Consider the following 144,179-nt stretch of genomic DNA (forward strand, 5'->3'; position numbering starts at 1 on the left):
GGTAGTAGGTAGTAGTAGGTATAGATTTATATATATATAAATTATTCATATCTCAACTTACGAATTAATCTAATCTACATGAATGTAGGGTAGGGGTTCGTCAATGTGATTCAAATATAATGCATTTGGTATTATTATATTTTTCTTTTGTTTTATATGTATTTTCTTGAACTCTGTATTCTTCTATGTAGAAATTAATAAAAATATTGAAAAAGAAAATAAAGAACTCTGGGGTGTACACCATCTGTTTCAGATGCCTGATCTACCTTCAGACCTTTCAGTTTCCCAAGAATCTTCTCCCTAGTATTTCTGCCTGCCCCCAACACTCTTGGATTTTCAGCATACTGCTAGTGTCTTCCATTTCCTTGTACTCCATTACTACCTCCCCAGCATCATTTTCCAGCAGTCCGATGTCTCTCACCTCTCTTATACACTTTATGATTCTGAAGAAACTGGTATGCTTTTTAATATTATTGGCTAGCTTACCTTTGAATTCCATCTTTTCCTTTTCTGTGGCATTTTTAGTTGCCTTATGCTGGCTTTTAAAAGCTTCCCAATCCTCTAACTTACCACTAATTTTTGTTGTTATATATCCTCTTTGGCTTTAATGTTGGCTTTGACTTCTCTTATTAACCACAATTATGTCATCTTGATTCTTCCTTGGGATGTATCTATCCTTGCCAAATTGCTCCCAGAAACTCCAACTCCAATTCCAACTACTGCTGCTCTGCCGTTATTCCTGCTAGTGTTTCTTTCCAATCAATTTTGGCCTGCTCCTCTCGTGTCTCTATAATTCATTTTACTCCACTACAATACTGATACAACTGACTTTAATGTTTCCTTTTGAAACTGCAGGGTGAATTCTATATTATGGTCACTAAGGTTTCTTTTACCTTAAGCTTGCAAATCAATTCCTGTCCATTACACAACACCTAATCAGGAGTAGCTGATCCCCTGGTTGGCTCTACCATGAGCTGCTCTAAAAAGCTACCTCATAGGCATTTGACAAATTCCTCCCTTGGAATGCAGCACCAACCTGATTTTCCCAATCAGTTTGCATATTGAATTCCCCTATGACTATTGTAATGTTGCTCTTTTGACATTAATTTTCTGAAAATATAGAAAGAGTACTAATCTTTAAAGTCATTGATATTTCATCAGAACCTCAAATAAAATTTGGGTTCTAATTCTGATGCTAGGTCAGCAATATGGAGCATTGGGCTTTTTGTGTCTTCAGTAGTAGCCCCACACTTGTATTTACTTTTCATGGCCATCAGGTTTTAGCATACTCCACATGTCCTTGCTGTGGCCTTTCTGTGAAGCAAGGCAATCCTTGTGCAAATAAGACAAAGTCAGCATGGTTTCCTTAAGGGAAAATCTTGCCTGACAAATCTAATGGAATTCTTTGAGGAGATTACAAGTAGGTTAGATAAAGGGGGCACAGTGGATGTTGTATATTTGGACTTTCAAAAGGACTGTGACAAGGTGCTGCACATGAAGCTGCTTACCAAGTTAAGAGCCGATGGTATTACAGCAAAGTTACTGGCAATGTTAGAGCATTGACTGATTGGTAAGAGGAGTGAGTGGGAATAAAAGGATCCTTGTCTGGCTTGCAGCCAGTGACTAGTGTTGTTCCACAGGGGTTGGTGTTGGGACCACTTCTTTTTATGCTCTTTTTTTTAAACATGTCACACCAGCCAGCCATTCTTGTCTAGTGCATGGTGTCAGGATTGGGTCTCCTTTCGGATTAACCGGGTCACGATACGAACGTTCCTGACTTGACCCTTGTATTTTTTAATGAGGCCAAGGAATGGGGTTGAGGAGGGGAAAAATGATAGATAGATAGATAGATACTTTATTCATCCCCATGGGGAAATTCAACTTTTTTCCAATGTCCCATACACTTGTTGTAGCAAAACTAATTACATACAATACTTAACTCAGTAAAAAATATGATATGCATCTAAATCACTATCTCAAAAAGCATTAATAATAGCTTTTAAAAAAGTTCTTAAGTCCTGGCGGTAGAATTGTAAAGCCTAATGGCATTGGGGAGTATTGACCTCTTCATCCTGTCTGAGGAGCATTGCATCGATAGTAACCTGTCGCTGAAACTGCTTCTCTGTCTCTGGATGGTGCTATGTAGAGGATGTTCAGAGTTATCCATAATTGACCGTAGCCTACTCAGCGCCCTTCGCTCAGCTACCGATGTTAAACTCTCCAGTACTTTGCCCACGACAGAGCCCGCCTTCCTTACCAGCTTATTAAGACGTGAGGCATCCCTCTTCTTAATGCTTCCTCCCCAACACGCCACCACAAAGAAGAGGGCGCTCTCCACAACTGACCTATAATGGATCACCCATGAATCAATGGTGGAGCAGACTCAATGGGCCAAATGTCCTAATTCTGCTTGTATGTATTATTGTCTTATGGATTACTCAGTTACAGGCAAAAGAAACCACTATCTGGACGATCTTGATAATATTTGATTGTCATTCTTTCAAAGACCTTTGCAGTTTCAAATGACTCTGGTGATCAGAGATATACAGAAACAGCTGAAAGCAAAAACTAAAAAAAAAGCAGACTATTGATAACAATTAAAAATAAGTATAAAAGTGCACTAAATTGAAAAGATTAATTGAAATTAAAAATAACCCTTAGCAATTGAAGTGGCAGCACTAAATTCTGCTAGCATATCTCGTGTAATGCTGAGAGGCCAGATATACTTAGTGTTTGTAAACGCACACACAAGGATTGCTATACAGTAATTAATTTTTCTCTGCACTTCATCTAAACCTTTACTTGCACAAAAGCATTTCAAATATACTTTTCTGCATGTCTGACCTTGCAGAAATGTATTTCATTCATGAATCAATAAATCAGCATTCTGTAACATAAATTGAATGTAGATGGAAATAAAAGCATCAGAGCGATTTTTATATTCTCTTCTTCAGTTTAATTATTTGGAGAGTAGCAAAAAATCACAGCCAAGACTGGAGTTGTAATAAATATTAAATCTAAACTATCAGTATGTGAACAAAATAATAATTTTGACAATGTATTTACAATTACATTGATTATTGTATATTCTTCAAAAAAACACAGAAAATTACTTTCATCATTAACTGCCCCAATGCGCAAGGAGGGCATTATATTCTCCTAGTTATTCAAACTGATACAGCTCTGAACAGAAACAATAGTTAACAACTTAACTTCTATTGTTATTTGACTTGTGCAGCAGCAAAACACTGAATCTTAGCCCTTAGCATCTGAAGAGAGTTTGGATTTTATACTGTGGCATTTAATGTTTCATATAATATCAAACTGACTTATGAAATACAAACTGTATTGCAAATTTTTAATATAAATCACTTATTCTCAATTTAGTAGCTTTTGAATGTAACAGACTTCTCAGGAACCAAGTTTGAAGGTTGTGTGAAAGTATGTATATATACTTCTCATATATATTCCCATATATCCCTATGAGAAATTTATTAAACAGTATTTGTCCTCTTACTTATAAAAGCAGACTTATAAAGAAATTCGTTGTACCATTTCACTTTTTCCAAGGGTGATCTTATGTATGTCATATTTGGAAACAAATTTGATAAACAATGTAACATTGAGATCTATAACTGATACTCCAGAAATATATACTGTATCTCCAAATTAAAGTATGTACACAGAAAAATTGATATAATACTGAAATGAGAGCGGAAATACATCTGGCAACAGTGCAGAATTATTTTTCATTGAAACTGCTAGTATTCTTCTAAAATACAGCATTAGAACAATATAGTTTATTCTATTCCTGCAACCAAGCAATGCTAAACTATCAAAGATGCATTAACACTGCTGTGTAAGGACACGCTTATTAACACCAATAATTTTATATAGCTTGTATTTTCAACTGTGCTGCATTAATAATCATCCATCAACAGTGAAAAAATCTCTTTTTTTGTTTCCAACAACTGCTGACTTTTTAATCAAAGTGATATATTCTTTAATAAGCACATTTTAAGTGCAGTTCAAAATAATTCTGCACAGTATATTCACATCACAGAATTGATGACAAAAACTACCTCTATAAATTCAATGTACCTTTAATTATATACATACTTGACATACTTATATACATACTTGACATTAATTTCTAATCCTAATTATGGCAGTGTTGAAAGTTTGTCTATGAGATCATCAATTGTGTAAACTATTAATTTTAAATCATCCTTCTCCGCCATCTTATGCTGACCCTGTTTGCGAAGGATAAGGTCAACATCAGAACCAACAACACTTTCAGCTACTTTCAGTGAAATCTGCCAGGGAATATACCCATCCTCCATCCCATGAATAAGCCTCACAGGACAAGTGATTGGAATGGTGCTGTGCAACACACAGTGATTTTCAGCATCTTTAATAAATGAATAGGGAATCTTGTAAAATCCTGCTTCCTTTTGCTTGCTTGGCAAATACCATTCCCCTTGTTCTTCTATTTCTTTCTTTGTCTATGGAAACATAAGCAATTTAGAGAGTGTTGTAAATATATTATCACAATAGATGTTAAAGATCATGATAATCTTATCAGATAAAAGCTTATCACTTATCTAGCATGTGTACCATAACAATCTTCAGGAAAGGAAATTTTTAGTTTCTAATCCGAGCTGGAAACATTAAGCATCAATATGAAACATTGTCATATTCATAAAAATTTTGCCATGTCTATACATTTTGGAGCTACAACACTGTTACACCTGAACAGGGGCATATAACAGATTTCCAAGTCATGCTGTCCTGATGAAATTCAAACTGAGCATCTGATTTAAGATGGTCCTGGTGATGCTCTGCGACTACTTGCTGGTGGCAAATAAAATAAAAAAAAACTCAATACTTTATTATTCACACTTTTCTGGTAAACAATCACTGCAAACAGACTGTAACTGCACTGTTGGAGCTGAGCTTTTGAACCAAATGTATGACCTAGCATTTTTGCAGAGTGAACTGAAGTCTCGAAGGTGCAGCATGGCTTTTACAGTCTGAATCGAGGCGGTGCGGTCCGGGCCAGAGAGAGAGGGGAATAAGCCAATGTATGGCCATCGCTTGAGTGGGCTTGGGACACAGAGGTTTGACTGATTTAAATGCTGAGGTACGGGCCAAATGGAGGCGATGGGGCCGAGAGTGTATTGAAGTGGTAGGGTCCAGGTCCAAGAGCAAGGCATGACCCTAGGTTTGGATGATTTACGCGCCAAGCCAGATTGAAAAGGTCAGGGTGTTGGGATCGGAAGCAAGTTGAACTTGCTGCTCCACAAGGTTTATTCATCTCTGCGCTGAACTGAGACTGTGGCCTGCAACTAATGAGCATCTGAATCAGCTGCAGTGATGCCTGACTGTGGACTCAATTTTGTGAACTTCAGTAATGAATGATATTTGCTAATTTTTATTATTTGCATGATCTGTTTATTTTCTCCACACATTGGGTGTTCGATGGTGTTTTTGTTTTAATGACTTCTTGAATTTCTTTGTTTTGTGGCTATCTATAAGGAGATGAATCTCAAGAGTGTATAAAGTATTCACACCTTGATATTCACAAGCTCACAAGACAAAGGAGCAGAAGTAGGCCATTCAGCCCATCGAGTCCGCTCCTCCACTCCACCATGAGCTAAACTATTCTCCTGTCTAGTTCCAATTTCCGGCTTTTTTCCCCATATCCCTTGATACCATATAACATATAACAATCACAGCACGGAAACAGGCCATTCCGGCCCTCCTAGTCCGTGCCGAACTCTTAATCTCACCTAGTCCCACCTACCCGCACTCAGCCCATAACCCTCCACTCCTTTCCTGTCCATATACCTATCCAATTTTACCTTAAATGACACAACTGAACTGGCCTCTACTACTTCTACAGGAAGCTCATTCCACACAGCTATCACTCTCTGAGTAAAGAAATACCCCCTCGTGTTTCCCTTAAACTTTTGCCCCCTAACACTCAAATCATGTCCTCTCGTTTGAATCTCCCCTACTCTCAATGGAAACAGCCTATTCACGTCAACTCTATCTATCCCTCTCAAAATTTTAAATACCTCGATCAAATCCCCCCTCAACCTTCTACGGTCCAATGAATAGAGACTTAACTTGTTCAACCTTTCTCTGTAACTTAAATGCTGAAACCCAGGTAACATCCTAGTAAATCGTCTCTGCACTCTCTCTAATTTATTGATATCTTTCCTATAATTTGGTGACCAGAACAGTACACAATATTCCAAATTTGGCCTTACCAATGCCTTGTACAATTTTAACATTACATCCCAACTTCTGTACTCAATGCTCTGATTTATAAAGGCCAACGTTCCAAAAGCCTTCTTCACCACCCTATCTACATGAGACTCCACCTTCAGGGAACTATGCACTGTTATTCCTAGATCTCTCTGTTCCACTGCATTCCTCAATGCCCTACCATTTACCCTGTATGTTCTATTTGGATTATTCCTGCCAAAATGTAGAACCTCACACTTCTCAGCATTAAACTCCATCTGCCAACGTTCAGCCCATCCTTCTAACCGGCATAAATCTCCCTGCAAGCTTTGAAAACCCACCTCATTATCCACAACACCTCCTACCTTAGTATCATCAGCATACTTACTAATCCAATTTACCACCCCATCATCCAGATCATTTATGTATATTACAAACAACAATGGGCCCAAAACAGATCCCTGAGGCACACCACTAGTCACCGGCCTCCAACCTGACAAACAGTTATCCACCACTACCCTTTGGCATCTCCCATCCAGCCACTGTTGAATCCATTTTATTACTCCAGCATTAATACCTAACGACTGAACCTTCTTAACTAACCTTCCATGTGGAACTTCATCAAAGGCCTTGCTGAAGTCCATATAGACCACATCCACTGCCTTACCCTCGTCAACATTCCTCGTAACTACTTCAAAAAATTCAATAAGGTTTGTCAAACATGACCTTCCACGCACAAATCCATGCTGGCTACTCCTAATCAGATCCTGTCTATCCAGATAATTATAAATACTATCTCTAAGAATACTTTCCATTAATTTACCCACCACTGATGTCAAACTGACAGGTCTATAATTGCCAGGCTTACTTCTAGAACCCTTTTTAAACAATGGAACCACATGAGCAATACACCAATCCTCTGGCACAATCCCCGTTTCTAATGACATCTGAAAGATCTCCGTCAGAACTCCTGCTATCTCTACACAAACTTCCCTCAAGGTCCTGGGGAATATCCTGTCAGGACCTGGAGATTTATCCACTTTTAAATTTCTTAAAAGCGCCAGTACTTCCACCTCTTTAATTGTCATAGGTTCCATAACTTCCTTACTTGTTTCCCACACATTACACCATTCAATAGTCTTCTCCTTAGTGAATACCGAAGAGAAGAAATCGTTCAAAATCTCTCCCATCTCCCTCGGCTCCACACATAGCTGACCACCCTGATTCTCTAAGGGACCAATTTTATCCCTCACTATCCTCTTGCTTTTAATATAACTGCAGAAGCCTTTCGGATTTACTTCCACCTTATTTGCCAAACCAAACTCGTAACTTCTTTTAGCTTTTCTAATCTCTTTCTTAAGTTTTCTTTTACATTCTTTATATTCCTCGAGCAATTCCTTTACTCCATGCTGCCTATATCTATTGTAGACATCCCTCTTTTTTCAAACCAAGTTTCTAATATCCCTTGAAAACCATGGCACTTTCAAACCTTTAACCTTTCCTTTCAACCGAACAGGAACATAAAGATTCTGTACCCTCATAATTTCACCCTTAAATGACCTCCATTTCTCTATTACATCCTTCCCATAAAACAACTTGACCCAATCCACTCTCTCTAAATCCCTGCGCATCTCCTTAAAGTTAGCCTTTCTCCAATCAAAAATCTCAACTCTAGGTCCACTCCTGACTAATTAGATACCTGTCAATCTCCTCCTTAAAAACCCTCAATGATTGGGCCTCCACAGCTGTATGTGGCAATGAATTCCATAAATCCACGACCCTCTGGCTAAAAAAATTTCTCCTCATCTCTGTTTTAATAGTCTAATTCTAAGACTGTGACCTCTTGTCCTGGACACATCCACCAAGGAAATCAGCCTTTCCACATCTACTCTGTCCAACCCTTTCAACATTCGAAATGTTTCTATGAGACCCCTCTCAATCTCCTATACTCTAATGAATATAATCCAAGAGCCGACAAACGCTCCTCATATGTTAGTCCCTGCATTCCAGGAATCATCCTCGTGAATCTTCTCTGAACTCTCTCCAACATCAGCACATCCTTTCTAAGATAGGGGGCCTAAAACTGCACACAGTATTCCAAATGGGGTCTCACCAGTGCCCCATAGAACCTCATCAACACCTCCTTACTCTTATACACTATTCTTCTTGAAATGAATGCCAACATAGCATTCGCTTTCCTTACTGCCGATCCAACCTGGTGGTTAACCTTTAGGGTATCCTGCACTAGGACCCCAAGTCCCTTTGCACTTCCGATTTTTGAATTTTCTCCCCATCTAAAGAGTAACCTGCCTGATTGTTTCTTCTTCCAAAATGTACAACCGTACATTTCTCAACATTGTATCTCATCTGCCATTTCTTTGCCCACTCTCCTAAACTGATCAAATTTCTCTGCAACCTTTCCATTTCTTCAACACTTCCTGCTCCTCCACCTATCTTGGTGTCATCTGCAAACTTATATCAAATGAACTTTGAACCTTTGATATATTCTCAATGCTTCTGTGGTCCATTGAAAGTGCGGTTCTGTTTTGGACATGGCAAACAGGTCAGAGATAATAAACTTGATTTTGATCCTGATCCAGTTCAGTGAAATATTTTGTTTAAACATGTACAATGGATCATATTGACAACAAACTAAATTCTGTGGAGGTCTGTCCTTCTTTCCAAACATGATTTGATGGAATTATATGACAATTAAGAACAGAGGCTACTTACCTCCAAAGGAAGCTGTCTGAAAGCAGTCACTAAATAGTCCGCCCCTGTAGCTATGCCAACAAGTGCAACTACTCTCTCTGGCCGTGCTATTGCAGCAAGGAGCATGAGCCATCCTCCCATACTCGAACCTACCAGAATCTAAGAAAATGCGAAATATTCAAAGTTAATTGGTTTACCACTTGAAAGGAACAAAAAATTGGTTTGCAGAAAGGAAAATACTGCACATACTAGAAAATTGGAAAACAAAGAGAAAAGACCATAAGACCATGAGACATAGGAGCAGAATTAGGCCATTCAGCCTATCAAGTCTTCTCTGCCATTCCATCATGGCTGATCCCGGATCCCACTCAACCCCATACAGCTTCCTTCTTTCCATATCCTTTGATTCCCTGGCTGATCAGGAAACGATCAACCTCCGCCTTAAATATATCCACGGATTAAATATACTCCATCACTGTCCGTGGCAGAGCATTCCACTACTACTTACTGGTAAAAAAAATTCCTCCTTACTTTCATTCTAAAGGGTTGCCCATCAATTCTGAAGCTGTGCCCTCCAGTTTTGGATACCAACAGCAGAGGAAACATCCTCTTTAGATCTACTCTATCTAGTCATTTCAACGTTTGAATGAGATCCCCACGCATTATTCTAAATTCCAGTGAGTACATAAGAACATGAGAAACAGGAGCAGGAATAGGCCATCCGGCCTGTCGAGACTGCTCTGCCATTTAATAAGATCATGGCTGATCTGGCCACGGACTCATCTCCACCAACCTGCTCTTTCCCCATAACCCTTAATTTATTTACTATGCAAAAATCTATCCAACCTTATCTTAAAAATATTTACCAAGGTAACCTTCTCTGTTTCATTGGGGAGAAAATTCCACAGATTCCCCTCTCTCTAGGAAAAGCAGTTCCTCCTCATCTCTGTCCTAAACCTACTCCCCCGAGTCTTGAGACTAAGTCCCTTACTTCTAGCAACACACACAGGCAGCATCTATAGGGAGAAGCGCTTTCGATGTTTCGGGCCAATACCCTTCGTCAGGACTAACTGAAAGTAAAGATAGTAAGAGATTTGAAAGTAGGAGGGGGAGGGAAAAATGCGAAATGATAGGAGAAGACCGGAGGGGGTGGGGTGAAGCTGAGAGCCAGAAAGGTGATTGGCAAAAGGGATACAGAAGCTAGAGAAGGGAAGGATCATGGGACAGGAGGCCTAGGGAGAAAGAAAGGGGGAGGGGAGCACCAGAGGGAGATGGAGAACTGGCAGAGTGATGGGCAGAGAGAAAAAAAAGGGAGGGGGAAAAAAAACTAAATATATCAGGGATGGGGTAAGAAGGGGAGGAGGGGCATTAATGGAAGTTAGAGAAGTCAATGTTCATGCCATCAGGTTGGAGGCTACCCAGCCGGTATATAAGGTGTTGTTCCTCCAACCTGAGTGTGGCTTCATCTTGACAGTAGAGGAGGCCATGGATAGACATATCAGAGTGGGAATGCGACGTGGAATTAAAATGTGTGGCCACTGGGAGATCCTGCTTTCTTTGGCGGACAGAGCATAGGTGTTCAGCGAAATGGTCTTCCAGTCTGCGTCTGGTCTCACCAATATATAAAAGGCCACACTGGGAGCACCGGACGCAGTATACCACACCAGCCGAATCACAGGTGAAGTGTCACCTCACCTGGAAGGACTGTCTGGGGCCCTGAATGGTGGTGAGAGAGGAAGTGTAAGGGCAGGTGTAGCACTTGTTCCGTTTGCAAGGATAAGTGCCAGGAGGGAGATTGGTGGGAAGGGATGGGGGACGACGACGAGTGGACAAGGGAGTTGCGTAGGGAGCGATCCCTGTGGAATACAGAAGGGAGGGGAGGGAAAGATGTGCTTGGTAGTGGGTTCCCATTGGAGGTGGTGGAAGATACGGAGAATTATACATTGGACCTGGAGGCTGGTGGGGTGGTAGGTGAGGACAAGAGGAACCCTATCCCGAGTGGGGTGGCGGGCAGGTGGGGTGAGGGCAGATGTGCGGGAAATGGGAGAGATGCACTTGAGAGCAGAGTTGATGGTGGTAGAAGGGAAGCCCCTTTGTTTAAAAAAGGAAGACATCTCCTTCGTCCTGGAATGAAAAGCCTCATCCTGAGAGCAGATGCAGTGGAGACAGAGGAATTGTGAGAAGGAGATAGCATTTTTGCAAGAGACAGGGTGGGAAAAGGAATAGTCCAGGTAGCTGTGAAAATCTGTAGGCTTACAGTAGATAGGCCGTCTCCAGAGATGGAGACAGAAAGATCGAGAAAGGGGAGGGAGGTGTCAGAAATAGACCAGGTAAATTTGAGGGCAGGCTGAAAGTTGGAGGCAAAGTTAACGAAGTCAACGAGCTCAGCATGCGTGCAGGAGGCAGTGCCAATGCAGTCGTTGATGTAGCGAAGGAAAAGAGGGGGACGGATACTTGTATAGGCTTGGAACATGGACTGTTCCACAAAGCCAGCAAAAAGACAGGCATAACTGGGACCCATGCTGGTGCCAATGGCTACACCTTTGGTTTGAAGGAAGTGGGAGGAGCCAAAGGAGAAATTATTGACAGTAATAACTAATTCTGCTAGACGGAAGAGAGTGGTGGTAGAGGGGATTTGGTTAGGTCTGGAATCCAAATTCAAATCGAATTTCCAGCATCTGCAGATTTCCTCGTGTTCCCCTACTTCTAGTCTCATGTACCAGTGGAAACAACTTTCCTGTCTCTATCTTATCTATCCCTTTCATGATTTTATCTCCTCTCATTCTTCTGAATTCCAGTGAGTACAGTCCCAGGGGAATCACTCTCTCCTCACAGTCTAACCCTCTCATCTCTAGAGTGCAGGCCCAAATCTGCCAAACGCTCCTCATGTTAACCACTTCATTCATAAATCATCCTCCTGAACCTCCTCTGGACTCTTTCCCAATGACCATTCTTTCTGAGATATGGGGCCTAAAACTGTCGACAATACTCTAAGTGTGGCCTAACTAGCGTCTTATGAAAACTCAGCCTTTGCCTTCCTCACCACAGACTCAACTTGTAAAATAACCTTCTGGGAGTCTTGCACGAGAACTCCTAAGTCCCTCTGATGTTTGAACTTTCTTCACATTTAGATAACAGTCCGCACTATTGTTCATTTTACCAAAATGCATTATCATACATTCCCCAAAACTGTAGTCCATCTGCCATCTTTTTGCCCATTCTTCCAAATTGTCTGTCCTGCTGCAGTCGCATCGCTACCTCAGCACTACCTACCTCTCCAGCTGTCTTCATATAATCTGCAAACTTTGCCGCAAAGCCATCAATTCCACTATCTAAATCATTGACAAACAATGTGAAAAGCAGGTGTCCCTGAGGAACACTACTAGTCACTGGCAGCCAACCAGAAAAGGCTCCCCTTTATTCCCACTCACTGCCTCCTGCCTGTCAGCCATTCTGCTATCCATGCCCGTATCTTTCCTGCAATGTGTTACCTGTCCCGTGAGTTTCTTGTGACCATGATGTAATTGTCTCGTGATGAGGTGATCTGATGTCATGTGATAGCATGTTCCAGCTGGTATAAAAGGGGAGACTGCAGCTTGTTGAGTAGTTGTTTTGTTGGGAGTCAGAGTTGGTGGTTACACAATCACAGAAGGAGAGAAAGAGTGAAGAACTACCAGCTTCGTACAAACCCAAAGAACTGGGTAGAAATCAATGGCGTTCTATGTCTCGAAGTGATTGATGTGAATTGTGGCACACACTTTTGGTTAACTTCTGCATGGACTTGAGTGTTGTGTGGTGACCACCTCTGGCGAAAAGTCAGTTACTTTGAGAAAAGTAAAAGTAAAGATTCTTCGGGATCTCTTCGGAAAAGGCATTTCTCGGCTGGGATCTGAGTCAACAGTTCCGTCTTTCCTTCAAGAATTATCATCGTTGGTTCGGGAAGTCTCCCCTGTCACTTACTTTATGAATCATATGGACTTATTAAACTACCACTTTAAGACTGTGCTTGAGTAAGATCAGTTAAGAATTGTCTCTAAGTTCAACTGTTTGATAAATATAGACGCATAACACTATGAACTTCTGTTTAAGTTAGTCATTCTCTTTAATGTCAAACTCTTCAATGTTTTTGAGTAGAGGTTAATAAATTTCGTTGTTTATTTATAAAAACTCGACTCAAATTCATATCTATTGCTGCTAGTGCTTAACAAATGCCGTAAGATTTTATCTTAAGCAGCCTCATGTGTAGCACCTTATCAAACGCCTTCTAAAAATCCAAGTAAATGACATCCACTGCCTCTCCTTTGTCCACCCTGCTTCCTTGAAGAACTTTTAACAGATATAACCATGTAACAATTACAGCACGGAAACAGGCCGTCTCGGCATTTCTAGTCCGTGCCGAACGCTTACTCTCACCTAGTCCCACTGACCCGCACACAACCCATAACCCTCCATTCCTTTCCTGTCTATATACCTATCCAATTTTACTTTAAATGAAAATAACGAACCTGCCTCTACCACTTCTACTGGAAGCTCATACCACACAGCTACCACTGAGTAAAGAAATTCCCCCTCGTGTTACCCTTAAACTTTTGCCCCCTAACTCTCAACTCATTTCAATAAGTTAATATTTTGAACCATTTTAAATACAAATCATTTAATTAAAAGATCTGGCCATAAGTTATTAAAACTAGAAAGCAAATTATAAGGTAAGGTAGTCAAACAGGCAATCATATAGTCAACCCAACACAGCTCCCAGAAAGAAACAGGCCCTAGTCCCTTCCCCACCCAAAGCCAGAAGGCTGACCAATAGATAATCAGTGAGCTAACAACTAAGTTCCCTCCCCAAAAAATCCTGTTGACAGAAACTCCGGTCCTTCAAGGTCAATTATGTCCCTACCAAGACACAACATAAAAAGAGAAATAATTCAGTATTGAAAAATATAAAAGGGTCAATTTAAACAAATTCAAAGAAAACTATATTAAAATAAAGCCTCAAAAAGGGATATAATAAAGTATCAAAAAATATAACAATAGACAGTATATGAACAGCCAAAACATAAGCTTATTGAAACCTTACTTCAAATTCATATTAACAGAAGAAAAAATTGATCAAATATAAAATATAAGTTTTAGACTTCAGCTTTCAGAAACTCTTTTGTGTCTTCAACCGACTTTATTCTTCTTTGCAATCCATTCTTCAATACTCAGATGGGCAGGAAACAGAAGGGATGCTTTAAATCCTTTATTGTAAAGTTCTGACATAACTTCTTTATATTTCATACATTCGGTCATAACTTCAGGCGAATAGTCTTCCACAAATCTGACCTTGTAACCATGGAAATCGATCATTCCTAGTCGACAGGTATGGCAAATTAAAAGGTCCTTAATACGAAATTCATGAAAACTTAGAATGACCGACCTGGGTCTCGCTACCGACGACAATGGCTTCGAAGTCAGCAAGCGATATCCTCGATTGAGCTTCGGCTCAGAAGTGAATAAAACAGAGAATAACTTTCAGTAAGTTTTCAAAGAACTTTGTAGGGTCAGCGCTTTCAATTGATTCTTCAAGACCCAAAATTTGCAAGTTATTTCTCCTGTTTCTATTTTCTAGACTGATAATCCTTTTCATCATTTTTTCATTGGAGAAGGATAACTCTTTGTAGATTTTAATTGCATCTTCAACATCCTCTTCAAGTGTCACCAACTTTGCAGTATTTTCCTGAATTCAGTTCTCATACTCAGTTAAAGTTTGTTGGATTGTATCCAATTTGCCATTAAGTCATTGAAACTCCTCAGAAAATTCCTATTTTTGCCGTTTAAGGAAGTCACTGATAAAATCCAAAGTGACTGGGGATTCATCTTCTGTTTTTCTTTCTTTTGCAAAAGCTTTTGTTCTTTTCCCAGCCATAGTAGAACAGTAGTATAGTATTATAATAAGGTTTCAAAAAAAAAACTGGTAGGAGACAATAAAGTAAGTAGTTTAGGAGCAATCTAAAACGATGTTACTCCATCGGCTGCCAACAGGGCTCTGACCTTTGAGTTTGCCTAGCACTTTTCCCTCTGTAATAGCAATGGCACTCACTCCTGCTCCCTGACACTCATGGACCTCTGGCACACTGCTAGTGTCTTCCACAGTGAAGACTGATATAAAGGACTCATTAAGTTCATCTGCCATTTCTTTGTCCCCCATTACTACCTCACCAGCATCATTTTCCAGTGGTCCAATATCAACTCTTACCTCCCTTTTACTCTTTATATAACTGAAAAATCTTTTAGCATCCTGCTTTATATTATTGGCTTGTCTGCCCTCATATTTCATCTTGTCCCTTCCTATAGCTTTTTAAATTGCCTTTTGTTGGATTTTAAAAGCTTCCCAATCATTCAACTTCCCACTCATTTTTGCTACTTTATACGCCCTTTCTTTGGCTTTTATGTGGTCCTTAACTTCCTCTGTTAGATACAGTTGCCTACCTCTGCCATTTGAGAACTTCTTCCTCTGGGAATATATCTTATCCTGTGCTTTAAGAACTCTTCCCAGAAACTTCAAGCTTCTCTGCTCTGCCATCATCCCTGCCAGAATCCTCCTCCAATCCATCTGGGAAATCTCCTCTCTCAAGCCTTTGTAATTCCTTTTATTCCATTGTGATACTGATACACGTGACTAATGGTTCTCCCTCTCAAATTGCAGTATGAATTCAATTATATTATGATCACTACCTCCTAAGGACTCCTTTACATTAAGCTCCCTAATAAGATCTGAGTTAGTATTGTTATGCCTGCAGCCCCCTCCTTTGTGAGAATCGCAAGATCACTATTGGGTTGGGTCCGGGAACCCAGGAAATGAGAGAGAGACGTGCAGAATGCCTCGTTCGCCGGCGATGTAAAACTACGGGACATGGCCATTGTCTCTTGGAGACACCTTTGTGGATTGGAATACTATGCTACGTGGACGCCCTCAGGCAAAGTGGGCTGGGTGAGAAAGAGATTGCATCACCCCAACCTAATTGACATCTTCGACCCGGCGAGTCAGGATAAAAGAGGGTCTGTAGGAACAGCCCCTCAGACGCACCAGAAGGAACGCTAGCGATCCCGTAATAGCGGGAAGCCATTTGAAGGAGGTCACGTGCGTTCAGTTCCGTTGCTTGGGACTGGTGGCTGGAACCACGGAAAACGACTTTTAGCTAGCAACGGGGAAATCAACTCCCCCGACTCAAAGGACTGGCATCATAAAAGACCTGGGCAAGTTTAAAACTGTCTCTCTTAAACCCAAAGAGCTGCAGCTTGAATGACAGTGACTTTTATATTTCCATCGGACAATACATTATCCCCTAGACAACGATAGAGCTATTTCTTATTGATTATTATTATACCCGCGCTTTTAGAGTTAGTATTGACGAAGTATATCTGTATGTTTGCATTAATATTATTTTGTGTCTTTTTATCAATGTAATTTTAAAAAAAATAGTACCATCAGACTTCAACGGACCTCTCTATCTTTGCTGGTAAGTAACCCAGTTACGGGGTACGTAACAGTATACAACACACAATCTAAGATAGCCTCTCCCCCAATAGGCTTAAGCACAAGATGCTCTATAAAGCCATCTCATAGGTATTCAACTAATTCCTCCTCTTGCAATCCAACACCAACCTGATTTTCCCAATCCCCTTGCATATTGCAGTCCCCTATTACAATTGTGTCATTACCCTTATTACATGCCTTTTATAGCTTCCTTTGCAATCTCAACCCCACATCTTGTCTACTATTTGGAGGCCTATATATGATATCCATAATGGGTTTTTTTTACCCTGGAGTTTCTTAACTCCACTCACAAAGATTCAACATTCTCTGACCCCATGTCACCTCTTTCTAAAGATGTAATTCTGTCTCTTACCAACAAAACCACACCACCGCTTAGCCTTCCTGCTTGTCCTTTCAATACAAAGTATATCCTTTGCTGTTAAGCTCCCACCTAAGGCCTTCTTTCAGTCATGACTCAGTGGTGCCCATAGCGTCATACCAACCAATCTCTAATTGCGAATGAGTTCGTCCATCTTATTCCGAATGCTACACGCATTTAAATAAAGCACCTTTAATCCTGCATTCTTCGCCCTTTTGAATTTTGCCTCTGGTACAACTTAACTCTTTGTTCTGTCTGCATTTATACCCAATCATTGGCTTGTCCTTCTTTACATTCATGTTACACCTATCATCTACTTGTAAACCGAGTGACTTGTCATCTGTCTATCATACTGGTTCCCATCCACCTGCCATGTTAGTTTAAACCATATTAGTTACAGGCAAAATTCAAAAGGGCAAAGGGGATTGGTAAGGATTGCAAGGGGATTGGAACATCACTGGAACATTGGACTTTACCCTTGGTGTACTAGGCCAAATCCACTATCTTTTGTAGGATTTTCTGCTCAAAGGCATTGGTGTTTCCGTACCAGGCCATAATGCAGCCAGTCAGTACAGTTTCCACCACACATCTGTAGAAGTTTGTCAAGATTTTTGATTACATGCCAAATATCTGCAGACTCCTGAGGAAGTAGAAGCGCTGTTGTGCTTTCTTTGCAATGACATTTATATGATGGGCCCAGAACAGATCTTCTGAGATACTGACACTCAGGAATTTAAAGTTTCTAACCCTCTCCGCCTTTGATTCTCCAATGAGTACTGGGTGATAGACCTCTGGTTTCCCTCTCCTGAAGTCCACAATTAGGTCCTTGGTCTTGCTGACATTGAGTGAGAGTTTGTTGTTATGGCACCACTCAGCCAAATTTTCAGTCTCCCTCCCATATGCTGATTTGTCACCACCTTTGATTTGGTGCACAACAGTGGTGTCATCAGCAAACTTGAATATGGTGTTGGAGCTGTACTTAGCCACACAGTTGTAGGTGTAAAGCAAGTAGAACTGGGGATACAGCCCTGTGGAGCACCTGTGCTGATGGAGATTACGGAGGTTTAAAGGGTGACAGGTGGCATTACTAGTCAGGGAAAATGTCATGACAGAATTCAGTCAGGGCAGACTGGCGAACTCTACTACTGAGGCTTTATGGGGCACACTGAGGAATAAGAAAGATATGACCACATTAATAGGGCTATATTATAGACCACACAACAGTCTGCAAGATTTAGAGAAACAAATCTGTGGAGTTAGAGTAGCCTCTAACCTGATGGCATGAATATCAATTTCTCAAACTTTCAGGAATACCCCCTTCACCATTTCCCATCCCTTTTTCCCTCTCTTACCGTATCTTCTTGCCCGCTATAGAGATTATAGAGGAGAGGTGTTTGCTGTCTTCAGCAAAATCAGGGTGGTATTCCCTCAGACCCTGTAGAAGTCAAGAGCAGAAATTGCAAGGGCCCAAGCAGAGACATTTAAATCATCCTAAGTAACAGGCGAGCTACTGGAAGATTGGAAGATATCAAATGTTGTTCCACCCTTTAAGAAAGGCTCTAAAAAAACCAGGAAATTATAGGCTGATAATCCTGACATCAATCTTGGCTAAGGTTTTGGAAGGTATTCTAAGGGATGAGATATATGAGTATTTGGATGGACAGGGATTGATTAGGGGTAGTCAACATAGCTTTTAGTGGATGTAGTAGACATTGAGAAAGACAATCAAAGCTGCAATGGGATCTGGACCAGCTGGGAAAATGGGCTGAAATATAGAAGATGGAATTTAATGTAGATAAGTGTGAAGTATTGCACTTTGTGAGGACCAACCAGGGTAGGTCATGCCGAGTGAGCGGTATGGTACCGAGGAGTGTGGTACAACAAAGGAATCTGGGAATACAAGTCAAGTCTATAATATAATATAATTAATTATAATTAAGAAATAATATTAAATCATTAGAAAGAGATGACATAGGATCGGAAGGTGTAGAGTTTCTATGGGTTAAGTTAAGAAATGGCATGGGTAAAAGGACCCTAATGGCAGTTGTATACAGGCCTCCAAACAGCAGCCAGGATGTGGATTACAAATTACAGCAGGAAATAGAAAAGGCGTGTCAGAAAGGCAATGTCATGATAATCATTGAGGATTTTAACATGAAGGTGGACTTGGAAAACCAGGTCAGTAATGGACCTCGAGAGAGAATTTGTAGAATGTCTAAGGGATGGCTTTTTAGAACAGTTTGTTGAGCCCACGAGGGGATCGGCTGGATTGGGTGTTGTGCAATGATCTGGTGATAAGAGAGCTTAAGGTTAAGGAACCCTTAGGGAACAGTGATCACAATATGATCGAGTTCATACTGAAATTTGAGAGGGAAAAAATAAAATCCAATGTGTCAGTATTTCAGTGGAATAAAGGAAATTACAATAGTATGAGAGGGGAACTGGCTGAAGTTGACTGGAAAGAGACATTTACAAGAAGAACAGCAGAGCAGCAATGGCTGGAGTTTCTGCAAAAAATGAAGGAAGTGCAAGACAGATATATTCCAAATAAGAAAAAAAATTTCAAAGGGAAGAGAAACAATACTGTGGCTGACAAGTGAAATTAGAGCCAAAGTAAAAGCAAAAGAGAGGGCATACAAGGAAGCCAGAGCTAGTGGGAAGACAGAGGATTGGGAAGCTTTTAAAAACTTGCAGAAGGAAACTAAGAAGGTCATTAGGAAGGAAAAGATAAATTATGAGAGGAAGCTGGCGACTAAAATCAAAGAAGATACTAAAAGCTTTTTTAATTATATGAAGGGTAAAAGAGAGTCAAGGGTAGATATAAGACCAATACAAAATGATGCTGGAGATATTGTAATGAGAAATGCAGGGATGGCAGAGGAACTGAACGTGTATTTTGCATCAGTCTTCACAGTGGAAGACATCTGCAGTATATTGGACTTTCAAGAGTGTCAGTGAAGTTTGCGCAGTGAAAATTATGACTGAGAAGGTGTTCAGGAAGCTTAATGGTCCGAGGATTTTTTAAATCTCCTGGACCTGATGGAATGCACCCTCGGGTTCTGAAGGAAGTAGCTGGAGAGGTTGCGGAGGCATTAATGATGATCTTTCAAGAATCGATAGATTCTGGTATTGTACCAGATGACTGGAAAATTGCAAATGTTACTCCGCTATTTAAGAAGGGTGGGAGGCAGCAGAAAGGAAACTACAGACCTGTTAGCCTGACATCAGTTGTTGGAATCAGTTGTTAGGGATGAGATTACAGAGTACCTGGAGCCACAAGACAAGAGGAGGCCAAAGCCAGCATGGTTTCCTGGAAGGAAAATCCTGTTTGACAAACCTATTGCAATTCTTTGAGGAAATTACAAGCAGGGTAAACAAAGAAAATGCAGTAGATGTGGTGTACTTGGATTTTCAGAAGGCTTTTGACAAGGTGCTGCACATGAGGCTGCTTAGCAAGATAAGAGCCCATGGAATTACAAGCAAGTGTTACAAGCTTGTAGTTACAAGCATAGGTAGACCATTGACTGGTCAGTAGAAAACAGAGTGGGAATAAAGGGATCCTATTCTGGCTGGCTACCAGTTACCAGTGGAGTTCCACAGGGGTTGGTGTTGGAACCGTTGCTTTTTATGCTGTATGTCGATGATTTGGAATATGGTATTAATGGATTTGTGGCTAAATTCGCCGATGATACAAAGATAGGTGGAGGAGCGGGTAGTGTTGAGGAAACAGAGAGCTTGCAGAGAGACTTAGATAGTTTAGGGGAATGGGCAAAGAAGTGGCAAATGAAATACAATGTTGGAAAGTGTACGGTCATGTATTTTGGTGGAAGAAATAAATGGGCAAACTATTATTTAGATGGGGAGAGAAATCAAAATGCAGAAATGCAAAGGGACTTGGGAGTCCTTGTACAAGATACCCTAAAGGTTAACCTCCAAGTTGAGTAGGTGGAGAAGGCGGCAAATGCAATGTTGGCATTCATTTCCAGAGGTATAGAATATAAGAGCAGGGATGTGATGTTGAGGCTCCATAAGGCACTAGTGAGACCACACTTGGGAGTACTGTGTGCAGTTTTGGGCTCCTTATTTATTTTATAGAAACATAGACTTTTATAAAGTATATACTGACATTGGAGAGGGTTCAGAGAAGATACACAAGAATGATTCCAGGGATGAAAGGGATACTGCATGATGAACATCTGGCAGCTCTTGGGCTGTATTCCCTGGAGTACAGGAGAATGAGGGGGGATCTCAGAGAAACACTCCGAATGTTAAAAGGCCCGAACAGATTAGATATGGCAAAGTTATTTCTCATGGTAGGGGATTCTAGGACAAGAGGGCTAAACTTCAGGATTAAAGGACGTCCATTTAGAAGAGAGATGTGGAGAAATTAGAGATCTAGATAGATAGATAGATAGATAGATAGATACTTTATTCATCCCCATGGGGAAATTCAACTTTTTTTCCAATGTCCCATACACTTGTTGTAGCAGAACTAATTACATACAATACTTAACTCAGTAAAAAAAAATATGATATGCATCTAAATCACCATCTCAAAAAGCATTAATAATAGCTTTTAAAAAGTTCTTAAGTCCTGGCGGTAGAATTGTAAAGCCTAATGGCATTGGGGAGTATTGACCTCTTCATCCTGTCTGAGGAGCATTGCATCGATAGTAACCTGTCGCTGAAACTGCTTCTCTGTCTCTGGATGGTGCTATGTAGAGGATGTTCAGTTATCCATAATTGACCGTAGCCTACTCAGCGCCCTTCGCTCAGCTACCGATGTTAAACTCTCCAGTACTTTGCCCACGACAGAGCCTGCCTTCCTTACCAGCTTATTAAGACGTGAGGCGTCCCTCTTCTTAATGCTTCCTCCCCAACACGCCACCACAAAGAAGAGGGCGCTCTCCACAACTGACCTATAGAACATCTTCAGCATCTCACTACAGACATTGAATGACGCCAACCTTCTTAGGAAGTACAGTCGACTCTGTGCCTTCCTGCACAAGGCATCTGTGTTGGCAGTCCAGTCTAGCTTCTCGTCTAACTGTACTCCCAGATACTTGTAGGTCTTAACCTGCTCCACACATTCTCCATTAATGATCACTGGCTCCATATGAGGCCTAGATCTCCTAAAGTCCACCACCAACTCCTTGGTCTTGGTGATATTGAGACGCAGGTAGTTTGAGTTGCACCATATCACAAAGTCCTGTATCAGTTTCCTATACTCCTCCTCCTGTCCATTCCTGACACACCCCACTATGGCCGTGTCATCAGCGAACTTCTGCACATGGCAGGACTCCGAGTTATATTGGAAGTCTGATGTGTACAGGGTGAACAGGACCGGAGAGAGTACGGTTCCCTGCGGCGCCCCTGTGCTGCTGACCACCGTGTCAGACCTACAGTCTCCCAACCGCACATACTGAGGTCTATCTGTATATGATCATAAGGCTAACAGGAAGGAGCTTAAGAAGTAAATTAGGAGAGCCAGAAGGGGCCAAGAGAAGGCTTTGGCGGGCAGGATTAAGGAAAACCCCAAGGCATTCTATAAGTATGTGAAGAGCAGGAGAATAAGACGTGAAAGAATAGATCCTATTAAATGTGACAGTGGGAAAGTGTGTATGGAACAAGAGGAAATAGCAGAGGTACTTAATGAATACTTTACTTCCGTATTCACTATGGAAAAGGCTCTTGGTGATAATAGTGATGACTTGCAGCAGATTGAAAAGCTTCAGCATGTAGATATTAAGAAAAAGGATGTGCTGGAGCTTTTGGAAAGTATCAAGTTGAATAAATCACCAGGCCTGGATGAGATGTACCCCAGGCTACTGTGGGAGGTGAGGGAGGAGATTGCTGAGCCTCTGGCGATGATCTTTGCATCATCAACAGGGACAGGAGAGGTCCCAGGGGATTGGAGGGTTGCGAATTTTGTTCCTTTATTCAAGAAAGGGAGTAGAGATAGACCAGGAAATTATAGACCCGAGAGTCTTACCTCAGTGGTTGGTAAGATGATGGAGAAGATCCTGAGAGGCAGGATTTATGAACATTTGGAGAGGTATAATATGATTAGGAATAGTCAGCACAGCTTTGTCAAGGGCAGGTCATGCCTTACGAGCCTGATCGAATTTTTTGAGGATGTGACTAAATATGTTGATGAAGGAAGAGCAGTAGATGTAGTGTATATGGATTTCAACAAGACATTTGATAAGGTATCCCATGCAAGGCTTATTGAGAAATTAAGGAGGCATGGGATCCAAGGAGATATTGCTTTGTGGATCGAGAACTGGCTTGCCCACAGAAGGCAAAGAGTGATTGTAGTCAGGTCATATTCTGCATGGAGGTCAGTCACCAGTGAAGTGCCTCAAGGATCTGTTCCAGGACCCTTACTCTTAGTGATTTTCATAAATGACCTGGATGTGGAAATGGAGGGATGGGTTAGTAAGTTTGCTGATGACACTAAGGTTGGAGGTGTTGTGGATAGTGTGGAGGGCTGTCAGAGGTTACAGTGGGACATTGACAGAATGCAAAACTGGGCTAAGAAGCGGCAGATGGAGTTCAACCCAGCTAAGTGTGAAGTGGTTCATTTTGGTAGGTCAAATATGATGGCAGAATATAGTATTAATGGGATGCTCAAAGCAGCTGCGTAGGTTGACTCAGTGGTTATGAAGGCGTACGTTGGTTAAGAAGGCCTTCATCAATCATGGAATTGAATTTAGGAGCCGAGGGGTAATGTTGCAGCTACATAGGACCCTAGTCAGACCCCACTTGGAGTACTGTGCTCTGTTTTGGTCGCTTCACTACAGGAAGGATGTGGAAGCCATAGAAAGGATGCACAGGAGATTTACAAGGATGTTCCCTGGATTGGCTTATGAGGATAGGTTGAGTGAACTCGGCCTTTTCTCCTTGGACCGACAGAGGATGAGAGGTGACCTGATAGAGGTGTATAAGATATTGAGAGGCGTTGATCATGTGGATAGTCAGAGGCTTTTTCCCAGGACTGAAATGGTTGCCACAAGAGGACACAGGTTTAAGGTGCTGGGGAGTAGGTACAGAGGAGATGTCAGGGGTAAGTATTTTACTCGGTGGTGAGTGCATGGAATGAGCTGCCAGCAAAGGTGGTGGAGGCAGATACGATAGGATCTTTTAAGAGATGTTTGGATAGGTACATAGAGCTTAGAAAAATAGAGGGCTATAGGTAAGCCTAGTAATTTCTAGGGTAGGGGCTTGTTCAGCACAACCTTGTGGGTCAAAGGGCCTGGATTGTGCTGTAGGTTTTCTATGCTCTACATTCTAAATTCAGTCAGAGGGTGGTAAATCTGTGGAATTTGTTGCCACGAGTGGCTGTGGAGGCCAAGTCATTGGGTATATTTAAGGCAGAGATTGATAGGTTCTTGATTAGCCAGGGCATCAAAGGGTATGGGGAGAAGGCAGAGAAGTGGGGATGACTGGAAGAATTGGATCAGCCCATGACTAAACGGCAGAGCAGACCCAATGCACCAAATGGTCTACTTCTGCTCCTATACCTAATGGTCTTATGGTCTAATATAGAAGATTGAGGGGAGACTTGATCAAGGTATACAAAATTGCGAGGGGTATAGATAGGGTAAATGCAAGCAGGTTTGTTCCACTGAGGTTGGGTGAGACTACAACAAGAGGTCAGGGGTTAAGGGTGAGACGTGGAATGTTTAAGGGGAACATGTCTGAGGGTGTGTTAGGACATATAGAGAGGTAGTTACACCAAGGTGCAGGACACAGGAAACTAGGTAACGGTCAGGAAGATGTTGGTCAGATCGCAGACAAAATCAGGAATCAAAAGGTTGAGCATGGTGATACTGGGGTCTTGAGCTGCGCATATGTTAATACAAGAAGTATCTTAGAAAAGGCAGATGAGCTCAGGGTATTGATCAACAGCTGGAATTATGATTTTGTAGCCATTAGTGAGATTTGTTGCAGCAGGGGCAGGAGTGGCAGCTCAATATTCCAGGGTTCTATTGTTTTAGACATGCCAGAGTGGAAAAAGAGGAGGGGTGATGTTACTAGTCCTAGAAAATGTCACAGCAGTACTCCGTCAGGACAGCCTGGACAACTCGTCGAGTGAGGCATTATAGGTGGAACTGTTGTAAGAAGAATAAGGTTGTCATAATAGGTGATTTTAACTTTCCACAAATTGACTGGGTCTCCCTTACTTTCAAACGACTAGATGTAATAGAGTATGTCATACATGTTCAGGAAAGTTTCCTTCATCAGTACGTAGAAATCCCAATGAGAGAGCGTGTGATAATGGGTCTACGATTAGGGAATAAGATAGGGCAGGTGACAGAAGTTTGTGGTCTGCGGGTTGATATAATGAATTGGAGAAAGGCCGATTTTGATGGCATCAGAAATGACCTGGTAAGTGTGATTCAGAGAGATTGTTTTCTGGTAAAGGTGTACTTGGTAAGTACCGTAGATGTCGGATTATAAGCCGCTACTTTTTTCCCACATTTTGAACAGCTTTGAACACTGCGGCCTTTATTACGGTGCGGCTAATGCATGATTTTTTTTCATGCCGCCAAAAACATTTTGCCTCGTAACAGTAGACCAATAAAATTGATGAGTAGTTCACAGAGGTCCAATGAAATTGTACGATAAATCAAGTGCACTTTCACAATTAAATTATTGTAAATCAGTCATTTGTACTCACCTTCATCAACATGGAAAACACTCGAAGAAAAGCATTGTGCTGCCTTTATGGCAGTTATTTAGTTTATAATATTTTCGCTTAGTAATTCATTTTCTAGTTAAAGTTAGAAGTGTTTTAACTATATTTGTTTTCTGTACTACATCGCGGGATGCTATGACGTCACACCCGGTTTCGCCGCGTCTTGTGGGATACCGGTTTGCGATAAACGGGAAGGCGGGGGCGAGCGCATTATGCGAGCGGCATTAGATCTGAGCGAACGCTGCTTTTAAGTTAAAGGCGATCAATAACTTTTCCTGGTAGGCTGCAGTATATATATTTTTTACCAGTCGTTAGGAGATATTGGAATGTTGTTCAGTAAAAAAGTATACGCAACGTATATTTAAAAGTAGCCGCGTTACAGGCACGGTTCGAAAAAAAGCATTTGCAATATGTATTTGTTTATGTTACCATATGGATTTAATTAAAAGTTAAAAAATCCTCACGTGTAATATCTTTCTGTGTAAATATCTCATATTACAACGTGGGACACCTGCGGCCGAAAATCCGGTGCGGCCTAAAATCCGGTGCGGCCTGTACAAGTACAAAATTGATTTTCTTTCTAAAATTAGAGCCAGCGGCTTTTAATCAGGTGCGCTCTGTAGTGCAAAATCTACGGTAGGAGACCTTCAAAAGCAAAATTTTGAGAGTACAAAGCTTGTATGTGCCTGTCAGAATAAAAGGTAAAGTTCAAAAGTGTAGGGAACCTTGGTTTTCAAGAGAAATTGAGGCAGAGGTTAAGTGAATAAAGGTGTATAGCAAGTATTGGCAGGTAAGCACCAATGAGGTGCTTATGGAGTATAAGAAATGCAAGAGAATACTTAAGAAATAAATCAGGAGGGCTAAAAGAAGGCATGAAGTTGCTCTAGCAGACAAGGTGAAGGAGAATCAAGTGCAAAGGATTGAGCAAAAGGATTGCAAGGGACAAAATTGGTCAGAATTGTAATCTATGTATGGAGCCAAAACAGATGGGGTAGATATTAAGTATTTTTTTCACATCTGTATTTACTCAGAAGATGGGCACAGAGTCTATAGAAGTGAGGCAAAGCGGCATTAACTTCATAGGTGCTATACAGATGTACTGCGTATGTTAATCAAAATGGCTTCTTTGTTAAAAGTAAAACTGCTTCTTTGTTATGCTAACTGGAGAGAGAGTGTTGTCTGGCAGAGCATTCACGAAGCTTCTCGCACTCTGTTTAGGTTTAGGATTGCTGATAATGGGGATTGTATTCACTTGTTAACCATTGGGATTGGATGTCATTTTTTTCTTGTGGGTCTGGGAGCTGGGATTTCGTGGTCTTTTCGGGAGTGGGGAAGAAGACGCCGAAGAAGGTGGACGTGTGCTACACTGCTCGGTCGACCACTTCGGGTGGTCCCAGGTGCAGGGTCGTGGAGGACGGCTGAAGCGAGGGGTGGTCGAACTCCAACGATGTGCACTAGATTGACTGAACTCTGCTAAGTTTTGGCGCCTTTTACCTTATTTCCTTTTCCTGAAGTGTAAATGAGGGACATTGTGGTGTACGCAGGCGAGGCCAAAGGTGATCCGACCAGGGGAGGTAGCACTCATGATGGGGACCCCCAGATTCCCTGGAGTGCTGGCGGGCGAAGCCCTGTTAGTAGATGCCCCGGACGATCTTGAGGGGGAAAAACGATTTCTGGCGGGGGCACTGGTGAGGCCTGAAGTGCAGAGGCCAGCAGTGGTACATGCAAGGCGGATAGCTGTGAGTGTCAGGAACACTACGGCAAGAGACATCACCTTTAAGAAAGGGATGCCGCTGACACATTTGTTCCCGGTGACAGTAATGTCTAGCGCACCAGTGAGGGCCACTAAAGGGGAAGGATTGGAACACCAAGGGGAGCTGACCGCTGAGGCTTTTAATTTCGAGGATTCTCCTGTGTCACCGGAGTGGAAACGCAAGCTAGTGGAGAAGATGTTGAAGTTGGAAGCTGTCTTTTCTCGGGGCGAGTTTGATGTGGGCTGCTCCAAAAGCACACACCACAGCATCCAGGTGACAGAGGGCAGGTTCATAGAGAGGTCACGGCGACTGGCCCCGGCAGATGTTGAAGATGTGCAGCAGCACTTGTGCATGTTGAAGGAAGCTGGAATCATAGCTGAGTCCCGAAGTCCCTATGCGTCCCCAATAGTGGTGGTACGGAAGAAGAATGGGAGGAGGCACATGTACGTTGACTATTGGACTTTGAATCAACGAACTGTCCCTGACCAGTATACCGTCCCAAGGGTCGAAGACACGCTGGCCTGTCTGAGTGGAGTGAAGTGGTTTAGTGTGCTGGACTTAAGAAGTGGATATTACCAGATCCCGATGAGTGAGGGCGATAAAAAGAAGACAGCCTTTATCTGCCCGCTGGGGTTCTTTCAGTTCAAACAAATACCCCAAGGCATATTGGGGGTCCCAGCCACCTTCCAGAGGCTCATGGAGAGGACTGTGGGCGATATGAATCTGATGGAGGTGCTGGTGTACCTGGACAATTTGATGGTGTTTGGATCTACGTTGGAGGAACATGAGGAGAGGCTGTTAAAGGTGTCAAGCCGGCTTAAGGAGGAAGGGCTGAAACTTTCCCTGGACAAATGCCAGTTCTGCAAGTCGTCGGTCAGCTATGTTGGCCACATCATTTCGCGAAACTTTGGGAGTGTGGAATGAGCTGCCAGATGAAGTGGTGAATGCCGGCTCACTTTTGACGTTTAAGAAAAACTTGGACAGGTATATGGATGAGAGGGATTTGGAGGGATATGGCCCAGGTGCAGGTCAGTGGGACTAGGCAGAAAAATGGTTCGGCACAGCCAAGAAGGGCTAAAAGGCCTGTTTCTGTGCTGTAATGTTCTGTGGTTCTATGGAGAGGGAGTGGCTACTGATCCGACTAAGATAGAGGCAGTGACCACCTGGCCGAGACCCCAGAAAGTGAGCTTGTTTTTGGGATTCTGTGGGTATTACTGCCGATTCGTGAAAGGATACGCTAAAATGTGTCACCCGTTGACTCAGCTGTTGTGTGGCTATCCCCCGGTGGGAAAGAAGAGGAAAGGGGACCGGGGACAAGACGCTAGAGGATACTGGAACCCGGCGGAGCCCTTTGACTCGAGATGGGAGATGTGAAGAGTTGTTCCAATCTCTGAAGAGGGCGCTGACCCAGGCCCCGGTGTTGGCTTTTGCCGATCCCCAGAAGCCATATGTGCTGCACACTGATGCCAGCCGAGAGGGTCTAGGGGCTGTCCTGTACCAGGAACACGGCAACGCATTGAGACCGGTAGCCTTTGTCAGCCGAAGCTTGTCGCCATCTGAGAGAAACTATCCCACTCACCAGTTGGAGTTCGTGGCCCTGAAGTGGGTGGTAGTGGACAAGTAGAGCGACTATCTATACGGGGCCAAGTTTGAGGTGAGAACGGATAACAATCCTCTCACTTATATCCTAACTTCGGCGAAACTGGATGCTACAGGACATCGGTGGTTGGCGGCTTTGTCGGTATATGATTTCAGCCTGAAGAACCGGCCAGGAAGCAAGAATATCGATGCGGATGCTTTGTCACGTCGGGAACCTGGGGAACAGGAGAGGACGAGAAGTGGGAGAGCATCCCTGCCCCTGGAGTGAAAGCCATGTGTCAGTTTGCTATCACCATGAAGGCCGAGGGAAGGGGAAGGCTGGAGCGAGCCGTGGACCATTTGAGGGCCTTTGATGACGCCCTGCCCCAAGCTTACTGTGACCTGACCGCACTGTGGACTAAACAGTTACTGGAACTAAGTCCGGGGGAAGTGGCAGATATGCAGCAGAATGACCCGGGTCTTGGCACTGTGTGGAGGGCAGTAGAGAACGGGGATGTGGCATTGGCAGAGAAGGCGAAATACACGTCCGTGCCTCTGTTATTGAAGGAATGGCCTCAGTTAAAGTTGAAGAACCAAGTCTTGTACCGGGTCACGGTGCTTCTGGACCAACCCCGGCGCTGGCAACTGGTCGTGCCAGGGAAGTATTCGCAGACTGTACTCCAGGCCTTGCATGATAATTCCGGACACTTGGGGGTGGAAAAGACCTATGGATTACTCAAGGACTGGTTCTACTGGCCCCGGATGAGGGGGGAGGTTGAAGAATACTGTAGAAAATGCAGTCATTGCATCAGGAGGAAGACCCTGCCAGCGTCGGCGGCTCCTCTGTCGCACTTGCAGAGTGCGGGACCCCTGGACCTGGTGTGTATGGATATCCTGTTGATTGAGCCAGATACCAGCAACACCACGAATGTCTTAGTCATCACGGATCACTACACTTGCTATGCTCAGGTGTTTCCCACTAAGGATCAGAAAGCGACGACACTGGCGAAGGTACTGTAACGATTTTGTTCATTATGGCCTCCCCAGGCGGATCCATAGTGATCAGGGGCAGGACTTTGAGAGCCAGCTATCCATGAATTACTGACTATGCTTGGTGTTGAGAAATCCAGGACTACCCCTTATCACCCGCAGGGTGATCCTCAGCCCGAGAGGTTTAACCGGACACTGTTGGATATGCTCGGGACGCTGGAGGTTGGCCAGAAAAGTAAGTGGAGTCGATATATTGGACAACTGGTTCACTGTTACAATTGCACTCGCAATGATGCTACAGGATATTCGCCCTATTATCTGATGTTTGGGCAGGAAGCGAGGTTGTCCATTGACTTGTGTTTTGGGGCTGAAGCGGGTGAATTACCCAGGAAGCCCTATCTAAAGTATGTGTCCGATATGAGGAGAGAGTTGAAAAGGGCGTACGAGTTGGCTGAGGCAGCGGCTACCAAACAGAATCAGAGGAATAAGAGGAGAAATGATCAGAAAGTGAAGTTTGCTCAATTATTGCTGGGTGACCGGGTCCTTTTATGGAATTTGGGACTCCCCGGTAAGCACAAGTTGGCAGATCGATGGGCGGCCACCCCCTATGTGATAGAGAGCCAGATGCCGAATCTACTGGTTTACCGGGTGAAACCCGAGGATGGGAAGGGGCCTGTCAAAGTACTCCATCGGAATCACCTGCTGCCCCTGGGTCAAGCGGTGCAGGTGGATAAAAGCCAGAATGGGAGGTTATGCCTAGTACAAGGACTCTGTCCTAGCGGGGCAAGGTTAGAGCCCGCTGCGGAAGAGACGGGACCGGTCCTTACCCCGGGATGGTATATCGATTCGGAAGACGACGATTCAGATGTGTGGCCCCTATTTCCATTTGCGAGTGCTCCAGTACCAGAAGAGGAGGCTCCTGGCTCTTCCCCTATTGAGTTAGGTGAGAGGAGGGAGGGTGTTGATGGGCAGACTGAGAGGCAGCCAGCATTGGGGGGAGAGAGGGTGGAACCCAAACCCGAGCCAGAGGGTTCTCAGGTGAGGGGGGAGCCCAGTGAGGGAGAGGGTGAGGGTCCGACAGGAGTGTCCCCCATGGTGTCTGAGGCGGAAGAGTCGGCAGAAGGGGTATGGAGATCTCAGAGAATTAGGCACCCCCTGGAGCGGTTGACATATGCAGTGCCAGGAGAACCGAGTGTGATCTCTACTGCCCTGGGCAGTTAGGCCACTGCTTTCTGCACCTGGGTTGGGTTTTGTGTTTTGCAAGAAGCATTGGGAAATTCTGGTAATGTCATGAGGGCATGACTTTTTGTTGGTGGGGAAGATGTACTGCGTATGTTAATCAAAATGGCTTCTTTATTTGTTAAAAGTAAAACTGCTTCTTTGTTATGCTAACTGGAGAGAGAGTGTTGTCTGGCAGAGCATTCACGAAGCTTCTCACACTCTGTTTAGGTTTAGGATTGCTGATAATGGGGATTGTATTCATTTGTTAACCATTGGGGTTGGATGTCATTTTTTTCTTGTGGGTCTGGGAGCTGAGGTTTCGCGGTCTTTTCGGGAATGGGGAAGAAGACGCCGAAGAAGGTGGACGTGTGCCACACTGCTCGGTCGACCACTTTGGGTGGTCCCAGGGGCGGGGTCGTGGAGGACAGCTGAAGTGAGGGGTGGTCGAACGGTTCAATGGTTGAGCTCCAACAATGTGCACTAGATTGACTGAACTCTGCTAAGTTTTGGCGCCTTTTACCTTATTTTCTTTTCCTTCATATACACTGTATTGTTACTAATCATTTAGTTCTGGTAAAATCTTTAAAGTATATTCTATAACTGTATCTGGTGTGAACTTGTTATGGAGTGTGCGACACTGCATTAACTTGTTTTCCATAGCACCTGCATATACGGGAGGCGGGGTTGGAGAGTGGCTGGAATTTTTCCCCTAGACATATACCAGCCTGTTGCGTAAGTGTTACAGAGATCACAGAGGAGGTGTTTGCTATCCTGTGGCAAATCAGGGTGAATAAATCTTCAAGACTTGACAAGGTGTTCCCTCGGACCCTATGGGAGACAAGTGCAGAAAGTGCCGGGTCCTAGTAGAAATATTTAAATCACTTAGCGACAGGAGAGGTACCAGAGGATCAGAGGATAGCCAATGTTGTTCCGCTGTTTAAGAAAGGCTATGAACACAAACCAGGAAATTATAGGCCAGTGTGTGTGACATCAGTAGTGAGAAAGTTATTGGAAGGTAATCTAAGGGACCAAATTATAGAAGTATTTGGATAGTCATGGACTGATTCAGGATTCAGGATAGTTAGCATAGCTTTTTAGGTCATGTCTAATCAATCTTACCGAGTTTTTTGAGGAAGGTACCAGGAAAGTGGATGAAAGCAATGCAGTAGATGGTGTCAATATGGACTTTAACAAGACATTTGACAACATCCCGCATGGGAGGTTGGTCAAAAATGTACAGTCACTTGGCATATAAGATGAGGTAGTAAATTAGATTAGACATTGGCTTTGTGGGAGAAGCCAGAGTGTAGTAGTAGATGGTTGCCTATCTGACTGGAGGCCCGTGACTAGAGGTGTGCTGCAAGGATTAGTGCTGGGTCCTTCATTGTTTGTCTTCTGCATCAGCGATCTGGATGATAATGTGGTTAACTGGATCAGCAAATTTATGCATAACATCAAGATTGGGGGTGCAGTGGAAGATTTCAGAGAGATCTACATCAGCTGAAAAAATGGGTTGAAAAATGGCAGATGGAAGTTAATGCAGGCAAGAGCAAGGTGTTGCACTTCCACAGGACCAACCAGGGTAGGTCTTACAGAGTGAGCGGTAGGCTCTGAGGAGTGTACTAGAACAAAGGGATCTGGGAATACAGGTCTGTAATTCATTGGAAGTGGCATCACTGGTAGATAGGGTTGTAAAGAAAGCTTTTGGCACATTGGCTTTCATAAATCAATGTACTGAGTAAAGATGGAATGTTATGTTGAAGACTTTGATGAGCCTTAATTTGGAGTATTGTGTGTAGCTTTGGTAACCTACCTACAGGAAATTTGTAAATAAGATTGAAATTGTGCAGGGAAAATATACAAGGATGTTGCCAGGTCTGAGTTATAAGGAAAGATTGGAAAGATTAGGACTGTAGAAGATGTAGAAGACTGAGAGAGGATTTGATACAGTTATAGAAAATTATAAGAGGTGTAGATAGGGTAAGTGCAAGCAGGCTTTTTCCACTAAGGTTGGGTGGGACTCAACCAGAGGCCATATATTGAGGATGAAAGTGAAAAGTTTAAGGGGGAGATGTGGGAAAACCTCTATCACTCAGAGGGTTGTGAGAGTGTGGAATGAGCTGCCAGCACCTTTTCAATTGAAGCAAGAGGCTGAGAGTGGAAAACTGAAGCATTGCGGAGGGAAGGTTGTTTTTCTTTTCTTTAACTGATCGGGGAAAAGAGGCTCTACTGTGCAGGCGCGTGATGTAGCGCGCCAAGGTTTAAAAGGGAGACCGCCATATACAGCGGCCATCGTTGGAGTGGACTGAGTCGGAGTGGGACGGCTTTGGCTCAATCAGGCTTTGGCGAGAAACAGGCAAAGGCGAGGGTAGGTTATTTCCAGTAAGTTTCTGTTTTTCTTCTTTTCTTTTTGTTCAGACTAGAGAATATGCCAGGCAGGACGTTGGAATGCTCCTCTTGCAGAATATGGGAAGTCAGGGAGACCTCTGGTGTCCCTGACAAAAATACCTGCAAGAAGTGCATCTAGCTGCAGCTCCTAATAAACCGCGTTAGGGAACTAGAGCAGGAGCTGGAGCTGGATGACCTCCGGAACATTCGGGAGACTGAGCAGTTTATAGATAGTAGCTTCCAGGAGGTAGTTACACCTAAGGTACAGGGCACAGGTAATTGGGTTACCGTCAGGCGAGGGAAGGGGAAAGGGCAGGTAGTGCAGGGTTCCCCTGTGGCCATTCCCCTCCAGAACATGTATACCGATTTGGATACTGTTGGGGGGGATGTCTTACCTGGGACAAGCTGCAGCAGCTGGATCTCTGGCACTGAGTCTGGTTCTGCAGTGCAGAAGTGAGGGAGGAAGAAGAGGAGAGCGGTAGTGATAGGGGACTCCATAGTCAGGGGTACAGACAGGAGATTCTGTGGTCGTGACAGAGACTCCCAGATGGTTTGTTGCCTCCCGGGTGCCAGGGTCAAGGATGTCTCTGATCGCGTGCACAGCATTCTGAAGTGGGAGGGTGATCAGCCAGATGTCGTGGTACACATCAGTACCAATGACATAGGTAGAAAGAGTCAGGAGGTCTTGAAGAGTGAGTACAGAGAGCTTGATAGGAAGTTGAAAAACAGGACCTCGAGGGTAGGAATCTCTGGATTGCTGCCTGTGCCACGTGCCAGTGAGGGTAAGAGTAGGATGCTCTGGCAGATGAACACATGGCTAAGAAACTGGTGTAGGAGGCAGGGTTTCAGATTTCTAGATCATTGAGACCTCTTCTGGGGCAGGTGGGACCTGTACAAGAGAGACGGGTTACACCTGAACTACAAGGGGACCGATATACCTGCAGGGACGTTTGCTAGTGCTATTGGGGAGGGTTTAAACTAGATTTGCAGGGGGATGGGAACCAGAGTGCCAGAGTAGATAATGGAATTGGGATAAAAATAAATTATGTTAGTAGTTCATGCAAAGTCATAAATAGTAAGATTGTGTGTGGTGGTAACAATCTTCCGAGGTGTGTATCTTTCAATGCAAGGAGTATTGTGGGAAAGGCAAATGAGCTGAGGGCCTGGATTGACACGTGGAATTATGACATCATAGCCATTACTGAAATTTGGCTACAGGAGGGGCAGGACTGGCAGCTCAATGTTCCAGGGTTCCGATGTTTCAGACGTGATAGAAGCAGAGGGATGAAGGGTGGGGGGGTAGCTTTGCTAGTCAGGGAAAATATTACAGCAGTGCTTCGGCAGGAAAGATTAGAGAGCTTGTCTACGGAGGCCATATGGGTGGAGCTGAGAAACAGGAAAGGTATGACCACATTAATAGGGTTGTATTATAGACCACCCAATAATCAGCGAGAATTGGAGGAGCAAATCTGCAGAGAGATAACAGACAACTGCAGGAGACAGAAAGTTGTGATTGTAGGGGATATTAATTTTCCACACATTGACTGGGACTCCCATACTGTTAAAGGTCTAGATGGGTTAGAGTTTGTGAAATGTGTTCAGGAAAGTTTTCTAAATCAATATATAGATGTACCAACTAGGGAGGATGCAATATTAGATCTCTTATTAGGAAATGAGTTAGGGCAGGTGACGGAAGTGTGTGTAGGGGAACACTTTGATTCCAGTGATCATAACACCATTAGTTTCAACTTGATTATGGATAAAGATAGATCTGGTACTCGGGTTGAGGTTCTAAACTGGAAAAAAGCCACATTTGAAGAAATGAGAAAGAATCTAAAAAGTGTAGATTGGGACAGGTTGTTCTCTGGCAAGGATGTGATTAGTAAGTGGGAGGCCTTCAAAGGAGAAACTTTGAGAGTGCAGAGTTTGTATGCTCCTGTCAGGGTTAAAGGCAAAACGAATAAGAATAAGGAACCTTGATTCTCGAGGGATATTGGAACTCTGATAAAGGAGAGAGATGTATAACATGTATAGGCAACAGGGAGGAAATAAGATGCTTGAGGAGCATAAAAAGTGTAAGAAAATACTAAAGAAATCAGGAGGGCTAAAAGAAGACATGAGGTCGCTTTGGCAGTCAGGGTGAAGGATAATCCTAAGAGCTTCTACACGTATGTTAAGAGAAAAAGAATAGTAAGGGATAAAATTGGTCCTCTTGAAGATCAGAGAGGTCGGCTATGTATGGAACCAAAAGAAATGGGAGAGATATTAAATGGGTTTTTTGCATTTGTATTTACTAAGGAAACTGGAATGGAGTCTATGGAAACAAGGCAAACAAGTAGAGAGGTCATGGAACTTATACAGATTAAAGAGGAGGAGGTGCTTGCTGTCTTGAGGTAAATCAGAGTAGATAAATCCCCAGGACCTGACAGGGTATTCTCTCGGACCATGAGGGAGACTAGTGTTGAAATTGCAGGGGCCCTGGCAGAAATATTTAAAATGTTGATATCCACGGGTCAGGTGCCAGAGGATTGGAGGATAGCTCATGTAGTTCTGTTGTTTAAAAAAGGCTCAAAAAGTAAGCCGGGAAATTATAGGCCAGTAAGTTTGACATCGGTAGTAGGTAAATTATTGGAAGGAATACCAAGAGATAGGATCAACAAGTATTTGGGTAGACAGGGACTTATTAGAAACAGTCAGCATGGCTTTGTGCGTGGTAGGTCATGTTTAATCAATCTATTAAGAGTTTTTCAAGGAAGTTACCAGGAAAGTGGATGAAGGGGAGGCAGTGGATGTTGTATACATGGACTTCAGTAAGGCCTTTGACAAGGTCCCGGATGGGAGGTTAGTTAGGAAGATTCAGTCGCTAGGTATACATGGAGAGGTAGTAAATTGGATTAGACATTGGCTCAATGGAAGAAGCTAGAGTGGTGGTGGAGGATTGCTACTCTGAGTGGAGGCCTGTGACTAGTAGTGTGCCACAGGGATCAGTGCAGGGTCCACTGTTATTTGTCATCTATATCAATGATCTGGATGATAATGTGGCAAATTGGATCAGCAAATTTGCTGATGATACAAAGATTGCAGGTGTACTGGACAGTGAGGGAAGGTTTTCAAAGCTTGCAGACGGATATGGACCAGTTGGAGGAATGGGCAGAAAAATGGCAGATGGAGTTTAATGAGGACAAGTGTGAGGTATTGCACTTCGGAAGGTCAAACCAAGGTAGAACATACAAGGTAAATGGTAGGACACTGAGGAGTGCAGTAGAACAGAAGGATCTGGGAGTACAGATACATAATTCCCTAAAAGTGGTGTCACAGGTGGATAGGATCATAAAGAGAGCTCTTGGTACATTGGTCTTTATAAATCAAAGAATTGAGTATAAAAGTTGGAATGTTATGGTGAGGTTGTATAAGACATTGGTGAGACCGAATTTGGAGTGCTGTGTGCAGTTTTGGTCACCTAATTACAGGAAGGATATTAATAAGGTTGAAAGAGTGCAGAGAAGGTTTACAAGGATGTTGCTGGGACTTGAGAAACTGAGTTACAGAGAAAGGTTGAATAGGTTAGGACTTTATTCCCTGGAGCGTAGGAGAACGAGGGGTGATTTGATAGAGGTGTATAAAATTATGATGGGTATAGATAGAGTGAATGCAAGCAGGCTTTTTCCACTGAGGCCAGGGGAGATAAAAAAACCAGAGGTCATGGGTTAAGGGTGAAGGGGGAAAAGTTTAAAGGGAACATTGGGGGGGCTTCTTCATGCAGAGAGCGGTGGGAGTGTGGAATGAGCTGCCAGATGAACTGGCGAATGTGGGCTCACTTTTGACATTTAAGAAAATCTTAGACAGGTATATGGATGAGAGGGGTTTGGAGGGACATGGCCCAGGTGCAGGTCAGTGGAACTAGGCAGAAAAATGGTTTGGCACAGCCAAGAAGGGTCAAAAGGCCTGTTTCTGTGCTGTAATGTTCTATGGTTCTATGGTGATTGCGAGCTCGATTTCAAAATTTAAGTGAAGTTTGGATAGGTACGTGGATAGTAGGGATATAGTGAGCTATTTTCCCATTGCAGGTTGATGAGAGTAGTTAGTTTAAATGCTTTCAGCATGGACTAGAGGGGCTGAAGGGACTGTTTCTGTGCTGAACTTCTCTATGGCTCTAACTCTATGAGGGGACATTTCATCACTCTGTGGGTAGTGAGATTGTGGAAAGAGCTGCCAACAGAAATGGCAGATATGATTTTGTTTTAAACATTTAAGAGAAGTCTAGATAGCTAAACGGATGGGGGGGGGATGGAAGATAACAATTGTACTAGGCTGTTTAAATGGCTTGGCATGGACTAGATGGGCAGAAGGGCCTGTTTCCGTGCTGTAGTTTTCTGTCACTCTGTTGCTGGGATGTGGCATGCAAATGGTGGAAGGATCTCCAATCAAGTTGGAGCCACTCACACCCCACAATGCTGACCCACCTGTTATTAAGAATATCATTCCTATAGGATATTGGATATATGGACAGGAAAAGAATGGAGAGTTATGGGCTGAGTGCGGGTCAGTGGGATTAGGTGAGAGTAAGCGTTCGGCATGGACTAGAAGGGCCTAGATGGCCTGTTTCCGTGCTGTAATTGTTATATGGTTATATAATATCCACCAATTCTCCTTTGTCTATCCTGTTTGTTATTTCTTCAAAGAATTCCTATAGATATGTCAGGTAAGATTTTCCCTTGAGAAAACCATGCTGATTTTAGCCTATTTTGTCATGTACCTCCAAGTACGCCAAAACCATATCCCTAACAATCTCCTCTAACCTCTTCCAAACCACTGTGGTCAGGCTGACTGGCCTATAATTTCCTTTCTTCTGCCTCTCTGCTGTCATCCCTGCTAGTGTTTCCTTCCAATCAACTCAGACCAACTCCTCTCTAATGCCTCTCTAATTCCCTTTACTCCAGTGTAATACTGATACATCTGACTTTAGCTTTTCTCTCTCAAATTGCAGGGTGAATTCTATTATATTATGATCCCTGTCTCATCAGAGATCCTTTACCTTAAGCTCCCTAATCATATCTGGTTCATTGCACAACACCCAATCCAGATTTGCTGTTCCCCCTAGTGCGCTCAAACACAAGCTGCTCCAAAAAGCCATCTCAAAAGCATTGCAAATTCTTTCTCTTGGGGTGCAGCATCAACTTGATTTTCCCAATCTGTCTGCATATTGAAACCTACTATGACTAACATAACATTACCTTTTTAATATGCTTTTTCTCAATGTCTCCCATGTAATTTGTATACTACACCCTGGCTATTGCCTGTAAATAACTCCCATCAGGGTCTTCTTACCCTGCAGTTTCTTAACTCTACCCACAAGGATCCTACATCTTCTGATCCTACGTCATCTCTTTCTAAAGATTGATTTAATTTTTTACCTGCAGAGCCACTCCTCCTCCTTTCCCTACTTGCCTGTCATTTTGAAAGATTTTGTATCCTTAGATATTAAGCTCCCAACTAAAATCGTCTTTCAGCCATGATTCTGTGATACCCACAATGTCATACCTGTCAATCTCTAAATGCACTACAAAATCATCTACATTATTTCATATATTTTGTGCATTCAAATATAACAGTTTCAGTCCTGTGTTTGTCACCCTTTTCAACTTAGTTCCCCTTTTACACTGTAACTCATACCATTAACTGCAATGTTGCCCTATCATCTGCCTGGCCTTCCTGACAAGTCTCACTATAGACTACCTCTGCTTGTAAACCAACATCCCTATCGTCAGCCTTATCACTCCTGTTCCCACCCCTCTGCCAAATTTAGTTTAAGTGCTCTCTAACAGCACTGGCAAACCTACCTGCAAGGATATTGGTACGTTTCGGGTTCAGGTGTAGCCTGTCCTTTTGTATAGGTCCTATCTTCACCAGAAGAGATCCCAATGATCCATATATCTGACACCCTGCCCTCTGCACCAGTTCCATAGCCATACATTCACCGGCCAAAGCACCCTATTTTTTCCCTCACTAGTGCGTAGCACAGGCAGCAATCCAGAGACTGTTACTCTGAAGGCCCTGTTTTTCACCCTTCTACCTAGCGCTTTAAATTTTCTCTTTAGGATCTCCCTTCTTTTCCTTCCTATGTCTATCATTCCAATGTAGCTAGCCATTTGTGCTATTTTAAAAATTTATGACCCAGTGGTCACTGCTCACAAACCTGTGAATTTCATCCATTTCCTGCCTTTGTTTTAAGCTTGAATGTCTTCTCCTTTTGCATTTAACTTGAACGTTTTGCTGCACTTTATTTAAAAACTCGGGTTCATTTTAAAATTTATTTGTTACCACTGTTACGTTTTGTCAGAATCAGAATTAATATCACCAGCATATGTTGAGCAATTTGTTAACTTTATGGCAGCAGTACAATGAAATACATGATACATATAAAGAAAAAAAAACTGTGTTACCTTAAGAATATGTCTATTAAATAGTAAGTTAAAATAAATAGAACAATAAAACAGAAATAAAAAAGTTATAAGGAAGAGTTCATGAGTTCAATGTCTATTTAGAAATCAGATGGCAGAGGGGAGGAAGCTGTTCCTGAATCACTGAATGTGTTCCTTCAGGCTTCTGTACCTCCTTCCCAATTGTACCAGTGTGAAGAGAACATGTCCTGGGTTGTGGGGATCCTTAATGATGGACACCGCCTTCCTAAGGCACCGCTCCTTGAAGATGTATTGGATACTATGGAGACTAGTACCCATGATAGTACTGACTAATTTTAAAAGTTTCTGCAACTTACTTCGATCTTGTGCAATAGCCCTACCCCCATACCAGATGGTAATGCAGCCAGTCAGAATGCTCTCCATGGTACATTCGTAGAAGTTTTCAAGTGTTTTAGTTGACAAACCAAATCTCCTCAAACTCCTAATGAAATATAGCTGCTATCTTGCCTTCTTTATAAAAGCATCAATATGTTGTGTCCAGGTTAGATCTCAGAGATATTGACACCCAGGAACTTGAGATTGCTCACTCTCTCCACTTCTGATCCCTCTATGAGGATTGGTTTGTGTTCCCTCATCCTACCCTTTCTGAAATCCACAATCAGTTCTTTGGTCTTGCTAACATTGAGTGCAGGTTGTTACTGCGACACCACTCAGCCAACTGGTATAACTTGCTCCTCTACACCTTTTTGTCACCATCTGAAATTCTGCCAACAACGGATGTATCATCAACAAATTTATAGATATTTGAGCTGTGCCTAGCCACACAGTCAAGGAGAGAGTGTAGAGCAGTGAGGTAAGCACACATCCCTGGGGAGCATCAGTGTTGACTGTCAGAGCAACGAGGAGATGTTATTTACAATCCACATACAATCTTCTGGTTAGGAAGTCGAGGATCCAGTTGCAGAGGGAGTACTGAAGGAATAATGGTGTTTAATGCTGAGCTATAGTAAATGAACAGCATCCTGACGTAGGTATTTGCACTATCCAGGCCAAGGCTGTGTGAAGAGCCATTGAGATCACACCTGCTTTAGACCTATTGTGACGATAGGCAAATTGTAGTAGGTCCAGATCCTTCCTGAGACTGGTGTTGATCCTACCCATGCCCAATCTTTCAAAGCATTTCATCACCGGAGGTGTGAGTGCTACTGGATGATAGTCATTGAGGCATATCACACTGCTCTTCTTGGGTACTGGTAGAATTGTTGCCCTTTTGAAGCAGGTGGGAACTTCTGATTGTAACAGTTAGAGATTGCAGTTCCAAAACATAAAACTAATTGGAAGAAAAACAAGGGAGAATGTGTGTCTTAGTTTTGTTTTTCACTTTAACTGAGGCATGCACATATGACACGGTGGCGTGATGATGTATGCCATTTATGTACATTTACATATAATCTGTAATGCATTATCAAAACAACAAAGAATGCTTAATCAAACAATATATTTACAATATTACTCCAATACTACTGAAGTATTAAATAAACACCCTTGAATAGAAAACCCTACAAAAAGTAATGGATATAGTCCAGTCCATCACAGTAAAAGCCCTCCCTGTCATTAAGCACATCTACAAGGAGGGCTGTCACCAGAAATCAGCATCCATCATCAAAGACTTGCATTATCCAGGCCTTGCTCTCTTCTCCCTGCTGTCATCAGGAAGGAGGTACAGGAGTGTCAGTACTCACACTATATCTTAACCTTCTGGATATGCCCACTACGCAATACCTTGTCAAATGCCTTAATGAAGTCTATATAGACAACATCTACCACAATAATCATTTTCTTAGTAACTTTCTTCTCAAAAATCTCAAAATAGCAAGACCAGAGTTACTCTACACAAAGCAATACTAATTGTCTCTAATCAGCCTTTGCTTTTCCAAATGATTATCAGTTCTGTCCTTCAGTAGGTAGTTACTCCTGTAATGCCATGGTTCATATTTCTTTACTATTATGCTGTTCTGTATTTGATTTTGTGCTGTACTCTGCAAGCTGCTTGTTTGGGTTACTGTTGAAGATAAGAGATAAGAGAATTGTGTGCTACCTGGCTTTGGACGCAGTGTAGAGGAGATGAGGGAATTAGACTATGAGGAGAGACTGCCTGGGACTATACTCGCTTGAATTCAGAAGGATGAGAATCCCTTCTAGTCCATGCCGAATGCTTTCTCTCACCTAGTCCCAACAACCTGCACTCAGCCCATTTCCCTCCATTCCTTTCCTGTCCATTTACCTATCCAATTTTACTTTAAATGACAATACCGAACCTGCCACTACCACTTCTGCTGGAAGCTCATTCCACACAGCTACCACTCTCTGAGTAAAGAAATTCCCCCTCATGTTACCTTTAAACTTTTGCCCCCTAGCTCTCAACTCATGTCTTCTTGTCTGAATCTCCCCACTTTCAATGGAAAAAGCCTATCCACGTCAACTCTATCCCCCTCATAATTTTAAATATCTCTATCAAGTCCCCCCTCAACCAATGCTCCAAAGAATAAAGCTCCACATTTGTTCAACCTTTCCCTGTAACTTAGGTGCTGAAGCCCTGGTAACATTCTAGTAAATCTTCTCTGTACTCTCTCTATTTTGTTGATATCTTTCCTACAGTTTGGTGACCAGAACTGTACACACTACTCCAAATTTGGCCTTACCAATGCCTTGTACAATTTTAACATTACATCCCAACTCCTATACGCAATGCTCTGATTTATAAAGGCCAACATACCAAAAGCTTTCTTCACCACCCTATCCATATGAGATTCCACCTTCAGGGAACTATGCACCATTATTCCTAGATCACTCTGTTCTACTGCATTCTTCAATGCCCTACCATTTACCATGTGTATCCTATTTGGATTATTCCTACCAAAATGTAGCACCTCATGCTTATCAGCATTAAATTCCATCTGCCATCTTTCAGCCCACTCTGCTAACTGGCCTAAATCTCCCTGCAAGCTTTGAAACCCTACTTCATCATCCACAACGCCATCTACCTTAGTATTATCTGCATACTTACTAATCCAATTTACCACCCCATCATCCAGATCATTAATGTATATGACAAACAACATTGGACCCAGTAGATCTCCGAGTCACTGGCCTCCAACTTGACAAACAGTTATCCAGCACTACTCTCTGGCATCTCCCATCCAACCATTGTTGAATCCATTTTACTACTTCAATATTAATGCCTAATGATTGAACCTTCCTAACTAACCTTCCGTGCGGAACCTTGTCAAGGGCCTGTTACATATCCCGTAACTGGATCACTTACCAGCAAAGATAGAGAGGTCTGCTGAAGTCTGATGGTACCATTTTTAAACGTTTTTATTTATAAAGGGGCACAAACGTAAGGTTAATACAAACATTTAGATAACATACGTCGTCAATACTCAATCTAAAGCGCAGGTATAGTAATAATCAATCAGAAATAAGCTCTATTGTTGTCTAGGGGATAATATATTGTCCATTTGGAAATATAAAAGTCATTCAGAAGTCTGCAGGCGGGGGACGTCACGTGATGACGTAGGATCGAGACGCTGGAACCCAGCCCTCCCGTAAAAAATCAATAAATTAATACTTAAATGAAGAAGAACTAGCCAATACTTTCATAAGGTTACTTATAAATTACTCTGGATTGTTTCAAGCTATGCCTCATAGACAGAGGACGAAGAAAAATACTACCGCGAAGACAGCTGAAGTTCGAAAAGAATCAAGGCCTACTTCTACCGAAGAACCGCGGACTCAGGTACAACACGCTACTGGCGAAATGGAACAGGAAACTGCAGCAACATCGGCCATTTCGAAAGGAAAAGATCAACGAGAACTGCGCAAGCTTACAGGAGTGAGCATGCGCGAACGAGAACAGCAAAAACTACAAATCCCAACAGCGACTTCAACTGAAAGTGACAGCGATTCTGAGAGAGAATCAGACTCTCTGGAACAACCAGGTAAAGACGGAGATGAGAAGTCCTTTGATAATATATACAAGATTTTGAGGCAAATAATGCATAAATTAAATGCATTAAAAGCATTAAAAGTAATTAAAAGTAACCAAAAAGTAATGAAAGAAAAAATGATGAGTATGGAGGCTATGTTTGATAATATGACAAAGAAACAAGAAAAAATGGAAAAGAAAATTACAGATTTGGAAATGAAAATGGAAGACATGGATGGAAGAATGAAGGAAATGGAAGTAGATAATATTGCCTGGACATCAGAAAGAAAACAACTCGTGGAAAAAATGGATAAACTTGAAAATTTTAATAGACGCAACAATATTAAAATTGTTGGACTTAAAGAAGGCATCGAAGGAGAAGACCCAATAAAATTTTTTCAAAAATGGATTCCTGAAAAATTGGAAATGGGGGAAGAATTTTCAATTGAGATTGAAAGGGCACACAGAGCTTTAAGACCAAGATCTCAAGATGAACAAAATCCGCGATCAATTTTGATAAGATGTTTAAGATACCAGGATAAAGAAAAGATTTTGAGGGCGGCTGCCCAAGGTGCCAAAAGAAGAAAGGGTCCATTGATGATAGCAGAGAAACCAGTTCTTTTTTATCCTGATATAAGTTATAACCTTTTGAAGAGAAAGAAAGAATTTAATTCAGCAAAAAAATTTTTATGGGAAAAAGGTTATAAATTTTTAATGCGCCACCCAGCAACACTGATAGTTTTTCTGGAAGAGGGAAAAAAATTTTTTCCCGATTATCGAGATGCGGAGGTGTTCGCACAAAAACTTCCATCTACTTGCTAATTCAACGTAGAGACTTATAAATGTAATGGTTAAAGACGAAGATAGAGACAGCGAATGGAATTGATGGACATTTAAGGACGATACAAGGGAGAAAAGTAAAATTTTAGAAATGTTAATTGAGAAGAATGTGTTTTTTTTTTCTTTCCTTTTTTTATATATACACTTTTTACGTTGCGGGGGGGATGGGGAGCTTTGAATCGGTTACTACGGGATTCACGTGTGTAATCATGGCGATTGCCATGACCCGTACAACAGAGGGGGGTAATGTTGTGTTTTTTTTCTTTCACAACATTAGTAGGGGGGTATTTTGTTTTTTTCCTTATATTCTATTTTTCTTTTACTTTTTTGCCTGGATGATTGGTGGGGACACACATAGCAACATGGAGACTTCTAAAAGGATTTCCCAAGATACCATGAAAGTTGAAAGATTAGGTATTATTATAGATTGGAGTAACATAATTAAAAATAATGACTAACTTATTGAATTTTTTAAGTTTTAATGTTAATGGGCTTAATGGACCAGTAAAAAGAAAAAGAATTTTAACATATATTAAAAAAATGAAAATAGACATAGCTTTCTTACAAGAAACTCATTTAACGGACATAGAACATCAGAAATTAAAAAGAGATTGGGTTGGAAATGTTATTGCAGCTTCATTTAACTCAAAGGCGAGAGGAGTTGCAATATTGGTTAATAAAAACTTACCAATTAAAATACAAAATGTATTAATTGATTCGGCAGGAAGATATTTAATTATACATTGTCAAATTTTTTCAGAACTATGGACACTTATGAATATTTATGCACCAAATGAAAACGATGTAAAATTTATACAGGAGGTTTTTCTGAATTTGGCTAATGCACATGATAAAATATTAATAGGTGGAGATTTTAATTTTTGTCTAGATCCAGTTTTAGATAGATCAATAAAGGCTACTACAAAATCAAAAGTAGTAAAACTAACTCTATCATTGATGAAAGATCTAAATTTGATTGATATATGGAGAAGAATCAATCCAAAAGAAAGAGATTATTCATTTTATTCAAATAGACATAAAACATATTCAAGGATAGATTTTTTCTTATTATCAATGAATATTCAAGATAGAGTGAAAAATGTGGAATATAAAGCAAGAATATTGTCTGATCACTCTCCTTTAATAATGACAATGATTATGATAGATAAAGAGGAATCAATTTATAGATGGAGATTTAATTCAATTTTACTAAAACGACAGGATTTTTGTGATTTTATGAAAAAACAGATTCAGTTCTTTTTAGATACAAATTTACATTCAGTTGATGATAAATTCATACTGTGGGAAACAATGAAGGCATATTTGAGAGGTCAGATAATAAGTTATACTTCTAAAATTAAGAAGGAATATATGATAGAAATAGATCAATTGGAAAAAGAGATTATAAAATTAGAAAAAAAATCTCAAAGAAATATGACAGAAGAAAAACGAAGACAACTTATCAATAAGAAGTTAAAATACAATACACTCCAGACATATCGAACAGAAAAAGCAATTATGAGAACTAAACAGAGATATTATGAACTAGGTGAAAGATCACATAAGGTCCTTGCATGGCAATTAAAAACAGATCAGGTTTCCAAAACAATAAATGCAATCCGAACAAAAGTGAATAAGGTTACTTATAAGCCTCTAGAAATTAATGAGGCTTTTAAGAACTTTTATTCTGAGTTGTATAAATCAGAATCAAAAAACGATGATGCTAAGATAGAAAGATTTTTAGCACAAATAACTCTTCCAAAATTAGATATGGAAGAACAGAAGGGATTAGGTATGCCTTTTACAGTGAAGGAAGTTGAAGAAGCTCTAGGATCACTTCAAAGTAATAAATCCCCAGGAGAAGATGGTTTTCCGCCTGAATTTTATAAAAAGTTTAAAGATTTATTAATTTCTCCTTTTATGGAGTTAATACATCAAGCGGAAAGAACACATAGACTTCCAGAATCTTTTTCAACAGCTGTTTTAATAGTGTTGCCAAAAAAAGATAGAGATCTTCTAAAACCAGCATCATATAGACCTATTTCTTTATTAAATACTGATTATAAAATAATAGCAAAAATCTTATCTAATAGATTATCTAAATGTTTACCAAAATTAGTGCATATGGATCAAACAGGATTTATCAAAAATAGACAATCGGCAGATAATGTAACCCGATTAATTAGTATAATCCATTTAGCGCAAAAGAGGGAGGAAATGAGTGTGGCAGTTGCTTTAGATGCAGAAAAAGCGTTTGATAGATTGGAATGGGATTTTTTATTCAAGGTATTGGAAAAATATGGATTAGGAACACCATTTATAAGATGGATTAATACCTTGAATACTAATCCCAAAGCTAAAGTAGTGACGAATGGTCAAATTTCGACACCATTTCAGTTAACAAGATCAACTAGGCAAGGTTGTCCATTATCACCTGCTTTGTTTGTGTTGGCAATAGAGCCATTAGCTGAATTAATTAGAATGGATCCAGATATTAAGGGTTTTAGAGTTAATCAGGAAGAATATAAGATTAATTTATTTGCTGATGATGTTCTACTTTATTTAACAGATCCATTACACTCATTGGGTAAATTATCTTATAGACTAGAAGAATATGGGAAAATATCAGGTTATAAAGTAAATTGGGATAAAAGCGAAATTTTACCTCTTACTAATGGAGACTATAGTCAATGTCGATTAATAACTCAATTTAGATGGCCGGCAAATGGTATAAAATATTTAGGTATAAGAATTGATAATGACACAAAAAACTTATATAAATTAAACTATTTACCACTTTTAAAAAAAATTCAGGAGGATCTTGATAAATGGATGGCATTACCAATAACATTAGTAGGTAGAGTAAATACTATAAAAATGAATATATTCCCTAGACTACAATATTTATTTCAATCATTACCAATACAATTACCCCAGAAGTTTTTTCAAGAGATAAATAAATATGTGAGGAAGTTTCTTTGGAAAGGTAAGATGTCAAGAATATCGTTGGAAAAATTGACATGGAAATTTGATCTAGGAGGGTTACAACTTCCAAATTTTAAGAACTATTATAAAGCAAATCAACTTAGATTTATTGCATCTTTTTTTGAGAAAGATAAACCGGCATGGATTAGAATAGAACTGGACAAAATAGGAGAAAACGTACCAGAAGATTTTATATATAAATGGGAATCTAAATGGATACGGGAAAAGAAAGAATCTCCTATATTAAAACATTTGATTGATTTATGGAATAAGATAAATGTTGATGATGAGACAAAAAAATCTTTATTAGCAAAGAGATCTTTAATTCAAAATAGACTTATTCCTTTTACAATGGACAATCAACTTTTATATAATTGGTTTCAACAAGGGATTAAATATATAGGAGATTGTTTTGAAGGAGGTATATTAATGTCATTTGATCAACTAAAGAATAAATATAAAATATCAAATAACACTTTATTCTGTTACTTTCAATTAAGGGCTTATATAAGAGAAAAACTAGGTCAAACAATGTTATTGCCGAAATCTAAAGAAATAGAAATTTTAATTCAAAAAGGAAATATTAAAAAATTTATATCTTGTATGTATAATTTGATTCAAAACCAGGCAACTAAACAAGGAGTCCATAAGTCAAGACAAAAATGGGAAAGTGATTTGAATATTAAAATTGAAGAAACAAATTGGTCAAGACTGTGTCTTGACAGTATGACAAATACAATAAATGTTCGGTTAAGATTAGTGCAATATAATTTTTTACATCAATTATATATTACACCACAAAAAATAAATAAATTAAATCCAAGTTTATCTGATCAGTGTTTCCGATGTAACCAAGAAACTGGTACATTTTTACATTCTACATGGTCTTGCTCTAAAATTCAACCTTTTTGGACAAATTTAAGACTTTTATTGGAACAAATTACGGGAATAAAACTTCCTCATAATCCAATATTACTTTTACTAGGTGATATTGAAGGGACAAAACCAAAACTCAAACTTAATAAATATCAGAAAGAATTTATAAAAATTGCGCTGGCTGTAGCCAAAAAGGCTATTGCAATTACTTGGAAATCAGATACATATTTAAGTATAGATTGTTGGAAAAAAGAAATCTATGGCTGTATTCCATTAGAAAAAATTACTTATAACTTAAGAGATAAATATGAAACATTTTTGAAAATCTGGGGCCCTTATTTACAAAAGACAGGATTAAATATATAGGTGCTCTGAAGAGAAAATTAATGGCTACTTGGGGAAAGAAATAAATACATATACTAAAGTTATTAAGAACTCCATGGAGCATGTGGAGACCTTCCAACAACCAGGCACTCTTTCTTTCTTTCTTTTCTTTCTTTCTTAATTTTTTTTTTTTTTTTTTTATATATAGGGAAGTTAGGGGGGAGGGATTAAGGGGAGGGGGGAAGGGTCACATATCCTTTTTTCTTCACTTGTAATCATTTAAAAATTTAATTAAATAAAATTTAGAAAAAAAAAAAAAGAAGTCTGCAGGCTTCAGCCTTTTGGGAACCGCTGGGTTTCCCATGTCGGAGAGAGAGAGAGAGAGAGATTGGTGAGAAAAGGAACACTTGCCCGGGTCCTTACGAAGCAAAGCCGTGGAAACAGGGGAGCAGGCTTCCCTGTTGTTAGTTAAAAGCGGTTTTCTGTGATTCCAGCCACAGACTCCTGATTTGGAATCTAACGCACGTGGCTTCCTTCAAAATGGCTTCCCGCTACAACGGGATCGCTATCGTGTCTCCTTGGTGCGTCTGAAGGGGTCGTCCCCCCCAGACCCTCCTTTATACTTCCTCACGGGATCGCAGGTGTCAATCAGGTTGCAGGTGTCAATCTCTCTCTCAACCAGCCCACTTTGCCCGAGGGCTTTACACGTGGTCTTCATGAGACAATAGTCAAGGTCGCCTTATTCTGCATCCCGGTGGAACATGGGATTCAGCACATCTCTCTCTCTCCCATTTCCTGTGTCTATTCAGCACGTCTCTCTCTTCTCTTGGGTCATTGACCCCCCCTTCACTCTTGCGATTCTCACAAAGGAGGAGGCTGGTATCATAACACCTCCCCTCTTAAACGTTTTTTACCAGCGGTTAAAAACAGTGGTACAGAGTCTTACAGGATTTTTGAATCTACCACAATACACAAGCTTTTCTTTTCACAGAGTACTACTGTTATACATTCAAGTCAGTATCTAAACAGTTAACGATTACAGTGTCCCTTTCTTTAATATCTTAACATCGCGTACCGTACTAAAATCTTGTAGCAACAGACTTCAATTCAATAACCACCTACCGTAGATTCCGGACTTTTAGAAAGAAAATCAATTTTTTACTTGTACAGGCCGCACCGGATTTTAGGCCGCACCGGATTTTCGGCCGCAGGTGTCCCACGTTGTAATATGAGATATTTACACAGAAAGATATTACACGTGAGGATTTTTTAACTTTTAATTAAATCCATATGGTAACATAAACAAATACATATTGCAAATGCTTTTTTTCGAACCGTGCCTGTAACGCGGCTACTTTTAAATATACGTTGCGTATACTTTTTTACTGAACAACATTCCAATATCTCCTAACGACTGGTAAAAAATATATATACTGCAGCCTACCAGGAAAAGTTATTGATTGCCTTTAACTTAAAAGCAGCGTTCGCTCAGATCCAATGCCGCTCGCCCCCGCCTTCCCGTTTATCGCAAACCGGTATCCCACAAGACGCGGCGAAACCGGGTGTGACATCATAGCATCCCACGATGTAGTACAGAAAACAAATATAGTTAAAACACTTTTAACTTTAACTAGAAAATGAATTACTAAGCGAAAATATTATAAACTAAATAACTGCCATAAAGGCAGCACAATGCTTTTCTTCAAGTGTTTTCCATGTTGATGAGGGTGAGTACAAATGACTGATTTACAATAATTTAATTGTGAAAGTGCGCTTGATTTATCGTACAATTTCATTGGACCTCTGTGAACTACTCATCAATTTTATTGGTCTACTGCTACGAGGCAAAATGTTTTTGGCGGCATGAAAAAAATCATGTATTAGCCGCACCGTATTAAAGGCCGCAGAGTTCAAAGCTGTTTAAAATGTGGGGAAAAAGTAGCGGCTTATAATCCGACATCTACGGTATTTATTTTTTTTTCTTCAGCAACAAAACTAAGGAGGTGTGATCTTAGCTTAGGTGCATCTACAAAAGTTTATGCGAATACTAATCGTTTCGGTCGTTTCACTTCACCGGCAGGTCTCCAAAGGGACTGCCTTTATTATTCACAGGCTTTGACGCAAACCCGTACAACCTGCTTTGCTGTTTAAAAATGGCATCCGCATTAACCGTCGCCTCTTTTTCGGTGAGTCCCCCCATGGGGAACTTGAGTAATTTGGCGTGGTGAACTCCCGCCCGTCTCGTTCATCGGGGTCATTTTATCAACACCCCTTAGACCACTTCCACCCAATTCTTTAATTTTACCCAGGTGGCTAGCCCGTTTGTCAGGACCCTTCAGGCTATTGGGTTTTAATTCGAACTCTTCGTTCACGTAGCATTTCGAATGCGGCCTCTTCACACCCCACCCTGGCATAACAATAGTGTGGGGGGCCCCGCTATCTCCCGGCTCACCCTGTGAGCGAGCTGCCAGGTTTAAGATTTCTTCCTTCGACTTGGGAACTACAGACTTTCCGTTTCCTTCAATGACAATCCTTATCCCCCCATGGTCGAGTTCCACTTTAAGGTTCACCACCCCTTCGTGTACAAACACCTGGGAACCCTCCCTTCCCCCAATTACCAGGGTTAACCCTGTCTTCACTGAGCCCAGTCCATCTGACCCACAGGGACTGCATTCCTTTTCAACTGAATCAAATACCTCAGACTTTTTCTGAGCTCCATTACTAGGTTCAGTACCACGTGCATCCACATCTTGGACACACTCAAACGGGACATCTGCCTCTACCAGGCTTTCAATACCCATACCCTTTTCAAATTCTAAATTCCCCTGATCCTCCCAGTCCCTCTCTGGGCAACTCCATTCCGGAGTAAACTCAACCCCGCGGGCTGAAATAACCTCGTCTGCCAACCCAGCAGACCTCTCCAAGGTAATGGCATCCTTTTCATCTAGGACTGCCTTCATCTCATTATCGGGAACACCTTAACAACTTTCAACTTCTTCAAACAGGGCTACCACCCCCGACAGATCATCCATGTCCAACTCTGGACCTTTTAACAGCTTTTTCCATTTCTCATCTTTATTTCCTACCTCTAGGACCTTTCTCTTCGCTAAGGGCAGATCTAGCTCCTCTTCCTTAACCCCTTTCACTTTACTACTCTTCGGTTTACCACCCTCAGAACCCTCGTGGTACAGGGTCGGTAGGACCGTCTCGGCCAAATCAATACTGGCCAGATTTAAACTGCTCGCTTTCTCAGCTGCCTTTCTTGACAGGCTGCGAATGCTCGCGCCTGTGGTACAGACTGGAGATGCGAGGGGCGGGGCTGCAATCCTCACAAGCTGTTTGAGCCATGTCACCCTTGTCCAAACCTGCCCCCCGGCTAAATCATTTCCGAGGAGGACGTCCGCGTCAGTTCTCGGGAATTCTGATGGCACCCCTATTTCGACTGGTCCAGATACCAGCTCACAATCCGTAATTACCTGATGTAGGGGCACCATTTCTATTCTTGTACCTATCCCCTTCACGGCGACCATTCCCCTTCTCCGACCGAAATCTAGTATCTCACGGCGGATCAACGACAGCTCCGCCCCGGTGTCTCGCCAGATTCGGACGGGAATGGGTGGGTCTCCCCCCTTCACGGACACGGTTCCGGGTGACAGCCAAGTCTCTGACCCTTCTCGTACTCTGTCTACCCGGGGCTCTCTCGTCGATTTACTGATTACCACTGCACACCCGATAGGGATCGCTGCTTTCCCTTTTTCTGGCTCCTTTCTCCGAGCAAAGCACCTAGAGGCAATATGTCCTCCCTTCCCACAATTAAAACAGGTCAAGCCCGGAAATCTCGGGCTGCCTGGCCTTTCCCCCTCAACCTTACCACTAGCTCCCGGTGGGACCGCTGCCTCAGCCGGCGGACTTTCCCTACCGTTCCGACGGTCTCTCGGGTAACCTTTTGGCGAGGAAAACTTTATCCTGTGGGTTAGGGCATATTCATCAGCGAACCTAGCAATTTCTGAGATGGACTTATTCGCCTTCTCATTCAAATACATCCGGGTCTCCTCCGGAACACACCCTTTTAATTCCTCAATCAGAAATAACTCCCTGATACACCCATAATCCCCGTCCACCTGTTCTGCGGTGCACCAACATTCCAAGAGCACACCCTTTTCATAGGCTAGCTCGGTATACGTTTGATTCCACCCTTTCCGTAAATTTCTGAACCTTTGTCTATAAGCTTCAGGTACTAGCTCGTAACTCCGGAGAATGGCCTCCTTTACTTTGGCATAACTCTCCGCGTCCCCTTCCTCGACGGCCAATGCCGCATATGCTCATTGTGCCTTCCCCTTTAACACACTTTGTAACAACGCCACCCACTGCTCTTTGGGCCACTTTTGATTTACTGCCACCTTTTCAAAAAGCAAGAAATAACTATCAACATCCGACTCTTCGAATGGAGGTACTACCCTCAACTCCCAACTAACATTAAACCTCTCATCTCGATCTAACCCTAGATCTCTTCACTCTTTCTTTAACTTCTCCATCTCCAAGTCATGTTCCCTCTGTTCTCGTTTCTCCTCATACTCTCTTTGCTTTTCAGCTCGTTCCTGCTCTTTTAGCTGAATTTCATGCTGTCTTTGCTTTTCAGCTTGGTCCTGCTCTTTTTGCACCTCTAACCCCTTTAGTTGGAGCTCCTGGTTCCGTTTCACCTCTAACTCCTTTATGTGGAACGCCCGCTCCCTTTCTTTCTCAGCCCTTTCTTTCTCTCTCTCAGCCCGTTCTTTCTCTTTCTCAGCTGCTTCCAGCTGCTTTATTTTAAATTCATGTTCCAAACTTAATTTCTCCAACTCTAGCTGATCCATCCCACTCACTGGTACTTTTTCAGGGATATTTTCCAATACCTCCGCTTCCAACACCTCCTTTCCAATGTAATACTGAGTTATGGCCCCTCGCACCTCCCACTTTTTCATGGACGACCTCACTTCTGTGAGGTCCAATCCCTTCGCCAAATTTCTTTCTTTCTTTTCAAATCTTTTTATTAATTTTTAAAAAAACAGAAGAAAAATATTATTACAAGACATTTGAGAGTACATAATAGATTGATTGACATTCAAATATATATTGATCCATACATAGAATCTCTCAAACTCATATTATAATATAAATGATTTAAGAGAAAAAAAAAACCCCCAAAAGAAAACAACAACAACTAAATAAAAAAAAACTAACCAACATGGGCAATCGCATAATGTTATATATATACAGTAGTGCCTATGACTCCCAACCTCCAACCACACAATTCAGGATAGTAGCAATAAGGTTCAGGATCAGACCGTTTAATTCATATGAAAATGCTGAATAAATGGTCTCCAAGTTTCCTCAAATTTAACTGAAGAATCAAAAACCACACTTCTAATTTTTTCTAAACTTAAACAGGAAATAGTTTGGGAAAACCACTGAAATACAGTTGGAAGATTAGTTTCTTTCCAATTCAGTAAAATGGATCTTCTAGCCATTAGTGTAATAAATGCAATCATTCGTTGGGATGAAGCGGATAAACACTTATTATCCATCATTGGTAGGCCAAAAATTGCAGTAAAAGGATGTGGTTGGAGATTAATATTTAAAACTCTTGAAATAATATTAAAAATATCTTTCCAATAGTTTTGTAAACAAGGACAAGACCAAAACATATGAGTCAACGAAGCTATATCAGAATGACATCTATCACAGGTTGGATTAACATACGAATAAAATCGAGCAAGTTTATCTTTAGACATGTGAGCTCTATGTACAACCTTAAATTGTATTAGAGCATGTTTAGCACAGATAGAGGATGAGTTTACCAATAATAAAATTTTTTCCCATTGCTCAGTAGATATAGGGCAATGCAGTTCTTCCTGCCATTCCTTCTTAATTTTTTCAGATATATCTGGTTGTAGATTCATAATCATATTATAAATGATAGCAACTAAGCCCTTTTGACAAGGATTAAGAGCTAAAATTCTTTCTGTAATGTCCAATGGACATTCTTTCGAAAAAGACTTTAGTTCATTATATAAAAAATTTCTAACTTGTAGATATCTAAAAAAATGGGTTTTAGATAAATTATATTTATTAGATAACTGTTCGAAGGACATAATGTTATCATCCAAAAACAGATCACGAAAACATGTTATACCTTTTGTTTTCCATAAATAAAAGGCTTGATCTATGGAAGATGGTCGAAAAAAGTAATTAGATGTTATAGGACTTGACAGTATAAACTTATTCAAACCAAAAAATTTACGAAATTGAAACCAGATTCGTAATGTATACTTGACTATAGGATTAGTTATCTGTTTATTCATTTTAAATAACGAAAAGGGAAGTGAAGATCCTAAGATTGAAATCAATGAGAAATCTTGCACAGATTTACATTCCAAATTTACCCATTGTGGGCCAGCAACTGTAGTCAAATCTTGTATCCAAAATATCAAATACCGTATATTAACTGCCCAATAGTAAAATCTTAAATTTGGTAGAGCCAAGCCGCCCTCCTTCTTAGGCTTCTGTAAATATTTTTTAGCTAACCTAGGATTTTTGTTCTGCCACAAATACGAAGATATTTTAGAATCAACTATATCAAAGAAAGATTTAGGAATAAAAATTGGTAATGCTTGAAATAGATATAAAAATTTAGGTAGTATCATCATCTTAATGGCATTAATTCTACCTACCAAAGACAAAGATAGTGGAGACCACCTATTAGCAAGTTGCTTAATTTGATCTATTAAAGGCAAAAAATTAGTTTTAAATAAATCTTTATGTTTTTTAGTAATTTTAATACCTAAATAAGTAAAATAGTCTGTGACAATTCTATATGGTACCCGATTATAAATTGAAGTGTGCATATTTAATGGAAAAAGTTCACTCTTATTAAAATTCAATTTATACCCAGAAAAGTTACTAAATTGAGCAAGCAAAGAAGAAATAGCAGGAATAGATCTTTCAGGATCAGATATATATAATAACAAATCATCTGCATATAATGATACCTTATACATCGTCTCCCCACGGGTAATACCTAAAATATTGGGTGATTCACGAATAGCTATAGCCAAGGGTTCCAAAGCAATGTCAAATAATAAAGGGCTTAAAGGACAACCTTGCCTTGTACCCCGAAATAACTGAAAAAAAGGGGATCTTTGATTATTAGTGAAAACCGAAGCTAAAGGTTTCTGATATATTAATTTAATCCATGATATAAATTTTGAACTAAAGTTAAAATGTTGCAAAGTATTAAATAAATATGACCATTCGACTCTATCAAATGCTTTTTCGGCATCTAAGGAAATGACACATTCTGGGATTTTAGATGAAGAAGTATAAGCAATATTAATTAATTTTCTAATATTAAAAGATGAATAACGATTTTTAATAAATCCAGTCTGATCCTCAGAAATAATCCGAGGCAATATATTTTCTAATCTAATAGCCAAGATTTTACTAAAAATCTTAAAATCCATATTCAGCAAAGATATAGGCCGATAAGATGCACATTCAGTGGGGTCTTTATCTTTTTTAAGAATTAAGGAAATAGAAGCTTCATAAAAAGATTGTGGTAGTTTACCTATACTTAATGCATCTTTAAAAATTTTACAAAGCCAAGGAGAAAGTATAGAAGAAAAGGATTTAAAAAATTCTGCAGAAAAACCATCTGGGCCCGAAGCTTTACCCGAGTTCATTAAGAAAATAGCCTTTTCTATTTCAGACTCCGTAATAGGTGTATCCAAAAATACACTATCCTCAACAGTTACTTTTGGAATATTCAATTTCCTCTAGAAGAGTCTTTAGTACATTCTGATTGATATAAAGAATTATAAAAATCTTGAAAGGCTTTATTTATCTCTTTATGATCAATCGTCAGAGTACCATCTTGTTTACGAATCTTAGTAATTTGTCGCTTATCCGAAACAATTTTCAATTGGTTAGCTAGTAATTTACCAGACTTATCTCCATATGTATAAAATTGAGCTTTCGATTTAATTAACTGACTTTCAATCGAAGAGGTTAATAATAAACTATGCTCCATTTGAAGTTCCACCCTTTCTTTATAAAGTTCTTTACTAGGGGTCAACGCGTAAATCTTATCAATTGCCTTAATTTTATCAACTAATGTTGATATTTTAGAATTAGTTCGTTTCCTAACTCCGGCAGAATATGAAATAATCTGTCCACGAATATATGCCTTAAAAGTATCCCACAGAATTCCACTAGAGATGTCTGCTGTAGAATTTATTGAGAAAAACAAATCAATTTGCTGTTTAATAAAGTTAACAAAGTCAGAGTCCTGCAGTAAAACAGGATTAAACCTCCAACTTTTAGTACTAATATATGAATCCGTCACCTTAATAGATAACTTCAAAGGTGCATGATCAGATATAGCAATAGAGTCATATTTGCAATCCATAACATCTGTAAGTAAATGCTGATCAATGAAAAAGTAATCAATCCTTGAGTAATTATGATGCACATGGGAAAAGTATGAGAACTCTTTACCATTAGGGTGTAGAAAACGCCAGATTTCACAGATAGCTGAATCAATCATAAAAGAATTAATAAGAGAAACCGATTTGTTCGGAAAAGTTTGAATGGGCTTGGATCTATCCATCAAAGGGTTTAAACAACAATTAAAATCCCCGCCCATTATCAATCTGTATTGATTCAGATTAGGAAAGGATGTAAATAAGCATTTAAAAAATTCAGGACAGTCAGTATTTGGAGCATAAACATTAACTAAAACAACTTTTTGATTAAAAAGCAAACCAGTAATAAGCAAAAATCTACCTTGCGGGTCTGAAATTGTTTCATGATGTATAAAAGCAGTTGATGAGTCTATAAAAATAGAAACACCTCTCACTTTGGCTTGTGAATTTGAGTGATACTGTTGGCCCTTCCAAAACCTAAACAACCTCTGACTATCCACCTTCCTTACATGAGTCTCTTGTACAAAAATAACATTCGCATTCATTCTATGGAATACTTTGAATACTTTTTTCCGTTTGATCGGATGATTTAAACCATTAGTATTCCAAGAAACAAAGTTAATAGTCTTATCCATATTGACAATACATATTACAGTTAACATATAGGTTTGAAAGAAAAGTGAACTCATGAACCCGGAAGGGGGAAGTAAGTTCAAAGGGAAGCCGGAAGTCACAGCACCGCAACCATTTTTGTAGTTTCATATAAGCCCATGAAGTAAAACTAAGCAAAAAGCAAGCAGAAAAGAGAAAAAAAAGAAAAATCTCCCTCCCACCACCCTCAAGACCCCAGGAAAAAAGCCAAACAGAGGCAAGCGAGCGATCTAATACTAAAATTACCCCCTTGTCTCAAGACGGCAACTCAAACGTAACAAAGTTAAAAAAAATACAAACAACCCACATTATAAAAAAAGGGTTGATATAGCAAAAATTAAAATATAAAATTAATGTTATAAATGTATATAAACAAAAGGGTTAAAAAAAATTAAAACAATAAATGAAGGTTTAACACTTTCAAACAGATCAAAACAGTTATGACGCTACAAACACTGGAGTCTGTCGGGAAGAAGAAACGCCATTTTATTTTTTCCCAATCTTAATATTCAAATGCTAAAAATGTAAAAAAAAGCGTATATCGATTAAAAAAAAGAAAAAAAAAATAACCCTAATAGGTCATCTTCAACACTAATCGATTAATAATATATAAAAATATAAAATCAGAATAAGCCCGGTAGAAAAAAGAGAGCTTTAACCGTATATAAGAAATACATGTGAACCGTATCAAAAAAAAACCCAAACGTCAATCTATAACAGATCCAAATCTATAGGCTAAATTACATTGATCAGCCCGATCAAATGTCATTGTTCCAGGAAACCTTGAGCATCCGCTGGCGATTTAAACAGCCGAAAAGATCCATCTTGAAGGGTGACTCTCAGGTGTGCTGGAAACAGCAACGCTTGCTTGTAGCCTTTCTGGTGAAAATTCGACATAACCGATCTGAAAGCCAGCCTAGCCCGTAGTACTTCGGGGCTATAGTCCTCCAGAATGCGAAAATTAAAATTTTGATAGGTTATCATACCTTTTTTACGAGCCGCACGAATCAGCCGTTCTTTGATATGAGGATAATGGATCCTGAGAATTATGTGCCGTGGTTTCAGACTTGAATCTGCCCGATATCTGGATACTCTGTGAGCCCGATCGATTATCGGGGGGTTATCCAGGACTTCTTCGCCCAGGACATCCACTAGAAATTTGGAGAAGAAAACGGTCAGATCACCGCTTTCAAATTTTTCCGGGATCCCAATTAACCGAAGATTTTGTCTTCGAGAACGATTTTCCAAATCAGTAATTTTAACTTTATAGCGATCCATCTGTTGGATCGTCGAAGTTTGCTCTTCTTGCATTTTTTCGATTATACGATCCTTCTTACGAGCAGCTTCTTCAAGAACCAAAATGCTTGCTTGTTGTTCTTTTGATTCCCGTGAAAGGGTCAGGAACTTATCTTCGAGTGATCTCAAACGATCGTCATACTGTGAGAATCTTCCAAGTAATTTTTTCTCCAGCTCATCAAATTTAGCTTCTATAAACTTCACAACAACTTCTAAAGTTAACGGTTCTCTCGTCTGTTTCGGTTCTTTTGCTTTAGACATTTCAGCAAGTTGAGAGTAATTCAGATAGTTTTAAAAAAATTCTATATGTTTAGACCCCTTTAAAATAAGTTTAAGGGGTGTTTGTAGGTTAAAAAAAACGTAAAAGGTTTGGAGCAAAGCCTAGATGCGGTTTACTCCATGAGCGCCATCTTGAGACTCCTCGCCAAATTTAACAAGTCTGATTTGGTGACCGCCTCTAGCGCCTCCACGCCCAGGATCCTCTTCAGTTTGCGTATAAGGAGAAGGTGGGAGTGGAGGATGCTATCACGTATTTGCTGCACAAATCACTCTCTCACCTAGATGGGGTCAGTTGTGCTGTGAGGATTACATTCCTTGACTTCTCTAGTGCCTTTAACACCATCCAGCCCAAGATCTTAAGGCACAAACTAACGGAGATGGGAGTAGACTCTCACATGGTGGATTGGAAAGTGGACTACTTGACAGATAGACCTCAGTATGTGCGGTTGGGAGACTGTAGGTCTGACACGGTGGTCAGCAGCACAGGAGCGCCGCAGGGAACCGTACTCTCTCCGGTCCTGTTCACCCTGTACACATCAGACTTCCAATATAACTCGGAGTCCTGCCATGTGCAGAAGTTCGCTGATGACACGGCCATAGTGGGGTGTGTCAGGAATGGACAGGAGGAGGAGTATAGGAAACTGATACAGGACTTTGTGATATGGTGCAACTCAATCTACCTGCGTCTCAATATCACCAAGACCAAGGAGATGGTGGTGGACTTTAGGAGATCTAGGCCTCATATGGAGCCAGTGATCATTAATGGAGAATGTGTGGAGCAGGTTAAGACCTACAAGTATCTGGGAGTACAGTTAGACGAGAAGCTAGACTGGACTGCCAACACAGATGCCTTGTGCAGGAAGGCACAGAGTCGACTGTACTTCCTTAGAAGGTTGGCGTCATTCAATGTCTGTAGTGAGATGCTGAAGATGTTCTATAGGTCAGTTGTGGAGAGCGCCCTCTTCTTTGTGGTGGCGTGTTGGGGAGGAAGCATTAAGAAGAGGGACGCCTCACGTCTTAATAAGCTGGTAAGGAAGGCGGGCTCTGTCGTGGGCAAAGTGCTGGAGAGTTTAACATCGGTAGCTGAGCGAAGGGCGCTGAGTAGGCTACGGTCAATTATGGAAAACTCTGAACATCCTCTACATAGCACCATCCAGAGACAGAGAAGCAGTTTCAGCGACAGGTTACTATCGATGCAATGCTCCTCAGACAGGATGAAGAGGTCAATACTCCCCAATGCCATTAGGCTTTACAATTCAACCGCCAGGACTTAAGAACTTTTTAAAAGCTATTATTAATGCTTTTTGAGATAGTGATTTAGATGCATATCATATTTTTTACTGAGTTAAGTATTGTATGTAATTAGTTTTGCTACAACAAGTGTATGGGACATTGGAAAAAAGTTGAATTTCCCCATGGGGATGAATAAAGTATCTATCTATCTATCTATCTATCAGTCAGGTTTTTCATAAATTCATCCACGCCCATCTTTGCTGGTTTCCCGTCTGGCTACCCGCGTACCAGATCCAAATTTTTTGACTTACAAACCCAATTCACTGCCCTCCCAATTTGGTTTCAAATCTCGAGACAAGGCCCCACGTTGTTACGTATCCCGTAACTGGATCACTTACCAGCAAAGATAAAGAGGTCCGCTGAAGTCTGATGGTACCATTTTTAAACGTTTTTATTTATAAAGGGGCACAAACGTAAGGTTAATACAAACATTTAGATAACATACGTCGTCAATACTCAATCTAAAGCGCAGGTATAGTAATAATCAATCAGAAATAAGCTCTATTGTTGTCTAGGGGATAATATATTGTCCATTTGGAAATATAAAAGTCATTCAGAAGTCTGCAGGCTTCAGCCTTTTGGGAACCGCTGGGTTTCCCGTGTCGGAGAGAGAGAGAGAGAGATTGGTGAGAAAAGGAACACTTGCCCGGGTCCTTACGAAGCAAAGCCGTGGAAACAGGGGAGCAGGCTTCCCTGTTGTTAGTTAAAAGCGGTTTTCCGTGATTCCAGCCACAGACTCCCGATTCGGAATCTAATGCACGTGGCTTCCTTCAAAATGGCTTCCCGCTACGACGGGATCGCTATCGTGTCTCCTTGGTGCGTCTGAAGGAGTCGTCCCCCCCCAGACCCTCCTTTATACTTCCTCACGGGATCGCAGGTGTCAATCAGGTTGCAGGTGTCAATCTCTCTCTCAACCAGCCCACTTTGCCCGAGGGCTTTACACGTGGTCTTCATGAGGCAATAGTCAAGGTCGCCTTATTCTGCATCCCGGTGGAACTCGGGATTCAGCACGTCTCTCTCTCTCTCCCATTTCCTGTGTCTATTCAGCACGTCTCTCTCTTCTCTTGGGTCATTGACCCCCCCTTCACGAGGGCTCTTGCGATTCTCACAAAGGAGGGGTCTGGTATCATAACAGGCCTTACTGAAGTCCATATAGACAACAATCACTGCTTTACCCTCATCAACTTTCCTAGTAACCTCTTCAAAAAATTCAATAAGATTTGTCAAACATGACCTTCCATGCACAAATCCATGTTGACTGCTCCTAATCAGACCCTGTCTATCCAGATAATTATATATACCATCTCTAAGAATAATTTCCATTAATTTACCCACCACTGACGTCAAACTCGCATGCCTATAATTGCTAGGTTTACTCTTAGAACTCTTTTTAAACAATGGAACAACATGAGCAATACGCCAATCCTCTGGCACCATCCCCGTTTCTAATGACATTTGAAATATTTCAGTCAGAGCCCCTGCTATTTCTACACTAACTTCGCTCAAGGTTCTAGGGAATATCCTGTCAGGACCCAGAGACCTATCCACTTTTACATTCCTTAAAAGTGTCAGTACTTCCTCTTCTTTAATCATCATAGTTTCCATAAATTCCCTACTTGTTTCCCTTACCTTACACAATTCAATATCCTTCTCCTTAGTGAATACTGAAGAAAAGAAATTGTTCAAAATCTCCCCCATCTTTTTTGGCTCTAGACATTACTGTCCACTCTGATTCTCTAAGGGACCAATTTTATCTCTCACTATCCTTTTGCTATTAATATAACTGTAAAAACCCTTTGGATTTATTTGCACCTTACTTGCCAAAGCAACCTCGTATCTTCTTTTAGCTCTTCTAATTTCTTTAAGATTCATTTTACATTCTTTATATTCCTCCAGCACCTCATTTACTCCATGCTGCTTATATTTATTGTAGATCTCTCTTTTTCCAAACCAAGTTTCCAATATCCCTTGAAAACCATGGCCCTCTCAAACTTTTAACCTTTCCTTTCAACCTAACAGGAACATAAAGATTCTGTACCCTCACCTTTAAATTTCCCCTTTAAAAGACCTCAATTTCTCTATTACATCCTTCCCATAAAACAAACTGTCCCAATCCACTCCTTCTAAATCCATTACATCTCCTCAAAGTTAGCCTTTCTCCAATCAAAAATCTCAAGCCTGGGTCCAGTCCCATCCTTCTCCATAATTATATTGAAACTAATGGCATTGTGGTCACTGGACCTGAAGTGCTCCCCAAAACATACCTCTGTCACCTGACCCTATCTCATTCTCTAACAGGGGATCCAACACTGCCCCTTCTCTAGTTGGTACCTCTATGTATTGCTGCAAAAAAACTATCCTGCGCACATTTTACAAACTCCAAACCATCCAGCCCTTTCACAGTAGGGCTTCCCAGTCTATGTGTGATTGTCCCACAATCACAACCCTGTGCTTACTACAAATATCTGTTATCTTCTTAAAAATTTGCTCCTCCAATTCTTGCTCCCCATTAGGTGGTCTATAATCACCCCTATAAGTGTTACTACACTTTTCCAATTCCTCAATTCCACCCAGACTCTCTCTAATCTATCCTGCCAGAGCACCGCTGTAATATTTTCTCTGACAAGCAATGCAACACCTCCCCGTCTTGCCCCTCAGATTCTATCATACCTGAAGCAACAAATATTTACTTGCCAATCACACCCCTCCTTCAACCATGTTTCACTAATAGCTACATCATCATATTTCCAGGTATCAATCCATGCTCTAAGCTCATCCACCTTTCTTACAATGCTCCTAACATCAAAACAAACGCATTTAAGAAATTCTCCACCTCTTACTCTCTGTTTATCTCTAATGGTGCAAACAACTTTACTATCTTCTTTTTCTTCTTTCTCCCATACATCTGTTCCTGCACTCTGGTTCCCCTCCCCCCTTGTATCTAGTTTAAAGCCTCTCTAGCAAACCTATCTGCAAGATTATTTGTCCCCCTCCAGTTCAGATGTAAACCGTCCTGCCGGAACAGGTCCCACCTTCCCTGGAAAACTACCCAATTACCTAGGACAGAGATGAGGAGGAACTCCTTTTCCCAAAGAGTGGTGAATCTATGGAATTCTCTGCCGTGGCGGTAGCAGTGGCAGCTACCTCAGTAAATATATTTAAGACAAGGTTGTATAGATTTTTGCATAGTAGGGGAATTAAGGATTATGGAGATAAGGCAGGTAGGTGGAGGTGAGTCCATGGTCAGACCAGCCATGATCTTATTGAATGGCGGAGCAGGCTCAATAAGCTAGATGGCCTACTCCTGCTCCTTTTTCTTATGTTTTTATAGAAGTAGGGATAATTTATGTAACAGAAGATGTTATTTTCATTGACCTAACATTGACTAGGACTATCATAGTGCTAAGGATTTGGATGGGGCAGAATTAGTGAAGTTTGTCCAGGAAGGTTTTCTCAAGCAATATGTAGACAGCTGAAATAGAGAGGGGCCAATAGTCTTTCTTGCAGGAAATAAAGATAAGCAAGTGGTTGGTGTCAGTCAAGAATTACTTTGGGACCAGTGACCATAATCCCATCAGTTTTAAAATAGCTGTTGAAAGAGATAAATCTGGTCTACATGTTAAAGTCCATAATCTGGACATGGTTAATTTTGATGGCATGGGACCAGAATACGCAAAAGTTAATTGGGAGAATTCATTACTTCACACTCACTGTAGTGTGGAATACAGCACGATCTTTTTAAAATAGTGTTTAATAGTTTTAATAATATGGCTTATAACAGTGATATTATTATTAATATATTCTACTTAGACTATGACTCTCTGAATACACATGCAAATAACATTGCAAAATTCACAGGTGTAGTACTAAGTAAACAGCTTGGAAAAGATTAGTAACTCTAGTGATGAGTCACATGATCAAGAGTTATCTGTCAATGCACATAAAACGTGGTAATTTTCCACTGCAAGTCAGATGTCATTTTGTAACGTCATGAATGGTAACAATGGAAGACTGTCATGCACTCACTGTTGCTTTAGGAAGTTCTTATTTTCTCTTGAGAAATATTTATTTTCTCCAGCTTCCCGTTTGATTCAATGGACATTATCTCCATATTGGGTTCGTGAGTGATGTAAACAGATTTGAAGGTAAGATATCTTATCAGTACTCTGCATAAGAGAAGAGATGGAGAATAGTGTGTCCTTCTCCATGTATGAGTAGTTTTAGTTTTAGTTTTCCTGAACACAGTTATTTCTTTCTTATTGATCTTTTGTATGTACTGTTGCATTTAATAAAATGATTTCTGACCTTACTGACTGAATATGAACCATATTTTATGAACCATCCATATAATTACAATATCTTCATATTTTTTCAATGTTATATTGCACTTTCCACGTACTTGTCCATTCATTCAACATGTCCATAATCCCAATAAGCCTCCCAACTCACAATCCCATGTAGTTTTGTATCATTGGGAAACTTGGAAACGTGGCATTTGGCCCTCTCAGCCAATTTGTTGATATGCAGTAAAGGTCTGATGATCTGACATGCTTTATACCTTGGGTGTTAAACTGGCAGATTGTCCAGATGTACTACCCAAAGTAGCAGAACATTCAAATTATTCCTTGTAAATACAGATTTAACTGTTGTCTTGGCTAAACACGGAATAGTAGCTGAGGTGGGAATGGAAAACAATGCAACTGGGTAAACTCAGTTCCTATATTGACTATATCAGTTCCTGGAAGAGCAATATCTTCAGTTCCATTCCCCTATGCTTTCATTACAACCCCTGCAAATTATTTCCACACAGATGCATATCCAAATTCCCTTTTTAAGGTCATGATTAATTCAGTTTCCGCCGCTCCTACTTGCTGCAAATTCTACATAAATCATTACTCCTATCCAAACAGAGAAAGCATACTGTGCCAAAAAGAACTGTGCTTCTGATCCTTTAACTGCCTACTAATTAGGATCCTTCAGAACCAGTCATTATCTCGTACATCTCTGTATCTCTGTGAAATCTCCCCTCTACTTTTAATGCTTCAAGACGAGCAACTTCAGCTAAATTTATGGCTGAATTTGTCATGACTCTTTCAAATCATTCTAGCTATTATTTTCTCCTATATTATCAAGCAGTGAGTGGCAGTTATAAAGATCCTCCATTTAGAAATTGTGAAGATAGCAAATGTATGAAGATTCTTCTGGAGGTGAAAGAGGACATAGAGTAAAGGAGCTGAAGTGAAAATAATTACCAGCAGTCTCCAGGTTACAACAAAGTTTCATTTTCTGAGAACTGTTCATAACCCGAAGGATGGAAACGAACAACAGTGTATGGGAAAGGATGAGTGAAACAGCTGTGATGGGAGACTATGCAGGTGCAGAAAGAACAGGTGACTAAGAAATAAGAACTATCAAATTTGCAATAATTCAATAAAGGAATATGCTTTTGACAGAAATGTGTACCTCCTATATGGGAGAGGCTAGCTATTTCAATAGCAAGAGCGTGGAATGAGGATTTGTGGCCATATTGAATACCAATGTTCTTCAGAAGTCAAGAATGAAGAACAAAACATGTCGTTTATGGCTGTTTTATTAAATATTACAACAGCAAAGGCAGGAGGAGGAAGCATTGCGAGAGACAAAGGGGAGAGATAGAGACTAAAGCGTATTCATTGTCTTCCCATACCAGACTAGAACTAAACAGAAATTCTGTTGATAAAAGCTAGCCAAATTCAAGTAATATAACACCGCCACTGAGACCAAGTTTTCAGAAAAGTACAGGGACAACTGTACCCCAAATACTGGAAAAAAATCACTAAACAATTGCATGTATAAGCGATTGTATAAAAATACAAGAAAGCATAGGAAAGTCAAACTACAAGAAAAAAAACAAATCGACAGCCCAATCTAACAGCCGAGATATATTAATTCAATTTTTCACCCTTCTCAAAAAAAATTAGTCATGCCTCCTTTTTAAGATTCGTAAGTTATATTCCAAAATTACAAGTGGAATTCAAAACTATTTTTGTTTTCCTATTTTGATTACATTTGCATTTTACAGTTAGGGTAAATTATACTTCATCGTAAGTACCTCTGAAGTTACTAAAATGAAAATCTGAACTCTATAATAATAACCCTATAAAATCTTACTTGTGGTCCTTCGGTGAGCTCATCGATTACAGACAAAACATCCTTCTTCCATTGTCCTATCGTACACTCACTGAAGTTTCCACCAGATGCACCACATCCCGTATAATCAAACCTTATAGAAGCAAAACAAAATCATGTAAAAAAAATTCTGAGAAAGCCAACTTCATTTCATAACAAATTATAGAAAGTAACATTGAAAATATGCATGGCAATGGCAAGAAAACAATTTCTATTCTGTCAATAGTTTGTTTCATGAGTTACTGTTCAAATTTCATCTTCCATTCTCAGATCCCAAACCTAAAATGTTAATTTTTTCTCCTTCCACTAGAATAGAATAGTTTATTAATTAAAATCATAGATACTTTTTCGATTTTAAAAAGCACGGTTTTGCTTAAGGAACTCATTAATACCTTTGTATGAATCTACATATCTAAAGTAGTATACAGGTGTCTCCCCCCCACCCTTTATAAAGGTAGAGTGTTCCTATGAAACCTTTCTTAAGCCGAAATAGCGTAAAGCGAAGAACCATTAACTTATATGGGAAAAATTTTCATTAAAGCGAAAATCCTCTTTGTAATGTGAAAACATGTCACCAATGTAGGTCTACTGTATAAGTGAAGTGGGCAAAGTGAACATTCATAAAGCGGGGGACACCTGTATTAGCTAATCTGCCCATTGCAATACCATATAACCATATAACAATTACAGCAGGGAAACAAGCCATCTCGGCCGTTCTAGTCCATGCCGAACGCTTACTCTCACCTAATCCCACTGGCCCACACTCAGCCCATAACCCTCCATTCCTTTCCTGTCCATATACCTATCCAATTTTACTTTAAATGACAATATCGAACCTGCCTCTACCACTTCTACTGGAAGCTCGTTCCACACAGCTACCACTCACTGAGTAAAGAAATTCCCCCCCCCCCGTTACCCTTAAACTTTTGTCCCCTAACTCTCAACTCATGTCCTCTTGTTTGAATCTCCCCTACTCTCAATGGAAAAAGCCTATCCATGTCAACTCTATCTAGCCCCCTCATAATTTTAAATACCTCTATCAAATCCCCCCTCAACCTTCTACGTTCCAAAGAATAAAGACCTAACTTGTTCAACCTTTCCCTGTAACTTAGGTACTGAAACCCAGGTAACATTCTAGTAAATCTTCACTGTACTCTATTTTGTTGATATCTTTCCTATAATTCGGTGACCAGAACTGTACACAATACTCCAAATTCTGATTTACCAATGCCTTGTACAATTTTAACATTACATCCCAACTCCTATACTCAATGCTCTGATTTATAAAGGCCAGCATACCAAAAGCTTTCTTCACCTCCCTATCCATATGAGATTCCACCTTCAGGGAACTATGCACCATTATTCCTAGATCACTCTGTTCTACTGCATTCTTCAATGCCATGTGTATCCTATTTGGATTATTCCTACCAAAATGTAGCACCTCATGCTTATCAGCATTAAACTCCATCTGCCATCTTTCAGCCCACTCTTCTAACTGGCCTAAATCTCTCTGCAAGCTTTGAAAACCTACTTCATTATCCACAATGCCACCTACCTTAGTATCATCTGCATACTTACTAATCCAATTTACTACCCCATCATCCAGATCATTAATGTGAATGACAAACAACACCGGACCCAGTACAGATCCCTGAGGCACACCACTAGTCACCGGCCTCCAACCTGACAAACAGTTATCCAGCACTACTCTCTGGCATCTCCCATCCAGCCACTGTTGAATCCATTTTACTACTTCAATATTAATGCCTAACGATTGAACCTTCCTAACTAACCTTCCGTGTGGAACCTTGTCAAAGGCCTTACTGAAGTCCATATAGACAACAACCACTGCTTTACCCTCGTCAACTTTCCTAGTAACCTCTTCAAAAAATTCATTAAGATTTGTCAAACATGACCTTCCACGCACAAATCCATGCTGACTGTTCCTAATCAGACCCTGTCTATCCAGATAATTATATATACCATCTCTAAGAAAACTTTCCATTAATTTACCCACCACTGACATCAAACTGACAGACCTATAATTGCTAGGTTTACTCTTAGAACCCTTTTTAAACAATGGAACCACATGAGCAATACACCAATCATCCAGCACCATCCCCGTTTCTAATGACATTTGAAATATTTCTGTCAGAGCCCCTGCTATTTCTACACTAACTTCCCTCAAAGTCCTAGGGAATATCCTGTCTGGACCCAGAGACCTATCCACTTTTACATTCCTTAACAGCGCCAGTACTTCCTCGTCTTTAATCATCATAGTTTCCATAACTTCCCTACTTGTTTCCCTTACCTTACACAATTCAATATCCTTCTCCTTAGTGAATACCAAAGAAAAGAAATTGTTCAAAATCTCCCCCATCTCTTTCGGCTCCACACATAGCTTTCCACTCTGATTCTTTAAGGAACCAATTTTATCCCACACTATCCTTTTGCTATTAATATAACAGAAGATCCAACACTGCCCCTTCTCTAGTCAGTACCTCTATGTATTGCTTCAAAAAACTATCTTGCAGACATTTTACAAACTCCAAACCATCCATCCCTTTTACAGTATGGGCTTCCCAGTCTATGTGTGGAAAATTAAAATCTCCCACAATCACAACCCTGCGCTTACTAGAAATATCTGCTATCTCCTTGCAAATTTGCTCCTCCAATTCTCGCTCCCCATTAGGTGGTCTATAATACACCCCTATAAGTGTTACTACACCTTTCTCATCCCTCAATTCCACCCAAATAGACTCCCTGGACGAGTCCTCTAATCTATCCTGCCACAGCACCGCTGTAATATTTTCTCTGACAAGCAACGCAACACCTCCCCCTCTTGGCCCTCCGATTCTATCACACCTGAAGCAACAAAATCCAGGAATATTCAGTTGCCAATCACACCCCTCCTGCAACCATGTTTCACTAATAGCTACAACATCATATTTCCAGGTATCAATCCATGCTCTAAGCTGATCCACCTTTCTTACAATGGTCCTAGCATCAAAATAAATGCATTTAAGAAATTCTCTACCTCCTACTCTCTGTTTATCTCTAACAGTAGAAAGAACTGTACTGTCTTCTTTTTCTTCTTTCTCCCATACATCTGTTCCTACACTCTGGTTCCCCTCCCCCCTCGTATCGTTTAAATCCACTGGAGCCTCTCTAGCAAACCTACCTGCAAGAATATTTGTCCCTCTCCAGTTCAGATGTAAACCATCCCACCGGAACAGGTCCCATCTTCCCTGGAAAACTGCCCAATTATCTATAAATCTGAAGCCCTCCCTCCTGCACCATGTCTTCAGCCACGTGTTGGTCTGCACTATCTTACTATTTCTAAACCCACATGCATGTGGCACTGGTAGCAACCCTGAGATTGCTATCCTGGAGGTCCTGTCCTTTAACTTGGCACCTAGCTCCCTAAACTCACCTTTCAAGGCCTTCTCACTCTTCCTGCCCACGTCATTGGTCCCTACATGGACCATGACATCCGGCTGCTCACCCTCCCTCTGTGAACTCGATCTGAGATATTGCGGACCGTGGCACCAGGGAGGCAACAGACCATCCGGGATTCTCGATCTCTTCCACAGAACCTCCTATCTGTCCCCCTAACTATCGAATCGCTTTTTAAATTCCCCCACTGATCTAGAGGCTGACCTTCACGTGCTTGCGCAGTCGTGCCCCGTTCAACCTCGCCTCTGCCTGTTCTCGCTGAAGCCTGATTGAGCCAAAGCCGTCCTACTCTGCCTAGTCCACTCCGACGATGGCCACTGTATATGGCGGTCTTTCTTTTAAACCTTTGGCATGCTACATCACGCGCCTGCGCAGTCTAGCTTCTTTGCCCCGATATTTTTTTAAAAACAGCTTCTCTCCGAGCTTCTTTTACCTCTTCCCTCTCTGCCTCTTGCTTTGATTTAAATACCAATTTAAATTATTTTTTTCTGCATTATACTAAGAAGCAGACATTCAGAGAACAATAGATCACGTAACAACATTCTGAGTAAGACAGGTCATAGCTCATAGATGTAAATAAAATAGAAAATGAAATATAATCCGTAATAAGCAATGGGCATGGTTGTTTCCTCAACATCTATCAGATACCCACTCATCTAGCAGAGAAAGTACTTATTGAGGTGAATAAAATCACGAACCTCCTGAGGAAATAACATGAAGACTAGATTGGATTAATGCAGTAGAGCTAGTGCATTTTTATTTTCAAGGAGCTAGAATGTGTAAAATCAGGGGACACTCATTTTTGATTCCAGCACAGCATGCTGGAATCAAAATAGAAAAGAGAGCAGAAGTTATACAGATTAGCAGACTGGGAAGTGCAGCTCCACATTACACAAAAGATATGCAGATTTTGAAAAGTGGTACAAAAATTCTCTGTTTCATGCAGAGGTATACAATTGTATAAAACACTGGTTAGTGCACAATTGAATAATGTATCGCTCTAGTCACCACAAAAAAGAACATGATTGCACTTGAGCACATACAGAGGATCTTGCCTAGGACTCAGCACTTCAGTTATGAGGAGATACTGGATAAATGGGGATTGGTTTCCTTGGAGTTCAGGAAAAGGGAATAAGATACCTGACAGGGCTACACAGAGCTATGAAGGGGTGTACATGGGAAAGACAACAGGAAACCTTTTCTCATGGTGAGGTGTCTAAAATGGGAGGGCATAGGTTTAAGGTAATGAGTAGGAGGTGTAGAGCAGATCTGGGGGAAGAACCTTTTCACCCAGATGATGGTTGGAATCTGAAATGCACTGTTTGTTTGAATGAATAGTGGAGTTACATACTCCCACTAATTTTAAGAAATTTTGAGGCAATCACTTGAATCACCATGGCATAGAAGGTAACAGATCAAGAGCTGATAAAGAGGATTAGTGTATAAGGGTATTTGATAGCTTGTACGGATATGATTGGCCTATTTCTGAGCTATGGCACATTTCCACAAGGTAATACAAAGTTAGGTGTCACAACAGTTAGCAGCAAATCCATTAATGAATTTAAGAGAAATTTTTGATACGGAGAATGAAATACGGGAACTAGAACCATTTGGAAAGATCTCATGGAGTAATTGAGATGAACTGCATAGCTCAGGGCATATTTCAGCTTTATTCACCCTATTAATAGGGTGGTTTAGATGGTCTTATCACTCCCAAGGTATAAAGCATTATGCATTGTGGAATAGGACTTCTGTAATCTCCGAATGTAGAACAAAAACATAGAGTAAATAAGTTAAGGACAGAATCACATTGGAGTGTGGATCAGAAACAAGATGGCCAGGCACAGGGGCAAAAGAAACAGGTGGTTAGAGGCAAAGATAGATGGTAAATGGCAAAGAATGGACAACTTGTCTGGGTGGAATCTGGCAGATAAAGGATTAGGAATGCAGGGTTCAGATCGGAGTCAAGAATGGGGTAGGATGAGAATGGGAAAAATGCAGGGGAATTGTTTGGACTTTTTGAGATTGAAAAGAACAAGAATATCACTGTTGCTTAATTCACATGTAACAATTAATATTTTAAACAGATATTTACCAATTTACTAAAAGAGTTACAGCTAGGCATTCACAACAGGTTTATGAACACAACTTACTAAGCAAAGAAAGTAAAATCCCAGGTTACAAGTCTTCCAAACAAGGCTGAAAGCAGATTAAAAAAAGCAGGGAAAAAAGCAGTTAACCCATCCATCCAATTCTTCTTAATTGATCATGACTCTTCAGCTTTAACCCATAACATTCTTGACTCAGTGAAAGAAAATTAGCTGTCTCTTCAACAATCTATATTAATACAAGTTTCAGCTTGAGATCTCTTCCTATTATAACATAGTACATCATAATTTGAGTCCTCTAAAATTTGAGCTCTTTGTCACACATTGTAATCATCAAAGAACATCTATGTTAAAAAAAAGACAGACTCAAGGTAAAACTGGACTCATTCTGCTTCTGTCTGGATCATTAGGGCCCAACCAATGTTGGACCAGGGACATAATTGTTTTTGGAAATACAAGGGTCCAAGACCCAGGGTCCATGACCCAGGGTCCATGTTGGACATGTACAGATCTTCTGGGTTCTGAGTCCAGGGTACTTTTGAGACCTAGGTGTACGATATTAATGAGCGGGGGGGGGGGGGGGGGTTGCCCTATAAAACAGATTTAGTGCTGGTGGGAACAGATTTCCTACTTGTAACTTAGGGGTACCATACTATAGGCATCAATTTGTATCTACATAACAACACATTTATTTTAACTTGAGCCACAAATTCATTTCTCCAGTTAAGAATACTATTGGTTCATTCTATAGGTGGACATCAACCTGTCACTACATTGTGGGCTCAGATCTGGCAAGGTGGAAAGTCCAGCAAGAGAAAGGCCAATGCTAGGTCTGGTGTTGGGTAATGAACCTGGCTGATCTGACCTTTCAGCAGGAGAACAGTTAGGGAACACTGATATTAAATCCTAAGTTTTAAGATCGCTATAAAAAAGGATATGTATGGATCTTATTGGAAAATACAAAATTGGAACAGGAAGAATTTATTTACTTTTTTTTTGAGATACAACATGGAACCTGCCCAAACACAAGGAAATCTGCAGATGCTGGAAATTCAAGCAACACACCCAAAATGCTAGTGGAATGCAGCAGGCCAGGCAGCATCTATAGGAAGAAGTACAGTCGACGTTTCGGGCCGAGACCCCTCCTCAGGACTAACTGAAAGAAGAGATAGTAAGAGATTTGAAAGTGGGAGGGGTGGGGGAGGGGGATATCCGATATGATAGGAGAAGACAGGAAGGGGAGGGATGAAGCTAAGAGCTGCTGTAATAGCGGGTCTGGGTGAGTGTGTGGTCAAAAAGTTGAAGGGCCGAAGAAATTATAGATGGGGAGCAGTGAGAGAGGGTTTCACTAAACTCCCATCGAAGAGAAGATTTAAACTTCGTCAGTGTAGGCATCACTGGAAGAGGCTTTGCAGTAGTGAATTTAAAAACGCAAACACGAAGAAATCTGGAGATGCTGGAAATTCAAATAGGAAGAAGCACAGTCAACAACCCTCTCTCACTGCTCCCCATCTATAATTTCTTCGGCCCTTCAACTTTTCAACCATACCCTCACCCAGACCCGCTATTACAGCAGCTCTTAGCTTCATCCCTCCCCCTCCAGTCTTCTCCTATCATTTCAGATATCCCCCTTCCACTTTCAAATCTCTTACTATCTCTTCTTTCAGTTAGTCCTGACGAAGGGTCTCAGCCCGAAACGTCGACTGTACTTCTTCCTATCGATGCTGCCTGGCCTGCTGCTTTCCACCAGCATTTTGTGTGTGTTGATGGAATCTGCCCTTTGAGCTGTGCCACTCAGCAACCTCCAATTTAACCCTGGCCTAATCACAGGACAATTAACAATGATCAATTAACCTACTAACCGGTATGTCTTTGGACTGCGAGAGGAAGCTGGAGCACCTGGAGGAAACCCACGTATTCCAAGGGGGAGGAGGTACAGACTCCTTACAGAAGACATTGAAATTGAACTCTGAAGTCCAATGCCTGAGTTGTGTAGCATTGCACTAACTGCTATGCTTACCATGGCAGCGTGGAATTGCAGAGCAGCCTCGACAGGCCGAATGGTCTACTTCTGCTCCTATATCTTATGATCTCATGGAATTACAAGATTATTAGGCAGGGACTAGGGAGAGTTCATTGAAAGCTGCTGTTTTTGGGCAAGTCCACATCTGAAATGAGGGTTTTCAAAGACCAACTGTACACAGGACAGGTATGTTCCAGTATGAGGGAAGGGCATGGATGGGCAAGGTTGGGAAAACTTTGATGTCAAAAGAGATGTGAACTTAGTCAGGAAGTGAAAGGAAATGTATAAAAAGGTTTAGGGGACCAAGAACAGAGCCCTTGAGGATTATAAAGCCAGAAAAGAAACCAAGGTAGGAGTTAGGAATTAAGAAAGCCAGGAAGGGTTATGAAAAGTTCTTGGTAAGTAGAATTAACAAAATTCCCAAGGTATTCTGTAAACAGCTCAAGAGCAAGAGGATAACTAGGGGGTGTGTAGGACCACTGTGAAGGATAAAGATGGGAACATCTGCTCAGAGGCAGAGGATGTGGATGAGTTTCTAAATGAGTACTTTGCATCAGCATTCACAAAGGAGAAGGATATGACAGATAGGAAGTTTAATGTGGAGTGTGCTAATTTGCTAGGGAATTTTGAGATAAAAGAGGGGGTAATCTTGAAGAACATTACAATAGATGTCCCCAGGGCCTAATGGGGTATAACCCAAGTTATTGAGAGAGGCAAGAGATGAGATTGTTTAAATGATAACCTATGACTTCATGTCCTCCCTAGCCACAGGTGAAGTTCTGGAGGACTAGTGAATAACTAATTTTGTTTCATTATTCAAGAGGGGAACTAGACTCATGAGTCTTGTATCAGTGGTAAGGAAATTACCGGAGAGGATTCTTAGGAAGGCATTTGACAAGGTCCCTCATAGGAGACTCCATCATAATTTTAAGATGCATGGGATCCACAGTGATTTGACTGTTTAGATTCACAATTGAAGACAGAGTTAATAAGATTTATTCTGGCTGGAGATCCATGATTAGTGGTGTTTTGCAGGGACCTGTACTGGATGAAAACTTAGATCAGTAAATTTATAGATGATATTAAGATAGGTGGTGGTGCTGTTGATAGTGTAGAAGACTTAAAAGTACAGTGGGATGCAGATTAGTTGCAAATACGAGCGGAGAAATGACAAATGGAGTTTAACCTGGCTAAATATGAAGTGTTTCTGCACTGTTCTACGAATACCAGAAATGTGGTAAATAGACCAATGGTGGAGCAATAATTATGACCTTAAACATGACTCAAAATGCTGGTAATTGGTTATATATGGTCAAAGTAAAACCATATAATCCATGCAAGTGTGAGGTGTTGCATTCTGGGAAATGAAATGCAAAGGGAAAGCAGACAGTTAATGAGAGGACTCTTAGCAGTGCAGATGCACAGATGGATCTTGCGGTCCAAATGCATGAGGCCTCCATCAGTCAGGGTCGATCATGGTTGCTACATCCTAGCTGTCTAGATACACAAGCCTGGGCAGTACAATAAGGAGAGCAAGCTGTTGCCCATATAACAAGCTCCCCCTCTCCATGCATTTGATGAATGGCAGAGACTGATACAGTTTGGCACCAACAGCATCACAGGAATTGCTGGTCAGTGTTGAAGTCAACATAGGGACTTGGGGACACTAGCTCTGGATTTTTCCCTCAGGGCTTACTCTTGAAGCCTTCCCCACGAGTGAGTATAGCTGCATGGCAGTGGAGGTTTAAGATCAGAGTTTTCCTTCCTCTAGATGAGCTGCCAACCACAGCTGACAAATCCCATCTGCCTGAGGCAACTGGTTTTAAGGTGCCAGTAACCCACCTTTGCCCCTTCTCCTGTCAGTAGAAACAGTTGCACTGGGCTTAGTAGCTAAGCCACACGTAAAGGCCAGGAGCTGGACTTGGTTGTTAGAAGCAACTTGAGGTACACACCATTTAGAGCCTTTAATAGACAATGGGTGCTTATCTCCACTACCAGCCCTGGCTATAACAACCTTAAGGTCTAAGTGCAAAACTCCCTAAAACTGGCTGCCAAGTTGATAAGGTGGCAAGGGCAGTGTACGGCACACTTGCCTTTATTAGCACTTCCAGAAAGCTTTTGATAAAGTCCCACATAGGAGATTAGTGGGCAAAATTAGGGCACATGGTATTGGGGGCAGAGTACTGACATGGATTGAAAATTGGCTGGCTGACAGGAAACAGAGTAGTGATTAATGGGTCCCTTTCGGAATGGCAGGCTGTGACCAGTGGGGTACCGCAAGGTTTGGTGCTGAGACCGCAGCTGTTTACAATATACATTAATGATTTAGATGAAGGGATTAAAAGTAACATTAGCAAATTTGCTGATGACACAAAGCTGGGTGGCAGTGTGAAATGTCAGGAGGATGTTATGAGAATGCAGGGTAACTTGGACAGGTTGGGTGAGTGGGCAAATGTATGGCAGATGCAGTTTAATGTGGATAAATGAGGTTATCCACTTTGGTGGCAAGAACAGGAAGGCAGATTACCATCTAAATGGAGTCAAGTTAGGAAAAGGGGAAGTACAACGAGATCTAGGTGTTCTTGTACATCAGTCAATGAAAGCAAGCATGCAGGTACAACAGGCAGTGAAGAAAGCTAATGGCATGTTGGCCTTTATAACAAGAGGAATTGAGTATAGGAGTAAAGAGGTCCTTCTGCAACTGTACAGGGCCCTGGTGAGACCCCACCTGGAGTACTGTGTGCAGTTTTGGTCTCCAAATTTGAGGAAGGACATTCTTGCTATTGAGGGAGTGCAGCGTAGGTTCACAAGGTTAATTCCCGGAATGGCGGGACTGTCATATGTTGAAAGATTGGAGCGACTGGGCTTGTATACACTGGAATTTAGAAGGATGAGAGGGGATCTGATTGAAACATAAGATTATTAAGGGATTGGACACACTGGAGGCAGGAAGCATGTTCCCGCTGATGGGTGAGTCCAGAACTAGAGGCCACAGTTTAAGAATAAGGGGGAGGCCATTTAGAACAGAAATGCCAAAAAACTTTTTTACCCAGAGAATGGTGGATATGTGGAATGCTCTGCCCCAGAAGGCAGTGGAGGCCAAGTCTCTGGATGCATTCAACAGAAAGTTAGATAGAGCTCTTATAGATAGCGGGGTCAAGGGATATGGGGAGAGGGCAGGAACGGGGTACTGATTGTGTATGATCAGCCATGATCACAGTGAATGGTGGTGCTGGCTAGAAGGGCCAAATGGCCTACTCCTGCACCTACTGTCTATTGATATGTGCGATGCACAGGCAGAGGAGATTAGGTATCATTAGCTCAGTTCGTTTGACACAACATAATGGATCAAAGAACCTGTTCCTGCACTATATGGTTCTACGATCTATCTGTTACAGAATTTGTTTTCCCTGAAAAGAAGGCTGTGCGCCACTTGAATACAAGGGAAAATATAATTACCATGGGAAAATCTATTTTGGCCAGGAAGTAAATTGTCATTAGCTTAACTATCATTCAGACAATACATTAGCAACCATTATATTTATAAGTGCATACATTTTTACAGAAGATATACTGTAAATCTAGCCATGCAGTACCTTACAAACGAATGCCCAAGTGATTTACAAAAGTCCTCAAGTGCCAATGCTTTATCTGTCTTCATATTAGATGCAAAATCCGGCAAGAAAAGAACTCCTGGATTTCTACCTTTTGATCTCTTGTATGCTAATTTAGGTAGATTGGGACGATTTAAGAATTGAGTTGATTTCTTTCGGCACCCTGGAATGGCAAACCATAAATCAACATTAATAGCATTAAATTAGAGACCAAATTGGTCAAATCTATTGGCAAATGACCTACATTAATATCCGATCAATTTTAAACAGCTTTTTGTATATTTGGTGCTCTGGAACCATCAATGACATCATTACTAAAAAAAAAAGGGGGTAAATTGCATGATATAGTTATTTATTTCTTTAGAGATATGGCGAGGAACAGGCCCTTCTAGCCCAACAAGTTGTACCACCCAACAACCTATCTATTTAACCTTAGTCTAATCACAGAACAATTTACAATGGAGCCATGGTAGCATAGTGCTTAGCGCAACACTATTACAGCTCGGGATGTCAGAGTTTGGGGTTCAATTCCAGTGACGCCTGTAAAAAGTTTGTATGTTCTTACCATGACCATGCGGGTTTCCTCCACGTTCCAGAGGCATTCCGGTTACTATGGTCATTGTAAACTGTCCTGTGATTAGGCTTGTGATAAATAGGTGAGTAACAGGTGTTATGAAACCAGTAACTGGTTTCACTTACCAGCAAAGATAGATATGTCAGTTGAAGTCCAATGGTACTATTTTCAAAAGTTTTATTAATAAAGGGGCACAAAAATTAAGGTTAATACAAACATTCAGATAACATGCGTCAATACTCAATCTAAAACGCAGGTACATTAATAATCACTCAGAAATAAGCTCTTTCGTTGTCTAGGGTATAATACTGAGTCCAATTGGAAATATAAAGAGTCACTCTGCAGTCTGCAGGCTTTTCCCTTTTGGTTTCACGTGTTGGAGAGAGAGAGAGATAAACGGAAAAACTTGCCCGAAACATCCGTGGAATCAGGGGAGCGATCTTCCCCGTTGTTAGTTAAAAGCGATCTTCCGTTGGTTCTAGCCACAAACCCCGCATTCGGAATTTAACGCACGTGGCTTATTTCAAAATGGCTTCCCGTTCCCACGGGAAGCGGTATCGTGCTTCTTGGTGTCTCCTTGGTGCGTCTGAGGGTCGTCCTCTTTCAGACCCTTCTTTATACTGCCTCACGGGATCTCAGGTGTCAATCAGGTTGCAGGTGATGCAATCTCTCTCTCAACCAGCCCACTTTGCCCGAGGGCTTTACAATGTCCCTGCGAGTTGGCACGTCTGCAGTTCCCAGGTGTCTCCTGAGAACAATGCCACAGTCGCCAGCTTTTGTCCCAGTGGAATGCGGTATCCAGCACGTCGCTGTCTTTCCATTTCCTGTGTCCATTCGGCCTGTCTCTCTCTCTCTCTTGCTCTCTCTCTCGGGTCATTGACCCCCCTTTCACTAGGGCTCTTGCAATTCTCACAAAGGAGGGGGCTGGTATCATAACACCTCCCCTCTTAAAAAGGTTTTTACCAGCGGTTAAAACCCAGAGTGGTACAGTCTTACAGAAATTTTGAATCTAACACAATACAGAAGCTTTTCTTTTCACTACAGAGTAATACAGTTATACATTCAAGTCAGCATCTAAACAGTTAACAATTACAGTGTCCCTTTAGTTAATATCTTAAAGTCTTGTAGCATCAGACTTCAATTCAATAACCACCTATTTATTTATTGTTTTCAGCCACAAAACTGCGGAGGTGTGATCTTAGCTTAGGTGCATCTACAAAAGTTTATGCGAATACTAATCGTTTCGGTCGGTTTACTTCGCCGGCAGGTCTCCAAAGGTCTGTCTTTATTATTCACAGGCTTTGGCGCAACCCGTAAAACCTGCTTTGCTGTTTAAAAAAAATGGCATCCCCATTAACCGTCACCTCTTTTCTGGCGAGTCCCCCCGTTGGGACTTTGAGTAATTTGGCGTGGTGAACTCCCGCCCGCCTCGTTCATCGGGGCTATTTTTTCAACACCATGCCCCAGACTGTCAAGACCCTTCAGGCTATTTGTTTTTAATTCCAACTCCTCTTTCAGGTAGCATTTCGAATGCAACCTCTTCACACCCCACCCTGGCGTAACAATAGAGTGGGGGGCCCCGCTATTTCCCGACTTACTCTGTGAGCGATCTGCCAGGTTTAAAATTTCTTCCTTCGACTTGGGAACTACAGACTTTCCGTTTCCTTCAATAACAATCCTCATTCCCCCCTTAAATTCGGCATTAACCTTGGCCCCACTCTCGAATACAAACACCGTGGAACTCACACTTCCCACGGTTACCAAGGTTAACCCTTTTCCTACTGAACCAACCCTATCTGATCCACAAAGACGGCCGCCCCGTCCCCCTGAATCAAACACCTCAGACTTCCCCTGAGCTCTGTTACCAGGTTCAGCACCACGTGCGCCCCCATCTTGGACACACTCAAACGGGACATTGGCCCCTGCCAGGCTTTCAATACCCGTACCTTTTTCAAATTCTAACGTCCCCCGATCCTTCCAGTTACTCTCTAGGCAGCCCCCCGTTGGGGAAGGCGCAACCCTGCGAGCTGAAACAACCTCCTCGGCCATTTCAGCTGACTTCTCCACAGCAAGGATATCCTTCCTCTCTAAGACTGCCCTCATTTCACTCTCGGGACCATCGAGAACACCTTTAGAACTCTGAACTTCTTCTAACAATTCTGCCAAACCAGACAGATTAACCATGTCCAACTCTGGACATTTTAACTTCATCCGTTTCTCAACTTTAGTTCCTACCTCTAGGACCTTTCTCTTCACTAAGGGCAGGGCTATTTCCTCTCCCTTACCCCCTTTTACTTTACTGCTTTCTGTTTTACCACCCTCGGAACCCTCATGGTACAGGGTCGGTAAAAACATCTTGGCCAGATTACTGCTGGCCCGATTTAAACTGCTCACTGCTTTTCTGGACAGGCTGCGTGTGACCGCGCATGCGCGATAGCTTTGGGACTCTAGGGGCGGGGCCACCGCACTCGCCGGTCGGCGGGTCGGCATCATGGCTGCCCAAATCCTCCCTCCTGCTAACACACTTTGTAACAACGCGACCCACTGCTCTTGTGGCCACTTCTGGTTCACTGCCACCTTTTCAAAAAGCAAGAAATAACTATCAACATCCGTCTCTTCGAACGGAGGTACTACTCTCAGCTCCCGACTAACATTAAACCGCTCTCTCCTTAGCTCCTCCCTCTCTCTTTCTCTCCCCGCTGCTGCTCTCTCGGCTGCTGCTAACTCTCTGATCCGAATTTCATGCTGTCTTTGCCTCTCAGCTTGATCCTGCTCGTTTTCCACCTCTAACCCCTTCGCCAAATTTAACAAGTCTGATTTGGTGCTCATAAATTCACACACGTCCATCTTTGCTGGTTTTTCTGTCTGGCTACCTGCGTACCAGATCCAAATTATTTTTTTTTGACTTACAATCCCGATTGACTGACCTCCCCCTTTTTGGTGTCAAATCCCGAGACGAGAACCCCACTTGTTATGAAACCAGTAACTGGTTTCACTTACCAGCAAAGATAGATATGTCAGTTCAAGTCCAATGGTACTATTTTCAAAAGTTTTATTAATAAAGGGGCACAAAAATTAAGGTTAATACAAACATTCAGATAACATGCGTCAATACTCAATCTAAAACGCAGGTACATTAATAATCACTCAGAAATAAGCTCTTTCGTTGTCTAGGGTATAATACTGAGTCCAATTGGAAATATAAAGAGTCACTCTGCAGTCTGCAGGCTTTTCCCTTTTGGTTTCACGTGTTGGAGAGAGAGAGAGATAAACGGAAAAACTTGCCCGAAACATCCGTGGAATCAGGGGAGCGATCTTCCCCGTTGTTAGTTAAAAGCGATCTTCCGTTGGTTCTAGCCACAAACCCCGCATTCGGAATTTAACGCACGTGGCTTATTTCAAAATGGCTTCCCGTTCCCACGGGAAGCGGTATCGTGCTTCTTGGTGTCTCCTTGGTGCGTCTGAGGGTCGTCCTCTTTCAGACCCTTCTTTATACTGCCTCACGGGATCTCAGGTGTCAATCAGGTTGCAGGTGATGCAATCTCTCTCTCAACCAGCCCACTTTGCCCGAGGGCTTTACAATGTCCCTGCGAGTTGGCACGTCTGCAGTTCCCAGGTGTCTCCTGAGAACAATGCCACAGTCGCCAGCTTTTGTCCCAGTGGAATGCGGTATCCAGCACGTCGCTGTCTTTCCATTTCCTGTGTCCATTCGGCCTGTCTCTCTCTCTCTCTTGCTCTCTCTCTCGGGTCATTGACCCCCCTTTCACTAGGGCTCTTGCAATTCTCACAAAGGAGGGGGCTGGTATCATAACACAGGCAGCATGGCTCATTGGGCCAAAAAGGCCTGTTTCATGTGCATCTCTAAGCAAAGTACCAATTAACCTACTAACTATTTCAAGACATTTTGGAACATGGGAGGAAGTTACTAGGTCTAACTCCTCTCTGATTTCCCTGCCACACACCTACCCCACCTACCCATACATACTTGAATGTGGAAGGAAACTGGATCAGCTTGGGAAATCTCTGTAATCATTGTAAAAATGTGCAAACTCCACTCCGGCAACTGAAATCAGGACTGAACTCAGGCCACTGAAGCAACACTAACTGGTGTGCCTCTATGACATTCGTTACAAAAATATTGACTTAAAAAATTTTCTGTGGATATATAAATTCCGAAAATATATTGGGGAATAATGAAGTGGCAAATGAATTTAATTTTTATGCCTGCTTTCATGACAAAGTCATGTAAATTCTTCTGGAAATAAGCAAATATAGTGGGTATGGAGACATAAATGAAAGTGGCATTAGTAGAAAAAGAACGTATTGTTGAAATTAATGGAACTGAAATGCTGCAACCTTCAAAACCTGATAACTTGTATCACAATACTTTGAAAGGGGTGGCTAGAACATAAGTTGTAGAGTCCTTGAAAGTGAGTCAATACGTTACAGAATCAGTTGAGAGTTAAGGTTATTCACACTGGTTCATGAGTCTGATGATTGAAGGGCAATAACTGTTCCTGAACCTGGGGATGTGGGACCTACGGCTCCTGTACCTCCTTCACGATGGCAGAAGCAAGAAGAGTATGGCGTAAATCGTGGGTTCCATGATGATGGATGCTGTTTTTTTGTGGCAGCACTCCTTGCAGGTATATTCATTGGTGGGAGGGCTTCACTTGTGATTGACTGGCCTGTATCCACCAATTTCTGTAGACCTGTCCATTCTCAAGCATGATGCAACCAATCTGAATGCCCTCCATTGAGCAACTACAGAAGTTTATCAAAATGACATGTTGAATCTGCAGAAACATCTAAGGAAGTAGAGGTGCTATAGTGCTGTAGTGAGGACTGCCATTCATTAAGATCATGACAGATCTTTCAGCCAATTTTCCCTCAGTATTCCCACAACCCTTGATTCTGTTAATGTTCAGAAATCTCTTGAAGTGCACTTCTAATGAATACCATGACTAAGCCTCCACAGCACTTAAAGAATTACAAAGCTTCATGCCCCTCTAAATTAAGAATTTACTCCTTACATATCCCAACTGGTCCCATATCCTGAAACTATGTAGCCTGACCTAAACACCTTAGCAAATGAAACATCTTCCCTGAATTTGGCCTTGAAATGCAATCCCCTCGCATTCTTCTAAATTGTAAAGAAAAATGTCTAATCTGAATCTTTCCTCATGCTTCAAAGCCCACCATCCATGGAAATAATCCAGCTGAACTTTACTATTCTTCCTCTATGGCAAATGCATCCATTCTTGGAGAGCAAAATTCTATATAGTACTCCAGGTGCAGATCTATACAACTACAATAATATCTTATTTGTCCAATCTTCTAAAAGTAAAGGCTAACATAATATTTACCCTCTTAGTTGTTGCTGTGCCTGCATGTTGGGCTTCAATAACTTGTACGCAAGCATTCTTGGGTTCCTTTGAATTGCCCAATTTCTCATCATTTAACAAACACTTTTCTGTTTCATAGACCAAAGAGGATAACTTCACAATTTACAATACACAGTAGTTTAAGATGGTGCTGATTAATCTCAGTAATTTCTAGCTGGTGGCTGATGAAACAAGGAAAACAATTAAATTCTTTGTTAACCTGACAATCATTGCAGGCAATTTCCCTTTGGATTTAGAGGTATTTCGATGTGGCAGAACTGAGGGGATGTGAGGCGTCACCGAGAGCAAGGAAGACACCAGGTTCAATCGATAAGTGCCAGACCAAATCGCAAAGGTTGGGTACAAGCAGAATTGAGGCGGTGGGATCCAGGCCCCAGAGCGTACCAAAGCAACTGAACCCAATGTTTGGACAATGATTTAGGTGCCGGGCCAGATTCAGCTTGCTGCTTCACTCTGCTCTGAACTATGGGTCCATGGACAGACTCTCTTTGGGGACTTCAGTCCAGAATGTTATTTACATCCATTTATTGTTGGATGATTTGATTTCTTTTCTCTCTTCACATTGGGCGTTTGACAGCCTTTTTTTTTAATGGGTTCTTTTGGGTTCTTTGGTTCGTGACTTCCTGTTAGATGAATCTCAAGATTGTTTAATGTATACATACTTTGATAATAAATGTACTTTGAACTTTGGATTCTGGTTAATTCAGACAATTCTGGGGAAATAGCTGGGATTCCTTCATTTAATTGGGATACTACGCTGCTTAATTGGGACAGGAGACTGTTGCCAAGCAGTTTCTAACTCAAGTGCTTATGTGTGTAATTAGACACACCAGTAAGAGGCAGGGCAGACAAAGGAGAAGCACTGGATGTCATTTACTTGGATTTTCAGAAGGCATTTGATAAGGTGCCACGTGAGGCTGCTTAACAAGATAAAATCCTATGGCATTACAAGAAAGATACTGGAATGGATAGAGGAATGGCTGACAGGCAGGAGGCAGTATGTGGGACTAAAAGGGACCTTTTCTGGTTGGCTGCCAGTGGCTAATGGTATTCCTCACGGGTCAATATTGGGGCCACTACTTATCATATTGTTTATCAATGATTTGGATAATGGAATTGTGTCAAAGTTTGCAGATGATACAAAGTGGAGGGATAGGCAGTGTTGAGGAAGCAATGCAATTGCAACAGGACGTAAACAAATTGGAAAAATGGGCAACAATGTGGCAGATGGAATACAGTGTTGGACAATGTATGATAATGCATTTTGGTAAAGGGAATAATAGTGTGGACTAATATTAAAGCAGGACCTCCAGGGTAACAATCTCAGGATTGCTACCTGTGCCACGTGCGAGTGAGGCAAGGAACAGAAAGATTATAAAGATTAATACGTGGCTGAGAGGATGGTGCAGGAGGGAGGGCTTCAGGTTTGTACATAATTGGGCTTTGTTCCAGGGAAGGTGGGATCTGTTCCGAAGGGACTAACATTCTTGCAGGGAAGTTTGCTAGTGCTTCTTGGGGGGGTTTAAACTAAATTTGCAGGGGGCAGGGATCCAGAATGTGAGAGAGGATAGCGAGAGGAAGAATAAAGGACAGGTGGGGACTACACGGTTCCGGAATATTAAGTGTGTAGTAGAGAAAGGTGAGGCGGAACAAGTGATAAGGAGGACACATGTACAGAGGGATGGTCTGACGGAACATGGAGTTAAATGTGTTGAAAGAATAAGTAAATTTAAGAAGGACAACAAAATTCTAGGGGAATGGGAGTTCGGGGAGCTGGGTTAAGCACAATAGGCAGCGATTCAAACAGAGAGAGGAGAAATGGGCTAAAAATTCTATATCTGAATGCACGAAGTGTCAGAAATAAGGCGGATGAGCTTGAAGCCCAGGTGTGAATGGGTAACTATGATGTTGTTGGGATAACGGAGACATGGCTGCAGGGAGATCAGACCTGGGAAATGAATGTACAAGGGTATACGTGCTATCGTAGGGACAGAAATGTGGGCAGAGGGGGTGGGGTGGCCCTGTTGGTGAGGAATGAGATTCAGTCCTTTGCAAGGGGGGCCATAGGGTCAGGAGAAGTAGAGTCTGTATGGATAGAACTGAGGAACAGTAAGGGCAATAGGACCCAAATGGGTGTTGTCTACAGGCCACCGAACAGTAGCATGGATATTGGGTACAAGTTGAATAGGGAGTTACCTTTGCATGTGGCAAAGGTAATGTCGCAGTAGTAATGGGGGATTTCAACATGCAGGTGAACTGGGAGAATCAGGTTGGTGCTGGACCACAGGATAGGGAGTTTGTAGAGTGCCTACGGGATGCATTCTTGGAACAGCTTGTACGAGAGCCGACCAAGGACAAGACTATTCTGGATTTAGTGTTATGTAATGAACAAGATTTGATCAGAGATCTTGCAGTAAAGGAGCCATTAGGAGGTAGTGATCATAATATGATAAGTTTTTATCTGCAATTTGAGAAGGATAAGGGCAGCTCGGAGGTGTCAGTGTTGCAGTTGAACAGGAGCCATGAAGCCATGGAGCCATGAGGGAGGAGCTGGCCAAAGTTGACTGGACGGATAGCCTAGCAGAAAAGACAGTGGAACAGCAATGGCAGGTATTCTTGGGAATAATGCACAAGGTGCAAAATCAGTTCATCCCCCGGAGAAGGAAGGATTCAAAGGGGGGAAAAGGGGCCACAGTGGTTGACAAAGGAAGTCAGAGATTGCATAGCATTAAAAAAAAGGAAGTATGACAGAGCTAAGGTGAGTGGGAGGACAGATGATTGGGAAGATTTTAAGGCACAACAGAATTTAACTAAAAAGACAATACGGGGAGAAAAAATGAGGTACGAACGCAAGCTAGCCAGGAATATAAAGGAAGGTAGCAAAAGCTTTTTTTTAGGTATGTGAAGAGAAGGAAGATAGTTAAGAACAATGTTGGGCCCTTGAAGAATGAATTGGGTGAAATTCTAATGGGAAACAGAGAAATGGCAGAAGAATTTAATGAGTACTTTAGATCTGTTTTCACTAAGGAAAACACAAGCAATCTCCCAGATGTATGGATGGGCCAAAGACATAGGGTAACAGAGGAAATGAAACAGATTGACATTAGGAAGGAAACGGTGATGAGAAGACTGATGGGACTGAAGGCTGACAAATCCCCAGGTCCAGATGGTCTGCATCCTAGGGTACTAAAGGAGGTGGCCCTGGAAATTGCGGATGCATTGGTAATCATTTTCCAATGTTCCTTAGATTCAGGATCAGTTTCTGAGGATTGGAGAATGGCTAATGTTATCCCACTTTTTAAGAAAGGAGGGAGGGAGAAAACAGAGAACTATCGACCTGTCAGCCTGACATCGGTGGTGGGGAAGATACTAGAGTCCATTATTAAGGATGAAATAGTGGCATATCTAGATAGCAGTGATAGGATTGGGCCAAGCCAGCATGGATTTACCAAGGGTAAATCATGCTTGACTAATCTGTTGGAGTTTTTCGAGGATGTAACCAGGAAGTTAGACGGGGGAGATCCAGTGGATGTAGTGTACCTCGATTTTCAGAAGGCATTTGATAAGGTCCCACATAGGAGATTGGTGGGTAAAATCAAAGCTCAGGGCATCGGGGGGAAGACATTGACATGGATAGAAAACTGTTTGGCAGATAGAAAGCAAAGGGTAGCGGTGAATGGGGGTTTCTCGGAATGGCAGGTGACTAGTGGGGTGCCACAGGGCTCGGTATTGGGACCACAGCTGTTTACGATTTACGTCAACGATTTGGATGAAGGCATTGAGAATAACATCAGCAAGTTTGCTGATGATACTAAGCTGGGTGGCAGTGTGACATGTGATGAGGATGTTAGGAGAATTCAGGGTGACTTGGACAGGCTGGGTGAGTGGGCAGATACTTGGCAGATGACGTTTAATGTGAATAAGTGTGAGGTTATCCACTTTGGGAGTAAGAACAGGAAGGCAGATTATTATCTGAACAGTGTAGAGTTAGGTCAGGGAGAAATACAAAGAGATCTAGGAGTCCTTGTTCATCAGTCACTGAAGGTGAATGAGCAAGTGCAGCAGGCAGTGAAGAAGGCTAATGGAATGTTGGCCTTTATTACAAAGGGAATTGAGTACAAGAGCAAGGAAATCCTCTTGCATTCGTATAGAGCCCTGGTGAGACCGCACCTGGAATATTGTGTACAGTTTTGGTCTCCAGGGTTAAGGAAGGACATCCTGGCTGTAGAGGAAGTGCAGCGTAGATTCACGAGGTTAATTCCTGGGATGTCTGGACTGTCTTACGCGGAGAGGTTAGAGAGACTGGGCTTGTACACGCTGGAATTAAGGAGATAGAGAGGGGATCTGATTGAAACATATAAGATTATTAAGGGATTGGACAAGATAGAGGCAGGAAATATGTTCCAGATGCTGGGAGAGTCCAGTACCAGAGGGCATGGTTTGAGAATAAGGGGTAAGTCATTTAGGACAGAGTTAAGGAAAAACTTCTTCTCCCAGAGAGTTGTGGGGGTCTGGAATGCACTGCCTTGGAAAGTAGTGGAGGCCAATTCTCTGGATGCTTTCAAGAAGGAGCTAGATAGGTATCTTATGGATAGAGGAATCAAGGGATATGGGGCAAGAACCGGGTATTGATAGTAGTTGATCAGCCATGATCTCAAAATGGCGGTGCAGGCTCGAAGGGCCGAATGGTCTACTTCTGCACCTATTGTCTAAATGGGGAGAAAGTTAGTTTACAGGTTGAGCCTGTGGTGAAGAAGGCAAATGCAATGTTGGCATTTATTTCAAGGGGATTAGAATATAAAAACAAGGAGATCATGCTGAGACTTTATAAGACAATAGTCAGGCCACATTTGGAGTACTGTCAACAGTTTCGGGCTCCGTATCTCAGAAAAGATGTGTTATCATTGGAGAGAGTCCAGAGGAGGTTCACGATTCTGGTAATGAAGGGGTTAACATATGAGAAGCATTTGGCAGCTTTGGGCCTGTACTCACTGGAATTTAGAAGAATGTTTGGGGATCTCATTGAAACCTACCAAATGTTGAAAGGACAAGATAGGGTGGATGTGGACAGGATGGTTCCTATGGAGGGGATATCCACAATTAGAGGGCACAGCCTCAAGATTGAGGGGCAACCTTTTAGAACAGACGTAAGGAGGAATTTTTATAGCCAGAGTGGTAAATCTGTGGAATGCTCTACCACAGTCTGCAATGGGGGCCAAGTTCATGCATATATTTAAGGCGAAAGTTGATCATTTCCTGATCGGTCAGGGCTTCAAAGGATATGGTGAGAAGGCAGTTGTATGGTGTTGAGTTGGATCCAGGATCAGCCATGATGGAATGGTGGAGCAGACTTGATGGGCTAATTGGCTTAATTCGGCTTCTTTGTCTTACAGTCTTTTAGACACTCTACCGTGCTTAAGAGTAAACAGCTTTTAAATAGTGTCAGTTTCTCGTGTTTGTGTTTAAAAAGCAGTGATTTTTGTTACTGATAGTTGAAGAGAGACAAGCAGTAAGACACTTCAGAACTATTTTGCTGGCTATGGTGTTAAACATTCAGACTTGAAGATGTCATAATGTACTGGTTCCGATGTGTCCCAATTAACCTGAATCTACTGTATTCTAGCTGCCATGTTCACTCTATATCACTTAGCTGGTCCACATTCTCTCAAAGCCTTCCACGTTCCATACTGGAACTGTTGTCACACTGCAAGAGGCACATTCAGGTGGCACTGTACAGATCGAGGGACCCATATTAGTGTCAGACAAGGTAATATAAAATAGATTTTGCAACTACTAACATACACCAAGGTCTTTTCTGTTAGTTTTGCCAAAATTAGTACCAATAATTGTGTTAAAATATATGAAATGGAAGGTAAGAGGCTAACATAGAAACTGATAAATGGTTCTCTAGCATGCAAAAGCACTTGGACAAAGAAAAGTTTTTAGCAGCAAGTTAGAAATGTGTCTTAACTAAATATTTACTTGATAAAGTGTACACAGAAGAAACTGAATGTACTGTAGGATCAATAAAGTCTGTCTGTTTGCAAGATGGTCAGGACCAGAAACTAAATATACTGGGCTGCAAGTTTACAGGGAAAAAAAACATGAAAACAGAGGAGAATGAACAGCCTTGATGCTAACATATCTATACCTTTTTAGTGCGTGCAAAACCAGGTGAAGAAAGGAATCTTTAATTTTCTTATTCAGAGATGATTTACTGAGAGGTAGGCAAGTAGTGTGCATTATTAAGCAGCAAAGATTTGGTGCCACAGTAGCATAGTAGATAATATGACACTATTACAGCTCAGGGCATTCCAGACTTCAGAGTTCAATTCCAGCATCATTCTGTACATCCTCCACATGGGATTTCTTCTGCATCCTCCCAGTTCAAAGGTGTAATGGGTAGTTCATTGACCTGTGACTAGATTAGGGTTAATCGGGGTTTTTGGGGTGCCGTGACTCAAAGGGCTGAAGAGCCTATTCCATGCTGTTTTGCGAAATAATAATGAATAACTACATTTAAGACTTGATTGGGAGTTTCGTAAAGTCTCCAAATGCTGAAGTAGTAGAATTATAAATGCAGAAATTAGACAACCGAAGTATCAAAGGCAAGATTATTTTAATGAAAGACTTTACCATTCATTCAGTGGGATACATGACATGTTCATTTCTGAGAGCCACTCAATTTCAGACTTTTATTCAAGATAGTATTCCCCAATAAGACAGCAGTCAACAATGCTTCAGATTGTCTGGGCTCCTTTACATCTCTCTGCATCTCTTCAACATTGGTTCTGCTGGCTGTACACATGTCCTAAGATTGCAGCCACCTGTTGTACCTGATGCAAAGACGGTATCTCAATTGATTTTAGTGGAAAGGAAGAACTAATACAGACTTTATTTTCAATGACCCCTTTTTATCTAAACATTTAAAATGCAATTAAGATTTTTATTAGGAGTTCAACAAAAGCTATAGTGCATCCATCTTTAGTTGAATAGCAGTTGCTTACTACACAAAAGTATCTACATTACTGTACTGTTAAGTGTAATTTTACCACTGCATCCTGCTATATAACCATATAACAATTACAGCACGGAAACAGGCCATCTCAGCCCTTCTTGTCCATGCCAAACGCTTACTCTCACCTAGTCCCACCTACCTGCACTCAGCCCATAACCCTCCATTCCTTTCCTGTCCATATACCTATCCAATTTTTTTTAAATGAGAAAATTGAACCTGCTTCTACCACTTCTACTGGAAGCTCATTCTACACAGCAACCACTCTCAGTAAAGAAGTTCCCCCTCGTATTACCCCTAAATTTTTGCCTCTTAACTCTCAACTCATGTCCTCTTGGCTGAATCTCCTCTGCTCTCAATGGAAAAAGCCTATCCATGTCAACTCTATCTATCCCCCTCATAATTTTAAATACCTCTATCAAGTCCCCCCTCAACCTTCTACGCTGCAAAGAATAAAGACCTAACTTGTTCAACCTTTCCCTGTAACTTAAGTGCTGAAACCCAGGTAACCTTCTAGTAAATCTCCTCTGTACTCTCTCTATTTTGTTGACATCGTCCCTATAATTCGACGACCAAAACTGTACACAATACTCCAAATTTGGCCTCACCAATGCCTTGTACAATTTTAACATTACATCCCAACTCCTATACTCAATGCTCTGATTTATAAATGCCAGCATACCAAAAGCTTTCACCACCACCCTACCCACATGAGATTCCACCTTCAGAGAACTATGCACCACTATTGCTAGATCACTCTGTTCTACTGCATTCCTCAATGCCCTACTATTTACCATGTACATCCTATTTTGATTAGTCCTACCAAAATGCAGCACCTCACACTTATCAGCATTAAACTCCATCTGCCATCTTTCAGCCTACTATTCTAACTGGCCTAAATCGCTCTGCAAGCTTTGAAAACCTACTTCATTATCCACAACGCCACCTATCTTAGTATTATCTGCATACTTACTAATCCAATTTACCACCCCATCATCCAGATCATTAATGTAAATGACAAACAACACTGGACCCAGTACAGATCCCTGAGGCACACCACTAATCACTGGCCTCCAACCTGACAAACAGTTATCCACCACTACTCTTTGGCATCTCCCATCCAGCCACTGTTGAATCCATTTTACCACTTTAATATTAATACCTAACTATTGAACCTTCCTAACTAACCTTCTGTGTGGAACCTTGTCCAAGGCCTTACTGAAGTCCATATAGACAACATCCACTGCTTTACCCTCATCAACTTTCCTAGTAACCTCTTCAAAAAATTCAATAAGATTTGTCAAACATGATCTTCCACGCATAAATCCATGCTGACTGCTCCTAATCAGACCCTGTCTATCCAGATAATTATATATACCATCTCTAAGAATACTTTCCATTAATTTACCCACCACTGACGTCAAACTGACAGGCCTATAATTGCTAGATTTATTCTTAGAACCCTTTTTAAACAATGGGACAACATGAGCAATACGCCAGTCCTCCGGCACTATACACGTCTCTAGTGACATTTGAAATATTTCTGTCAGAGCCCCTGCTATTTCTACACTAACTTCCCTCAAGGTCCTAGGGAATATCCTGTCAGGACCCGGAGATTTATCCACTTTTATATTCTTTAAAAGTGCCAATACGTCCTCTTCTTTAATCATCATATTTTACATAACTACCCTACTTGTTTCCCTTACCTTACACATTTCAATATCCTTCTTAATGAATACCAAAGAAAAGAAATTGTTCAAAATCTCCTCCACCTCTTTTGGCTCCGCACATAGCTGTCCACTCTGATTCTCTAAGGGACCAATTTTATCCCTCACTATCTTTTTGCTATTAATATAACTGTAGAAACCCTTCGGATTTATTTTCACCTTACTTGCCAAAGCAACCTCGTATCTTAGCTTTTCTAACTTCTTTCTTAAGATTCTTTTTACATTCTTTATATTCCTCAAGCACCTCATTTACTCCACACTGCCTATATTTATTGTAGATCTCTCTCTTTTTCCGAACCAAGTTTCCAATATCCCTTGAAAACCATGGCTCTTTCAAACTTTTAACCTTTCCTTTCAACCTTACAAGGACATAAAGATTCTGTACCCTCAAAATTTCACCTTCAAATGACCTCCATTTCTCTATTTCATCCTTCCCATAAAACAAATTGTCCCAATTCACTCCTTCTAAATCCTTTCGCATCTCCTCAAAGTTAGCCTTTCTCCAATCAAAAATCTCAACCCTGGGTCCAGTCCTATCCTTCTCCATAATTTTATTGAAACTAATGGCATTGTGATCACTGGACCCGAAGTGCTCCCCAACACATAGCTCCGTCACCTGACCTATCTCATTCCCTAACAGGAGATCCAACACTGCCCCTTCTCTAGTTAGTACCTCTATGTATTGCTGCAAAAAACTATCCTGCACACATTTTACAAACTCCAAACTATCCAGCCCTTTTACAGAATGGGCTTCCCAGTCTATGTGTGGAAAATTAAAATCTCCCACAATCACAACCTTGTGCTTACTACAAATATCAGCTATCTCCTTGCAGATTTGCTTCTCCAATTCTTGCTCCCCATTAGGTAGTCTATAATACACCCCTATTTGTGTTACTACACCTTTCTCATCCCTCAATTCCACCCAAATAGCCTCCCTGGACAAGCCCTCTAATCTATCCTGCCAAAGCACCATTGTAATATTTTCTCTGACAAGCAATGCAACATCTCCCCCTCTTGCCCCTCCAATTCTATCACACTTGAAGCAACGAAATCCAGGAATATTTAGTTGCCAATCATACCCCTCCTTCAACCATGTTTCACTAATAGCTCCAACATCATATTTCCAGGTATCAATCCATGCTCTAAGCTCATCCACCTTTCTTACAATGCTCCTAGTATTAAAATAAATGCATTTAAGAAATTCGCCACCTCTTACACTCTGTTTATCTCTAACGGTGCAAACAACTTTATTATCTTTTTCTTCCTTCTCCCCTACATCTTCGATCTCGTGCTCCGTTTCTCTGTCACCTGCCTATCCTCCCTCACACAGTCTACTAGCTTTCCCTATTTCTGAACTAACCTCCTCTCTCCTAGTCTCTTCAATTTGATTCCCACCCCCCAATCATTCTAGTTTAAAGTCTCCCCAGTAGCCTTCGCAAATCTCCCTGCCAAGTCCCCCTAGGATTCAAGTGCAGCCCGTCCTTTTTGTACAGATAACACCTGCCCCAAAAGAGGTCCCAATGATCCAGAAACCTGAATCCCTGCCTCCTGCTCCAATCCCTCAGCCACGCATTTATCCTCCACCTCATTCCATTCCTACTCTCACTGTCGCGTGGCACAGACAGTAATCCCGAGATTACTACCTTTGCGGTCCTTCTTCTCAACTCCCTTCCTAACTCCCTATATTCTCCTTTCAGGACCTCTTCCCTTTTCCTACCTATGACATTGGTACCTATATGTACCACAACCTCTGGCTCCTCACCCTCCCACTTCAGGATATCTTGGACGCGATCAGAAACATCCCGAACCCTGGCACCAGGGAGGCAAACTACCATCTAGGTCTCCTGACTGCATCCACAGAATCGCCCATCTGACCCACTATTGAGTCCCCTATTACTACTGCCTTCCTCTTCCTTGCCCTACCCTTCTGAGCTACAGGGCCGGACTCTGTGCCGGAGGAACGGCCACTGTTGCTTCCCCCAGGTAGGCTGTTCCCCCCCCGCCCCCCAACAGTACTCAAACAGGAATACTTATTGTCAAGGGGTACAATCACTGGGGTACTCTCTAGTACCTGACTCTTCCCCTTCCCCCTCCTAACCGTGATCCACTTGTCTGCCTCCCGTGGCCCCGGTGTGACCACCTGCCTGTAACTCCTCTCTATTAACTCCTCACTCTCCCTGACCAGACGAAGGTCATCGAGTCTGCTCGTTTAAGCTATTACATAAAATGATTAAAGGCTGTTATTTTTTTATGCCCTGCCACAATTGCCACTTCCCGCGTAGCCTTTCACAATCAGTTACAAGAGGATATCAATCTTATACAGCAGAATCTCATGATCCCTATTCCACTATTATTATTCAGTGTGGTGTGGCCAAGTTGAATGAAATCCTGGGAAATTTCTGTATCTCCAGATCAGACACACTTCTTTTAAATATGCCTTCATAAGCAAATAATATTGAGAAGAGAATCAAGTTAGTAATCTTGTTCATCAGAGCCCTGTCCAAAATCACAATCCCACAGTACAGTGAAAAACTAATGGCTCCACATTTGACTCTTTAAAATCATTTCTAGTGTTCCAATCATCAATCAGTCTCACTATGTGTCGCCTTTTAAAATTCAGCAATTTATACTATTCTTGCTTTTTTTCTGCCAAAATAACTTTAGACTTCTCAATTAAATTTGACTTGCCAGCCTATTAGATCAACAAAGAAAGTGGTAAGTGGTTTGTTTTGGACTGCTGATGCAATGCAGTAATCAAGAAGAAGCATCTGTCAATGTTCTGATGGTCACAAATTTGCTGCATGAATGCACAAATATCAAGATCTCAAAATGAGATTTAACAGAAAGCAAAATTTAAGCTGTTACCCTATACGAGTTACACATCATCAGTGATGAAACCTGGAGTCTCAGACACCCTCGCCCAGGCGACCCCAGTCAGGGCTGACGAAACCCCGGCTTCAGTCCGGGCAGCACTGGCCAGGCCCACGGGTCACACTTCCTGATCCAGGGTCACCTGGAGGGTCGCTTCGCAGCCTCTATGACAATCCTGGTGGCTCTTCCCTTTGCAGCCCCTGTTCTATAAAGTGTTTCGTCAATTGGTGGTGTGTGATCAACAGCAGATTTGATAAACTGGCCCGCAAATACCATCTCTGTTCGCCAAACTTCCTAACTTCCGCTCCCTGGGGAAAACGGACTTAAACAAACGCGCCACTTTGTTTGACCCTCTTCTCCATCGAATTCCCACAGGAGTCCTTTGCCACTTACCCACATGGATAGAGCAGGGAGCACGCCAGCGTAAGGCGGCGCTTCTCACTTCAACCAGGCCCAGCAACCGACACAGCACTGCGGTCGCCATCACGCACCAGGGCAGCAAGCACTGAATATTCATGAGCCTGACCCCGACGCTGAATTATTAATTAACTCGCATAGTCGGGTGATGGATATTAATGAGGGGGGCTGGACACTGAATATTAATCAGCACGGACTTTAACGCCTCACATCCGGGTTTGTAACGTCGAACTCTGATGGTCACTGTGACGTCACATTCCAACAGGGCGACTCCTGCTAGCGAGTTGGCGGAGTAATCGTGGACGGGTGAAAACAGGGAACGTCTACAAGAACACAAGAAGTGTTAAAAAGTTAGGGGGTAGCGCTTGAGAAAGAAAGGAGGACAAATGAATATTCTAAAATGTTTCATGCTACCGCAGGATAGGATGGGCCAAGTCGGTGGGCATGGGATCGAAGGTGAACATGGTTCAAAATTGAATTCGTTTTTCTGACTGGAAATGTCCTTTAAAAGCTGAGGCATTGAGTATCAGAGTTGGGATAGAACCATAGATCACTACAGCACAGTACAGGCCCTTCAGCCCTCCCATGTTGTGCTGTGTGCAGCTGTATAAAGTTTCGCTTGGTATACCGTTACGGTTGCCATTATCGCAGTGGCATTCAGACTGCAGAACTGCTATACCAGGATGTTGCCTGGACTGGGGAAAGTGAGGGGCTTACTTAAAAGGAGAAAATTCAAAAGTCTGAGGTGCAAAGGGGCTTGTGAATCCTTGTGCAGGATCCCCTAAAGGGTAACTTGTAGGTTGAGTCTGGAGAGGAAGGCAAATGGGATGTTAGCATTCATTTCAAGAGGACTAGAACATTAAAGTAAGGATGTAATGTTGTGGTGTTATGAGGCCTCGCTTGGAGGATTGTGAGCAGTTTATGTAAGAAAGGATGTCCTGACACAGGAGGAGGTTCACGAAAATGATTCCAGGATTGAAAGGCTTATTTGAGAAAGTTCATTAGAATTCAGAAGAATGAGGTGTAATGTCATTGAAACTTATTGACCACCATACTGATATCTTTTAACAAATAAGCAAAACATCTCGAAAAGAGGGAAATTTAAAAACAAGTACCATAAACATGTAAAAATGTAGTAACATACCAGTCTCTGAAAGATTGTATTTCAACTTTATATTTTGGTTGCCAGGTGTCAATATTTAACATTTTTATACACTTAATATTTACAAGAAACAATTATTTCATATTTACTCATAAAATCAGAGATTTATTTATATTGCTGCTTTTTCAGAGAAATAAATTCTTTCTGGCACCCATGCAAAGGGCTGAAAAACTGAAGACTTCCAAGTCAGTTAAAAATGAATGCTATTCAGTAAATCATTACAACTGCTGTATTTGCTTTTAGATTGATATCAAGGGGTTCACATTATGATTAAAGAATCACAAATTCATGGGAGAGCAGGAAGTCAACTGGCCCAGTAAGTTTTTGCCATCCCTCTATAGAGCAATCCAATCAGTATCATTCCTCTGGAAAGTTACAGCAATTCTAAAAGCCCATAGTGTCCATAAAGCCCATATCTGCTCCTGGAATATTGTATATGTTCCATCCACCCAAAGAAAGATATAGTTATGACAGAGGATGTCGAGAAGATTCAAAATAATGACTTGTCAAGATTGGCTGGGAAATCCAGAATCAGGGGTTACTGTTGCAACATAAGGGGTTCTCAGGATTGCAATTTCTTAACTACTTTCCCCTTCTATGGAAGATTTTGCAGGTCTGATATAGACATCAATAACCTCAGAACCCACAAAACTGGACTTGTCACTAATTAAAAGAACTGTGTATAGAAAGCTGGCTGTCATGGAACAGTTGTGAATGTACACTCTGTGGCCATGCTTATTTGGTAGAGGTGGCATTTCGTGGATCTCTGTGGTCTACTTCTGCTGTCAACCGTCCACTTCAAGGTTTGGCATGTGCATTCAAAAATGCTCTTCTGCACACCTCTGTTAACAATGCATGGTTGTTTGAGTTACTGTTGCCTTCCTGTCAGCTTGAACCAGTCTGGCCATTCTCCTCCAAACTCTAACAAGGCATTTTTGCCCACAGAACTGGCAGTCACTGGATATTTTTTCCACACCATTCTCTAAAGTCTAGAGAAAAACCCAGGATGTCCTCAGTTTTTGAGATATTCAAACCACCCTGTCTGGCACAACAATCATTCCACAGTCAAAGTTACTTAGGTGTATTTGTTTTTAGTTATTTAGAGATACAGAATTGTAACAGGCCCTTCCAGCCCAATGAGCCCACACTCCCCAATTACACTCAATTAACCTAATAACCAGTACATCTTTGGAACACAGGAGGGAAGAGGAGCACCTAGAGGAAACCCGTGTGGTCACAGGGATAATATACAAACTCTTTACAGATGGTGCTGGGAATTGAACCAAGTTGTAGGCGCTGTAATAGCATCATGCTAATCACTACACAACCATGCCACCCCTTTTTCATTCTGATGTTTAGTCTGAACAAGAAATGAACCTCTTGACTATGTCTGCACGCCTTTTTGCATTGAGTTCTTCTTCTTGTGTTGTTTTATGGCGGTTGGCAAACCAGCTTTAAGGTGCATTACCGCCACCTACTAGACTGGAGTGTGGATCATTTGATAAACAGGAGGAATGAAAAGAATTGCATTCCTTAAATTCTATATAATAAACCAGAGTCAGATACTTCATGAACTCCCACTTAAAATGTCTTCTATACCCACAGCAGTTTTTTGTTTATCTTAAGCGCTCCTATCATCTTCACTCTTTCTCTTTCATACTTCTTACATTTTACCAATACATGTTCAACTGTTTCTGGTTAATTACAGTATTCACACAACCCAGTTGGATGTTTCCCTATTTTGTATAATGTGTAATTAAGACTTGTGTGACCAATTCTTAAACGACTGATGATCACTTCTATCTTTCTATGCCCACCTGATATTCTTTGGTATCTGACTTGCCTTTGTATTTTGTACGGTTGTCTCCCTGTTGCACTCTCATCCCAGTGCTTCTGCCATGTCTCCTCAATACGTGTTTTCATAATGCTTTTGACTTCCACTTTGCTTAGAGGGATCTGGACCTCTATTATAGATGATTTGAGTGATTGTTTAGCTATAATGTCCCACTTTTTCATTACCCTCCACACCACAATGAGCAGGAACCCAAAGGAAGCTTACTTCTACCCCATTGTCGGTCAGTGTATACAAATTGCATAGAACCTCCAATAAAGTATCCTGTCTACTTTCAGGTTTTCTTGATTTGATAGAGGTTAATGCAGACAAACTGTCTGAACAAATTACAGCCTTTTTGACATTATTTTCTTCTATCCAAGATAATGCGCTCAATATTATAACCATATAACAATTACAGCACAGAAACAGGCCATCTCGGCCCTTCTAGTTCATGCCGAACTCTTACTCTCACCTAATCCCACTGGCCCACTCAGCCCATAACCCCCCCCCCCCCATTCCTTTCCTGTCCATGTACCTTTCCAATTTTACTTTAAGTGACAATACCGAACCTGCCTCTACCACTTCTACTGGAAGCTCGTTCCACACAGCTACCACTCTCTGAGTAAAGAAATAACCCCTCGTGTTACCCTTAAACTTTTGCCCCCTAACTCTCAACTCATGTCCTCTTGTTTGAATCTTCCCTACTCTCAATGGAAAAAGCCTATCCATGTCAACTCTATCTATCCCCCTCATAATTTTAAATACCTCTATCAAGTCCCCCCTCAACCAACGCTCCAAAGAATAAAGCTCCACATTTGTTCAACCTTTCCCTGTAACTTAGGTGCTGAAACCCAGGTAACATTTTAGTAAATTTTCTCTGTATTCTCTCTATTTTGTTGGCATCTTTCCTATAATTCGGTGACCAGAACTGTACACTATACTGCAAATCCGGCCTTACCAATGCCTTGTACAATTTTAACATTACATCCCAACTCTTATACTTAATGCTCTGATTTATAAAGGCCAGCATACCAAAAGCTTTCTTCACCACCCTATCCACATGAGATTACACCTTCAGAGAACTATGCACTATGTTCTACTGCATTCTTCAATGCCCTACCGTTTACCATGTATGTCCTATTTGGATTATTCCTACCAAAATGTAGCACCTCACACTTATCAACATTAAACTCCATCTGCCATCTTTCAGCCCACTCTTCTAACTGGCCTAAATCTCTGCAAAATTTGAAAACCTACTTCATTATCCACAATGCCACCTACCTTAGTATCATCTGTATACTTACTAATCCAATTTACCACCCCATCATCCAGATCAATATTGCCATTAATACTACATTCTTGATAAATTGTTTGATGTTCTTTTCCTAATGCTAGTTTTGCACTGAGGAATGTAGACTGCAATACCTGTGTGGCTAGAGCTAGGGTCTTTTGATCCATCCGTAGATATCACTAATTTGTTTCCAAAATGCAGGTCTATATATTCTTGTATATCAGTTTGATTCCACAGTTAGACTTCCTTTTTAAAAGTTCCCAGCTGTCTTTTAATATAGCTTTAGCTGGATGTGAATAGTTATACCCCATGATGTTAACCCAGTAATGTAGCATTATCTTTATTCTTCTAAGTCTTAATGACATTTCCCCCATTTCGACTTGAAGGGCTGATACAGGTGATGTTTTGAAGGCACCACTACATATCCTGAGGGCCTGAGCTTGTTCAACATCCAGCATTTTTAAATTACTTTCTGCAGCTGACATGTATGCTACACATCCATAATCCAATGTAGCCCTCATTAGAGCTTGATAAATACTTAATAGCGATAACCTGCTCGCAAGATCCTATCCAGCAAGACACCTCGATAAGTTGTTTTTTTTTACATTTATTTGTAACTTTCTCAATTTGCTTTTTCCATGTTAGTTTCTCATCAAATAACAAACCAAGGGGACTTCCGGTAAGATGGCGATTGCTTAGCTGCTCCGAACTTTTGTTCCGTTACTGTCGCTACCTTTGCACTAAATGTCTCCATTTTATAAAGCTTAGTTAGGAATTATTTCGGTATCTCTTACTTGCCTGTGAATATATCTAACTTACAATGTCTAGCAAGAGTTCTAAATCCGGGAGAAAAGAAACTACGACTTCGTCGGACGTGACGAAATGCTCCGAGTCGAAATCTTAAAGGAAATTAAAACCGCTTTCAAACAGTTAGAAGAGAAACTGGATCGGATCAACGACAAAGTGGACAAACATGCTGAACACTTATCTCGCATCGATTCGACTTCTGAAGCTTTAGAAAGTCGGGTTCGATACTTGGAGACTCTCTGTTCCAGCTTAGAGGAAAAATCTAATAAACTTCTTTCCAAAATGGTGGATCTCGAAAATCGCAGCAGACGCTGCAACATCAGAATTCTGGGATTACCAGAGGCAACTGAGAAGGGGTCAACCGTGAAGTTTTTCGCCGAGTTTCTCTGTGAGATATTCGGGAAGGATCTGCTTCCAAACCCGCCCGAGCTCGAACAGGCACACAGAGTTAACGTCCCTCCCGAAATTCTGGGATCCCGTCCACGACCAGTAGTCTTGTGTTTCCATCAATACCAGGTAAAACACAGTCTGATTGTGGAGGCACGTCGCAGAGGCTCTTTTTCTTTCCAGGATACAACCATTCGCTTTGTGGAAGATTTTGCACCCCAGACCTTAAAGATGCGCACTGAGTATAAAGGCGTAATGAAAGTGCTTTTTGATCGTGGTTTCAAACCTTCCTTTTGTAATCTTGCTGACCTAAGAATCAAGTTTAATACCGGGGAATTCAAGTGGTTCAAATCAGCGAGGGAAGCTGAAGCGTTTGTGGCAAGTCTTCCGGCTATCCAGTCATCTTCGGAATCTGATCGGGCCTCCTAAAATGGTGGATAAGTACTCCTCGTAGTAAAATTACTTTCTCTGGACTCGGAATTCACTTGAATCACTCAGACATTATTCACTGAAACTCTAAAGGCTGTTGACAATCTCTCCCGGGATTTGGTGTGTGTGTAATCTATTTTAACCTCTGTATAACTTTACCTACAGAGTTCTACAACTAATTCTAACTTGTTTTGGAGGTTTGAAGTCTTTAGTGAAGGCCTCCCTGTTTGTTGGTTCACAGTTCAACTGCTGATTTATTTTTCCTCTGTTTTAAATATTTACTTATTTTATCTCTTTCTTTTCTTCACCCCTTTTTTTTCCATTCTCTGATTTTTTTTTCTCCCTTCTCGGTAAACGGTTGATAAATACTCGTCTTGAATTTATAATTTTCCCCTTCCTCTTTCTTCTTTTTCCTTCTTACCTTTTTTTTCCCCCTTCTCTTACTTTATTCTTCTATAATATTTCGCGGGTAGGTTAGTTTTGGTTTTCTTCTGATTTTCTCTGTATTAAGTTGTATATCTCGACAGAAGGTGTTCTAATCTGTAGTTATATTTTCTAGCGCATAAACTAGTTACTGTTTGTTATAGCATTTATACGGAACTGCTGTCAATGACACAGATCTGGAAGTTGTATTTGGGTTAATTTTTTTGGTAGAGCTAGCTACTTGTTTTGGTAGCCGTCTAGTTCTGGGTTGTGTGGGTGGGGTGGATTATCCAGTTCCAACATTTCTTTATTGTTTAGGACATGTTTATATTTTGACCTTACGAATCTATGTTTACATCTCTGCTCCCAGACTGCTATTGTACCGCTTGATTTTTTATATGCCTGCTGCCTTTTATGCATTAGTAATTGATAATGGCTAGTGCACTTAAATTCGTGAGCTGGAATGTAAAGGGACTGAACCACCCTGTTAAAAGGAGGAAGGTATTTTCACATATTAAACAACTCAAAGCTGACATTGCTTTCCTCCAAGAAACTCATATTCATTGTTTTGATAAGTCCCGGCTTCTGTCCAAGTGGGCGGGTCAGCATTTTCATTCATCCTTTGCCGCTAAAGCTATGGGAGTCTCCATTCTTATTAACTTAAATATTCCTTTTGAACTCCATAATAAAATATCGGACACAAATGGCCGTTTTATTATTGTTTCTGGTAAACTATATAACACTAAAGTTGCACTAGCAAACCTGTATGCCCCCAACTTTGATGATGTTAACTTCTTTGAACGGTTTTTTTCCTCACTACCAGACCTAAACTCATACTCTCTTATATTAGGTGGTGACTTTAACTGTTGGTTGGATCCTAAACTGGACCGATCGTCCTCTATTACCAGATCACCTACCAAATCTGCCTTAGCTATTCAGTCGTTTCTCTCTAATTTTGGTATCTCTGATATATGGCGTTTCCTCCATCCTACGGAGAGAGATTATTCCTTTTTCTCACATGTTCACCATACCTTCACTAGAATTGACTATTTCCTACTCGATAACCAACTTATCCCATTTGCCCACACTTGTGACTATCAGAGTATACTGATTTCTGACCATGCCCCAATTACCCTCTCTCTGAACTTTCCTGGTCTCCCTCAGAGGAACAAACACTGGCGGTTCGATTCAACTTTATTATCGGATGATGATTTCGTAAAATTTATTAAAGACCAGATAACCTTCTATTTTAACACTAATACATCACCTGAAGTGCCATCCCAGACTGTCTGGGATGCCATGAAAGCATATTTGAGGGGTTAAATAATCTCTTACACAGCACATCTCAATAGAAGATCACGTGCAGATCGAGCAGACCTCATTAACCAGATCAAAGATGTGGATCAATTATATGCCCAAACTAAGAACCCTGAATTATACAAGAAGCGCGTTGAACTTCAAACTAAATTTAATCTTCTGTCCACTCAACCTGTCGAACGCCAACTTCTCGAAAGCAAGAGCCGCTTTTACATTCATGGGGATAAGTCTGGTAAATTCCTAGCCAATCAGCTGAGGCGTTCCAAAGCCAAACAACATATTACAAAGATCCGGAAGGAGAACGGAGACTTTACATCGGATCATTTAGAAATTAATGACGCATTTAAAAATTTTTATTCTCGGCTTTATTCCTCTGAATCCCTGAATGACAATATCTCTGTGGATCAATTTTTACAGAATCTGAATATCCCCTCACTTTCATCTGATTTCAAAGCCAAACTTAATGCGCCTATATCACTAGAAGAAATATCTTCTGCAATTTCTGCACTGTCCTCAGGGAAATCTCCTGGACCTGATGGGTTCCCTGTGGAATTTTATAAATCATTCTCCTCACTTCTTTCTCCTCAGTTACTTTCAGTATTAACTGACTCGTTTAACTACGGCAAATTGCCACCCTCTTTCAATGAGGCATCTATTATTCTTCTTTTAAAAAAGGGCAAAGACCCAACAGAGTGTTCCTCGTACAGGCCGATCTCTCTGCTCAATGTTGATGTAAAGATCTTAGCTGAAGTGTTGGCTCATAGATTAGAAACCGTTATTCCCTCCATTATCTCTGATGACCAAACAGGCTTTATTAAAAACCGTCTCCCTTTTTTTAACATTCGGCGTCTATTTAATATTTTATACTCAGTTCCAACTGGGACTCCTGAATGTGTTATCTCCCTTGATGCGGAGAAAGCATTTGATCGGTTAGAGTGGAACTACCTTTTTGCAGTCTTAGAAAAATTTGACCTCGGCCAAAGTTTCATCTCTTGGATCCAATTGCTGTACCTGTGTCCTACTGCTTCTGTTCTAACTAACTTTCAGAGATCCCAAGTATTCAATCTCAAACGTGGCACCCGTCAGGGATGCCCCTTAAGTCCCTTTCTCTTTGATTTGGCTATAGAACCTCTGGCGATAGCATTTCGAAAATGTCCTGAATTGACCGGGATTTGGAGAGGGGGTGTTGAGCATAAAGTTTCTCTCTATGCTGATGACTTATTACTCTTTCTCTCAAATCCGTCTACATCCTTACCTCTAATGTTTTCACTTCTTGACCAGTTTAGCCAGATCTCTGGCTATAAACTCAACTTACATAAGAGTGAACTTTTCCCAATTAATAAAGAAGCTCAAGAACTAATATTTCGTGATCTCCCTTTTAAAGTAGTCCATAATCAATTTACTTATCTTGGAATTACAGTCACAAGGAAGTTTAAAGATCTCTTTCGTGAAAACTTTGTCAATCTTTCATATGCTACAAAACAGAATCTGGTACAATGGTCACCTCTATCTATGTCCTTGGTAGGTCGTATCAATGTTGTCAAAATGTATGTTCTCCCCAAATTTTTATACTTATTTCAATCTATCCCAATTTTTATTCCTAAATCCTTTTTTGATTCCTTAGACTCTATTATTTTGTCATATCTGTGGCAGAATAAGTGCTCTAGAATTAATAAAATCCACCTCCAAAAATCTAAAAAAGAGGGTGGCATGGCTTTACCTAACTTTCGTTTATATTACTGGGCAGCTAATATACGTTGTGCTGCCTTCTGGTCTTTCTTCCACGGTCAACCTGAGTGCCCTAACTGGGTGGCAATGGAGTTGAGCTCCACTAAAGAATTATCTATATCTGCACTTCTTGGCTCTGCACTCCCTAGCAGTCTGCCCAGATAAATAGCTAATCCTCTGGTTAGACACACTTTGCGTATATGGGCTCAGTTCAGGAAATACTATGGTTTCCAAGGGTTTTCCATTTCTAGCCCTGTCGCACACAATCACCTTTTTTTACCTACCACGTTCGATTCAGCATTCCATGTTTGGTACAGGAAGGGCATTAGACATTTTGAAGATCTCTTCATTGATAACCGCTTTGCTTCTTTTCAACAGCTCTCTGTTAAGTTCAACCTGCCTAATGCTCACTTTTTCAGATATCTTCAAATCCGACACTTCACTGCTCCTTTAATTCCTAACTTTCCTGAAATGCCTGCGAAAAATGCTATGGACCTATTTCTCTCCATTAATCCACTAGGTAAAGGTTTAATTTCAATTATCCAAGATAAACTAGCAGCCTTACGACGGGCCCCTGTGGATAAAATTAAAATGGCCTGGGAGCAGGATTTAAATATCACCTTATCCGAGGAGAGCTGGGACTCAGTTCTCAAGTCGGTTAACTCAACCTCTCTTTGTGCTCGCCATTGTCTCTTACAGTTTAAGATTGTTCATAGAGCCCATATGTCTAAATCTAAACTATCTCGATTCTACCCTGGCATTAGTCCGCTCTGTGATAAATGCAAGAGGGGCGTGGCCTCTCTCATCCATATGTACTGGCTCTGTCCTAGCTTGGAGAAATTCTGGAAAGATGTCTTCACTACACTATCGGGTATTCTGAATCAGCACCTAGAACCTAACCCCTTAATTGCTCTGTTCGGTTTTTGGGGCGAGACAGATTTATGTCTGGGTCCGACCAAATGCCGAATACTATCCTTTGCCTCTCTCCTGGCGAGACGCTTGATCCTCCTTAGATGGAGAGATGTTGCCCCGCCCACTCATGCACAATGGCTTAACGACATTATGGCCTGCTTGGACCTCGAAAAAATTCATTATTCAGTTCTTAATTCAGATTTAAAGTTCCATAAGGTCTGGGGGCCTTTTATCGAGTACTTTCATAACCTTCCTCTTGACTAGGGTTTTTTTTTCTTTTCGGTCCCTTGCTTTCAGCTCCCTTTTTTTTTCTGGTAGTAGGCATTATTATCCTCTGTTGCTAAGTGTATTCACAGTCTGGGAGTTTGACTGTCCGGACTTATACTCTCTATATTGTGTGGTGGTTGGTCTGGAATTGTTGTTTTTTTTTCTTGTGTTGTGGGGTTTGGGGAGGACACTAAGCTCACTTGTCTTTAATTTAGGTGCTTTTTTGTTAAATTCTCTTCCTTTGTAGCATATTGTTATTGTATGCTTAACCTTGCTCTGTATTAATGCTCCTCACTGGGATTTGGGGTTTTTAATTTTGTAAAATGTTTTGAAAAACTAATAAAAAAAAATAACAAACCAAGGAACCAAATTACCTTTACCTGCTCTAATTTTTGTTCATATAATTTCACGGAAACTGGTTTGTGATTTCTTGAGAAACTTATCACTTGTGACTTACTTATAGACAATTTGAAACCCCATTTATTTGCCCACTCCTCCATTTTATTAATTGCATCTTGCATTTTCCTTTGTATATAAATTAGATTTCTTCCCCTCACTCATAAAACCCCATCATCTGCAAATAAGGATTTCCCCACACTATGTTCAACTTGGGCAAATATGTCATTTATCATTATGGTAAATAGTTTTTGCATTGAGTTGCTACCACTAGATTGGCTGATTAGATATTTACATTAATGAGCAGGTGTACAAGTATTCTTAATCAAGTAGCCACTGAGTGTATATGCTGCTTAGTAGATGAGAATGGAGAACAGATTGTCCAGTAGACCATCAGCCTTTCATAGCTGTATACATCCATTCATATAATCAGTTAAACTTTATTACTAAGAACACTAGTTTATGGTTTTCATAGAAAACCTCCACACAGCCATGGACAACAGTACCTCATACGCCAGGCTGCTGTTCAGCGACTTCACTTGGCATTGAACACAGTTACATTCCATTCAAATTTATCATTAACTTTCAAGACCTAGGAATCAGGGTTAATATCACTGGCATACATCGTGAAATTTGTTTTGCAGTAGCAGTACAAAGCAATAGATAATAATGAAAATACTATAAATTCCAACAAGAAAAAAAATATATAAAATAAATTAAATATGTAGTGCAAAAAGAGCCCAGGAAAAGAAAAAAATTGTGAAGTAGTGTAAATGGGTTCATTGTCCATTCAGAAATCTGATGGTAGACGAAAGAAGATGTCCCGGAAAGGTTGAGTGTGTATCTTCAGGTTCCTATACCTCCTTCTTGATGCTAGCAATGAGAAGGGGGCATGTCCTGGGTGATGAGGGTCCTTTATGATTAATATCACCTTTTTGAGGCATCACCTTTTGAAGATGTTGTCGATGTTGGAGAGGCTAGTGTCCATGCAGGAGGTGACAGAGTTTACAAATTCCTGCAGCTTTTTCTGATCCTGTGCAAAGGTCACTCCATACCAAACAGTGATACAACCAGTTAGAATGCTCCCCATGGTACATCTGTAGAAATGACCAAGTCTCCTCAAATTTCTAATGCAGTTTCCCAATCTTTTCTAGCCCAACATTCCCCTGAAGCACTTTCATACTTGCCGAGCAACACACACAAAATGCTGGTGGAACGTAGCAGGCCAGGCAGCATCTATTGGAAGAAGTACAGTCGACGTTTCGGGCCGAGACCCGAAACATCCACTGTACTTCTTCCGATAGATGCTGCCTGGCCTGCTGTGTTCCACCAGTATTTTGAGTGTGTTGCTTGAATTTCCAGCACCTGCAGATTTCCTCGTGTTTGTGTTCATACTTGCCAACGCCCTCCTAAAACACCTTCATTCTTGCCACTGCCCCTTGGGCACAATATACTTTCTGGTGCCCCCATAGTGTAAGAACATGTCTATAAGACCATGAGACATAGGAGCAAAATTAGGGCATTTGGGTGATTGAGACTGCTTCGCCATTCAATCATGGCTGATTCTTTTTCCCCTCCTCAGCCTTCTCCCCATAACCTTTGATGTTGTATACAATCAAGAACCTATCAATCTCTGCCTTAAATACACCTGGCCTCCACAGCTGCCTGTGGTAACAAATTCCACAAATTCGCCACCCTCTGGCTAAAGAAATTTCTCCACAGCTCTTTTAAATGGCCCTCTATCCTGAGGCAGTGCTGTCTTGTTCTAGTCTCCCCCACCGTGAGAAACATCCTTTCCACATTTACTCTGTCCACGCATTTCAACATTCAAAAGGTTTCAATGAGGTTCTCCCCCAATCCTTCTAAATACCAGTGAGTACAGGCCCAGAGTCATCAAACATTGTGTGAGATTTTCCACACTTTGCTATCATTTTGGAAAAGTTATAAGAAGCAATGAGACACTATCAATGTCATTTTTAGCTTTCTTGGCAAATGACTCGAGTGTGCAATACTTTTCAAATGCTTCTTTCATCTTCTGGAACTAAGTAATACCATAAATAGCTTTCTCAGGGTGCCTTTTATGGAAGTATTCCTGCAATCTTGATGGTTTTGTTGCTTTGTTAGACAGTACTGTATTACAAATAAGACATATGGGGCATCACTGATCTGACAGAAATGGAATAAAACCACACCAGGTATTTTACATTGTATTGCTGCACTTTCTGTAGTTTCTGTTTCTTTGCAGGATTAGAATTCAAGGCTTCACCACCTTCAGACTCAGAGAGGTTGTGCTGTATTATCAATCCTGTCAACAAAGAAAATAGTTTGTTCCAATACAACATTAACATACTTGTAAGTTTTCTCACCCAAACCAGCAAAGCATCTTAGGATTTAATTACATTACATTTTTGTAGGTTACAAGTTCATAAAGGATTCAGGGTTACAGATATATTTCCAACATTGGATGATGAAATTGATGGCTTTGTTGCAAAGTTTGCAGACGATATCAAGATAGGTGGAGGGGCATATAGTTTTGAACAAGTAGAGAGGCTACAGAAGGACTTTGATAGATTAGGAGAATAGGTAAAGAAATGGTAAATGGAATACAGTGTCAGGAAGTGTTTCATCATGCACTTTGGTAGAAGGGATGAAACAGTTGACTATTTTATAAATGGGGAGAAAATACAAAAAAACTGAAGCGCAAATGGACTTGAGAATCCTCATGCAGGGTTCCTTAAAGGTTAATTTGCAGGTTGAGTCTGTGATGAGGAAGGTAAATGCTATGTTAGCATTCATTTCAAGAGGACTAGAATATAAAAGCAAGTTTCTAATGTTGAGACTTTATAAAACACTGGTGAGGCCCCCCTTGGAGTATTGTGGGCAGTTCTGGGCTCCTTATGAACCATTATACCTAAGAGCAGATTTAGGCCATTTGGCCTATCAAGTGCTCCACCTTTCAATCATGACTGATCTATCTTTCCACTCCTTAGCCCCACTCCCCGGCCTTCTCCCCATAAACTTTGATGCCATGTCTAATCAAGAACCTATCAATCTCTGCCTTAAATACACCTAATGACCTGGCCTCTATAACTGCCTGTGGTAACCTTCTGAAAGTCCAAATATACAACATTCACTACATCCCCTTTACCTATCCTCCTTGTATTCTCCTCAAAGAATTCCAACAGATTCGTCAGTCAAGATTTTCCCTGAAGGAACTGGTGTTGACTTTGTCCTATCTTGTCTTGTGACATCAGGTACTCCATCACCTCATCCTTAACAATCAACTCTAACATCTTCCCAACCACCAGGTTCAGCCTAACCGGCCTATAATTTCCTTTCTGCTGCCTCCCTCCTTTCTTAAAGAGTGGAATGACATTTGCAGTTTTCCAGTCCTCTAACACGATGCCAGAGTCCAATAATTTTTGAAAGATCATTTCTAATGTGTCCACAATTCCTACTGCTACCTCTTTCAGAACCCTAGGGTGCAGTTCATCTGGTCTGAGTGATTTTGTACCTTTAGTTCTTTCAGCTTTTTAAGCACCTTCTCCCTTGTAATGGTAACTGCGCTCACTTCTCTTCCTTCACATCCTTCAACATTTGGCACACTCTCATCTCTCCTTTATTTTTAACATACTTGAAAAAGCATTTACTATCCACTTTGATATTGCTAATTTGCTTTCATATTTCATCTTTTCCCTCCTAATGATATTTTAGTTGCTTTAAGTAGCTAAAAGCTTCCCAATCCTCTATCTTCCTGCCAATTTTTACTTTGTTGTATGCTCTCTCTTTTATTTTTATGTTAGCTTTGACCTCCCTTGTATTATTTTGCCATTTGAGTATTTCTTCATTTTTGGAATGCACCTGTCCTGCACCTTCCTTATTGTTCACAGAAACTCAAGCATTGCTGCTCTGCTGTCATCCCTGCCAGCATCTTCCTCTAATTTACTTTGGCCACTCCTCTCTCATACCACTGTAACTTCCTTTACTCCACTGAAATACTGCTACATCAGACTTTACTTTCTCCCTATCAAATTTCAAGTGGAACTCAATCATATTGTGATCACTAGCTCCTAAGGGTTCTTTAACCTTAAGCTCCCTAATCACCTCTGGTTCATTACATAATATCCAATCCAGTATAGCTGATCCTCTCACAGGCTCAATGACAAACTGCTCTAAAAAACCATCTCATAGGCATTTAACAAACTCATTCTCTTGAGATCCATTGCTAACCTGATTTTCCCAATCAACCTGCATGTTGAAATCTCCCATGACTATCCTAACATCGTTGTCTGGACATGTCTTTTCTATTTCCCATTATAATCTAGGTCCACATCTCAGCTACTGTTGGGAGGCCTGTATACAGTTGCCATCAGGGTCCTTTTACCCTTGCACTTTCTTAACTCAACCCACAAGGATTCAACATCTTCTGATCCTATGTCACATCTTTCTACTGATTTAATGCCATTCTTAACCAGCAGAGTCACACCACCCCCTCTGCCTACCTTCCTATCCTTCCAATACAAAGTGTAACCTTGGACATGCAGTTCCCAACTACAACCATTGTTCAGCCAGAATTCAGTGATGGCCACAGCATCATACCAGCCCATCTGTAATTGTGCAACAAGATTACCCATCTTATTTCTTATACTCCGTGCATTGAGATATAATATTTTGAGTGGTGTACCCTATTTGATTCTGCATCCCTAATGCACTGGTACTCTGTCTGCAGGCTGCAATATTATCCTATCATCTTAGAAAGGCTGTGCTGAAACTGGAGAGGGTTCAAAGGAGGTTCACGGCTTGTTATATGAAGAGTGTTTTATGTCTCTGGGACTGTATTCACTGGAATTCAGAAGAATGAGGGGTGACCTCATTGAAACCTATCGAATGCTGAAAGACCTTGATAGAGTGGCTATGGAGGGAATGTTTCCTCGGGTGCAAGTGTCTAAGACCAGAAGACACAGTCTCTGAATAGAGGGACTGTAGCGACGTGCTACATACTGCGCTGAAATAATGACATGCAGTCGATAAGTCGTTTCGAGACTAGTTTATTCAAACTTCACGGCGCTGGCATTTAAATCCCTAGCGCCTGCCCTTTCCGGGCGGTAATGACGTCAGAGGTATATTACCAAAGTCTCCCCCTGCGCACTGGCTATTTGTGAGCTGGTTCGCCTGCGCAGAAAGTGGGTCACCACATAACCCCCCCACCCAGAACCGACGATACACCCCCCAATGTCCACAGTCTGGATCAGCCTCTGTTTGGGAGGTCTGCCTCTGCGCCGCGGTGCCTGAATCTCGACCGGCTGCGCTAAGTCCACATGGGCTGCTTTGAGTCGGTCCACCGTGAAAACCTCCTTTCCCCCCAATGTCCAGAAGGTACGTGGACCCGTTGTTGTTGATCACCTTGAATGGCCCCTCGTACAGCCGCTGTAGCGGTGCCTGGTGTCCGCCCCTTCATACTGTTACATTCCCCAGTAACCGGGTGACTTATCAGCAAAGATAGATAGGTCCGCTGAAGCCTGATGCTACTATTTTCAAACGTTTTTATTTATAAAGGGGCACAAACATATGGTTAATACAAAACATTCAGATCATATACGTCATCACAACTCAATCTAAAGCACAGGTATAGTAATAATCAATCAGAAATAAGCTCTATCGTTGTCTAGGGGTAATGTAGATATATATTGTTTACTGGATATCTAAAAGTCTTTTGCGGTCACTGCAGTTCCACCAGCTGCCGTCGTTGTGGTGTCGCGTTGGTGCACTTTTGTTAGAAAGAGAGAGAGAGAATTGAATGAAACAGTTACCCGACAGGTTTTCCAACCTGTAGGAGTTCGGTTTGTCGGAGCCTCGTTGGGGGAATGAACGCTCATCTGTGGCCTCCCCTGCAGCTAAGCCGTTCTTCCGTTGTGGGGTCGCCAATCCCAGGCAAGGAAAAGACGCACACAAACCCCACCACCGGCTGTTGCTATCAAAACGCTGTCACAGGATCTCTAGCGTGTCTTCTGGTGCGTCTTCCGCTCTCTCTCCCATTTTCCTGTGTCTATTCAGCACGTCTCTCCCCCTATTAGGTCATTTGACCCCCCCCCCCCTTGACTAGGGCTCTTACGAATCTCACAAAGGAGGGGGCTGGGGTCATAACACCTCCCCTCTTAAAAGTTTTTTACCAGCGGTTAAAAACAAGTTGGTACAGAGTCTTATAGGATTTTTTTTTCTAACACAATACACAAGCTCCTCTCTTCACAGAGTACTACCATTATACATTCAAGTCAGTATCTAAACAGGTAACAATTACAGTGTCCCTTTCTTTAATATCTTAACATCGCGTACCGTACTAAAGTCTGGTAGCATCAAACTTCAGCTCAATAACCACCTATTTATTTATTTTCTTCAGCAACAAAACTAAGGAGGTGTGATCTTAGCTTAGGTGCATCTACAAAAGTTTCTACAAATACTAATCGTTTCGGTCGTGTTATTTCACTGGCAGGTCTCCAAAGGGGTTGTCTTTATTATTCACAGGCTTTGGCGCAAACCCGTACAACCGGCGTTGCTGTTTAAAAATGGCATTTCTATTAACCATCGCCTCTTTTCCGGAGAGTCCCCCCGTGGGGAACTTGAGTAATTTGGCGAGGTACTCTCCCGCCTTTCCTTTCCACGAGGGTTATTCTCTTAACTCCGTGTCTGCTTCTCGGGAGAACGTGGTCTTCCGCACGTCTCCCACTCTCTCTCCCATTTTCCTGTGTCTATTCAGCACGTCTCTCCCCCTCTTGGGTCATTTGACCCCCCCTTGACTAGGGCTCTTGCGAATCTCACAAAGGAGGGGGCTGGGGTCATAACAGTACAAACACAAACTTACAGTTCTGCAGGTCTTTGGGTACATGGGTCGGGCTCCGTCCGTGCAGTGAAGTTGGTACGGGGGCCACGTTGCCGAGCCTTTCGTGTAGCCTGTCCAGGACTGCTGCAGGTTCTTCCTCTTGCCCCCTTGGGGCTGGTATGAACTCTTCCGGGACGGCCAGGGGCGTGCCGTACACCAACTCGGCTGACGAGACGTGCAGATCCTCTTTAGGCGCTGTACGAATTCCAAGCAGGACCGAAGGAAGTTCGTCCACCCAGTTAGGTCCTCTTAGGCGGGCCATGAGAACCGACTTCAAGTGACGGTGGAAGCGTTCCACCAGTCCGTTCGACTGTGGGTGATAGGCAGTTGTGTGATGCAGCTGCATTCCCAACAGCCGACCACAGGGTGGAGGTGAACTGGGCGCCTCTGTCGGAGGTAATGTGAGCTGGTACCCCGAATCATGCTACCCAGGTTGCGATCAGTGCTCGGGCACAGGAATCAGCAGATGTGTTGGTGAGCGGGACTGCCTCTGGCCACCTCATGAACCAGTCTACCATAGTTAGGAGGTACCACGCTCCTCAGAACACTGGTAGGGGGCCCACGATATCCACATGAATGTGGTCGAACCTCCGGGGGGTGGGTTCAAACTGCTGCGGTGGGGCTTTAGTGTGCCGCTGCACCTTGGCTGTTTGGCACTGCGTGCACGTTCTGGCCGATTCACTGACCTGCTTGCGAAGTCCGTGCCACGCGAACTTGCTGGAGACCAGCCGGATGGTTGTCCTGATAGATGGGTGCGCCAAACCGTGTATGGAGTCCAAAACTCGCCACCTCCAGGCTGCCGGGACGATAGGGCGAGGTTGGCCGGTAGCCACGTCGCACAGGAGGGTCCTATCACCTGGGCCTACGAGAAAGTCCTGCAGCTGCAAACCCGAGACTGCGGTCCTGTAGCTGGACATCTTGTCGTCTGCCTGCTGCGCCTCTGCCACTGCTGCATAGTCCACCCCCAGGGACAGGGCCTGGACAGCTGGTCTGGAGAGTGCGTCCGCCACGACGTTGTCCTTTCCCGAGACATGCTGGATGTTCGTCGTGTACTCGGAGATGTAGGACAGATGTCACTACTGGTGAGCCGACCAGGGGTCGACACCTTCATGAACGCGAAGGTCAACTGTTGTGGTCCGTGAACGCGGTGAACTTCTAAGAAGTACCTGAAATGCCGGATTGCCAGATACAGTGCCAACAGCTCCCGGTCGAAAGCACTGTACTTGAGTTCGGGTGGTCATAGGTGCTTGCTGAAGAACGCCAGGGGTTGCCAGCGCCCCTCGATGAGTTGCTCCAGCACCCCACCGACTGCTGTGTCGGATGCGTCCACCGTGAGGGCGGTCAGAACGTCCGTTCTGGGGTGCACCAGCATCGCGGCATCTGCCAAGGGTTCCTTGGCTTTAACAAAAGTGGCCCCGGCCTCCTCGTCCCAAGTAATGACCTTGCCTTTACCCGACATCAGGGTGTACAAAGGGTGCATGATACGGGCTGCTGAGGGGAGGAAACAGTGGTAGAAGTTCACCATACCAACGAACTCCTGTTGGCCTTTGACCGTGTTGGGCCGGGCAAAGTGGCGGATCGCGTCTACCTTGGCGGGCAGAGATGTTGCCCCGTCTTTGATAATCCTGTGGCCCAGGAAGTAGATGATATGGCGACCGAACTGGCATTTGGCCGGGTTGATCGTGAGGCCGAAATCACCCAGGAGGGAGTAGAGCTGGCGGAGGTGGGACAGATGCTCCTGACGACAACTGCTGGCTATAAGGATGTCGTCCAAATAGATGAACGCAAAGTCCAGGTCGCGTCCCACCGTGTCCATTAGCCGCTGGAACGTCTGTGCGGCATTCTTCAGGCCGAATGGCATTCGGAGGAACTCGAACAGGCCGAACGGGGTGATGAGTGTTGTTTTGGGGATGTCTTCAGGGTGCACCGGGATTTGATGGTATCCCCGGACGAGGTCTATTTTGGAAAATATTCTTGCCCCATGCAGGTTTGCTGCAAAGTCCTGTATGTGCGGCACGGGGTAGCGGTCTGGAGTGGTAGCCTCGTTCAGTCTGCGGTAGTCGCCGCATGGTCTCCAACCCCCGGCTGCTTTGGGCACCATGTGCAGGGGGGAGGCCCATGGGCTGTCAGACCTCCGTACGATCCCCAATTCCTCCATCCTCTTGAACTCCTCCTTTGCCAGGTGGAGCTTTTCCAGGGGGAGCCTTCATGCGCAGGTGTGGAGGGGTGATCCCTGGGTCAGAATGTGGTGCTGTACCCCATGTCTGGGCATGGCTGCCGTGAACTGCGGTGCCAGAATCGATGGAAAATCCGCCAGGATTCTGGTGAATTCCTTGTCCGACAGCGTGATGGAGTCCAGGTGTGGGGCCGGCAACTTGGCTTCACCCAGGGAGAATGTCTGGAAAGTCTCGGCATGTACCAGTCTTTTCCCTTGCAAGTCGACCAGCAGGTTGTGAGCTCACAAGAAGTCCACCCCCAGGAGTGGTTGGGCCACCGTGGCCAGTGTGAAGTCCCATGTGAACCGGCTGGCGCCGAACTGCAGCTGCACTGTGCGGTTCCTGTAGGTTCATATCATGCTCAGGGTGGGTCCTGGCTTCCTGTTGCAGGTGTCGTACCCCGTCGGGGGCAAGACACTGATCTCCGCTCCGGTGTTGACCAAGAAGCGGCGTCCCGACTGTTTGTCCCAGACGTACAAGAGGCTGTCCTGGTGGCCAGCCGCCATAGTGATCAGCGGCAGCTGGCCCTGACCCTTGCAGGGCGGGTGACAACAGCGGGCTTTTGTGCCCCACCGCTGGTGGTAGAAACACCACTGTTCATTGGCCTCCTCACTCCTGCCTCTGTTTTGTGTGTGCCCCCCTGCCGGGCCTTGTCTGGTCTGCTGTTGGGCGTGTGGCCTGGTAATCTGACCAACGGACGCCACGCTCTCCCTCTTGGCTTTCCACAGCACATCTACCCGGGCCGCCACCTTCCGGGGTCACTGAAATCTGTGTCAGCCAGCAGCAGATGTATGTCCTCGGGCAGTCGCTCTAGGAACGCTTGCTCAAACATGAGGCAGGGCTTGTGTCCGTCAGCCAGGGACAGCATTCTCGTTCATCAATGCTGACGGCAGTCTGTCTCCCAAACCGTCCAGGTGAAACAGGCTCACGCCATGAGAGGCCAAAGGTCCCAATGAGAAGCACTTTGAATGCTTCATATATGCCTTCTTCCAGGGGCGACTGTATGAAATCCGCAACCTGGGCGGCTGTCTCCTGGTCAAGGGCGCTCACCACGTGGTATTAACACGTGGAATCAGAGGATATCTGCCGAATCTGGAACTGGGCTTCTGCTTGGCTAAACCACACGCGTGGTCGCAGCGTCCAGAAAGTCGGCAGTTTTAGCAAAACTGCATGAACAGATGAAGAGTCGGTCATCTTTGGTCCAAATCCCATTTGGACCGTCGGGGTCACCAATGTAGCGATGTGCTACTCACAGCGCTGAAATAACGACACGCAATCGGTAAGTCGTTTCGAGAGTAGTTTATTCAAACTTTGTGGCGCTGGCATTTAAATCCCTAGCGCCCGCCATCTCCGGGCGGAAATGACGTCAGAGGTGCATTACCAAAGTCTCCCCCGTGCGCTGGCTATTTGTGAGCCAATTCACCTGTGCAGAAAGTGGGTCGCCACAGGGCATCATTTTAGAACAGAGATGAGAAGGAATTTCTTTAGCCAGAGAGTGGTGAGTCTGTGGTATTCTTTGCCACAGTCAGCTGTGGAAGCCAAGCCTTTATGTATATTTAAGGCAGAGGCTGATAGTTTCTTTGTTGGTCAGGGCATGAAGTGATTTGGGGAGAAAGCACTGAGTCTGGCCTTGTTGCTCAGAAGGGTAGGGAATGGAAGAGGATGGCAGCAGTAATAGGGGCTCTTACAGTTTGGGGGACAGATAGGTGATTCTGTGGCAGGGAAAAAGAAACATGGATGATAGTTTACCTCCCAGGTGCCAAGGACGACGATGTTTCTGAACACGTCCACAATATCCTGAAAAGGGAGGGTGAGCAGCCAGAAGTCTCTAAAAGTAATCCAGGAAATTATAGGCCAGTAAATTTGATGTCAGTAGCAGGTAAATTATTGGTAGGAGTACTAAGAGATAGGATCTACAAGTATTTAGATAGACAGGGAGTCAACATGCGTGGTAGGTCATGTTTAACCAATCTATTTGAGTTTTTCGAGGAGGTTACCAGGAAAGTGGATGAAGAGAAGGCAGTGGATGTTGTCTACATGGACTTCAGTAAGGCCTTTGACAAGGTCCCTCATGGGAGGTTAGTTAGGAAGATTCAGTCGCTAGGTATACATGGTGAGGTAGTAAATTGCATTAGACATTGGCTCAATGGAAGAAGCCAGAGAGTGGTAGTGGAGGATTGCTACTCTGAGTGGAGGCCTGTGACTAGTGGTGTGCCACAGGGATCAGTGCTGGGTCCATTGTTATTTGTCATCTATATCAATGATCTGGATGATAATGTGGTAAATTGGATCAGCAAATTTGCTGTTAATACAAAGATTGGAGGTGTAGTGGACAGTGAGGAAGGTTTTCAAAGCTTGCAGAGGGATTTGGACCAGCTGGGAAAATGGGCTGAAAAATGGCAGATGGAGTTTAATACAGATAAGTGTGAGGTATTGCACTTTGGAAGGACAAACCAGGTAGAACATAGAAGGTAAATGGTAGGATACTGAGGAGTGCAGTAGAACAGAGAGATCTGCGAATACAGATACATAATTCCCTAAAAGTGGTGTCACAGGTAGATAGGGTCGTAAAGAGAGCTTTTGGTACATTGGCCTTTATAAATCAATGCATTGAGTATGAGTTGGAATGTTATGGTGAGGTTGTATAAGACATTGGTGAGGCCGAATTTGGAGTATTGTGTGTGGTGGCTCGCACACGCGGGACTCGAACCGCCATCGGGAGCCGTGGGCAGACATGCAGTAGCGTGTTTGGAACTACCTGCTCGGGGCGGACCTTCTGGGGACAGTCTGACGTCACGTCCGCCTCTCGGGTCACAGGGGCCCAAGGGAGGGGAGTTTTAAGCGCGCGATTTTAAATCAGTAAAGGCATCCTGAGTTCAGCTTTCTCTGCCTCTGTGTGTTTCTTTAGTAGCGCGTTGCATGCGACTACATTGGTGACCCCGACTTTCCAGATGGCATCTGGAGCCAGCGACTCAGCGACCAGCCATGAGTTTGAGCAACTCGCACAGCGCGGTCTCTCTGTAACTCCCAACTTTCTGGGCCACTCAGCCCCATGTTGGTTCGAGCAGGCTGAGGCCCAGTTCAATATCAGAGACATTACAGCCGACACCACGTGGTACTACTACGTGGTCAGCATGCTCGACCAGGAGAGGGCAGGCCGGATCATCGACTTCCTACACTAGCCACCAATGGCGGACAGGTACACTAAGCTTAAGAAGCTCCTGATCTGTACCTTCGGACTCTCCCACCGCGAACGGGCCATGAGGCTCCGCTCATGGATGACCATAAGCCGTGCCTTTTATTTGAACAGTTGTTCTTTGAGCAAGTGCTAGAGGACATTTGCCTCCTCCTCACGAGTGAGGATTTCAGCGACCCGCACAGGGTTGCGGCTAAAGCAGACGTCATTTGACAGAGCAAGCAACATGGAATAGCCTCCATTGGACTAGCCATTATCAGGCGCAACAAAGCCCAGGCCCTGCAACTGAAGCAGTCGAGACCCACGGGGGAAAAAGACGAAAGTTTGGAACAATGATGCTTCTATCACCAAAGATGGGGCTCAGGCGCGCGCCGCTGCCGTCCACCATGTGCTTTTCCGGGAAACGCCGGGGCCAGCTGTCACTAATGGCTATGACGGCTGGCCACCGAGACAGCCTCCTGTACCTCTGGGACTGACACTCCGGGCGGTGCTTCCTGGTAGACACTGGGGCCGAAGTCAGCATACTCCCCCCCGAACATGGACACTCGTAACATGGTCCCAGGCTCTGAACTCACCGCTGCAAATGGCACCAGTATTCAGACGTATGGCCCACAAACTATCTCACTGCATTTCAGGTCCAGCCGTTTCACTCAGACTGTCACGTTGGCAGCAGTGTCACAGCCACTACTAGGGGCAGATTTCCTACGATCCATCTGCCAGCACCACATCCCCACACAAGGACCGCTGCTGCATGCCCAAGCTTGTAGGCTCCCACCCGACAAGCTCCACCTCGCCAAGGAGGAGTTCCGTAAGATGAAAGAAATGGGAATCGTACGCCACTCAGACAGCCCGTGGGCATCCCCGCTGCACATGCTGCTTAAGTCTGCAGGAGGGTGGAGGCCCTGCAGAGACTACAGAAGGCTCAACTACGCCACAACCGCCGACAGATACCCGGTACCCCCACATCCAGGACTTCACGGCGAACTTGCACCATCTTCTCAAAAATCGACCTGGTCAAGGGATACCATCAGATCCCAGTGCACCCCGATGATGTGCCCAAGACAGCTCTCATCAACCCGTTCGGCTTGTTCGAATTCCTGAGGATGCCTTTCGGTCTCAAGAATGCAGCCCAAACTTCCCAAAGGCTCATGGACTCTGTGGGACGTGCCCTGGATTTTGTTTTCGGTTACCTGGACGATATCCTGGTGGCCAGCAGTTCGCACCAAGAGCACATGGCACATTTGCGCCAGCTCTGCCAACGCCTGACCAACCACAGACTGGCAATCAATCCGGTGAAGTGCCAGTTCCGGCTGACGGAGATCAACTTCTTGGGCCACAGAGTCAACCGACGTGGCGCAGTTCCCCTACCGGACAAGGTCCAGGCCATCCGCCAGTTCCCCAAGCCCAGCACGGTCAAGGGCCTGCAGGAGTTCATAGGGATGGTCAACTTTTATCATCGGTTCGTGCCGGTGGCGGCCCGCATCATGAGACCCTCGTTCAGCCTGATGGCTGGCAAAGCCAAAGGAGTGGCATGGGACTCAGAGTCCACGGAGGTGTTCGAGCAGGCCAGGGAGGCGCTGACAAAGGCAGCCCTCCTAGTCCACCTGAGAGTCGATGTACCCACGGCACTCTCAGTCGACACTTCCGACACGCCAGTTGGCGGAGTCCTGGAACAGCTCGTCGAGGAACAGTGGCGACCACTTGCTTTCTTCAGCCGGCACCTAAGGCCACCAGAGGTGAAGTACAGCGCCTTCGACAGGGAGTTGCTAGCGCTCTACCTGGCTGTCCTTCATTTCCGGTACTTCCTCGAGGGAAGGGAGTTCACCGTGTATATGGACCACAAGCCCCTCACCTTTGCACTGGCCAAGGTATCGGACCCATGGTCGGCATCTGTCCTTTATTTCAGAATTCACCATGGACGTCCACCACATCACAGGGAAGAACAACGACGTTGCTGACACACTGTCTCGCCCCTGCCTCCACTCAGTAGGCTTATCGTCCTCAGGAATAGACTACACAGCACTGGCAGAAGCACAACGGCCGGACACCAAGATCCCGGCTTACCACACTGCCGTTTCAGGGCTCCAGTTGGAGGACGTCTCCATCGGCCCGGCAGCAGATTGACTCCTGTGTGACGTGTCTACCAGCAAACCCCGACCCGTGGTACCAGTGGCATGGAGGCGCCAGGTGTTCGACACACTGCACAACCTGGCCCACCATCCATCCAGGCATCCATCAATCTGGTAGCGGACAGATTCGTCTGGCACGGTTTGCTCAAACAGGTCAGACACTGGGCCAGGATCTGCGTACACTGTCAGACCGCCAAAGTCCAGCGGCATGTGAAGGCTCCCCTCCAGCAGTTCCAGCCGACGCACAGGAGGTTCCAACACATCCACGTGGACATTGTTGGCCCCCTGCCAGTCTCCTGGGGTGCCAGATATATCTTTACCATGGTAGACAGGTTCACCAGATGGCCGGAAGCCGTACCGCTTGCAGACACGTCCACTGGGTCCTGCGCCAGGGCACTCATTGCCAACTGGATCGCCAGGTTCGGCCTCCCAACCGACATCACCTCTGACAGAGGGGCACAGTTCACGTCTGGTTTGTGGACAGCACTGGCACAGCTCCTGGGCACCCAGCTGCATCACACCACAGCCCAGTCCAATGGTTTGGTAGAGAGATTCCACCGGCATCTCGAGTCAGCCCCGATGGCGTGCCTCAGGGGCCCCAACTGGACAGATGAGCTTCCCTGGGTCCTACTGGACATCCGCACAGCTCCCAAGGAGGACCTGGATACCTCCTCGGCGGAATTGGTCTATGGCGACCCCCTGACCGTCACAGGCGAGTTCGTACCAGAGGCCTGAGGTTCAGAAGAAACTCCAGCAGCGGTGCTAACGAGGCTGTGGGACAAGGTAGGGACCCGAGCACCGGTCCTGACCTCCAGGCATGGCCCCACACCATCCTTCACCCCCAAAGACCTCCGAGACTGTGAGTATGTTTTTATTCGCAGGGGCATGCACAGGTCACCTCTACAGCGGCCGTACAAGGGACCCTTCAAGTTGATCCAGCACAACGGATCCACGTGTGTCATGGAGGTGGGTGGCCGGGAAGAGACTTTTACAGTGGACCACCTCAAACTGGCGCACTTGGACATTGAGCAACCAGTGAAGGTACCTGCATCGCGGCGGCGAGGCCGGCCACCTAGGCTACCACACAGACTGGGGGCTCCACTCCCCCGATGGACGTTTCTGGGGGGGGGGGTGGCAGCCCGCACACGTGGGACTCAAACCGCCATTGGGAGCCACGGGCAGACACACGGTAGCGTGTTTGGAACTACCCACTCGGGGCGGACCTTCTGGCGACAGTCCGCCCCGCGGGTCGCAGGGGCTCATGAGAAGGGAGATTTAAGTGCGCGATTTTGAAACAGTAAAGGCATTCTGAGTTCAGCTCTCTATGCCTCCGTGTGTTTCTTTAGTAGCGCTTTGCGTGCCACTACATGTGTGCAGTTTTCTTTTTCAATCTTTTTATTAGTATTAAAAATATTATGAACAAAATACAGTTAATATATTAATAAAGGAATTACAAACATACAAATTCCCATTACACATAAAGGAATACATAAGCAATGAATACAGTATTAATAAGTTTTCCCAAAACATGAACCATATAGTATATATATGAACAAGGAAAATCTAGATATTTCATAATATATAATATATAAAAAAAGAAAAATAAAAAAAAATATATGCAAAATTACTAACCTACTAATCTAATATCTAAGGGGAAAAAAAGAAAACAAAAAAAAGAGAAAAAACTAAAGAAAAAGAGAAAAAAAAAGGGCTGTTTATAGTATCTCACAAGAATACATAAACACCAATGTCGTCAACTCCGATCCTCTCAACATACATACAATTAAAGCTGAAAAAAACAATAAGCTTGGCACAGGGCCATATTACATCATATGAAAATATTGAATAAATGGTCTCCATATCTTTTCAAATTTAATAGAAGTATCAAATACAGCACTTCTAATTTTTTCTAAATTTAGACATATCATAGTTTGAGAAAGCCAATGAAATACCGTAGGAGGATTAATTTCCTTCCAATTCAACAAAATAGATCTTCTAGCCATCAAAGTGAGAAAAGCAATCATTCGACAGGCGGAAGGAGATAAATGGAGTGAGTCCATCATCGGTAAACCAAAAATTGCGGTAATAGGATGGGGTTGTAAATCGATGTTCAGTACCGCAGAGATAATATCAAAAATATCTTTCCAATATTTTTTCAAAAGCGGACATGACCAAAACATATGAGTTAAAGACGCGATTTCTAATTGACATCTGTCACAAATAGGGTTTATATAAGAATAAAAATGAGCTAATTTATCCTTGGACATATGTACAACTTTAAATTGTATTAATGAATGTTTGGCACATATAGATGATGTATTAACTAATTGAAGAATTTTATCCCAATTCTCAATAGAAATAATAAGATTGAGCTCTCTTTCCCAATCATTTTTGGTCTTATCAAAGGGCACTGAACGTATCTTCATAATTATATTATAAAGTTTTGATATAAGCCCTTTTTGAAAAGGGTTTAATTCAAACAAACTCTCCAAAATATCTGAAGACACAAAATTTGGAAACGTAGGAAGTACCGTACTTAAAAAATGCCTAACCTGTAAGTATCTAAAAAAATGATATCTAGGTAAATTATATTTATTAGATAATTGCTCAAAAGACATAAAACAATTGTCCAAAAATAAGTCGGAAAATCTTAATAAACCCTTCGTTTTCCAAGCCGAAAAAGCTTGATCTATAATTGAGGGATGGAAAAAACAATTAGCTACAATAGGACTATTTAAAACGAATTGAGTCAACCCGAAAAATTTCCGAAATTGAAACCATATACGTAAGGTATATTTAACTATCGGGTTGTCAATTCGTTTCGGCAATTTAGAAAGAGCAAAAGGGAGAGATGTCCCTAAAATAGAACCCAGAGCATAACCTGATACCGATTTAGTTTCCAAACTCACCCAATGAGGGCCAAAAGGACCATCCCATTCTTTCAACCAACATAACAAATATCTAATATTAACTGCCCAATAATAAAATCTGAAATTGGGTAATGCCAACCCACCTTCCTTCTTTGTCTTCTGTAAGTATGTTTTACCTAACCTGGGATTTTTATTCTGCCATACATATGAGGAAATTTTTGAATCAACATTAGTAAAAAAGGATTTCGGAATAAAAATTGGTACCGCTTGAAAAATATATAAAAATTTAGGTAAAATAACCATCTTAATAGCATTAATCCTACCTATCAGAGATAAAGATAATGGTGACCACTTAGTAAACAAGCCTTTAATCTGATCAATTAAGGGTAGAAAATTAAACCCAAATAATTCTTTATGGTTTTTTGTGATTTTAATCCCTAAGTAAGTAAAAGAATCATTAACTAATTTAAAAGGTAAAATATCATAGCTTGGGACCTGTCTATTCAAAGGAAACAATTCACTCTTATTAAGATTTAACTTATACCCAGAAAACTCACTAAATTGAGCCAACAATGATAAGACTGCTGGAATAGATTTCTCAGGGTTAGAGATGAATAATAATAAATCATCTGCGTACAAAGATACCTTATGAATATCTGTTCCACGATTAATACCCAAAATATCCTGTGATTCTCTGATGGCAATTGCCAAAGGTTCTAAAGCGATGTTAAATAGTAATGGACTAAGAGGACAACCTTGTCTAGTGCCTCGAAATAAACGAAAAAATGGAGATCATGTGTGCAGTTTTGGTCACCTAATTACAGGAAGGATATTAATAAGGTTGAAAGAGTGCAGAGAAGGTTTACAAGGATGTTGCCAGGACTTGAGAAATTGAGTTACAGAGAAAGGTTGAATAGGTTAGGACTTTATTCCCTGGAGCGTAGAAGAATGAGGGGAGATTTGATAGAGGTATATGAAATTATGATGGGTATAGACAGAATGAATGCAAGCAGGCTTTTTCCGCTGAGGCTAGAGGAGAAAAAAACCAGAGGACATGGGTTAAGGGTGAAGGGGGAAAGCTTAAAGGGAACACTGGGGGAGCTTCTTCACACAGAGAGTGGTGGGAGTGTGGAATGAGCTGCCAGCTGAAGTGGTAAATGTGGGCTCACTTTTAACATTTAAGAAAAACTTGGACAGGTTTGGAGGGATATGGCCCAAGTGCAGGTCAGTGGGACTAGGCAGGAAAATGGTTTGGCACAGCCAAGAAGGGCCGAAGGGACTGTTTCTGTGCTGTAATGTTCTATGGTTCTATGGTTCTAAGTCATAGTACACATTGGTACCAACGATATAAGTAGAAAGAGGGAGGAGGACCTATAAACAGAATACAGGGAGTTAGGAAGGAAGCTGAGAAGCAGAACTTCAAGTTAGTAATCTCATGATTGCTGCCTGTGCTATGCAGCAGTGGAGATAGGAATAGAATGAGGTGGCAGATATATGCGTGGCTGAAAAATTGGAGCAGGGGCAAGGATTCAGATTTCTGGATCATTGGGACTTCTTCTGGGGCAGATGTAACCTGTATAAAACAAGGAGTTAAATTGTACCCCAGAGGCAAAATTCAAAAGGGTGAAGAATGCAGGACTGAAGGTGCTGTATTTAAATGTGTGTAGCACTCGGAATAAGGTGGATGAACTTGTGGCACAATTAGAGATTGGTTGGTTTGACATTGTGGACATCACTGAGCCAATGCTAAAAGAAGGCCGTAGTTGAGAGCTTAACATCAGATATACTCTGTATCTAAAGGACAGGCAGGAAGGCATAGGTGGTGGTTTGGCTCTGTTGGTAAGAGATGGGATTACATCTTTAGAAAGAGATGACATCGTGTCAGAAATGTCAAATCTTTGTGGGTAGAGTTAAGAAATGGCAAGTGTTCAAAAAACATTATGGGAGTCATATGTAGGGCTCCAAATAGTAGCCAAGATGGAGGTTGAGATTACAAAGGGAGCTGGAAAAGGCATGTAACAAGGGTAATGTCGCAATTGTAATGTGGACTTCAATATGCAAGGTGATTGGGAAAATCAGATTGGCATTTGAGAGGGAGTTTGTTGAATGGCTATGGGGCAGCTTTTTAGAGCAGCTTGCGCTTGTGCCTACCCTGGGAAAGGCCATTATTGGAATTATATATAGGCCTTCAAATAGTAGCCAAGATGTGGTGCGGAGATCGCAAAAGGAGCTGTAAAAGGCATGTAATAATAGTAATGACACTATTGTAATGGGGAACTTCAATACGCAAGGTAATTGGGAAAATAAGGCTGGTGTCAGATTGCAAGAGAGGCAATTTGTTGAATGCCTGTGAGATGGCTTTTTAGAGCAGCTTGTGCTTGAGCCTACTTGGGTTATCTTAGATTGGGTGTTGTGTAATGATCAAGATCTTATTAGAGAGCTTAAAGTAAAGGAACCCTTCGGAGGCAATGATCATAATATGACTGAATTCATACTACAATTTGAGAGAAAGAAGCATAGTTCACATTATCAGTATTGCAATGGAATAAAGGGAATTACAGAGGCATGAGAAAGGTGCTTGCCCAGGTGGATTGGAGGGGGATACTGGCAGGGATGATGGCAGAGCAGAGATGACTGAAGTTTCTGGGAATACTTAAGAAGGTGCAGGTTAGATATGTCCCACAGAAAAGTTCTCAATTGGCAGGGCTAAGCAACTGTAACTGACAAGGGAAGTTAAGGACTGCAAGGAAAGGGCATATAAGGTAGTAAAAGTGAGTGGGAATTTGGATGATTGGGAAGTTTTTGTAGTTATGAAGAGTAAAAGGAAGGCGAGAGTTGATATTGGATCACTGGAAAATGATGCTGGTGAAGTAGTAATGGGGGAACAAAGAAATGGCAGATGAACTTAATGAGTACTTTGCTTCAGTCTTTACTGTGGAAGGGGCTATCAGTGTGCCAGAGGCCCATGAGTTTCAGAGAGCAGGAGTGAGTGCCATTGCTATTACAAAGGAAAAACTGCAAGGCAAACTCAAAGATCTAACCACTCTGAGTAAAAAACCTTCCTCTAATATCCCCCTTGAACTTCCCTCCCCTTACCTTAAAGCCATGTCCTCTTGTAGTGAGCAGTAGTGCCCTGGGGAAGAGGCGCTGACTATCCACTCTATCTATTCCTCTTAATATCTTGAACACCTCTGTCATGTCTCCTCTCATCAGCCTCCTCTCCAAAGAGTAAAGCCCTAGCTCCCTTAATCTCTGATCATAATCCATACTCTCTAAACCAGGCAGCATCTTGGTAAATCTCCTCTGTACCCTTTCCAATGCTTCCACATCCTTCCTATAGTGAGGTAACCAGAACTGGACACAGTACTCCAAGTGTGGCCAAACCAGAGTTTTATAGAGCTGCATCATTACATTGCAACTCTAAAACTGTATCCCTTGACTTATGAAAGCTAATACCCCATAAGCTTTCTTAACTACCCTATCTACCTGTGAGTCAACTTTCAGGGATCTTTGGACATGTACCCCCAGATCCCTCTGCTCCTCCACACTGCCAAGTATCCTGCCATTTACTTTGTCCTCTGCCTTGGAGTTTGTCTTTCCAAAGTGTACCACCTCACACTTCTCCGGGTTGAACTCAATCTGCCACTCTCAGCCCACTTCTGCATCCTATCAATGTCTCTCTGCAATCTTTGACAATCTTCTACACTATCCACAACACCACCAACCTTTGTGTCGTCTGCAAACTTGCCAACCCACCCTTCTACCCCCACATCCAGGTCATTAATAAAAATCACGAAAAATAGAGGTCCCAGAACAGATTCTTGTGGGACACCACTAGTCACAACCCTCCAATCTGAATGTACTCCCTCCACCACAACCCTCTGCCTTCTGCAGGCAAGCCAATTCTGAATCCACCTGGCCAAACTTCCCTGGATCCCATGCCTTCTGACTTTCTGAATAAGTCTACCGTGTGAAACTGATGCACCATCAATAACTCTAGGAGACTAGAAGTGAACGATAGGGTTTTATTAACAGCGAAAAGGAAGCACGACATGTCGAAGACTGAGGGAGGAGCAGTGCCCCAATCGCCTTTATACTGGGGTCCGTAGGAGGAGCCACGGTCTGTGGGAGGAGCCACAGGAGCAGTCAGCGGAGGGGCGTGTCCAGACAGGTATACATAGTTTACCACATTCACCTCTCCTTTGTTTTAAAAGAGACTCCCCATGGGGCGAAGTTTCTGACAAGTATATTTACAGGTCAAGTCTATCAGGCGGTCGAGTCTGTCGCTGCGATCTACGCAGCACCGATGGTGATTGCACCGGTGATGGTGGTTGTGCTGGCTCCGGCCTGACTTGAGGTGCCAGCCCGTTAGGCATCAGTAACCCCTCATGCGTGTGCGAGGCACCCAGTATGGGAGTGGCGTGAGGAGTCTGTGTAGGGCTTGGTGTGCGCGGTGTCTCGTGGGTATATACATTGGTGGGTACGGGGTTCATAGTCACCATAAAGTGTTCGGGGTAGGGGTCTGGTGCTCCTGCGGGCGCCAGGTCGCGGACGGAGACCGTGTCCTCCTGCCCATCAGGTAAGACCACGTAGGCATACTGGGGGTTCGCATGAAGTAGGTGAACCCTCTCGACCATCGGGGAGTATTTATTGCTCCTCGCGTGTTTCCGGAGCAGCACTGGCCCTGGGGACGTCAGCCAAGCCAGTAGGGTGGTCCTGGTGGCTGACTTCTTGGGAAAAGAAAAGAGTCGCTCATGAGGGGTGGCATTGGTGGACGTGCATAACAGGGAGCGGATAGAGTGGAGTGCTTCGGGGAGGACCTCCTGCCAGCGAGAGACCGGCAGTCCCTTTGACCTAAGGGCTAAGCATGTGGCCTTCCACACTGTGGCATTCTCCCTCTCCACCTGTCCATTCCCCCAGGGATTATAGCTCGTGGTCCTACTAGTAGCAATACCCGTAGCTAGCAGGTATTGGTGCAGCTCGTCATTCATAAACGAGGACCCTCTGTCACTGTGGATATAGCAGGGATATCCGAACAGAGTGAAGAGCTGGTGCAGGGCCTTTATGACGGACATGGCAGTGGTATCGGGGCAGGGGATGACAAAGAGGAACCGCGAGTACTCGTCGATTATGTTAAGAAAGTAGACATTGCGGTCGGTGGAGGGAAGGGGGCCCTTAAAGTCGACACTCAGTCGCTCAAAGAGGCAGGTGGCCTTGATAAGTTGGGCCTTTTTAGGACGGTAGAAGTGCGGTTTGCACTCAGTGCAGACTTGGCAGTCCCTGGTCATCGTCCTGATTTCCTCAAGGGAGTAAGGCAGGTTCCGGGCTTTCATGAAATGGAAAAGCTGGGTGACCCCCGGGTGGCAAAGATCTGCATGGAGGGCGTATAGCCGGTCGAGCTGCGTGCTGGCATATGTTCCCCGGGATAGGGCATCAGGGGGCTCATTGAGCCTTCCAGGCCGGTACAGGATGTCATAGTTGTAGGTGGAGAGTTTGATTCTCCACCTCAAAGTTTCATCATTTTTGATTTTGCCCCGCTGTTGGTTGCTAAACATGAACGCGACTGAGCGCTGATCGGTCAGCAGGGTGAACTTTTTGCCGGCGAGATAGTGCCTCCAGTGCCTAGTAGTTTCCACTATGGCCTGGGCTTCTTTCTCCACTGCGGAGTGCCGAATTTCAGGGCCCTGAAGGGTACGAGAGAAGAATGCTACCAGCCTTCCTGCCTGATTGAGGGTAGCAGCCAGCACAAAGTCGGAGGTGTCACTCTCTACTTGGAAGGGAATGGTCTCGTCCACCGCATGCATTGCTGCTTTGGCAATGTCCCCAAGGATAGCAAGTCGGGTGGTTCCGAACACACACTTGTCCCTGTTATAGGTAAGGTTAAAAGCTTTGGCCGCTTGGAAAAATTGTTGGAGGTTGGTGTTGTGATCCTGCCAGTCGTGACCGCAGATGATGATGTTTTCCAGATATGGGAACGTGGCCTTCAGTTTGCACTGGTCCACCATCCGGTCCATTTCCCTCTGGAAGACAGAGACACCATTTGTGACACCGAAGGGGATGCACAGGAAGTGATAGAGCCTGCCGCCCACCTCGAAGTCAGTGTATGGGCGGTCCTCTGGGCGGATGGGGAGCTGATGGTAAGCAGATTTTAGGTCTATGGTCGAGTACACCTTGTACTGAGCTATCTGAGTGACCATATCTGCAATGCGGGGTAGGGGGTACGCGTAAAGCTGCGTGAACCTATTGATGGTCTGGCTATAGTCCATGACCATCCTATTTTTTCTGCCCGTTCCGAACAACGACCACCTGGGCCCTCCAAGGATTTGTACTTGGCTCAATGATCCCCTCCCTGAGCAGCTGCTGCACCTCCGACTTAATGAAGACCCCGTCCCCCGCGCTGTACCTCCTGCTTTTAGTTGCCACAGGTTTACAGTCGGGGGTCAGGTTGGCGAACAGCGGTGGGGGAGGGATCTTGAGGGTGGAGAGGCCGCAAGTAGTGTCCGTAACGCGTCTGATGGCATGGCGTTGGGTGGGATGTGCGGGTCGGTGTGTGTGTGTGGTCAGTAGTGGGGTATGTGACGGATTCCTACAGAACTGAGGATTTCTGACAGTGATTGGTGGGAGGGGCCCATCATACTCCATTGTCACACTTTCCAGGTGGCTCTGGAAGTCGAGCCCCAGTAGCACAGGGGCACACAGTTGAGGCATGACCAGTAAGACAAAGTCCCGATATTCTGTGCCCTGCCCCACTAGTGTCGCTACACAACCCCCCCGGATGTCAGTTGTATGCGATCCAGAAGCCATGGCGACCCTCTGGCTTACCGGCCGTGCCACGAGTCCGCAGCATTGCACCGTGTCCGGGTGAATAAAACTCTCAGTGCTGCCCGTGTCAAACAGGCAGCTAGTCCTGTGCCCCTCCACCAGGATGTCCATCATTGAACTTGCGAGCGGGTGTGGAGCGCTTTGGTCGAAGGTCATGGAGCCAGAGTTGAATCGCCGTCTTGGTCCGGCGCGGTGGGGTGCCCGGTAAGCACCCGTGGGTTGTAGGAGGTACAAGATGGCTGCCCCCATGCCTCGCACGTGGCGGGCAGGCAAGATGGCGGAAACCAAGATGGCGACCCCCATGCCTTGCACACGGCGCTGCTCGACTCCGCTCGCGATTTGGACTTACAGGCCTTGGCGAAGTGGCTCTTCTTTCCACAGCTGGAGCAGGTAGCTTCGCAGGCTGGGCAGTGTTTTCGGGGCTGCTTCTCGAGTCCGCAGAAGTAACACTTTGCCGACTTGCGAGTGGCAGCAACCGTGGTTGATTCGTCGGCGGGTTGCGGGGTCTGCAGCGTCCACGAGGCCAGTGGGAGATTGCGCGTCTGGAGAGGGTCAGCGTTGTGCAGAGCGGTGTCCAGCGTGTTGGCCAGCTCAAACGCCAAATGTAAGTTAAAATTGGCGTGTTCCAGCAGTCACTGGCGCACCTACACTGACCTGATCCCCGTGATGAAGGTGTCTCTTACTAGGAGCACCGCATGCTGTTTCGCCGTCAGCCCGCCGCAATCGCAGGCCCGCACGAGTGTCTGTAGGGCCTGGACAAACTCAGTGCTCGACTCTCCGGCCCGCTGCTGCCGTGTCACTAAGCAATGTCTTGCGTAGACGGTGTTCACCGGCCACAAGTACTGTCTTTTGAGGGCGTCCATTGTGCCCTGGTAGCTCGGTTGGTCCCTGATCATGGAGTAGATCCGTGGACTGACCGTGGAGAAGAGAACTCTGCGCATCATGGCAGGCTCGGTCACTTGAATCTCCTCCAGGTACGATTTGAAGCATGCTAGCCAGAGATCGAAAGCGTTGCCTGCTTCCTGGTGAGTGAGGGTCGAGATCCAATCTGTCGGGTCGTAAAATGCTCTCCATGTTTAAAAATCGCTGTTAATAAAATTGATGCACTATCAATAACTCTAGGAGACTGGAAGTGAACAATAGGCTTTTATTAATGGCAAAAAGGGAGCACGACATGTCGAAGACTGAGGGAGGAGCAGTGCCCCAATCGCCTTTATACAGGGGTCTGTGGGAATAGCCATAGGAGCAGTCAGCAAAGGGGCGTGTCCAGACAGGTACACATAGTTTACCACAGAAACCTTGTCAAATGCCTTACTAAAATCCATGTAGATCACATCCACTGCACTACCCTCATCTATATGCCTGGTCACCTCCTCAAAGAACTCTATCAGGCTTGTTAGACATGATCTGCCCTTCACAAAGCCATGCTGACTGTCCCTGATCAGACCATGATTCTCTAAATGCCCATAGATCCTATCTCTAAGAATTTTTTCCAACAGCTTTCCCACCACAGATGTAAGGCTCACTGGTCTATAATTACCCGGACTATCCCTACTACCTTGTTTGAACAAGGGGACAACATTTGCTTCCCTCCAATCCTCTGGTACCATTCCCGTGGACAACGAGGACATAAAGATCCTAGCCAGAGGCTCAGTAATCTCTTCCCTCATTTTGTGGAGCAGCCTGGGGAATATTCCATCAGGCCCTGGGGACTTATCCGTCCTAATGTATTTTAACAACTCCAACACCTCCTCTCCCTTAATATCAACATGCTCCAGAACATCAACCTCACTCATATTGTCCTCACCGTCATCAAGTTCCCTCTCATTGGTGAATACCAAAGAGAAGTATTCATTGAGGACCTCACTCACTTCCACAGCCTCCAGGCACATCTTCCCACCTTTATCTCTAATTGGTCCTACCTTCGCTCCTGTCATCCTTTTGTTCTTCACATAATTGAAGAATGCCTTGGGGTTTTCCTTTACCCTACTTGCCAAGGCCTTCTCATATCCCCTTCTTGCTCTTCTCAGCCCCTTCTTAAGCTCCTTTCTTGCTACCCTATATTCCTCAATAGACCCATCTGATCCTTGCTTCCTAAGCCTCATGTATGCTGCCTTCTTCCACCTGACTAGATTTTCCACCTCACTTGTCACCCATGGTTCCTTCACCCTACCATTCTTTATCTTCCTCACCAGCACAAATTTATCCCTAACATCCTTAAACATCGTCCACGTGTCCATAGTACATTTCCCTGCAAAAACATCATCCCAATTCACACCCGCGTTCTAGCCTTATAGCCTCTTAATTTGCCCTTCCCCAATTAAAAATTTTCCTGTCCTTTCTGATTCTATCCTGTTCTATGATAATGCTAAAGGCCAGAGAGCAGTGATCACTGTCCCCCAGATGCTCACCCACTGAGAGATCTGTGACCTGACACGGTTCGTTACCTAAAACTAGATCTAGTATGGCATTCCCCCTAGTCAGCCTGTCAACATACTGTGACAGGAATCCATCCTAGACACACTTAACAAACTCTGCCCCATTCAAACCCTTGGAACTAATCAGGTGCCAATCAATATTAGGGAAGTTAAAGTGACCCATAACAACCCTGTTATTTTTGCACCTTTCCAAAATCTGCCTCCCAATCTGCTCCTCGGTATCTCTGCTGCTACCAGAGGGCCTATAGAATACCCCCAATAGAGTAACTGCTCCCTTCCTGTTCCTGACTTCCACCCATACTGACTCAAAAGAGGATCCTGCTACATTACCCCCCACCCTTTCTGTAGCTGTAATAGTATCCCTGACCAGTAATGCCACCCCTCCTCCCCTTTTCCCCCCTCTCTATCCCTTTTAAAGCACTGAAATCCAGGAATATTGAGAATCCATTCCTGCCCTGGTGCCAGCCAAGTCTCTGTAATGGCCACTACATCATAATTCCATGTATGTATCCAAGCTCTCAGTTCATCACCTTTGTTCCTGATGCTTCTTACATTGAAGTACACACACTTTAGCCCTTCTACCTTACTACCTGTACACCCTTTATTCTGTTTCTCTTTCCTCAAAGCCTCTCTATATGTTAGATCTGGCTTTACTCCATGCACTTCTTTCACTGCTCTATCACTCTGGGTCCCACCCCCCTTGCAAATTAGTTTAAACCCTCATGAACCATGCTAGCAAACCTACCTGCAAGGATATTGCTCCCCCTCAAGTTCAGGTGCAACCTATCCAATCTGTACAGGTCCCACCTTCCCCAGAAGAGATCCCAATGATCCAAAAATCTGAAATCCTGCCCCCTGCACCAACTCCTCAGCCATGCATTCAACTGCCATCTCCTCCAATTCTTACCATCACTATCACGTAGCACTGGCAACAATCCTGAGAACACCACCCTTGAGGTCCTGTTCTTCAGCCTTCTGCCTAGTTCCCGAAACTCACACTTCAGGATCTCATCCCTCTTCCTGCCTATATCGTTGGTCCCAACATGTATCACGACTTCTGGTTGCTTTCCCTCTCGTACCAGGATGTCATGCACCCGGTCAGAGACATCCCGGACCCTGGCACCCGGGAGGCAACAAACCATGCGGGTGTCCTTCTCACGTCCACAAAATCTCCTTTATGCTCCCCTGACTATAGAGTCTCCAATGACGACAGCTCTCCTCTTCTCCGTCCCACCCTTCTGCACCACAGGGTCAGACTCAGTGCCAGAGGCCCTGCCACCATGGCTCACACCTGGTCGGTTGTCCCCGCCAACAGTATCCAGGACGGTATACTTATTATTCAGGGGAATAGCTACAGGGGTGCTCTGCACTACCTGTCTACTCACCTTCACTTTCTCCCCCTCTGACTGTCACCCAACGACCTGCTTCTGTCAGCCTAGGTGTGACTTCCTTCCCTGTAGCTCTCATCTATGACTGCCTCATTCTCCCTTGTGAGTCAAAGGTTGTCCAGCTGCTGCTCCAGATTCCTTACACGGTCTTCCAGATCGCCCAGCCGCATGCACTTCTGGCAGATGTGACTCTGCGGGAGAGGGGAGTTCCCCCAAGACTGCCACATGTCACATGAGAGGCACATCACCGTCTCAGGAGGCATTGTAAAGAGTAACTGGGAACAAGCTCGTCCTCCACCTCTTCTCGTCGAAGCCTCTCAAGTCAAAGCCTCAAAGCTCCACTCCTTCACTGGCCCACTCACTCACTGGCCACTTTCCACAGGCCGCTCTGCTTGAGCTACCCCTTTTTTTATTTGTTTGAGCTTTTCAAACTGCTTGGTCACCTGACCTCAAATGCCCTATCAGCTGCTTTCTGCTGAGCTATTCAAATCTTGATTGACTTGATCACACAGTCCAACGGCCAAAACTGCCAGAATCTGTTGAGTCAAAGCCTCAAAGCTCCACTCCTTCGCTGGCCCACTCACTCACTGGCCGCTTTCCACATGAGGCTGCTTAACCTGATCAAATCCTATGGCATTACATGAAAGATACTGACATGGATAGAGGAATACCTGATAGGCAGGATGTAGTAAATAAAGGGGTCCTTTTCTTCTTGGCTGCCAGTGACTAGCGGTGTTTCTCAGGGGTCAGTATTGGGACGAGTACTTTTTACATTGTTTGTTATTGATTTGGATAATGGAATTGATGACTTTGTGGGCAAAGTTTGTGGATGATATGAAGATAAGTGGAAGGGTAAGTAGTGCTGAGGAAGCAATGGGATTGCAGCAGGACTTAGACAAATTAGAAGAATGGGCAAAAATGGCAGCTGAATACTGGGAAATGTATGATAATGCATTTTGGGTAGAGGAACAATAGTAGGGACTATTATCTAAATGGGAAGAAGGTTCAAACATTAGAGGTGCAAAGGGACTTAGAAATCCTCATACAAGACTCCTAGAGATTAATTTACAAGTTGAGTCTGCAGTGAAGAAGCCAAATATAATGTTGGCATATATTTCAAGGGGAATCGAATATAAAAGCAAGGAGATAATGCTGAGCCTTTATAAGACACTAGTAAGGCCACACGGAGTATCATCAACAGTTTTGTCTCTGGAGAGAGTCCAGAGGAGGTTCACAAAAATGATTCCAGGAATGAAAGGGTTAACATATCAAGCATGTTTGGCAGCTTTGGGCCTGTACTCACTGGAATTTAGAAGAATGTGGGGGGGATCTTATTGACACCTACCCAATGTTGAAAGGACTAAACAGAGTGGATATGGAGAGGGTGTTTCCTATGGTGGGGGTATCCAGAACTAGAGAGCAAAGCCTCAAAATTGAGGAGTGAACTTTAAAAACAGAGGTAAGAAGGATTTTTTTAGCCGGAGCATAGTGAATCTGTGGAATGCTCTGCCACAGACTGTGGCACTTTTACAAGCTGGATTTTGTCTCCCATTATAAGTTCATGCAATAACCTTAATGCACACAGAGTAGATTCTAATTCGTAATACTCAAAAGTTGAATGCTTGCAACATTTGTTAAGCCCCTTGAACTCTTTTCCAGCTTAAAACATAGCCATGTTTCACAAGTAACTGCATGATTAATACATTAGTCTTTCTCAGATATGTTGCCTACAAAAACTGTTGTAGTTGGATCACTGCTTTCATCACTTTCATGATTCCTCTGAGCAGCATGGTCTTTCCTTGGTCCAAGATGCTTTCCAACCAGAGGCACAGAGGTTGCCACCATTACCTGTTTCCCCTCTGCTGGGCAACAGTTCATGGTGTTTGGAATGGCGATAGTTGAGGCATCATCCAGTACCTTTCTGAAATCTCTTTCAGTTGGCTTCATTGCAGGGATTTTGGGTGGATCTCCAATCAAGTTATAGTTGTCTCAGCCAATCACATCCCCATAATGCTGGTTCTCCTGTTTTTTTCATAGCCAAACCCAATGTGGCTTGTTTGTTATTGCATCACGTTCCCTTACTGCTGTAGAGAAGAATTATGCATAGATTGACAGAGAGGCCTTGAGTCTGGTTTGGGGTATAAAAGATTTCAACCAGTACTTATATACTTGTATACTTATACTTGTTAACCCTCTTTACTGATCACCAAATCCCAATGTCCATTTTCAATAAACAGACTGTCTTCCACTAACAGCAGTGTTCAAAGATAGCATTGGAGAACTAAAAAATAGAAGACCATAAGATATAGGAGCTGAATTAGGCCATTTGGTCCATCGACTCTACTCCGCAGTTTCATCACGTCTGGTCCATTTTTCTTCTCAGCCCCAAACTTATGCATTCTCTCCGTATCCCTTCATGCCCTGAACAATCAACCTCTGCATTAAATATTTGTAAACACTTGGCCTCCACAGCTTCCTATGGCTAAGAATTGTACAGATTCACCACTCCCTGGCGAAAGTGATTCCTCCTCATCTCTGATCTAAGAGGACCTTTATCTGAAGCTGTGTCCTCTGGTCCCAGACTTCTCCACCATAGGAAACATCCTCTCCACATCCACTCTATTGAGACCTTTCACCATTTGATGTGTTTCAATGAGATCACCCCTCATTCTTCTGAATTCCAGTGAATCCAGGCCCAGAGACAACAAATGCTCTTCATATGACAAGCCATTCAATTCTAGAATTATTTTTGTGAACCTCCTTTGAACCCTCTCCAGTTTCAGGACATCCTTTCTAAGACAAGGGGCCCAAACCTGCTCACAATACTTCAAGTGAGGCCTCACCAGTGCTTTATAAAATCTCAACATTACATCTTTGCTATTATTTTCTAGTCCTCTTGAAATTAATGCTAACACTGTATTTGCCTTCCTCACCACAGACTCAACCTGCAAATTAACCTTTAGGGGACCTGCATAAGGAAACCCAAGGCCCTTTGAGCCTCAGAATTCTGTATTTTCTCTGCATTTAGAAAATAGTCAACCCTTTCACTTCTACAAAAGTCCAAAGTGCATGACCATATACCTCCCAACTGCCATTTCTTTGCTTATTCTCCTAATCCATCTAAGTCCTTCTGTAGCCTATATACTTCCTCAAAATTACCTGCCCATCCACCTATCTTCATATCATCCACAAACATTGCAACAATTCCATCATCTAAACTATTGTTGTATAATGTAAAAAAAAGCTGTCCAAAGACAGGCACCTGTGGAACACTGCTAATTGACAGCAAACCAGAAAAGGCTCCCTTTATTCCTAGTCTTCGCCTCTTGACAAACTGCCGATGCTTTTTTCAAGCTAGTATCTTTCCTGTAATACCATGGGCTTGTAGCTTGTTAAGCAGCCTCATGTGTGGCACCTTGTCAAAGGCCTCTTAAAATCCAATTACACAATATCAAGCATACGTCTTTGTCATTCTGCATGTTACTTCTTCAAAAATTTCAATAGATTTGTCAGGCAAGATCTTCCCCTTGAGTAAACCATGCCAACTATGGCCTATTTTATCATGTGTCTCCAAGTACCCCAATACAACGTCCTTCACAATCGATTCCAACATCTCCCAACCACAGAGTTCAGACTAACCTCCTAAAGAGTGGAGTGAAGTTACAATTTTTTGGTCTTCCCAGAACCATTCCAGAATATAGTGGTTCTTGAGATCATTGCTAATGTCTCCACAATCTCTTCAGCCACTTCTTTCAGAACCCTGTGATGTGCACCATCAGGTTCGGGTGATTTAACTGCTGTCACACCTTTCAGTTTCCCAAGACTTTCTCCCTAGTTATGGTAACCTCACATATTTCTGACTCCTGACTATCTGGAACTACCACTGTAGTGCTAGTGTATTCCACAGTGAAGATTGAGGCAAAATACTTATTCAGTTTGCCTGCCATTTCCTTGTCCCCCATTATTACCTCTCCAGCATTATTTCCTACTGGACCGATATCCACTCTCACTTCTCTTTTACACTTCATGCATCTGAAGAAACTTTTGGTATCCTCCTTAATATTATTGGCCAGCTGACTTTTGTATTCCATCTTTTCTTTCTTAATGACTTTTATAGTTGCCTTCTGTTGGCTTTTAAAAGCTTCCTAATCCTGTAACTTCCCGTTAGTTTTGGCTCTATTATATGCCCACTCTTTGGCTTTTATTTTGGCTTTGACTTCTCTTGTTAGCCATGGTTGTTTCATCTTGCCTTTAGAATACATCTTCCTCCTTCCTCTTTGGGACTGGGACACACACACACACACACACACACACACACACACACACACACACACACACACACACACACACACACACACACACACACACACACACACACACACACACACACACACACACACACACACACACACCTGAGAGAGAGAAGACAATCCCCCCCCCTCCAACTACACTCAATCCCAGAGCCACTTATATTCCAAGCCAACAAGATGAGCATCAGGTGCAAATGCTTGAGTCCAACCGAAACAAGGGACAGTCGGAGGGTCCAGAGTCCGCGGACCAGAACGTGAACCAGAATGCAGACTTCGGACCAGACCATGACAAGGACGTAGTGTAGGTTTTCAAAATAAAATGGCGTAATGTGTTTTATGTTTCAGAAAACACATAAAAACTCATTTATTGTACTCTAAACACTGAAAACAAAGTGCGGTAAAAAGAACATCACCTAATTGCATCATCACGTCAGATCCGCTGCTTAAAGTGAACCCCTAACTCAATGTTGGTGGTTGAGAATTATGTACATTTCTATCAATAATATTACCCAACACAGCCACCCCCACCCTCAGAATTGATTTCAACCGGCACTGCGAGCCTGTCTGGAGCTTGGACAAGCCATCCAGCTCGGGTCCTATGTTCCTCTGGCTCATGTGCCTCTGGCTCATCCGGTTGTTCGTTGACACACTCATGGTCATGTCCTGATGGCGGGAGTTGGTTGCAGAATACTCCAAATCTTTGTGAGTCGGTTTAAGGTAGCCTACTGAAATACATTCAGGATTACCCGTTATCTAAGATAAAAGTCTTTTCTCTCCATTCCAAAATGCGGAACGGACCATCACAAGGGTGCTAAGGGGATGGTGGTTTGCATATTGGATGAAAATAAACAATGCTGCATGCCACGATGGGAGGTAGGAATTAGTGCAAAAGAATTCAATTTACCGAAGAGGGTGGAACACTGTTCAGAGACTGACATGGAATAAGAAGAAATAAAATCACCTGGCACATCACTGTCCGTATACCAACTCAGCTGTGGACAACTGCAGGTCCTCTTTTGGAGCCATTCTGAGCCCCAGCAGGACCCACAGGAGATTATCATGACAACACTCATCCATTACGGAGGCCCTCAGAGCAGCCTTTAAGGAACCGTGAAACCACTTGCATGGGACATTGAACTACGGGTGATACGCTGTGGTGTGATGTTGCCTAATACCTTGGTTCCAGCTCATTGTAGCCCAGAGGTCTGATATGAACTTGGCACCGCACTCAGAGAAACTATCAGATGGGGTGTCAAACTGAGTAACCCAGAAGCTGGTGAACAGCTGAGACACCATGTTGTATGGTCCTCCATGGTAAGGAGAGGTGGGGGGTGGGGGGATGAGGACCAACAAGGTCCACATTGACATGGTTGAACCAATGCTCAGGAAACTCAAAATAGTTGCGCCTGAACATGATGGTTAATTTTTGCCCGCTGGCACTCCACACTGACTACACTCCAATCACGCACATTCTTTCTCAGGCCAAGCCACACAAACTTTAATGCAACCAGTTTCTGTGAGGCCTTTCGACTTGGATGTGAGAGGTCAAGCACAGAGTTAAAAATAGTCCCCTCCAGTTTGCAAGCGCCATGGGGCGAGGGCCACTGTTTGAGACATTGTGCAGGAGAGAAACTCGAGCTTCCTCGAACTTAATGTCAATGAACCTCAGGCCCGTAACTGCTGTTTGGAAAGCCTGGACCTCTAGGTTAGTGGCTTGGTCAGCTGATATTGTCAACCTCTATGTGTATGCCTTCGATGGCTGGTCATCAGAAGCAATCAGCTATGGTGTTTTTCCCCTTGATATATTGTATATCAGTTGTGAACTCTGATATGTAGGCTGGCCGGCATTGCTGCCGTGCAGACCAAGGGTCTGATAGTTTGGTCATCATGTGCATGAGAGGTTTGTGGTGAACAAATGCTGTGAAATAGTGATCCTGCTGGCTGAAGAAGGCTAGTGGCTGCCACACGCCTCCAACCAACAGTTCGTGCTCAGCACCCACAGCATAGTCCAAAGAGTCAGTGGTAATGGCTATAAGTGTGTCAGGGACTGGGTGCGTCAGTGGGGTTGGAAAGAGCTTGTTTCGTATAATTGAATGCCCTGGTCATGTCCATTGACTAGTTAAGAACGTGATTAGGGGTATTGCCTTTAAGCGTACTATACAGCATAAGTTTAACTTCAGCAGCTCATAGAATGAAATGGTGATAGAGATTGACCATACCTAAAAATTTCTGTAGTTTTTTTATTAGTGTGGGGTGGTGGGAAATCTATAATAGTGGCTACTTTGTATGGGAAGGGTTCCCACATTCTGCTAAGATGCAATGGCCGAGAAAGTCAATGGTTGATAACGCAAACTGGCATTTAGCAGAGTTAATAATCTATCCATGTTGGCTTAAGGTCTGGAAAAGTGTGCAGAGATGAACTACGTGTTCAGATTTGAATGCACTGGCAACAAGTATGTCATCCAGGTAAACAGAAAGAAAATTGAAGTATTTTAATATACAGTAGAATCCATCAGCCGTTGGAAAGTCTGTGCTGCGTTTTTCAGCCCAAATGGCATGCACAGAAAATCAAAGATGCCAATGGGGTTTTCACAGCTGTGAAAATGTACTCCGAGCACACAGGCAATTGATGGTAGCCCCTAACAAAGTCAATTTTGAAAAAAAAACTTTAAGTCTAAATGATGTGCTGGTTCTGTAGAGGTTGCAAGGCAGTCAGCACTTCCTAGCATTCGTACCAATGCGAGCATGGTAAGAATGTAGACTGTCTGTTTCACCGCTGCGGCCATTCATTTGTTGGAGGCCTTGCTGACTGGGCTTATTGATGTAGAGAAGGGAGGAGGAATGTTGCACTTCCACCTGGCTGAGTGTAGACTCTCTATAGTCCTTTACGGGTGCATTAGCAAGGGCTGTGTGAACTTCATGCATTTGCTGCATGAAGAGTTCTTTAAAAATAAAACAAGGATGGTGATTCCCAGGAGAGACAGTATGTGGTCTTTTAGCTCAGAAGGCTTAGCATCCCTGAGGCCGGGCAAAGAGAGCAACTGTTTGTTATGCTCAAACTCTGACAGTCCAAATGTCTTCTATAGTCTTCTTTATCATCTGCAAACTTTGCAACAAAGCCATCAATTATATCATCCAAATCATTGACATATAATGCAAAAAGAATCTGTCCCAACACAGACCCCTGTGGAACATCACTAAATTACCGGCAGTCATCCAGTAAAGGTTCCCTTTATTCCCACTCAGCCACTGCTTTATCCATGCTAGAATCTTTCCTGTAATACCCATGGTCTCGTAATTTGTTAAGCAGCCTCATGTCTGGCAACTTGTTATATGCCTTCTTAAAATCCAAATGCACAACATCAACCGATGGATGATCCTTTGTCTATCCTGCTTGTTATTTCTTCAAAGAATTCCAACAGATTTGTCAGGCAAGATTTTCCCTTGAGAGAACCATGTTGATATTTGCAATTTTCAGTCTTCCAGAACCATTCCAGAATCTAGTGATTCTTGAAAGATCATTACTAATACATCCACAATCTCTTCAACCACCACTTTCAGAACCCTGAGGAGAACACCATCTGGTCCAGCTGACTTATCTACATTCAGACCTTTCAGATTCCCAAGAAACTTTTCCCTTGTAATGGCAACTTCACACCCTTCTGACCCCTGACACTCTGGAACTTCCACTATACTGTTAGTGTCTTCCACGGTGAAGAAGGATGCAAGATGCTTATTCATCTGCCATTTCCTTTTTCCCCATTACTACCAAAGAACATAAGAAATAGGAGTAGGTGAAGCCTGCTCCACCATTCAAAAAGATCATGGTTGATCTGGCCATGGACTCATCTCCACCTACCTGCGTTTCCTCCATAACCCTTAATTTCCCTACTATGCAAAAAATGATCCAACCTTTTCTTAAATATATTTACTGAGGTAGCCTCCACTCAGAGAATTCCACAGATTCACACCCTCTGGGAAAAGCAGTTCCTCCTCATCTCTGCCCTAAATCTACTACCGCGAATCTTGAGGCTATGTCCCCCAGTCCTAGTCTCACCTATCAGTGGAAACAATTTTCCTGCCTCTACCTTATCAATCACTTTCATAATTTTATATGTTTCTATAAGACCTCCTCTCATCACTCTGAATTCCAGCAAGTTCAGTCCCAGGTCAATCAATCTCTTCTCATAGTCTACCCTCCTCATCTCTGGAATCAACCTGTTGAACCTCCTCTGCACCACCTCCAAAGCTAGTATATCCTTCCTCAAGTAAGGAGACCAGAACTGCATGCAGTACTCCAGGTGTGGCCTCACCATTACTTGATACAGTTGGAGGATAACCTCCCTGCTCTTAAATTCAATCCCTCTAGCAATGAAGGCTAGCATCCCATTTGCCTTCTTGATAGCCTGCTGCACCTGCAAACCTCTCTCTCTCTCTCTCTCTCTCTGTCTCTGCTCTTTCATTTTTCCTTCCAAAGTGGATGACTTCACATTTACCAACATAGTATTCCATCTGCCAGACCCTTACCCACTCACTTAACTTATCTATATCTCTCTGCAGACTCTCTGTATCTTCTGCATAATTTGCTTTTCCACTCAATTTAGTATCATCAGCAAACTTAGATACACTACACTCGATCCACTCTTCCAGATCATTAATGTATATTGTGAACAGTTGCAGGCCCAGCACCAACCC

General features: G+C 42.7%; 1 protein-coding gene across 2 annotated transcripts; it reads right to left on the reverse strand.

The window, feature by feature from the left end:
* Window positions 1-2,933: 2,933 nt before the first annotated feature.
* Window positions 2,934-96,514, reverse strand: LOC140726592 (palmitoyl-protein thioesterase ABHD10, mitochondrial-like). 2 transcript variants are annotated; one of them, XM_073043170.1, is made up of 6 exons: window positions 96,262-96,514; window positions 90,892-91,091; window positions 78,259-78,439; window positions 67,058-67,169; window positions 8,986-9,123; window positions 2,934-4,505 (listed from the first exon to the last, which is right to left on the reverse strand). In XM_073043170.1, the coding sequence occupies exons 2-6, from the start codon at window positions 90,896-90,898 to the stop codon at window positions 4,164-4,166; spliced, it is 780 nt and encodes a 259-aa protein (XP_072899271.1). In that variant the 5' UTR covers window positions 90,899-91,091; window positions 96,262-96,514; the 3' UTR covers window positions 2,934-4,163. The 2 variants fall into 2 exon arrangements, with proteins under 2 accessions (XP_072899271.1, XP_072899270.1); XM_073043169.1 differs by lacking the exon at window positions 90,892-91,091.
* Window positions 96,515-144,179: the final 47,665 nt, after the last annotated feature.

Source organism: Hemitrygon akajei, chromosome 4 (assembly GCF_048418815.1).
Source record: "Hemitrygon akajei chromosome 4, sHemAka1.3, whole genome shotgun sequence".
Classification (NCBI taxonomy): Eukaryota; Metazoa; Chordata; class Chondrichthyes; order Myliobatiformes; family Dasyatidae; genus Hemitrygon; species Hemitrygon akajei.

Excerpts from the sequence above, each read along its gene's own strand:
- LOC140726592 (XM_073043169.1), bottom strand. The coding sequence starts at position 96,385 with ATGAATATTCAGTGCTTGCTGCCCTGGTGCGTGATGGCGACCGCAGTG. Across the intron at positions 9,124-67,057 it reads AGCTCACCGAAGGACCACAA|ATTCTGGTAGGTTCGAGTAT; the intron begins GTAAGATTTTAT and ends GCATTTTCTTAG. Across the intron at positions 4,506-8,985 it reads TCAGACAGCTTCCTTTGGAG|ACAAAGAAAGAAATAGAAGA; the intron begins GTAAGTAGCCTC and ends ATGTTTCCATAG.